Source organism: Acipenser ruthenus, chromosome 23, assembly GCF_902713425.1.
Source record: "Acipenser ruthenus chromosome 23, fAciRut3.2 maternal haplotype, whole genome shotgun sequence".
In the NCBI taxonomy this organism is placed as follows: Eukaryota; Metazoa; Chordata; class Actinopteri; order Acipenseriformes; family Acipenseridae; genus Acipenser; species Acipenser ruthenus.
Window position 1 is genome coordinate 4,947,917 of NC_081211.1, and position 144,179 is coordinate 5,092,095.

Consider the following 144,179-nt stretch of genomic DNA (forward strand, 5'->3'; position numbering starts at 1 on the left):
TCATGGACCCTCTGGCGAACTACAGCGAGCTATGTTGCAATTTTGGTGTTGTATCACAATACAAAAAATACTATTACGATACAATATCATGTAAAGAAAGTATCACGATTCACCAATACACAATGAATCATTACACCCCTAGAAAACAGAGCAACTCTCCAATGGTGGGATGTCATGCAATCAGGAGGGACAAACAGCAGGACTTGTGTATCGAGTTAGACAGGAAATAAACAGCAGCATTCACAAACCTAATGCAGTAGCTTTCATAAGAGTGATAGAGTGAGATACCGAGTATTCTCAGACAAAGCCTTGGGCTAACAACTTTCTAAGTAAACATGTATGGAAGTGTGAACCTTCTACATATATACAAATAGCAGGAAAATCATAGGTAACCACGACATGAATACCACAGAGATGCTGTATGAAGAATGAAGACATCTACTGTTTATGTGGTTTCCCTGGCATTTTGCTGGAATTCCCTAAATACAGGTGTGCGATACAGGGGAGTTGGTGTGGGCCTTGTGGTAAGAGAGGAGGACCAGGAGCCAGGAGATAAAGCAGGTTCCGAACCCCAACTGTGTCTTTGACATTAGCTGTCGAAATTCAAACTGTACCCCCTGTACCAGGCCTGTCTTATATGGCGCATTGAAAGCCAAAGTATGGCTTTTGATTCAGCTGTAAAACAAGTAAGTGAAAAGTAATACAAGGAAAAGAGCTATCTGAGAGTTTATCTGAGTTTCATTTTCTTCTCTAAGCATTATGAGTCAGGTTTTATGAGATCTAAATTAGAGGTAGGTTCTCCCTTCTGGTCAACACAATCGTGTTTAAAATCTAGACTTGACTGGCAAAATGCCGCAAGGATATTGGCATATGACTTGGACATTTTATTTGAACAATAGAGGTTTAAAAATATGAAACTTGGTTGGGTCTACCTGATGAACGACAAGAGACAGAAACTGTCACACTCCCATGCATCAGTTCAACCTGTTTAATATCACTTCTGCTAATGTCACCCTGTGCTTTCTCATCACACTGAAATGTTCCAGACAGGTTACAAGGGGAGTCAATTGAGAAATGCACCTGAGCCAGTACCTTCAAAATGTTTGTCTTCCGAAATGTTTGGGGTTGATATGATTGAACTATAACTGGCCTGGACTTGCTTCAGCATTTCTAGTAAGGGAATCGCCTGGATAAGATCAATCACTTTGTTTTTAAGTGAGACAATCCAGTGTGATTCCACAGGCTGTAAATCATTCTTGCTGTGATTTATCTCAACAGGGTCTAGCTTGATCAAATTGACCATTTTGTTTGTTTTAAGTTTTACTTCATATTTTTGATTGAGCATCAAGCTCTAAATGGCTTAAATGAAGATAAGAAATCGGTCAATTTAACATGCTTATTAAATTTGTTATAATTTACTGGTTTAAATCTCAAGTAATCAGATGATTCCATCAGATTGAAATTCATTGGAGATAATTCAATTCCCATGGAATAGCAATAGGGTCAGGCCATGTGGTCATTTTTCATCTTGGGAACGCAAAAAATAACCATAGATCAGGTGAAACAAAAAGGTTGGTATAATTTATGTGAGGAAATAGAAATGTTCTAAATGATATCCCAGGCCACCCTGTGTTTATTCAATAACCCTGCCACGATTTCTGGCAGGTAAAGAGTTAAGCCTTAAGTCAAGTATTAAAGTCCTACTTCCTGGAACAAGAGTCGGTGTCATCTCTGCATGTACAGCCGCAGACACCCAAGTTTCTCAGTCTATAACAAACACAACACTACACACCCAGTGACCTGCGTCAATTGCAGAACAGTAACACTTCTTCAAAATACTGGCGCCGCTCAGAGGAAATATGAACTTTTCAGTGCATGAACAGCACCAGGGCCTGGGGGGGAACTACTGCCTGCCCCTTTGAGGAAGCAGCTCCTTGACTTGCTCGTTTCGGGGAATTCTCTTTGACTGTTTGATGTAATGATTTGAATGCCTGCGATTCCTGAACGATGGCATTTTGAAGCTGCAGCACTGCATTCCTGGTCTGGTTTCCTTTCCAAAATAAGTTCTTAAAGATAATTGATGATCTGCAGTTTTATGATTCCTACAATACCTTTTGCAATCACATTCTATACCTGAGTGAGGTGCTTTCCCAATTCTACTTTAAACATAACCAAGGATATTTATGTTTTGATTGCATGTGAACGATATTAAAAGTAACCAGAATATATGAATATTAATGGCAACACGTGTAAACTGTAAATCAATGTAAAGAAAATTTAGCTACACAAGTTTAATAACAGCCAAAGGTACAGGTATGTTGGAAAATATTTTTCATTATAGTAACTAAAACATAAACTTCATCTTCAATATACTAAATTAGTCAACGCTGTCCAAAAATGGTGCGTTAAAAAAGACAGATGTAAAATGGCAAATCTGTCAAACTTCCCTTATAAAAGTCCCCCACAGTAAAAGCATAGCAAAGTGTGGTAATTGAGAGCAAAAGTATATAAAGGATATGAATGACAGATCTTGAGGTGTGCACACAACAGTACATTTGATCACTCTACAAGAACAAAGAATGCTCGTGAGGATGACCATAAATAAAGAAAACAAACCCTTTGGGGCCTCGTGAGTTATTTGACCACCCTCACACATGTAAATAAAGACAACATTCATGGAATATTCTCTATATGCTGTGTGTGTGTGTGTGTGTGTGTGTGTGTGTGTGTGTGTGTGTGTATATACACAGTATATAATTGATTCTAATGTAAAAACCACTCCAGCTGCACTGGGTCCAGCTAAAGAAATACACCCTGAACTTCAATAATTAATCCGTTTGTGTACATTTTAAACTGCCCTTACATATTTGACATATATATTATCGTTATAGAACGATACTTGGCTGAACTGCAGCAAGCGCCTTTAACCTTTAAGGATGTTGATATTTTAGGTTCTCTAAAAGAACCGCCCAAGTAGAGGACGTCCCCGCCCGCCCCCAGGTCAGAGAACGAGCCTGTCACTGTCGAGTCCCTAGAAGTAACTAACTCAACCCATATCAGGTCTCAGCAGTGGTTTATTCAACTTAACCAGTCCCTTTACTAGTAACCCCCAGGCCAAAACAGGTTTCTCTTTTCAATACAAATGAATGACAGAGGCACCTCGAATAAGCAACCACCTGTCTAACTCCCAACAATGTTTAGTCTTTTTGGTAGCTCTAGATCCATGCTGTATTTGTACTGTAGATCCATGCTGTATTTGTACTGTAGATCCATGCTGTATTTGTACTGTAGATCCATGCTGTATTTGTCCTTTAGATCAGTGGTTTCCAGCAGGACCACCAGGTCTACCAGTAACTGTGCGATCTTAAATGGCTGTTGTAAAACAGAGCCGGTTTTTTCTCACTGAAAATGTGACGGCATCATCTAGTTATTTGACTAGAGTTCACCACAATCAACAACACATAGTGGCTGCTTTGGTTCCCCATCAGTAACTTTGAAAGTTCACAAGTACCTCTCGTCATCATTTCTCATTTCTCTGTGATTCAGTGGTACAAACAGCTTGATACATTGCGATTAAGGGAGCACTGTGATTGAGGAATCACATTGTCATAAAGAATAACTGCATGTGCACCACTTGCAAGCCTGTACCAGTACCACAGGTTGAAAACCACTGCTCCAGATCATATTTCTGACTACAAAAATTCAAAAGAGAAATTAATAAACACTAGGGGGAAAAAAACACCATTTTGGAATTCATAATAAATAACACAAAGGTTTCTCCATGTCAGTTGAGAAATGGAAACTTTAACAAAGCATCTGGGCAGGTCACCTTTTATGACAAATAACAAGACAGTTATCAGGGAAGACCAAACAGGATCTTGTATTTGATCTGCTCGGAATTCTTATCTCCAGTGACTGTGCTCTGTTACATAACCCTAAAGCTGTAATGATAAGGTTTAGCCCAATACATTCCTGAGATTAACTGCTCATGCACTGACTGCTTAGGGAGCTTTCTGAGTGGAGGTGTGGGCATAGCAAGATCAGGGAAGGGTAACACTGGCCCTCCCAAGCAAGGTGTTGGGACATACTTGTTTTTACATTCAGTGTCACAAAATGAGAAACAAACACACTGAGAGTGCTTAAGAGAACTTGGAGAATATTTCCTAAAACAAAACAGGAGTTCATTAAAGACACCTTTTGTTTAAGGGACTTTCCTTTTACGATTAGTAACATGAACTGTAATGACATTTCTTTTAGTTTCAAGGTCTAAACACTGCATTATAACCCCGGCCCCTTGCTGTCACATTACACAGTTCATATTTATATCAAGGATATAAATATATAACAGTCATCTTTCCTGTGTGTAATCATCACCCCAGCCACACTGACACAGTATAAGATAGAAAGTTATACAGACCAAAAACATATCACACAATCCGGGCTTTAAGTTTGATACATAAACATTGACTACTCTTCCGTGAAAGAAGTATTCAGATGTTTATGAAAATATTTTTTAAGTTACACAAACAGACTCATTATAAACCATTAATTTACAACGTGTGTCAGCAGAGAGAAACTTCATGTTTACAGAAACAGAACTGCAATATAAACGCTTGTACCTCCAGACCTGAGCACTCATACCCTTACTAGTGTCGATAAATTCATAGCAGATATGCTGTGGCAAAGGTCATGAATTTCACAAGTCAGGGATTTTCTGTCACACAGGGACAGTTTGTGTTGTGAGTTGAAAAGCCTGAACTGTCCCAAACTGTTCTGGTGTACATGGAGTCATATGGTAACCCTAAGTGTATTAAACTGAAGAAAAAATAAAAATAAAAAAGCAGACCGCAGTATTACTAGTATGGGCCACAAAATGGAAAGATGTGCTTAGGGTGCGCTTACAAGAATTGAATTACTCTGGTGTATCCTGTGTTGTCCCTATTGTTTTGATATTGCTATTAACATCATGGGTCAGAAGTCACCTGTGGGGAGACACTCAGGCATTTACATTATGTTACTCATTTCAATCACAGCACCAGCGCTGCTGCAGGAGGGAGCATGATTTGGATACACTAATTATCTTTCTCCTGACGAACGCTCCTGATTAAAACTTCAGAAATGTATTCCCCAGCCGAGTTACAACCCATGATATGTGAATAAAAAAAACATCAAAACAACCGGCCTTTCATGCATGAAATATTGAAAATTGTACACTTTTTTTTCATTGCTTTATTAGGGAAAAAATGGCATCCTCATATGAGGGCATCATGCATTGGCATCTGCCTCCTGTCCTGATATAAAGACTAGAAGAGATTTTTTATTTTTTTTTATCTGTGAAATGATTAATGACTCTGAAAAATGCATTCCTGCGATACTGACATCACGGGATACAGCGAAAGCAAAGCAATGCGTTTCTTGGAAACACAGCAGGGTGTTGGTGACACTTTCAGTCTGGGATCCCTTTGGTTACGTGACTAGGAGATGCACACTGCAACAATGAGGAGCTAAAAGTGTTTATTACCTGATAACACCAGCTGTCATAAAGTTACGCAACATTCCTGTGTTTTATGGTTGCTTGTGCATCAGTCTAAAAAAATGTTAAACAAAACAAAAAAATTGAAAAATGCACTGGTAGACAGGATTTGTTGCGTATTAGACTATATGTACAAGGTCAATTTTCTTTTCAAAATGTATCTATCCTCTTTAAAGACTAAGTTCCGTACATATGTATTATTACTGCACATCCTTAGGGTTCTACCTTGTACTGCTAGAGATTTCAACATGTCTCAGGATATGATAGAAACATAATATATGAGACTTTTTTTTACTGTATTTACAGGCTTAATGATTGTAAGTATGTGAACATTGGAGAACAAAATTAAAACTTCATGGAAAAAGTAGTTGTGACAATGTGGTTGGGATGGATACCAAACCTTGTGATCACAGCTATTTTCTTTATTAATATTTCGATAGAGACGGTTAGCTGAAGTGTATTGTTAGTCACTGTTTTTTATCCCACCCAGCTAAATAAATAAACCTTTTTATACTTGTGTCCCAAATCAATAATAATGAGTCACTCACACAACATTTATTTCTGTTTAAAGAGAAGGACAACACCTGCAATGTGTGAGCTTGCTTGAGGATCTTGTTTTTTGTTTTTCAAAAATTATTGTCAATTTTTGCGTTGAGGAATTGGCTGTATATGTTTGTGATGGTATTTTAACTAAAAGAAGAAATCTCACTTTGTGAAACTGTGCATCCTGTGAATTTTAGATCATGGATCCTTCACAGAGGACAGTTGCTTTGAAAGCTGACGTGTTTAAGATATGTGGCCTGTCCGTATTCCTAAATCCTGGAGTGAGCCGGTAAGAAACCCAGCAAGAAAAGAGGACAAATGAACCATAGGCTTATATTTAAACTGTAAAATTCACAGAGCACAACACTGCTGTGTCAAATTCAACCTCTCTGGATAAGTGTACTCGCAGCTTCCTCGTGGAACAGGACCAAGCTATTTTAAATTACGACTTGCATCCACAGTTTGGTTTTCATAGACCTGTGTTATTGTACGCTAATCTGGCACTAATCTGGATGCGTTAATACATTTCCCAATATGCTTGACACACAGCTTTTCAAACTGGGGCAATTGCTTGTATTCAAATATTTTCTTCCCTGAGACAGCTCCAACTCACACAAAGAGGAAATTCTTGTTAGGTGAATTTGTATTATAAGAAGTACTGGTAATTTACAATAAGCGACTGCTATTGGAAAGTAGAAAAATTCATAGTATCAGGAAATTAGTTTAATGCAAGTTCATTTTATCGGGAATTGACTGTTTTATTTTACTCTAAATTATGTTAAGTTTTCAAGACTTTATTTTCACTTTGAATTGGGTGAAGCTCAATTCCTGCCATTGTGCAGCAGGTATTAAAACTTGGTCCTGGTCTGAAACATCCCAGTTATCTTACGTAATGTATTCCTCTTTTTGTGGAGTTCCTGACTTGAATATACTGTATGATACAAAGTGCATTCTAAAAGGAATGGAGTTTGCCAGTGGATATATCTTCCATTCTCTGGCACCTCAGTTTTGGCATTCCCATAGTTGCTAGAAGGTTTAAAAAGTCCAATGCACCTGCTACTCCACTGCCTTGATCTGCAGTCCTGTACTTCTCACAGGCTGTGCTCCTGTCACTCACATGATGGCAGCTGCTGGGCTCTAAGGACTGCAAGGGCTGGTGTCTCAGACCTTAACTAGCGACACCCCCCGTGTGCAGAACAGGAGCCAAGATGGCACTGATGCAGCTTGACGTGTGTACAAGGCTTTCTGACCCTTCCTCACTTCAGGGAAGTTTGTTTGGAAAACTGCAGCCATGTCTGTCCTCAAGTCCATAAGAAATAGTCATCACTCGAATGAAGCACTTTATGAAAATCATTCGTGCTTTCTGTGACACAGAACCACCTGCCAACCAAGCACCTACAATCGGCCCTCCCTCACAGTCATTTCTGCTGTCTTGCCCATCATGACGACAATAGGCCTTGCTTGCACCAGGGAGATGCATCTTTCATATGTCTCATTTCAGGGATACTATTATTGGCATACTAGATATGTGATAGTCTAGTCTATTTCGACAGAAGTGAGTCTATGGGGCTTTTATTTCAAATTCCAAAGCCTGATTGCTCCGTTCACCTATCTTGACGTTTCTGCCCCTGTTCTCTGTTTCTGCCCCATCATCTCCTCTCTCCCAGGGTATCAGTTTGGTGAGGGATCTGCATGCTGCTTTGTTCTTCAGTCCCCTTTACCACAGATTCCACATGATTAGTTAAAGCTGTGCTAATCGCATTCCCTACATATACTGATTCAATTATTTGTCAAGGGCAATTACACCAAGCTGTCAGAAGAAACTGAGGCAACAGACTCTTAATTATACTGCCTAACACAATTTTGTAATAACTGCTGTATAATTTACTTAATGAATTACGCAGTGCCTGATGTGCTAACCAAGGTTTTAAAAATCAAACCTCTTTCATATTCTGCTTCTAAATGACATTTATTGAAGATCTACATGTACTGTCCATTTTTGTAGACAATCGGAATGAATACTGTTTGTTGCATTGTGATTTCTTTCTAGGGAGAGGAGTTGTCATGGTAGCAGGTAAATATAAGCAGGCTTGGGTTTATATATTATTTTTTTAAATAAATAGTATTTATAGTTTGAGCAATTGTAAATCAGTGTTTAAAAATATTTTATTTTATTTCTTTTTTTCTTAGTAATAACTATCTGATTAAAATATATAGCCTGCTTTTACATCCTGATTTGGATACAAATGAAAATAGGAAAGACTGTCTGTGCTGCTTTTGATTTCCCCCTGAATACATGTATAAAGACATGCACCTGTGTAAGAATCTGTTGGCAGCAGCCACAATGCATTAGACGTCAATAACCTGAGAGCTTGGCACAGTTCTGACAGCCTTAAGACCAGCTTTAAGGTTGGGCATCAAGAAATGCCTATAGTAGCAAAACTCAGAACAGGATCTGAAGGTAACAGATTGTTTTTTTGTTTTTTTTTTGGTTCCTGTTTTCTGTAATCTAAACCCCATTCGAAAGAGATTCAGATCTCCAGCTTCCTTAAGAAGACTTTACACAGACATCTGCTTGCTAATGCTGTACAATACGTGCGTCATCTCCAGCACTGGTTTTTTTCTTTACACAGCAGAATAGAAGTTCCTGTTGCTGCCTGGAATCCAATCACTTTCTGTGCTGTAGGTAACATTCACTTTAATGGTCTCACTGCAATGAGACTGCATGGCCAACGGCACAGGAAGAAGCAATCAGCTGACAGGAAGCAGCATCGTAAACATGGAACCTGTTGGGTTGTTGTTAAAAAAAGCTAAACAATTTCAGTACAAAGGAAAGGGTGTGTGACACACCCTAATAATCACACCGTACCCTAGAGGTTACAAATATTTGTTATAATATAGCCAAACACAATCTGATTGAGATTGGTGTAAAATCAGTTATCGCATTCACCATGCACGTTGGGACAGACAGACAGACAGACAGATGGACAGGCACAATGAGAGGGTCACATTCCCTAGAATTCTTGCTTTTGTTCTTATTAAAGAGCAAAAATCACAGCTGACTCATTTTCCTGTCGCTTCATATCGAAGTTGAGCTGCTAGAGGCAGGGTGACAGTGTACTGAGTGGAATCAACGCAGCTGTCAAGCAGAATTAATCTTCACCTGAGACTGTATCCATCCTCCTGAAATCTAACCCTCCCCACCCCTTCTGAGGTTTCCTGTATTAATTACAACCTAAATCATAGGCACGCCATTGTTTAATGGGTCTCAGCACTGCCAGCAGCACTTTGCAATTCCAGCACAGTGTACAGAGTTCTTAGGATCTCCTCACTGCAAAGTTTAAAAAACAATACCAATTTTATAATACAAGAGTGTATTACTCTGAATGACAAACCCTGTTAGAAGGCAGCAGAGTTACCAGCATATGGAAAACAACACTGATAAACTGGGGTATCATAGTGTTATAGTGCATTACCAGTGTGTATTGGATCATACATGACTTAAAACGCTTGATCACAGGACACAAAGATGTAACCAAACTTAACACAGCAAAATTATACAACTTTCTTTATCAATCCGTGTTGACCACTTTTTCAAATGTTCATCAAATTATATACCTAGGTATGAATTAATATTATATATTTGACATCTGTATGTCTAAAAAAAATGTATTATGCATATTTTTTTTTCTGTATAGCATGTATTATGCATTTCTCTGTATTTAAAGTATTATGGATTTTCTTGTTGTTACTGTATCTTGTAAAGCACTTTGTGATGGTGGTCATAAAGACTGATTGATTGATTGAATAGGACAACATTACCTCTGTGGTAGCATGCTACCTGTACTATATTAGCTGTCCATGTGCTACCATTACACCTGAAAGCTGCTAGCTATTAGTTTGTTCACTGTGAAACTGGTAGAAGCAAAGATTTATTGAAGCTTAAAAGGGACATGATAGCGTTCTCTTGATCTGTATCCCAGACTGCTACTGCAACCGTGAAATCAAGTAACAGTGTGTCACGCATCTTCAAAGAATGCACACGTGTCAGAAGAGGACTTCATATCGGTCTCTATGAGCCCAGAAGCTACAGGTTACTTATAAGGGAAGACCACGGCTGCAGAGGACTGTGACGGTGGATAGTGAGCTAGAATGGTTTATATTGAACCAGCATAACCAGAACTGGTAACTGTCCGTTTTGTTCATGCTGTGTTTATTCCTTTTTTCTTTTTTCCTAATCTAATGCAAACCACTGAAGAGCAATAAACATTGATATTGCAGTAAACGCTATAACCAAATGAAGGGATCGAACTCAGAGGACAGGATGCGTGAAGCCAAACTCACATTATAGATTCCATATGTATAGTACAGTATAGTAATACATAGTAAAGTGGCAAAAACAGCAGGCTCTGTATTCTTTACTGGGAAGATGTTAAAAGGATGAATCAGTCTACACAAGGCATTGCTGGTATGGTACAGGTCATGACCAGTACCGCGTTTTAATCACTAATCTGAACAGAGCACGGCTGTAAGGATGGCAAACTGCAAAATGACTGCAGAGGAATAAAGGCTTTTTGTAAATGGTGTGAGTTGTAAGTTAACAATAAGCCCTTTACAGACTTCATTTCCCAGAAGGAAGCAGGGGTGGTAATCATTAAGAAATTCCAGACTCCTCATCGTGCCAGATCAGGACTGTCTGGTCTGCTAAACGTGGCTTTAATCCTCATTGATGGCATACGCGAGTGTTTGATTTCTTAAATCCAAAATTACAAGACATCTGGTAATTTATACGCGAGGGAACCTCGAGCACACTGAAGCTGCCTCGCTGTTCTGAGCAAGGGGAGCATTTGATGTATTTTATCTGCTTATTCTGCTGAGCTTCAGTACATAAACTGTAGAGCTGTGGGTTGCCCTGTCTGCCCATTAGGTACACAGTCTTGCCCTTTGTAAATGTTACACTGGGAGTTGTCCCTTCTTGTTTTGCCAGTAATATCTTCCCCTTTGGCAAATCTTTTATGAATGATGATAATTATCGAAGCTTTAGAATTTTTTTTGTAAATTGCACAGTGCCTGAATCGCACGGGCCTGATTTGGCAAAGTCTCTACTCCAAAATACCGTTTGATTTTTGTGCACAAAAAAAAAATACCCCTGTTTTATTTTATTTTTTAAATGTAATAATTGTATATTTAAAATAAACCTGGCCGTTTAATTTAAATACTCAAAAATGTTTATACTAAACTAACAGCTGGATTTTTTTATTTCACAAAACTTGGTGCAACCTGCATTTGAATGTAAAAGACCTTGATAAATCTGTCTCATACTGTTTTTACATGCCTTATCTTGCACGGAGCTGTGGGTGTTTCTGTGAAAGCCTGTGAGGCTCATAACTTGTATACACCTTCATAATGGAAGCTCACATTACCCCTACCGTATAAATGTGTATAGAGGAATACAATGGTAAAAACATATTAATGGGCAGATTGCATATTCTGTCCCCTGCGGTCAGGTGAGGTTAAAAAACGCTTTAAAAATATGGCTTTATGTGACTTTTGACTAAAGACCTGTTGATGGTGAGGTTACAAGCTTGTAACTGCTCCTGCCTCCCTCCCAGGATGCTTTTGTAAAAAAGTTGTTTGCAGCCTATATGACTTTTCCAATCATTATCATTTTGAAATAATACATTATAAATAATAATACTCTTCACACAGCAGAAAAGGATTAGACGTTTTTATCCAAACGACTGCCTTAAGTAAATGTTAATCATGTCAATAAAATACAACAAAAGCAGACTTGCAGACATACTGGGAAACTGGGCTGTAATGATAAGCTGCATGGCTGTAGCTTCCAGGTATAAACTCAGTATAGTAAACATGCAATCCTATCCTAGCCCTTGTGTGCTTTTTTTTCATGCACTTAATGTTTGTGGTGGGACGAGGGCCTGTGTTTAAATGCAATTAGCCCATTTTGCTGCAACTCACTTTTGTTTCTTCGAATCCTGGGTGTCTGGGGCAGGGAATTCAATGGAGACGTCTTTCCCTCTGCAATTGGAAAGTCTCGTTTGCTCGGTTTATTTTGACAATTTGACTTCTGTCTGTTTCGTAGTTCAATCTTCTTTAACTACCAGAGCGGTTTAAAGAATGTGAGAAACTGGTAGTTTAGATTTTTTTAACAATTGCATTTTCCACTCTACGGAATGCAGTCCTCCGGGACTCAGTGGAACTCAATGCACCAGATCTGTATTGCAGTGTGAGTTGAGGGATGACTTTGGTACCTTGTGTTATATCTTCAAAGTGTTACCCTCAGTCATTCATTAACTTTTTTAAAAGTAAAATCTACTGCTAAACAAATAAGTGAAACAATTCCAGGGGGTCTATTTTATTTCTCGGTTTCATTGCATGTAGTCACATGAATAAGTGGGTCGGTAAATCAAACCACAGCTGGATTAATATAGCTATTCATGTAGGAATATAAAAACTGGTGGTATTTGGTTTCATCAGTCTACCTCGCTACTGTACACGTTATCCCATGTTGAAAAAGATATTGCCTTAATTGATACAACGCAACAGACAGCTACTATTGTGTGTTTTGCTGTAAACCCTACAGCCTGATCAGCAACACATTTTATAATCACACTAATGGGCTAATACTATCTTTTCCTCTGCACTTGTGGTTTCATGCATTGTCCCCATGCACTCATGTGCATGGAAAGAGCTTGAAGGAACACCTTCTTAGGAGTAAGAAACCAGTTTAATCCCCATGTCCATCCGATCCTCAGACACTCTTAATAAGACGTGCCTGTGTTGCAAAATAAATCTTCCCCCCTCCAGCACATTGATGAGATAGGCCTGCAGACCGGGTTAAATTGTGACACATTAGAACACAACAGTGTGTCATTTCTAAAAATCTCGTTTCCATGGCGAAAATGTTGACGCCTTAGGCATTTCTTGTAAAATGTTATTAGTGTCACAAAAGGAACAAAGCTATTTGCAGCTCAAAAAACTTTTCTGTATCTGCAGCTACACATTGCACAACCACCACCTGAATGTTGCCCAGCTAGAATGGAATACACTCATAGCAGTATAGGTGAAATACTAAAAGACACACACACGTCTTGAAAAATGTTCAGACTACAAGGCATTGTAAAAGAATTTCTACTAGTTTCTTTTCAGCTTATTCTTTGCCAGCTGATATCCCCTAAAAATCAGCTTTTAACTTAAACACCATCCTATATTATATATTGTGCTTATAACATAGAGATAAATATGAATAATTAAACAATTTAATATGATGCCAATCCCAACAGATGCAAGCTATCTGTGAAAACATTTCAGATGACTGTATCATAGCAATATCAGGGTCTACTAAAGGCTACATTATAATTTGAGTATAATTTTCTACTGATACAATAAAAACCTTTAGCAGTAATCTGGCCTCCAGTGCTTCTTGACTCTGGCCAAGGTAAACTCGTCACTCCAATCTGTTCTCACTCTGCTGCCTGGAGTTGAAAAGTTCACAGCCATAAAGATCTGCTCTGCTTGTTCTTTAGAGCCAGATAAAGTACAGGCAGTGTTGTGAGATTCGCTGACGCTGCGGATTCTGTCCCCTGCCGGTGAGATGAGGTGAGAAGCTCTATAACCACGAATGTAGATGAGACCAGCTCTTTTGCACAGCGGTTAAGATGCTCGCTTGCGGCGTGTGGGGTCACCGGTTCACACCCAGCCTCCATCTTGGTGACACTAATTAAGGACTGGGGAGCCATCTGCGCTCATTTGTTAAGGTGCATCCTGGGATTGTGTTTGTCCCAGTCCTTACAGGTGCTTTCAGTAGAGCCTATGTCATAATGATCTACTCAAAGGCGCTCAGTAATCACTGGTTACCTTGGTGTCACTCAGGTGCTGTTGTTTAAAAGGTGTGGTTTCCTGATACAGGATAAAAAATAATAACCTAGCTTTAATGTGTAGTGTTAGTCTCATGAGGCACACAGAATACTCATCAAGGCTTAACTCAACCTGAAATGGTGGTGTAAAGTCGGCTGAATATTTAAAACAAGGTAGGGTTAGACATCATCCACTTCCCCACCAAAGGTATTAATAACACTTTAAAAGGCAGTTCTCAAGATATAACTAAAAAGTGTTACTGGACCTACATACATGGGAATTATGTATTTTTAAATTAAGCATGCCAATAAACAAATTGACCAATTAAAATGTTTTTTGAAGTGCAGTAGAGAGAGGCAATAAAGTTTGCTGTGCTGTACTACAGCCCCCTAGTGGGCATTAGTCACTGTTCGCTTGGAGAGAAACAGACCAGGCTGCTGAAGATACTGAACCTGGAAAGGAGAGATGCTTAGGGGGGCTGCTATGAAAGACTGCTGCTTGTTTAACATGCTTGATTTTCTAGAGATATCATTTGAATCAGTATAGTACAGTATGTTAGTGGCTGTCATTCAAACCGCACTGTCCCACAATCATACTGAGGTCTTGAGGCTGGGACCATGGGAGTAAGGCTGATACATGAAGAGTTGAGGTACTACGAAAGTTTAAATATCCTAAAGCTCCACAGTGGTAAAAGCAGCATCGCCCCGATGAATTAGTGAAGAACAAAAGGATATTCTGCACAACAAGAAAGGCCCAGTATTTATTTTGCAAAACTTATTAAGAAAAAAATGTATCACTCAACAATACACAGACTGCTCCATTCTGTTCCCATGCCAGAGCAATAAAAAGCTTTTTGACTCCCAAAACCTAACAAACACTTGTGTTGTTGGGTGTGTTGCAAAATCGCTGTGTCTAATGAACTCTAGACAGGTTCTACGCTGATCCTGGAGTGTTGCAAGCATTCTAGAACGCGTGCATTCTGACATCGCTGGGAGTACATATGCAGAACTGGCCTTCCCACAAACCCCTGCCATGCCCAGACAGTGACTAACCCCTGTTGGTTAAAAGGCAGGTCATTGCAAACAAATGTACACATAGCTGCAGTGTTACAGTGTTCGCCAAGGAATTCATTTTTAGTTTCAGTTTCATTTATTTAGTGCCACCAGGAGGTCATCGTTTATTTATTTATTCATTTACCCCTTTGAAAAATAAAAAAAACAGGGAGATGCAGCTTTTACAGGAATGGGACAAACCACTAGAAACATTGAATCAATGACATGTATTCTGGAATATACAAAGCTGCTTTAAACCAGTTTCTGTCACAGTGTGCAAAGCAGATGAGGTACTTTGATAGAGGGTTGAATGGTGACTCCCTGGAGAACAGCTTGTCACACATGAATCATTCTCAGGTCACCATAACCTGTTAAACTGGCCTGTGCCGTCAAACATGCTAGTATGCTATGTTGTTCCTCCTCCAAAGGGGACTCGGGTCGATCCACCTGATTCCGCGCTTTATTTTCAAAGAATTGGTTTGCTTACCTTATACTCAATGAAAAAGCAAGCTCTTCCATGGAAGTGAGATGGCACAGTGGGCTAATTCACTAATATGTTGTGATGTTCCTCTTTGGGAGGCTGGATTCCAATCCAGCTGATCCTTTCCTTTATTTTCAAAGAATTGGTTTTCTTACCTTATAGTCAATGAAAAAGCAAGTTCTTCCATGGAAGTGAGATGGCACAGTGGGCTAATTCACTAATATGTTGTGATGTTCCTCCTTGGGGGACTGGGTTCCAATCCAGATGAGTGTCTTCCTTTATTTTCAAAGAATTGGTTTGCTTACCTTATAGTCAATGAAAAAGCAAGCTCTTCCCTGGAAGTGAGATGGCACATTGGGCTATTTCACCAATATGTTGTGATGTTCCTCCTTAAATGACTGTGTTCAACTCCAGCAGATTTGAACACCAAAATAGTTTTATTTTAGCAGCTTAATTGCTGTATCAAGGCACACCAACCCCAGCCAAATGAGAAAGTAGAGTAAATAATTGCTATCGGAATTGTATTTTACAGTTGTATAAATAAATATGGATTGTGTCTCTCCAATCACAAAAGTTTCGACATGAACGTTCCTTGTGGCAGCCAATTTACTACATACATACACTTCTAATTGGACAGCAGAAAACTTTACTATTATTACTGAGTCATTCAGCAGACGCTTTTATCCAAAGCGACTTACAGAGACTAGGGGGTGAACTATGCATCAACAACTGCTGCTGTAGAGTCACTTCCAATAGGAGCTCGGTTTTACATCTCATCCACATCTGTTAGTTCTGATTAAGGTGAAACAATTTCTATAGTAAATATTTCATTCTTAGCGTCACTTGTAGGCAAAATTCCAATCTTCTAGATCCTTGTCCTATCCTGTTACTAAAAATAGAGTACATTCAGTGTTTTTTGGATAGTTATTATTTATTTATTTAGCAGATATTTTTATCCAAGGCAACTTACAGAGACTAGGGTGTGTGAACTATGCATCAGCTGCAGAGTCACTTACAACAACGTCTCACCCGAAAGACAGAACACATGGAGGTTAAATGGCTTGCTCAGGGTCACACACACAGTGAGTCAGTGGCTGAGTTAGGATTGAACCAGGAACCTCCTGGTAACAAACCCATTTCTTTAACCACTGGATCACCAAGCCTCCTGTACTATGTATGTACACTTATAATCAGACAAGAAAAAACATTACTACATATACTTCATATAGGACAACAGTTACATGTTAACTAGATATGGAAAATATTTTCCCCTGTCCAAATTGTAGCTTTTTGAAAAGGCTTGTTTATTCTCAGACAGTTTCAAAACTCTCTTAAAATTAAAAAAAAAAAAAACAATTGTTAAAAAAAAACAGGTCTTTGAAAATAGGTCCCTCTTTTTATAAAATCTAGCAACTATTTTAACATAGGAGTGTAGATGCGCGTCTATTACTGTATTATTATCATCATTATTATTTTGTTTCGCCGATACTCTACGTTTTGTTCAAAATGCGAGCCCAAACCTGTTATTTTCCATTTAGAAATTAACTATGACATTATTGCAAAACAAACCACTCATTCTGAGTGTAAAGTGCCTATTACTGAGATGCAGTAATCGCTGTTTCACAGTCTTATTGTCTGTCTAGGTGTTTGCCTACCTCAGGAATTAAGCTGTGGGATTCCAGAATCTTTCAGCATTCTTCTCAGCTAGAACAAGGACACCCCAGTCTCTTCCGTGCCTGTCAATCATGGTGCTGTAAAAACTCTGAATATGGCAAACAGCGGCACCTGCTGGTTGATTCCGCAGCAAACACCAAAGCTTACTAATTTTTTTTTATTATTATTTATTTATTTATTTAAGTAAATAGCTTGAGGTGTCATTAGACTGTCACCGCTGGGAGAAAACCCTATTTTAATCCCGAATCTAATCTGTGTGATTAATATTAGGTTTCAGTTGGTGCACGCACATGTTCCAGCATGTAATATTTTGCACGAAACATCTGAGGGTGTGTGTTCTGCAAGTGTAAAAGTACAGCAACCCAATCCAGAACTTTAAACGCTCATAGACTAGTTTCAAAGACCCTGATTAGCACTAATCTTGGGCTGCTTAGTTGAGAAAGTGCCAATCATAACCCTGTTAAAATCTGCAATTATTAACTGGAACAAATACAAACTGCTTGCTTTTTATGTGGTAACACCAACCCGTGAGGACCCGCAGTTTTAAACAGCACATAACTTCATGCTAGATTAATAGATTATATGTTTCTCTTTTATGATTTTTGCAAACTTCTTGAATGTTTTTTTTTGGGTTAGGTTGCTCCGATATTAAACTGGTATAATTCTTCTCTAAATCTGGCATTCAGCTTGCTTTGAGCTTGGCTGGAGAACTGCACTCAAGAGCCGTTCTCGTGCCATTCAAGTCATGTGACAAAAATGACCTTTCAACTCTGCCTATACATGAAGATAAAAGTTTAGTCATAATCATTTGCCTTGAATTTGCACATGGGCAACAGGTAATCAAACCAAACCCTTAGTCTTAGAAGTTTCCTTATTTTGTAATCATCTGTTTAACTCTACAGTTCCTCAGCACAGAACACATGAAATCGCCATGTAGGAACACTTCTCCTCGTTCCTATTCTGCTGGGATCTTGTTCCAAAATGATTAGCTTTGCAATATAGCACAGACAACGTGTTAGGATTGGATTTACTTTTTTGGACAGGTTTTTATTTTGAAATACAGTTTACATGACCAGGACTCGGGAAGGCAGTTCAAAAGGATTATAGACCTATATTTTCAAAAAGTACCCCCAGATATAAAAAAAGGGCCTTAGTTTCAATGCACGTTGCTGAATAATGCTGCCCTCTGCAGGTGAGATCAGGTTAATTCAGTCTTACAAAGTTAAGAACACCAGAAGTCTCAATTTTAATGATATTGTACAGTAATTAAAGATATCCCTGATTTATAGTTTTCACACCCACAAGATATTACTGTAATACTGTTTCTGAGAATAATTAACATGTTCACAGGGTTTTCAGTAAAACAGGATTAAAGCCTAATTGTTTCAATTTGATTCAATGTTTTTTCTGGGCGGTCTGACTGCTCGTGGGGTTAAAAATCAGTTAGCATTTTCCAGCACCCATTACAATATTTCAAATGGGAAATGGGAGATTTTGTGAAGAAAAAACAAGAAGCATTATCATAGTCATCTCATACTGAATGATTTGCAACTATGAAGTCAATGTCAATGTGATGTCCTTTCCGTCTGATACAAAGGCATTTCAGATAGCTGTATCACATCAACATACTTTTTAAAAATGTGATTTATATGACAGTGCCTTCTGGAAATATTAAACCATACGCTGACATGAAATCAGGAGACAAGAGAAACCTGTTAACAATTCAATTTAAAACACTCGACTCAAGAAGAAATAACTTGTACATTCTAGGCTTGATCACCTGTCTCTTTCTTCCATGCAGCCCTGCAGTTAATTAATAAAACCACCCCTCCACAAACACTGTTGCTGCTTTCACACTACAAGTCTGACCTAAGCTGGCTTAGAGTGGTCTGGCTCTAAGCATTCTCATCAGTTTACACTGGCCTAGGTCTAAGACGGCTTTGACCCTGTATGCGCACACACAGCCACGCGACTCAAGTGCTTGACCTCAGAGGTCACATCTCCATGGCAACCTCGCTGCACTAGAGTTCTCTGCGTTTACAAATCAGTTTACAGTTAACACAGGTCCTTATGGGCCGCTAACAAAGCATGTTCCATAATAGACAATTTATCTGATATTAAACAAAGAAATCCTGTTAGCACACAATATCTGAGGAGTAATGACTGCTCTATCTGGAGAGGTTTTCCATGTGCTGTTATTGAAGGAAGCATGAGTGTCAGATCTGAGTGGATCATATCTGTGAAAATGGGCTCACTTAAAAAGTAGCTTCATGTTTTTAGAACTGTTTCTGCAACTACCAGCTCCACTCCCTTTGAGCCCTGATAGACCAACTACCTCTGCTGGAACTGAGAACGAGAGAGACAATAAAAGTAACTTTAAGAATTTTTTTTTTTTTAAATGAGCTGCATTAGTTAAATCAAGTTGGCAGCTCACCTGTTTTAGATAGAGGTTGTTAGTTTAGTTGTTAATAAACACTATTTAAAAGACAGTCCTTAAAAAACATACCTTAAAACAGTCCTTAAAGTGTGACTAGGGCTCAATATGGCTAAAACACTAGGATTTCTAAGCCTTAATTACCTGAATGGCCTTATCCAATTACAGTGCGGCTATGCGTGCTTGCTATGGCTTGCTATGGCGTGCATAGTGCATCCATGAGATAGGTTCCATTTCTACAGCAGACCCTTGAGAGGGAGGTAGGAGCAGAACACTAGAGCTGTGATTCCCCGGTAATCAGTGACCCAGCACAGTCCTGCTCAGCACCCTTTTGCAAAGTAAGCATTGCATTCTCCAAGGGACAGTATAAACCTGCAGGGCTCAGAAAGGAAAGTTCTGTTCGGTGGCATTGGGCAGACAGAGGATTCCCAAAGGCCAGGTCTGTTTAACACCCGAGCCCTGCCTACAGAAGAAGCCTACAGAAGTTCAGATCCCCTGGTTGGTCCTCCAGCTGTGCCTCACCGTCCAGTGGAAGAAGGTGCTTTCTGAAATGGGACTATGTAAATTGTCTCGCTGCAAAAAAAAAGGTAACTGCGTGAAAAAAAAAAAAAAAAAAAGCTTTTCAATGTAAAGGGATCTGCATGGAGTTAGGTCTGGCGAGTCGGTCATTAGGTTTTATGGTGTGTTTTCTGTTTCTTTGCTCCGTTGTTTTTCCTCGTTTCTGGTCCAGGGGGAGGCTGAGCTCTGCCCGGGGGACTGGGAGGTGCTGGGTGAGGGTCTCCTGAGGCACAGGCGGTATGGCTAGTCGCGGGTTCAGGCACCGGCTTGAGGTCCCTCGGCGTGCGCTGGCCCGTCATGAACAGCGAGCGCGTAGCGGTCTCGAGAAGGTGTTTAGTGCCCTGCGCACACTGGAGAGGGAGGGGTACGGGGGGAGAGAACAGGATTCAAGAACAGACTAAGTTAGTTAAAGCATGTTTGCAACCTGCCATGCATAAAGTCCTATATAATAACTGTGATCGCGAGTGATCAGCTTCACGGAATACAAGCTGCCTATTAGCGTCAGGGTGCGCCAGTCAAAAGGAGCCCCCATCCTTTAGTTTGTTTTGTTCTCTATTCAATAGGAACCTTTTAGACTGCAATATTATGCTCTGGTTTACAATGAAATCAATATCATTACTGATCAGGCAATAATTAGGTGAATACTGAAGTTTAAAAATAGGTTCAATTAACATTAACATCATGGACTTTATGCCAGGCAGAATCAATTTTCAGGTATTAATTTCCCAATTCCTTTTACAAGGAATAAAGGAATCAATACATATACATTATATATATATATATATATATATATATATATATATATATATATATATATATATATATATAAACAGAAGCGCTTTTATTTTGAAAAAAAAACATGCTGTTAGTGACCTTTGCAATGATGTGCAGCCAGACTTTTTAGTCTAAAAGGATGTCCCTGTTTTACGTCACAGAAAAGACTTTAAAGTCGCTACTACCTTGCAAAATTTACTGTCCATTCGCCTAAAATCAACAATTCTAATTTTTATTATTAAAAGTGAAATAAAATAAAATAATATAAACATTTAAAAAAATAAAAGCAGGCCTTTTCTTAATGTTGTAATGGGCTGGGGCTACATGTATATCATATTCTTAGTGAAGGAGACAATAGAGTCATGCCCCATTAAGCCATGCACATGTCATACAATTAATAGCAAGACCATTGTAAAATATACATATGCGTTTGAAGGAAACGCCTTTTCTTTAATTGCTTTGTGGGGTTTTCATTGACTTTAATAGCAAGTAGCTTCAATGTGTTTTCCTTTCTCCTTTATTTAATGCTGTTGGGAATTCTTAATGCACACAGACTCACATGCGTTTTTTTAAATTTATTTTTGTTAATTTAGCTGCTCTTCAGTTCCAGTTTCCTGACTCGATCAGCCAGTGTCTTTATTGTAGTAAGTGACAGCGCCACCTAGTGACATGCCACTTTGGGTGAACAGGTGAACAGGTGAACTCCAATGCGAATGTAGGTGTCGCAGTTTCCTATATAAAACATTACGGTGAGCTTAGAGGATTTGTTTATTTAATTGTATTTTTTTTCCTCAAAGCTACTAATGAAATAAATGTACCGCTTGCTCTTTCCAGCTATTTCAACAAGGCACTTCTGCAATGTTCTTCAAGAGCCATTAACACCGATTTCTTACTGAGGAGCCGAGTTGGGTCAGAAAGTTTTACAAGAACTCTGACTCCCAGAATCCTCTTGCTGCTGCTTTTTCCAGTGGCGCGCGATTCAGTGTTCCTCCATGTGACTGCAGGGAGGCAGCAGAACTCAAACATCTGGAAGGAGCGATTAGTAATGGTGATGCTTATGAAGTACGAATAAATGCTATGAAAATACAGCCCAGTAGGTTCTTACAGGGCCATGAGATGAATGCATGTCACCTTTGCAGGGATATGGTATAAGTCGTCATTATATATCCCTTTTGATAATCAGTGCAGTTCTCCAAACAGCCATGTGAACCGCAGCTAGCTTTGTGGCACAGAACGTAACACACATAAGATACGCTGCTGAGTACATAGAGCTCAGAATCAACTTTCAATACGGAGGAAAATAATTAAACGTGAGCGAGAGAAACAGCAGGAAACAAGCAACACAGTCACTTAAAAACCAGAAAACACATTCACTAACCTGGGGGTCAATCTGATCAACAAATACACCGCTAAGAGAGAATTCACCAGTGCTTTAAATGCACACGATCCTGGCTGCGGTATACAGGTTAATGAAACTGACCTCTGTTAGAGTCTTCACAAAGACAGCAATGCTGACAGAAAGACAGATGGGCAACCTACTGTACAATGTATGCAAGCTGATGGATATGGATGTGTTAAAGGGTAAGTAGCCAGAGGCGGCGTCAATTCCTGTTTCTCCATTTCAATTCCATTATCAAGTTCCTTTTTTAAATCAATTCCAATGACTTCAAAGTAATAACTATTGTGATTGTTCAGCTGTTTTCATTTGAAGCCAATTTAATTGACTAACTATAACAGTGACTTCAATTTCAATAATCCGTTGCCACAGTGAGAAGCTACTTTTAACAAAATACTGCCAATTGCAATCTTGGGTCAGTGATGTGTTGGAATTGATTAGAAGGGAATGAAACTGATAATGGAATTGGAATTGAAAAACAGGAATTGACCCAACCCTGGAAGTAGCTACAAATACTATATAATTTACATTTCCCTTCTGTTTAATGGTGTTTGCAATCACCCCAGAGTGGGTTCTGTTGCTCCTGTATTTTTACTCATGTTGAGCTTCCTTTTTTATAAATGCACTTACGAAATCACCAGACAAGCTTAAAGTCAGGTAGCAGGCTTGCTTATGAGAACTGGAACGATTTGTTTTACAAAAAGAATTCCGATCCACTGTTTATGAAAGCATCATCAAACGCCTAAATACTACCAATGTTGCCATATCCATCTTGCTATATTTTAAAATGCAAAGTTACTGTAGTTAGCCTGCTGTTTAGCTTCAAAATGAAAGAACACAAGAGCCACAGACACTAATGATGATGATGGTTAGGATAATGCAGTGAAACGGTGCTCTTACCAGCTACCCTTTGACAGTTATACCAGTTAATCCAATAATGTCTACTATCCCCCATCATGCTGTGCAAGAAACAGCAAAATCCTGACAGCTCTCCTCCTAGGAAACACCACAAAACCCAGGCATTACCATCTCATTGCAGACAAGGATCCCACATGGAATTAGAGAGTTAATAATAACCTTTTAAACATTTCCTCATTAGCGGAACACCTTTCTCGCAGACCCCATTTTCCCTTTTCCAGCCTTTTGTTTTCACTTTGACTTTGGTAAATCCATTATCCTGTCTCCAGACTGTAGGTTCACCTCCTGGCAAAGTGAAAATAAAGGCTGGGAAACAAAATTAGACTTGCGATAAAGTTATATATCTTAGTTTTTCATTTTAAATTCTCCACAGTCTCTGTGGAGGTTGTGTGGTCCAGTGGTTAAAGAAACTGTCTTCTAACCAGAAGGTCCCGGGTTCAAATCCCAGCACAGCTTCTGACTGTGTGACCTTTAGCAAATGTTGTTGTAAGTGACTCTACAGCTGATGCATAGTTCACCCACCCTAGTCTCTGCAAGTCATCTTGGATAAAGCATTTTTAGTAACAGGATAGGACAAGAATCTAGATTGGAATATTGCCTACAAGTGACGCCAAGAATGAAATATTTACTATAGAAATTGTTTCACTTTAATCAGAACCAAGAGGGTTATTTTTTGCAGAAATAAACTTGTCTATTGTCACATTCTTGTATGAAATCCAATGTAAACCCAGCTGTGCAATGCTTCTCATTTTAAGATCGTTTTTCCTTCTTTGCATATAATGCGAGCACCATCTTAAAATGGCAGTGTTCAATATGTTGTTTAGCATTATGAGAGGTGATAAATGAGATGTTATTGTCCTAAAGTTCCTGTGGCAGAAGCCCTGCTGCTGTACATAGTGTGTGAGAATGTAAGGTTGGCAGGGATGGAGTTAAATCTATCCCTGCCAGCAATCACAGGTATGTTTTTTTGTTGTAATGTTAAAACTTTGTGGTGAAGGCTAATGCCCAGCCTACAAGTGTGTTATTCTTTGTTTGAACCTTTATTTTGGCCCTTGTGCCATGTTTTGTTTGTTCCTGTGTTAGGTGTTATTTTGTTTAATAAAGTGCACAATAGCGCTTTAAAACTGCAGCTTTGTGTCTCTGGGTCTATTTCCTGCCGGTAGCCAGCCTGGGCCAAGACGCTACCCTGTCACCCTTCCATGGTAAATATTTCATTTCTGGCCATCACTTGTAGGCAAAATTACCATCACAGAGACCCTCATCCTTTAAACTCACATGAGGAACTGTTTTCAGCTTGTCCCGTGCTTTGCCCTAGTTGTGGGAATTAGGAGTTGTGTATTCAAGTTGCTTGCAAAGGCTAACTGGAGAACCTTCCCCCCCTACTTGGATATGGGAAAGAGGTGTAATCTGTGCCTAGCCACCACTGACATGAAATTAACAGCCTTAAACATCACAGTTGGAGCAGAGAAACATCCTACTGGTAGAATTGAACACTCTGGCTCCACATTAACACCTCAGCGAGTCTCCATGCAGCCTCGGAGCGGGATCTCTGGTTTGACAGATACAGTTTACAGTTTCTTTTAGCTGGCCTTTCAGAGTTGCTTGCATGCTCCTTTAGCAGCTTACATTGTCACTCATGTGGAGGAGAATGCAGCAGTTCATACAGCAACACAAATACAATTAAAAAATAATCATTTTAAATGTGTGGCTGCTGGATTCACAGTCCTCGATCAGCACTAATCTTGGACTACTTAATATTTTTACAATTGGTAAACCTTATCCAAGATTAGTGATATACTGGTCTGTAAAACCATCCATAAAACTAAATAAACTAGTTTGGTAGACAAGTAATTTACTATTAACATTGACACTAATTTGTATCAAAATGGTTACCAAAGGAATGCAAAGCAACTCGGTATACCAGTATTATTATTATTCATTTCTTAGCAGACGCCCTTATCCAGGGCGACTTACAGTTGTTAGAAGATATCACATTATACATTATTTCACATTATACAGTTATCACATTATTTTTACATACAATTGCCCATTTATACAGTTGGGTTTTTACTGGAGCAATCTAGGTAAAGTACCTTGCTCAAGGGTACAACAGCAGTGTCCCCCACTGGGGATTGAACCCACAACCCTCCGGTCAAGAGTCCAGTGCCCTAACCACTACTCCACACTCCACATTTCACTCAAAACTACATATAAACACTGGCTTGTGTCAAACCCCTGAAAAAATGAGTTGATGAAATCCACATTGATGTAAAATTCTCCAATAAATTCCATCTGTGACTTATGTGAGGGAGGTATACTGTAGGCTGATGAAATCAACCGCTTTGTCAGCAGGCACATGAGTCACACGGTAAGACAGGGTTACTTATGCAGCGGGTCCATCGATTGTGCAGTATGTACTGCTCAAGCAAACACACACATTCAGTTCTTTAAGGGGAGATGTGAATCACGACAAGGTAACAGCACTGCCAACGTCAGTCACCTGCTGTCTGACTCACAGGGGCAAGGCGCAGACCACTACTAGGGAAAGACTCCGGGCAGACACCACACTGAAGATTTTTCAAACCTCGCCCTTCCCAGCATGTCGGCTCATGCGAAAGCTCTTTTTGGTCAGCAGCAATTTGGGAAAGGGGAAAATGTTCTTAAAAGACACAACTCTGCTTCTTCAATTAACCCATCAGTCCAGACTTCTGCGGAACTTTGTTTAAAACCTGCATTTGTTTTCCAACGCCCAGTTAACAGTATTATTAAATAATAATGTATGCATGATTACTATTATTATTAGTATCATTATTATAATATAGATACACTGTTTTAAGATTGGGTGAAAGGTAACAGCACTCTCAGATGTTTTAACTTTACCATGAATTCAAGATATTACATGTGCATGTCTGTGTGTGGCTGTACTCAATTTAATATAGACTATCTGGGGTGCACGTACAGTGTATATACAAACACAGCACTACATATTCATTTAACTTAACAGAAGTCACACAATGCAAACAAATAATAAAAGATCCTCAAGTTTAAAAATATTTTTTTTTATTTTTATATGAAAAATCTATAAATATACTCTACAAATAACAAATGAACAAAAATATACTTGTCATAAAAAAAAGTTTGTTATAGATCTTTCAAACACTACTTGATTATAAAAAAAAAAAACTAAAAAAAAACACAGCAGCACACTAACTGAAAAATGGCAAATAGAAATAAAGAATTATAAATGTGTTTATTAAAAGCTGCAGTGTTTTACATCGGATGTAAACTCCCCAGTTATTGCAAGTTGCTTCTTTTGTAATTAAGGAGTCTTTTTGTCACTCTGTAACCTTGTAAGCTGTGAAAGTCTTGAGGTTTGATTTGACTGTACTATACCCAGCCCGGGTGAGCCTGATATTAGAGCATTTTACAGCCCACGGGAACCACCCTGGACTGCATATTCACCGATCCCTGGTTATGCAACCCAGGTGGCTCTCCTGATGCTGTAATAAGCTCTAAATAATCCTGGTGTCTCATCCTGGCGAGTATGGTATATCAGCATATACCACACTATATGTGGACTGGCATTTCTTTTATGAGAAATAATACTTCTGGAGAAAACAGCTGAAAACACCTGCCTCCAACCACCCCACTGGAAGCAAGTCCTAAGAATGCATTTGAAGGCACTGTGGGGTTTAACCCTTTCAGTCCTGCCTTGCCTTAGTGCGGTATGTTAACATGTGCCATCAGAAACCAGGTTACAGCCTGACAGGACTGGAGAGTGGGAGTCAGGTGTAAAATACACAACAGCTTTGCATAAAGGAGAGATACAGTTCTTAAAGCTTCCCACTAACACTGCATGTAAACAGGGAAGCCAGCAGGATATTACAGTACATATAGTGTGAAAATGCAGTTTGAAGTCATCCGCATGTGTAACAGCTTTGGGTGTTTGTCCTTTTCCAAAATATGTAAAAGAGAGACATGTTCATTGAAAGATAAGTGTGTACATACTGTGCGATTGCACCCCCATTAAAGATTTCCTTGCATAATATACAGGGCGATTCACGATTTGAATTGTTTTTCTACTTAAAGGCTGGCATTATTGCACAACCCTCATGATAAAGAGGTGCTTCACATATATCATACTTCACGTACCCTCCAGTTTTCATGATATCCACTTTCTGAAATCACCATGTATATTGCACAATCTAGGTTTGTATTAGTCCACCTTTCAAATATTTCAGCAGGTTTCACTTTCATTTTGATTTTGCGACGCCTGCCAGTACATTGAAACACGTTTCAAATCTAAACCTGCAATAAATTAATTATTTGTTATTGTAATTAAGAGAAATCAGACAAAACATAAGAAATCAGAAATTTGCACTTATCCTTATCTTTCATTGAATTTAACAGCTCAAATAATTCAATTTTCTTTCTAAATGGCTCTTTAAAGCTAAATTTGCTTGCATGGGTAGGTAACACTGACACAAAGCAGTCCTGTCTTTGATTCTGACTTCTCATAAAAGGTGGCTGTTCACGTACCATTTCCCCACCAATACTTTAATGTAAACATGGAACGGAAGGCCCACTCCCTGAAGCTCATACATCTGCTTACAAAGAAAATGAATATGCAATTGAAATGACTAGTTTGAAATCTCTTAAATAAAAGAACACCGCTCTCCAATATAGCCCCAATCCCTGTGTTCCTCTGCTATCCAAGGCAATGTTAAAAAGATAGAGCCAGACACCCTTTGCTCAAGACAAGGCACCAGTTTAACAAAGAATGCTTCAGGTGAAAAGAGGTTGGTCATCTAGCTGGTGTCTCCAGTTCTGCTACAAACACAGAAGTGTTAAGGGAAAACTGTGGTATGCTGGCAACGTTATATTGAACCAACATAACAAAGTCAGAGTTTGTGTGATCAACAAAACCTGTGGCGCTCTCTCTCACACAAACCTCCCAGTAACAGGACTGCTGTTGGAGGCCCATCTTCCTTTCACAGTTAAAACTTCTCTATTTCTGTTTGTTCCTCATAGTCCAAACATCTTGTTTCAAGGTGTTAAGAACTGTAAAATAGTTCATTGTTTTTGTTTCACTTCTAGAGGAAAAAAAACACATTGCGCTATTTCAAATCACCACTTTTTCGAAATGATGACCTAGGTGCACTGCATGTAAACTGTGACATGCAGAAGGACAGGTTCCTCCGTATTTCCCCAGATTCAGATACGATCACTAACTTGTCCTAAAGAATGTCCTGACCAAGTGTCACCCCGAGTGGTTCTCTAAATACATGTAAAAGTCTAGCATGACATCACTCAATACCTGAACGCTCGCAGGCAGACGGACTACACTGGTGCTGCACTACAAAGGCTGTTCATTGAATGTCATTTGTAACGCCCCAATAGTTCCAAAGTCACATGGCGGCAAGCAGACAATGTGGTTCACAAAGGCAAATCTATTGCAGAACATACATCTGGTAAAAGACATGAAGGAACTGTCAGCGTAAAAAGGAACAATATTGTGGGACATTACATGCAAGTGACTTTTTTTTTTAGCATTGCGGTTTTGTAACTTTAACTGTTTGTTCGTGGTTCAAATTTTGCACAAGCAAAATGCATTGTAAATGTGTCAAAGTTCAAACTGAACACATCCCAAACATAAAAGCAGACAAATGACAAGCAACTGCCATGGTGTCCTATTCACGATGCACTTCCCCATTGCTGTAGAAGGAAAAGCATGGTGTTAATGTTACACTGAAGGTACATGCAGACGCTAGGAAATTAACCTCTACCTCTTCAAACACTGAGCTAAATGCATTGAGAATCTACCCCCCAATTTAACTCCTTAAAGACGGCTGAAATCACACACACACAGTAGGACCAGGATTTGTTTCACTTAAGCTGTTAAAATTACAGTAAGAGATGTAAAATGTAGTGTATTGTAAACTTTAAAATATTGCACATGGATTGTTTGTGTGTGTGATCCCAGATGTGAAGGGGTTATTTAACTACTGCAGATTTCAACATAATTAATGTTTGAAAAACATGACAAAGCTACAGCTATAGAGAAAAATCCCTGACTTATGGAAACTTTTGTATACTATGATTGAATCAAGCTCAAATCAAAGGGTTTCTAATTCATGAAAAGAAGCTTAAACTCTGTATCATTGACAGGACATTGACTGGAGTTATTGATCATCGATTTATAGTAACTGCAAATTCACCGTCACTGTCAGCTAGCTTCCTTATCCCATACTCTTTGCAAAGAAGCTGCCCAACACAGAGCAGTCACAGAACTGGAATGCCGGCAGTCCAAGGGAAGATTTGTAATACATCTTTCAGTAGAATAGAAAAATAATTACCATATTAGCTGCCATAATAAAAGGCAGCACAAGCAATCAGTCTTTAGAGGCCATACTGGTTATAAAAAAATCATTTCAACTGCAATAACATACATTTATAAAAATTGTATACAAAAGATTCATGGACTTTCCTCAGATCTCAAAGTATCACAATTTTGTACAGTACGTAGAACCAGATCTTCAATTACACGTTTTTTCAGGACAAAAAGGTGAAACCCTGTTTGTCACCCCTTACATTAAAAAGGTGCACTTCTGTTTGAGCATATAAAAAGGTCTCAAATTCAAGACTACTTTTCAGACGTCATCTAAAAGCCCAGTTTGTTACTGTGCACTCAAATTAACCTGGTGCAATACTAATCACTGGCGCAAGTCATGTAGGTAGGGTAGCGTAGCAGGAACTAGCTGGCCTCTAACTGCACTTACAACATGGGTCTATTCTAGGATCGTTAACCTCAAGGCTTCTGGCTGTGGAGCTGTTTGCAACAGTAATTCAATTGCTTAACTCAAAAGATTAAGTTTTGAAAGTGTACCTTTGTGTCACAGGGATAACTGGAAAATGTTGGAATGCGAAATTAACATGCAACAGCTTTACGATACAGGGCAGTGAACTCGAAATCCCAAAAGGCTTGAAAATCTCCAGCAACTGACCAGGGATAATTCAGCATACTGTTTTTCAATAGTTCTTCATTGTCATCATTGTGTGCTGTCTATGACTCCAGGTATAGAAGACATCTGGATAGTACTGGAATAGGATAGTGCACCTTTTAAAACACGACAGGGCTATTGACATTTTCACAAATGAAGAGCCCTTCCTCTCTTTTCCCCTGAAAAGGGAATGCAAAGGACAGAGCTGAAACAGGCAGGTAGGAAGCGAGGGCCAGGCAGAGACAAGCACTACACTATCTCACATGACCACTAGGGTGCGCCTCCTACCATGCTGGTGTCATTTTTTCCCATGATGGAGGCAGGATGAGGATGAGGAGGAGCGACACTGCCCACCTCGACGAAACCTCTTCTGTCGATCAAACTGCAAGAAAGAAAAATCTATACTTTATTTACAGTCAAATTTGTTATAACCACTCAAGGTACCAAGGTTGGGATCAATTCCCAATTCCTTTTAATCCATTTCAATTCCTTTTACAACTTATTGAGCAAACATATACAACTTGTGAAGCACGTTCAATTAGACAATGACCTGTGTGGTTGACAAATGGCACATGTGTTTGATAAGTTGTGTCTATGTTTGCTCAATAAATGTCGTAAAAGGAATTGACCCCAACCCTGCAAGGTACAAGTGGTACCTGTATAATACATCAATATCAAAGCTTATTTCAGCTGATAGGACTCTTTACTGCTGAACTGGGCAAGAATGAAGCTTGTATGGAAGGAAGCAAGCCTTTAGAGTAGACTCTGCCTATAGGAATCAATGATCTCATTACACCTGGTAATCAGACCCTGGTCATGTTACTGTAGTATATAAAGTATTCTTCATATGTACTGGAAATGGCCCCACCTCTCCCAGGTTTACCCACCTTGGTGGCATGGGTCCACAGAGCACTGCACAGCAGTTTGTGAAGACATTGCTGTAGCTGTAGGGGTTACCCGATTCCTCCACACCTCGTTTACTGGACCAGGAGCCTTTAATCTGGGATTCAACACAGACAGAAAACTACATCAGCAACAAACTAACTGCAAAATAATGAACCATTCCAAATCCTGATCTATGATTTAGACTACATTTCCGCTATAGATTGTAGAGGAATTGTGTGAAGCCTTTTTATACTGCCACAACCCTGTAGCTTCACTCACTGCATAGCACGTAGAAGAACCCACTCAAAGTCCATGTGCAGCAAAGGGAGTTTATACATTTAGTTAAAAAAATTAGGCTGCAGTAATTAAGAATATACTAACACTATTATATATACTTTATTCTAAATAACCAAGCAATCACAGGTACAAATACAGAAACATACTACCACAAAGTGGCTCAAAATACATGAATAATGATCAAGCAAGGACAAATCAATGTGTAATTGAACTGTAATCGATCAGTTATGTGGTATAATTACAATTCCGCAGGTGTCAAAGTTCCATTACAATTACATTGCCATTGCAGTTACACTGGTAATCGACCCCAACTTTGGGTTCAAAACGACGCAGTGGGATACTTACATCTTCATTTGTGGTCATGTTAGAGGCAACAAGATAGGTGTGGAACCCTGAGAGGCCAAGGATAGACCATACTGAGAAAAAACACACCACCAGCTCCACAACAGTGGAAGAGGAGTCAAGGAGCCAACGTGTCATTACAACGAAGATACAGCCCAGGTCAGGGTCCATTCCAGTTCCTTTTTAAAATCAACTCCCAATTCCATTTCCTTCCAAGGCACTGGAATCGATATTTTAAAGACATAATTATTACTGCGATTGTTCAACAGCTTTCATTTGAAGCCAATTGAATTGACTAACAGTGACTTCAATTTAAGTAATGTGTGAAGCTCATTTCAACAGAATACTGCCAATTGTAATTTTGATAAATGAGGTGTTGGGATTGATAAAAAAGGGGAATTTGATTTTAAAAAGGAATTGAAAAACCATGAATTCACCCCGACCCTGGAAACAACACTGCAGTCAGAAAACAATGTAAACACTGCATCAGCACAGCTGAACTTTGAAAACAGATTACTTTCACTTACTGTCTTAGGATGAATGTTACTGGCGTCCTCTCTGCCAACACAGCAAGGATAACATGAGCTTCCACATACACCATCAGCATACCTCAAACTTCCCTGGAGGGATACCCATCGAGCCACCCAATGCTTGACCTTAAAAGCGCAACTTGATCGGGGGTCATAAATACCTCTTAAGTGTATTCTTCTTCTCATTCAGAATCGCTTTGCATTTAATTTCCTGTTTCAGTCATACCACCCTGGTGACATTTTAAAAGTGGCCTCTCAAACATTTGTTCTCTCCAAGTACAGCTGCTACACCCGAGTGTACCCCTCAACCCGTTCCCTGCGACACTGCCTCCAGTGGATGTGAGAAACAACACATTTGCTTCACGTGGCATTTCTTACATTCACTGCGAAACACTGTCGCATCAAATATAGAGATTAGATGTGTTTCTACATCGAGTCCTGAGGTGCTATAAACTTCAGAGTTTTAAAGTCAACAGGATCCAATGCCTAAAACAAAATTACATACAAATGAGTATCTAAAACGAGAAGAATGCAAGTTAAGATCAATGGGATATTTCATACCAATGTGTGCTTCCACGTCCCATTCATCACAAAAATAAAATGTAAAATGAACAAACATAATAAGAAACAGCAATACAGTCTCATGGGCAGCTCTGTACTGTTAGAACTCTGATCATCTTGTGAAAGGATATCTCGCTGGACTGTCCTGAAGCGCTTGAATAACCCCGTTACTCTGCGAGCCTAGAAATAATAAAAAAAAAAAAACAACGCTCTGATCAATGTAAATCAGCAGCAGATCTCCAAGAGATACGGCAAAACTCAAAACAACTCATCCTCAAAACTCTATTAAATAATTGGTTCAACAATGCAATTGAAGACGACAGGAATCCACCATTGGATGGTTGTCTTTGCTTTTAAACCAGAGGCTCCTTCCCTGAAATTTGTCAACAAATGATCTATTTGTCTTTAAAATGCGTAGTTGTTTGTAGGCATTCTGTTGCATGTAAAGGAATAGACACTGGCAATGGGACAGGACACAGAGAGAGGGTGCATGTTAATGCACTGGTTAACAGCAGATACTTTATTAACCATGTGCTGGCACCACAATGCACTCAGTGAAGATGTACAGTACATTACTTACGTAGCGTGAGGTGCGTTATCACACAGCCAAAGATGAATGCGGTCAAAAACGACAGCGACAGAATGAAGGTATAAAAAAATCTGTAGTTTCGTCTTCCAACACAGTTCCCAACCCATGGACAGTGATGGTCAAAGCGTTCTGTGGGGTTTTAAAAAATGAAGTAAGTTGCTTTTAAAATGCTGAAATAAAAGCAATGCAATATATATTTTTTAAAAACAGAAGCAGGAACAGAAGAAAAGGAGCAACACCCATGCATCTTATCTCACAATTAAGTTGAAGTAAAACTTCAGCATTGATGGATGACTTTGCAATGAATTAGAGCTTCTTCAAGATCAAACCTTATCTTATACCCCTATCCAATTTCAGATCGTTTGGGGTCCAGAGGGGCTTCAGTTAGTCCGAGCGCACACAGAGATGCACCTTACCTACACAGTTGTCACAGAGGCTGCAGTGCGAGGTTCTAGGTGGTCTGAACATTTTACAGGTGAAGCAGTATTTTAACTTCACAACTTGGTCGTTGATCATGACTTCCTTCGTTCTCGGAGGAGGACGGTAAGTAGAAGAACCTGAGCTATCTGAGAAAGAAAAATTAATTAATTAATAAAACAGACATGGATAGTGCATTTTTATTTCAGTACATTATCCACATATAATGGCCTGAATTAGGGCAATATACTATGTTTAGAATTTCTTTAACATGGTTGTGCGCCAGCTCTGTAAAACATAAGCAAGTGCTGTTTCAGACGCGAGTTTAGATCAACCCTAATTACAATCAATTCAAGCCCTGCCTGGTGCCACACTGACAGCTGCTTGATGACGTATGCCGCAAAGGCTAAAGACCATGTGGAAGTCATCTCAAATTTACTACAAACAGGGCATCTATAGCAATTACTAAGGACTGACATGCTGCCTCTTACTTTGTTTGACATGAAATGACCCCTGTAGTATGACTTAGAGACAAAGTTTGATTGAATTTGGGCAAGCGGTTCTGAACAGTCATGCTAATCAGTACTCATGCAAAAGGAGGTCAATGTGATCTATATTTTATATGCCTCGAGATCTTGCAATTCATTACAGTAGATGATCTGTTCTCAATCAAAAAAATGCCTGTTGTATGACTGTTGTTTTTTTCAACATGATCAGTCTTGCATAAAGCACCAGCTGACACCTGCAATCTGCTGTTCAAGAACAGTTTAAAAAAAATATATACATTTTACTTGTAACCCGTTATGCATACAAAGTATTGTTCAGCCAGTCGTAAATGTAAATATTATTTGACTTGAAATTCACAATACTGCAGATGGTGTCACAGTATGAGCACATATTTGCACAGTTATTTAAAAAGCCTGCATTACTACTGGGTATCTCTGCATTATATTTAGCAGTCTATGTAAAACTGGTCCTGCCTTTTTAAAAATAGGAATGGTTACGAGCCAAGGGAGCTGGGGGCATTTTATAACACATATAGATATAAAATGTTCAGACAGATGAAACGCAGAAAAACCTTCGCAGCGGTGCATTATTTACCAATGTGTTTCTCCACATCTGCCGCCTCGTCCGGTGTGGCTCTGGGCAGTATCCCAGGATCACTGAAGCTGGTCTGCAGCAAGGAGATCACTACAAAGAAGAAGAGGACCGCGCCAATCACAGGGATGGTCCTCGTCAAGTGCTCCACCAGAAACGGACAGCTGAGGAAACAGAGACAGCACAGCGTGAAGCCGGGACACGGAGATCACGCTCTGCAGCAGCAGCAGCAGCAGCAGACATCAACAGAAACCTTTTAACCAGACATGCCGGGATCAGATCTTCTAAAAGTTCGCTATCAGTGATGGAAATTAGACTACCCATTGCATAGCAGTGATTCATTATGGTTTTATTAGGTGTTTAATAAAACACACCAGAGCTTGTTACCTATGCACTGTGGCTGATCAAGCCCATAGTATGAAACTGCTATACATACGAGTCTTATTTCCCTCCCTGCATTAAGTTTTCTAAAAACTCAGGACATCTACACAGCTTAACAGCTGGAAACTTGTCCGAATTAGATCAATTGGCCAGGTTTTCATGTCTCTTGGCAGATCCAGTGACCAGTATAAATGCCTTTTCTTTTTGCCTAGGTCAGTGTGCAAAAATGTTGTACAATATGGATCACCAACAATTCTTTACATGTTTATTTTAAACAAATTGCTGGGAGAAACTTGAAGATAATATGTTTACAAGCAGGATCACAAGAGGTTGCAGTGTTGCTGTTATTCCGTGACAGTACAGGTTAAACCTGAATTTAATAAGTAAAGCTGGAGCCACACCTGAGTGATCATTTGCACAACCAAATCGCTCTGCCTGCAACTGCTTTGACCACACCCGCGCAACTAGTTGCAAAACAAGTTTCCTGCATTTAGAAGTCTGTGTTTTTTATTTTTTTACTCAGGCAATGACAATGACTCTGCTGGTGCTGTCAGTTCTTTCTGTCATTATCTTTAGTAAACGATGGCTTAACTAATTACAGACGAAGAACTGGCTGTTATAGTCATCTCATCTATAGTTATTTTAAATGCCATATTAAAAGCAGAAGCGAAGCCATGTAAATGCTGGACAAGACCTTGGTTGAGGCGTCGTCAGAAACACAGGGCTTACAGCGGACACATTTTTAAATATACCGCCTCTACCACAGGAAAGTAAACCACTCAGGAGATTGTACCAACCAACTGGTTGCAGAATCATCCACATATAAGTGATTCTGTTGCACGCAACCAAGTTGTGCAACTGATCACTCAGGTTTGGACTCGGCTTAAGCAAAACACAGCGTTATACATCCCCATGTGTTGCTACAACTGTTTAAATAACGTACTTGTAATTTTTCTTTTCATTGTTAATCCTGAACTTTTACACTTAACTTTAACGTCCGTTTCAAAGCTCTTTTCAAAATGTCCGCTTTAGTGCACTGGGGTTTGAGATCTGTTCTCTAAATCACTGGAGGAAGAGCGATAAAAATAAAGCAGAACAAGAAGTGCTCTGGCTTTTCTGTTCCGTACCACATCATGGACAGTTATTGCTGTGTTACCTGTTTGACAATGTGGGCAACAATCAGTGCACTAGAGCAGACATTTTGAAAAGAGCTTTGAAACAGACTTTAAAGTTATAGGTGTAAAAAGGTGTCAGGATGTTAACAATGAAAAGAAAACAGGTATGTTATTTAAACAGTTGTAGCAACACGTGGGGACGTATAACGCTACATTTATCGGAATCCTGCTACTTGCTCTTTAAGAACACCTCTTGCAACATTCCATCTGTCCTAAAAGACTAGCTGCCTTCAGAAATAAAAAAAAAGCATTCAAAATGACTCATTTTAAACCCTTAACTACTAATAGCCCACAAGAACCGTGCTGTACAATTTAAAATGAACTAAAAGCTTAAATGTTGTAATCACGGTAACAGATCTAAGGTCTACAGCAATTTGTATACCGTAGCTGTCTTCACACAGTGGGTGTGTGACTCAGAAGAGGGTTGAGTCATCGCACTCAAGAACAGAATTCAGAGACTGCTCAATATAGCCCTGAAACAACCGACAGGATGAAGAGTCAGCAGTGGGGGATTAGGAAAGAAATCATCAATGCATCTTTACTTCAGACTATTACAAATGATATTGGAAGAGGAATCCCATCTCGACAGTCTGCCTCATTAACCATCCTTTACCTTGTTTGACTAAAAAGTTTCATATGAAGGAAAGTGTTCTCCATGGTTTGGCAGTTTCCTGTTCTAAATAAAACATGCCCTCATCTTTAAGCCCAACAATAGCACCAGTTTTATAACAGCAGTGATTGGCGTACCACATTTCTAATGGCAATAAGGTAAAGACAGCTGGAGCTGACCACCAAGAGCCTTGGAGAAGAAACTACATTGCAGGTTCAGTTGGGCTTCTTGACCTTGTTGTTACAGTTAATGACTAAACACAGGAAGTTAGCAAGGGTGGAACCTTGAGACATTTCCTCTTTCTAATCCAGGGTGGTCTTGTGTAACCAAGGACCAATAAGCATGTCCCCTGAGAAACGCACGGGGCCTATTACATGTGGGAGAGCGCAGCTGATAGTAAATCTCAACAGGGTTCTGAACAAAGCTGTCACTTTGGTGCCAGGACATGATCGAAAAAATAAAAAGGTGGTCTGGTAAAAGATAGTCAAAATGGAATGAAACTAACACGTTCAACAAAGAAATACTGAATCTGTGCTTTAGCTTAATCTGGAAAAGCATATCTATTTTATTTTTTGTCAGTTTTGCTGCTATTTAGTCAGCTTTTAGGTCATCTTAATTAAATAAGGCTGCAGTCTAAAATGTTAACATTTTAAAAAGCATATATATGAAGTTTGATTTTGACAGCTTTCTAGGATGCTGTTGATGGGTTATTAAATCTTTAGCAGCTCCATGAATGCATGGATGGAAATATGACTCCCATTGCATAGCAGTTTGATCACACGTTTTGAGTTTTGAGTTTAAGAAGACACACCTGAGCTTGTTACCTATCCATTGTGGCTAATCAAACCTAAAACGGGCAGAACTGCTATGCAATAGGAGTCTTACCTCCATCCCTGCAATGCCAGACTTAATTTAATTTATCAAAACCAAAAAAATTACCTTAACTAACTCTGTTGTTAAACACACAACTTAAAAAATAAATATATATTTTTGCAATACTGCCAGGTACTGTGTAGTGGTTTTGTGTAACAAAATGTACGTTTACTTGAAACCCAAACTCAATCCTAACCCAGACCTCTGAAAGCAAAATGCCATCAGCTCACTGTGTCACCTACCCTCAAAAAACCATTTCTGTTCAGTGATAATAACACGGGTAAGAATAAATGGTAAAATAAAACACTGATATTGTGATATTGCTATTGCAGTTTAACTTGTGTAAAATGATATATACACTATTTTAACTGATGTAATACTTGCTGTCTATTCACTTGGTAGCTTGTTAAATCATAAATACGTGTTAAACGTACTGGAATTGTTAACTGTTTGCTGGAACCCTGTGCGAGTAATGCCATGACGACTCATTTGCCAACACAAGGATTTAGAAACTGAATAGGTGCGGCCCGTGTCATTTAATATTCACTCTATGTATAATTTAAACTTACTCGAAAGTGAAGAAGAGGCCACTGGTGATGAGAATAAGGCCCAGAGTCAGCGGCAGCACGCCATTCTGTCGAGCTACGATGATTCTTCCATCGCAGTAAAAACGGTTTCTTCCCGGGAAGACTTCCCATTTCCTCCGAGGCCGCCGGGTTTTCTTCTCGGACCCGGGTTCGGGTTCGGGTTCGGGTGCGGCGAGCGGAGCGGGTGTTGGAAGAGCCTGCGGATCGATCTGCTGGTATTCACAATCTTTCATTGTCTTTACAGTAATCAAGGTAAGATTAAGATTGAAGCAGCGTGGGAATGACAGTGATAGTATTAAAGCGATTTATGTTTTATAGGGATGCTCCCAGAGAGACAGTGGGAGGGAGAAAAGAAAAAAAAACTAAATCAGTTGGCATGGGGGTGAGTTTATTACAGCTGAAGGCTTGTGCGTGGTTTAAAATCTGTACGTTGTATAATATTGCTAGAAAAAACAAAATCCGTCCCTGATCTAATACACGCCTGGGAAGAGAGAGGCTAGAATTTTCACACCTCAGTGTTAAATAAAAACACAGATTAACACCTATACGCAAACCATTGCAAAGCCCTGGAAAACAGACACAACGTACACCCCTCTGCTTTCAACAAACAGCTATAAAAATACAAAAAATACTAAAAGCACAGGTGTTTTGTTTCTGTCGTTATTATTCAATTATGACAAACGTTTCAATTTTCATTAGAAGCTGCCTTTTGCATGTGTACCAAGCATAACTGACCAGCAGTACAGACCTGACACACGTTAAGACTAGTGACTTCAAAACGATTTAGAAGACTACTCATTGCTGTTCATATTTACAAATTCGAGGTTTCTAAAACGCTATGCTTTTGTCTTGCACTGAGCTATGGCTGGGTTTCAGAAGCCAACAACCTCTTCAAAACGCCGGTTTTGTGCAATTGTTCAGTGTGTTGTTTTCCTTCCTTAGACACATCTTTGAAAGTGCAGTTGTTCACTTTTAGCGTTGTGTATTCGCCGGTTACAGGATGTATTTCTCAGGGACCGCGTCGATACCGCAGCGCCCAATCCGCGGTGTTTCCTGACAGACCCGGCCGCTACAGATGCTCATTTCCCGGGGTATCTTTTTATCGTGCGCTGGCAGGCTCTCCTTTGTCTCCGGCGTGCCTGTTTAATGTTTGTCTTATGCTTTGTTTCCCGGTGTAATCTCACTTCGACCAACCCCTAGTTTGTTGGCTATCCCCCTGCTTCTTTCCGATAGGATGGACACCAGGCGTTTCTAGTAGTGTCTCTCTTCGCTCGGTTACTTAGATCGTGTTATTTACGACACTTCCACGTCTTTCCTTACGACTAGGCAGATCTGTTGCTAAGCGATACAGTCTCGCGGTGCTTCGTTATAGTAAATCACTCATCGATTACACGTTTATAACTGTTAAAATTTATGTTCTATATATAATAATATTTCATATTAACATATTTACCATACATAGCAAATGTATTTACCTTACCCTTTAGGCTATATTAAAATAATAAATTGCCATCATATAGTAATAATTTGTTTATTTAGCAGACGCCTTTATCCAAGGCAACTTACAGAGACTAGGGTGTGTGAACTATGCATCAGCTGCAGAGTCACTTACAATTACATCTCACCCGAAAGACGGAGCACAAGGAGGTTAAGTGACTTGCTCAGAGTCTCACAATGAGTCAGTGGCTGAGGTGGGATTTGTACCGGGAACCTCCTTATTACAAGCCCTTTTCTTTAACCACTGGACCACACAGCCTCCACATATAGTAGTTCTTGTCATTTACAATATTTAATATTTAAAATGCATAATTGTGGGTAGATTGAGACACAAACTGCTGTCACACACACAGAAATACTACAAAACGGGCAGGTACAGTTTTAGTTTATTTAATAAAGACACGTATGATGGTATTTGTTGATTTATCTTCACAGACTCAGAATTGTCATTCTTTTTGAATGCCCTCCTTCATGTCCACGGCAGCCAGTTGCAGTGCAGTACGAGTCCCAGTACCCAGTAGGATATGAAGTACCCCAGAAGACACTTGGTGACAGCGGAGCAGTGTGCCCAGTTCAACAGCAGCTCGGTGAGAGGATTCTGGGGAAGGATCCTCCATTCGGAGCCAGTCATGCAGGCATCACTGGAGGTGGGCATCCTGGCACGACGTGTGTGGCTCTGTGTGGAGGAAGCAGCTTTCTCGACTCTATCTGTGCTATAGAAGGGTTCATGTTTCTGAAGAAGATGGGCACTGAACCAGTACAGAACAGGAGACGAGGAAGCGAGGAATCTAGTTAGAACCTGAAAAGAAGAGCAGAAATACTTCAAATCTGACATTTCTATTTAAACCTATTCACAATGCAAATGCAAATGATTGATCGAGAGTTTAAGTGTCCATGTTAAAATGTTTAACAAGCCACAGCATTGCTACATACATTAAGGACTATATCCACATGCCATTTAACACAGTTCTGTTTGCACTGCTAAAGAACTTGGTGATCTTAAATGAGCCCCCCTGTGTTATTTAATGCTTGGTAGCATTCTGACCTTCTGAAATCTGAGATTTTTTGGGGGACAGTGGGTGGCTTCATACATCCACAACCATCCTTGTATTTATAACATCTTCAACAAATACAGAAATACAACAAAACTGACAGATCAGACCAGTTTCTCAGATGTGTGAGCTGGCATTGAATTTCATAACATTTAAACAAAATATATAGGATTTTTTTTTTGCACATCTATTTTTAAAGCATGCTCTCTGGATACTGTAACTAGTACACAAGCAGAAGAGATAACCTTTAAAATTCTCAATTGTATAGAAATGATCAGAACAATTCGCCATTGTAAATGACAACAGAACACGTTCAGATTATTTCTTCTTCTCTTTCACATTTCACAGGAGCAAGTGTTAATTGCATTCCTGTTAATATCCGGCAGTGTTTTTAACACTTCGCAATGGCTATGCTATATTTATCATAGCAGTGTCCTGGCTCAATGCAGGGAATGTAAGATTCCAAGGACCTCTACAATGATGGAGTATACCAATGAGCATCTATACTAGTTATGTAAAACAGTACCAGGAGGACATCAATAATTCCACTTAGCCCTTCACCTGGGATACAACTGCATTTTATTTTTTCATATTTGTGTGCGTTTTATTCGGGTCCTCGTTCAAAATGTGGACCCTTGTGCATTGATTGTGTCCGTCCATCTGTCCATTTCTAGCTACTGGTGAACATAACGGACTTGAATCTAGTACTGAGATTACAAGGGCCCTTTGTCCATGTGTGCAACATTATTACAAAAGGCGACCAGTGAGAAGGTTGCTCATGCTAATAAACAAATGTATTTTAATGACTTCTGGTTTGTAATTGATATTTTTTATATCAAATTTTAATATAAAAAATTACATAAAAAAAACAATTACCTGAATATGCATACAAAAGACCCCAAAAGCTAAGAGCACGGTTGCATGTACTAAGTACACAAACACCTTGGGACTATAAAATCCAGAGGCAGGTTTGTCAGACCCTTTTAAGTCAGGGTTTTCTCCTCTCTGACCCTTCTGTTTCCCATCGATAAGCCCTAGCTGCAAGCAGAACCAGGGGTTAGCAGTACAGTACTGCCAGGCTGCTGCAGTACCCAGCACTGTGACAGGCAGCGCAAGGAGGAAGTTTGGCACCTGCCTGAGTTTGTAGTACCTGAGGAACCCCACGTTCCAGTAGACATCCTGTATGTAAGAGTACAAAAGAGGGTACTGGTGAAAACACCAGCTCGGTGAGTCTCTGGTCATATCAGGGACCCGGTAGCCTTTCTGCTCGGACAGCTCAAGTAAAGCATTTGAGATAAGTTCTGGTTTCATCGTGGGTTTACAAAACGTCACATATCCATAATACTGAAAAAGACCAAAAGGCAGGAGAACGACCGCAGTCCCTACAGCCACAGAGAGCACAAACTGAAAAGAAATCCGAGCATAACTTAAAAACTTGGTCAGCTTTACCGCAGTCCTGCCAACCACTCTGGCCTGTAAAATGCAGCGTTGAAACTGAATGTAAAGCAGGAATCCAACGCTTACAATTCCATTGGAGCGGGTGGCGGTCGCGAGGGCAAACACAAAACAGCTTGTTAACGCCTGTCCTTTCTCCAGCAGCCACATCGCTCCGAACGCCAAGAAAGCAAACAGGCTCTCGGAATAGGCGGCTGCCATGAAGACATTAGCAGGCGTGATACAGTACAGCAGACTGGAGTAATAGGCCAGCCTGCGGTCCTGGAGCACCAGCCTGCCCAGGCTGTACAAAGTGACAGCATTGAGGACGAACAGGACAGAGTTTATTAACACAACAGACAGCAGCAGACGACTTCGGAAATTCAGCAATCCTCCCAAAGGCCAGAAAACAGTGGCTGCAACGGCACGCAGGCTCAGAGGAAGCAGAGGGAAGAAGGCAAAATTGTGTTCATAGACATAGCCGCGTTCAGCTATGAACAGAAAGTGCTCTGCGTCCCAGCGGGAAAGGCCCCCAAATATAACTTCTACCAGGGAGTCCCAGCATTTCGGCTCTGCAACGTGGGGAGGACTGAATGCATCGGGCACGTGGTCTGGAATCAGGGAGTTAAACACAGCCTGAAAAGATACAACAAGACACACTCAGAATGTGAAACGAGAAGAACCCTAAAAATAGTTATCCCAGTGCATCTCTGACAACAGTCTATAGAAACTTTGGAGTCAATGTACATAGGAGTCACATTTATATTTTTAAAAAAAAATGGAAATAAAACTGTAGTGATTTTTATAATTTAAAACCAAGCATAACATTAATTAAATACATCATAATTCCCCATACTAATGTGTAGAAGTGGGGCATGGTGAACAGCATACTCTGCCTGTTTCATTACAGAAACATCTCAGATCTTGTATGAAACTATAAAATAGAATGGAATTAAAACAGGGATGGAAATAAAACTCTCACTGCATAGCAGTTTGATCCATTCCTGGTTTTACTAGGAGTTTAATAGAAGACACCTGAGCTTGTTACCTATCCACTGTGGCCAATCAAGCTTATAGTAAAACCTGGAATAGGTACAACTGCTATGCAAGAGGAGTCTTACTTCCATCCTTGTTTAATTCCATTTCATAATTTATCACACAAGATCCAAGACATTTCTACTATGACATAGGTAGTGAATGCTGTTCACCATGTCCCACGCTCAGCGATCTTCAGTCACGTACCAAATGATGCTGTCAAGTTTGAGATGGGAAGAATCTACTACTGGAGAATCCTATCAGGGAGAGGTTAAAATAACTAATCCAGCAGCAGTCAAACCAACCTGCAGCAGCAGTGTAAGAGCCCTTGAGAATGTTGCAAACTTCACCACTCTCCCCACATCCATTCTTGCTGTTTGAGTTGCTTCTACATCTGTGCGCCGTGTGCAGTCCTGCCAGGAGAAGAGAGAGAACAGTAGTTTAGAGAAGATTTTTCTTGGATTTTATTTCAAAAGGGAGTTTCCCCATTGACTCATGGCTAATTTCCAAGCACGATCTGTTGAACCACCTTCAGGTACAAATAATGTTCAAATAATCCTCCCGGATTCAGTTGCTGCAATGCCTAAACTGGGTCGGTAGATGGCAATAGCACCCCTTAAGGTCTATTTCCACTGCACAACATAATTCTTCAATTCATTGGATTCATCAATCTCAAGAAAATACAAAATACATGCATTTGAAGAAAAAAACGTTACCATTCGGTTTTGCTATTTAATTACAGCCAAACCACCCGCTCTTAATCTAAAACAAGTTTACCAAACCTTTATAAATGAAATACAGACTTGTATGTATTGTTAATAAAGTATGCAAAACTTCACACAAAAGTAAGCAACACAGATTAACAGTGACAGTTTGTTTTAGCTCAAGCTACGTTACAGTAGATACAAAAACCAATTGAGAGACTTGCTTGTTTATGCAAGGCTGCAGTGCGGTAATGAGATTAAAATCCACGTAAATAAATTTAACAAAAGCGAGTTAATACATTTTGAAAATACCTTTCGCTTGTTAAATATTTTAGAAACACATAACATCAGTTAAATCGAATAATTAAAGCCCAGGTCTATTTAAATCGCATATCTCTCACACTTCCTGTTTACTCAGTCAACCATATGCAGCGCTAACCAAGAGACGAGCATGCGCATTAATGTATGACCGTCTCCGCAGGCGCAGTCAAGTCTTGGCTCGGCCTCCCTTCTGCAAAATCCAATAGCAGAGTCAAAGCTATTCTGTCATAATAAAGAATATTTTTGGCAGAGGTTCCCCTTCTGAAAATCATATTACCATGGACAAAACCATGCGGGTTTGCTAAATCGATTTGTAAATAATAATAAAAAATAAACCTTTCGAGGTAGTGCAGACAGCGCGCTATAAACAACACGAATGCAAAAACCCACATTTTAATTTGGGAATGCAATTTTACCGCGTCGTCGTGGAAATAGATGCGTGTTGTTTATGTTGAGTACACGGGTCTGCATCTGCTACTGCGTTCAATAGTAAATCATACAGCACCTGCCCTGGTTTAAAGGGGAGGTCTAATCCCGTGTCGCGTCCTTAATTGGACCAGATCAAATACAAGCACTCCTGTGACAGACTTCGTTTGTAGTCCTGGTTGGCGCCTAATTTGCTACCGCGGTGCTCCACACGCGTCTCATACATATTCATTGTGTCTGCTGCACACATTGCACGTAACGAACATCAGATAAGGACAAACCCCAGCACGCCATTGCAATTTGAGAATACTCGCGTAAATTCTAGTTTCAGCTATTGCTACTAGTGGTAGACGCGAATATTACGTCCACTTGCTCTAAGTATCGACTTGCCTGAAACCAAGCTGGAATTGTATAGAGGTCTATCAGATGTTAACAGTGTAAAGTATCATTATAAAATAATATATATATATATATATATAATGTTTTCCACACATTTCATACCTGTTAAACCAATTGTTGCCTTTGTAATTTTGCTAATTTTAAATGTCACATGAAAGGCTTTTCAGCCTTTTTAAAAAAAAAAAAAAAAAAGCATGCTACAGATTTGGTTTGTCCAGGTAGTCTATCCTTTGTTCTCCTCTTTGAAATTCACCATTACACTACCTTCTATATCATTAATGTTCTTAAACAATTCCAGTGCTATTTCTAAAGCCCTATACAGCAAGGGAGGGGAAAAAGGCCAATTAAATCACCCTCCTGGAAGATAATTGTTACTGCTGATTCCAAGGCAGCCGCTCCAGTGAAAAGACATTTGCATGAACAGATCCCATTTCAATAGAGCATAATGAGCTGTGCCCATTAATCCAGACTGAAAACGGAAAAAAAGCCATTATACACATTTTATTCATTTACGCTGTCTGCTTCACTATAATCAAACAAGTCCTAATGACCTCTGAGACAGCCTGCCACACTGGCTCCAGGCATGCAGACTCCTCCCAGCCGCCTGTGGCATAAAGAAATAAACCTGGTGTTCGGTCAAGAACGTTACAAACACCCCACATTTTAAACTCTAGATCATAAATATTTTGCAAAGACCTGTTTCCTTCCCATTGTTATGAACGTGCGTCTAATTAGTTGTATTGTAAATTCGAGTTTTGTCTTACAGGGTTAAATCAATACAAAACAAACTAGAAAACATTTCATTTGGATCAAACCAACCCGACTAATCTTTGACGCAACAGCTGGTCTTAAAAATGGAAAGGTATATGTTGTAAGCAAGTTAAAATTATTATAACCAAGTGTGACTTAGTAACTGAAAAAGAATGTCGCTGGGAAATTTCATCTCCAACTGAAAAAGCTTAATGTTAACTGTTTTGCTTTTTATACATGTGATGTTTTGCATCCTGGTGGACATCAACATCTTCTGCACCATTTTCATATGGATGCTCTGGGTCTCTTCCTCCATCAAAGCAATTCTGGTACAGATTGTTGGCAGCAGTTTAATACATTCTTCCAAGCTACGAGTAGGGCTGTAATTTAAGTGTAGATTATTGTTTGGTTACATGGAGATTTAGCATTTTTTCAAAGCGTTCCAGAATAAAACACACAACTGTTTCTCTTTGTTCTTTTACTCCTACACCAAACCATGAAAGACTTGGGAAGTTAGCCATCTAGTGTACTATTTAGTTATAGCCGATTTAAAAATTGTCACGGAAATACCAAATCCAGTCCATCCCAGTGCAAACAATATACAAGTTTAAATTTCCCGATTTGATTAAAAATGGTGCTAAATTGGACTCTTTCCTCTCACAAATATTGATGATCCCCACTGATTCTGCTGATGCAGTAAAGCATAAGTCTCTAAATCTGCACACATGACTAGGAGTATAACCTGCATATAAAAACGGAAGTGAAATCAATATTCACCCAAAACAATCAGTGTGTCCTGGACTTGAGGGCATATTCCCCAAACCACGAGGAAGGCATCCTGTTGCAACAGACCTTTAGTTCAGCACAGACATTATGAAAGGTCTCTGTAGGGGTGTTGCAGGAGGTGTTATTCCATCTCTTATAGTGTAATACAAACTTTCACAGGCCATATATACAGTACCAGTATATCCCCAGTCTCAATGGCATCTAGGAAGGATTTCTTCATCAGGTGAGTCTTCTCTTGGTTCAGACTAGGAAGCAGTGCAGACCTATTTTTTTCTAGTCTTAACTGGCATATTTGAATGCTTAATTATTCAACTCAAACATGGAATTCATTTAACACTAAACATTAATGTCTTTTGTGCCATTGCCTTTCCATTCTGTCCAACCTGAAATGGACTAGCTTCTAAAACATTTATCAAATACATTCAGTAGTTATTTATTTGTGGAAGTTAGTGAAGGCTGGGGTAGGTGATCCCGTTTTAGTTTTTTCTAAAGAATCTTCACTAAATGAATAAAACCATCACAAACGTCTTACGAAGATTTAATGTACATTTATTCTTAACACGTGGAACATATAGTATAAAGATTTCATACTGAATAAATGATATTCATTAAGCCAAAAAAAGGAAAAAAGAGGAATTTACATCAAGTTTTTAGCTACATCGTCTGAAATACAAATATGCAGAATCCATATCACTGAAAATAAAATAAAAAAAATCTCAAATTGTGTTTCTTCATCAGGGTTTTTTTTTTGTTTGTTTTTTTTTTGTATCAGGAGCTTCAACTGAACCTAAAACGATTTGTTTCTCCACACCTTGATTCGAAAGAATAAAACGTGATCCGCTGCAGTCTCAGGAGCAGAGCAGCTAGTTTACGCACAGTAAGAGCTGCACGTCACCCCTCTAGGGAGATAGACAGGCCAAGGCAGGGGGGTGGGGGTTAAATTAGCACATGGCGGGATTTGATGCAGGGAATTAAACTTGTGTAACCTTTCCGTCTTCCGAGATAAAAAGATCAAGAGCTCCAGAGGGTGAGAGAAAGAGAAAGAGAGAAAGTGTAATGTACAACGTCATATATACATCGCAGCAAGGCTGCAGCTAAAGTTGAAAACCAGTTCTAAGAGGTGATTTCTTTTTAAGGGTAAATTCATACAATCAAGGGATTAGAAGAGGTCGGGGTGTTGTAGGTTCACACGATACTTTGGGGGGAAAGCCATTTTTTTCTTCAACGTTAACTAAAAACTTTTTTAAAAACTACAGTTTTGCTGCAGAGCCAGCATTTCTCAGTGTGAAACAGTATTATTACAGTATGTTTACAGTTTAATTTTTTTATTTTAAGGTGTACAGTACAGAAAAAAGTCCTACAATCTACTGCACAGGCCTCCCATTTAAAGACGTCTGTTCACAGCTGGTAACCTGGTTTCTGTAGACTGAATATATAGCATCCAAGTTACAGCAATTATACCACAAGAGTTCAGAAGTCTATTTAGCTTCCAAATATGAACCATAAAATTGTATTTTTTTTTTTTATCCATGCCCCCGATTGGAGAGCCAGGGCACATTTTATTCCCCAAACTCACTGTAAACGAGACAGCAACTTTGGTTACAGTTGGTTTTTTGTTTAAAAAAAAGTCCTTCCCGTTAGGCAGCAAACACTCTCCTGGACAGGGTTTCCCATCTTTTGTATCTTTTCATTTTTAATCCACAACTACTTCATGATATCCTTCCGTCGTGAGAAGCAGGGGGGCGAGGGCAGACAGTGGAATCCGAGGTGTTTTTGCATAAATAAAAAGGACAAAAACAGTCAGTTTTCTCTAAGTTTTCTCCACTCACGCGCAACAGACACACAAAAGGGGGGGATCACAGGAGCATCCCACGGCTGTCATGACTGGCCTATTAAAAACAGTACGTCACAAATCACATGGGACACCAGCGAGTTCATGAGGGGGGAAACCGAGATGTCCAGTAGCCGCGACTCGTACAACGTGAACTCCGAGTGGTTCTCCTCCACTTTGGCCATGGCGTGGAGGGCCCGGGCTGCCCGGCGCATCATGTCCGCGCTGGTGGGCTCGAAGGGGGGGTTCTGCATGTGAAGGATGCTGGGCTGGCTCTGTTGGAACTGGGTGGCTGCTAGACTGTCCTCCAGGAAGCCCAGCAGGTTGCCGATGCTGCCCTTCTGCACGGCAATGGCTCGGGCCGCCAGGCTGTCACCTTGGGCCAAGTTGGCAAGGAGGACAACAGCCATCTCCCGGCACACAGGGATCTTCCGCTCGCCTACCAGGCGGACCAGGGTCCCGTAGAGTTTCTCTAGCCTGCTGAAGGGTGGCGTGGCCAGGATGAGGTCCACATTGTTGTCCTGGATGCTGAGTTTGCTCAGGGTCTCAAAGACCAGTCTCTGGGGGGAGAGCACGCCGTTGACCCCCAGGGTAGGGAAGGGGTCCTGGGCCTCAGCTGAGGGGCAGACTGCCCAGTGGAGCAACCCGTCGAGGATGGGCAGGCAGATGCTCTCAGGGTAGAGTGAGAGATCCAGCTGGCCAGAGATGTTGGCCAGGGTGACCAGGGTGTTCTCTCGCAGCATCTCTAGACAGTCCCACCACCACTCGTCCTTCTCGCAGCTCACGCCCTCGTCTTCCTCCTCCTCCTTCTCGTAGGTGAGCGGGGCCTGCTTGCGCTCGGGGTGCTCGTGTTGCAGCAGGATGAGCCGGCCCAGAATCAGGAGGAGGCCCGGGTGCTTGGACATCTCCAGGTCATTGACCGGCACGAAGGACAGGCTGCGGATGATGTTTGAGACGCAGACGCAGCGCTTGGCCAACGAGTCCTGCCAGTCTGCGATGGTGCTCAGGGGGGTCTCGTCCTTGCTGCGGGGCTCGTCCTCCAGGATTTTGATGTTGTGGTGGCTCTGGGTGGCACGGTTGATGCTAAAGGGGAACTTGCTGTTCTCCCTGTGGCTCTCTGGTGTGCCTCGCACAGCCTCCTCGGTCAGAGAGCCCGGCCGGGCAGAGAGCACGTCATCTATGGTTGCTGTGATGCTCTTTTCTGGCGGCTGCTCGTCGCCGCTCTTTGCTTTCTCCCCTCCTTCCGTTGCCCCTTGCTTGCTTTCGGTCACAGCTGGCTTCTTGTGGCCGGCGACAGCAGTGGCTCGTTTCCGGGGCAGCAGCATCTTGCTTTCGAAGTGGGTCTGGATGTGTTCCGTGGTGTCTCCGCCACCAATGCGCCAATGCTGCAGCCCGCTATCGAACTCTTGCAGCCTGCCGAGCTTGCTGGAGCAGTCCACCACAAAGGGGTCTTTCTTACGCACCATCTTGATGGGCAGCTTGTCGAACTTGCTGGCTTGCCGGGGCTTTTCAGCGTCAGTCTCCTGGGAGGGCACCCTGGGTTTGGGGTCCTTCATATCCATTTCCCCCTCCGCCTTATCCTCGCCCTGCTCTTCCTCTTGTTTCACCTCGGCTGCAGGCTGCTCGGCTTCCTCAGTCTGGTCTTCGTCATCTTCTTCCTCCTCCTCCTCCTCTTCGATATCCTCCACCTCCTCCTCCTCTTCATCCTCAGAGCCTGATGCCCGCTCACTGTTCATGTGCTCTGGATCCAGCAGGGTGCGCTGTCCAGGATCCCCTACCTCGTACTCCTTCAGGATCCCAAAGATCTCAATGAGGCAGCGCCGGAAATATTCCACCACCAGCTCCAAGAAGCCAGGCAGCTGCAACAAAACGCAAAAGTTACTCAGATAAAACATTGAACTCATTCTTAAGTTTGTTCAAATTGAGATTTTCCTCTATAGTTCTCATGTATCTTTGTGACAAAGTCTGCTTTGAAAAAAAAAAAGGAATTTTTTACATCGTGTCATCTGTGTCACTTTAGATCCTGCTGGGGACTCACCTGGCAGAGGTTGAAGGTAGCAATGCTGTTGTCATCGTACAGTAGAATATTAATGGTGTCTAAAGCCCAGGTGCTCTCCGCTAGCAAACCAGATTTTAAGGACATCATTATTTTCCAGGCCTCAGGAGTTCCTTTGGGAAGAGACATTGAAGATAAAATTAAAGTGCCCATAGTTTTTACAATTATATTAAAAAAGGGGGGTTGTTTATTTAGTCAAGTGCTATTATAAATAGAAGAAACGATTTAAAACAAAACTAAAGGCAGGAAAGCAAACCTGCAATGACTAGATTTAGCCACTTGGTGCCGTCAAACCTAAAACGACAGGATAGTCACTTGTGCAGTTCTGTGGTTTGGCCACAAATTGTGTAAGACTTTGAAAACCTATGAATGGCCCAAGACTAGCATCCAGATTTCCCTTTGAACTATTAATTATGCAGTTAAAAAACAGCAAAAACACAGAAGTCCTAGGCTTGCGCACACTAAAATCTGCAGGTAAGGACTCAATCTGAGCCGCACTCTTACCGATCTCTTTTGCGGTTAGTCGCCGGCGAGGTTTGAGGATAGGCTGCGTTGCCTCGGTTGAACCCGGTGGGAAAGTGATGTCTCTTCGTATCAGAGGGGGCTGAACCGGGCTGGGGGTGATGTGCGACGCAGGAACGGGTGGGCCAGCCTTCTGCATCTTCATCCCCGAGTGCATGAAAGGTAATTTGCTGGGGGACGTCCGGTTTTCGACGGGCCGGGGCATGGGGGCAGGGCTGGGGACCTGCGGAATGTGGTTCTGCATGGCGGGGGGAGTCTGGTAGTTTGACTGCAGGGGCCGGGTCATGGGGGGCACTGTGCCAGAGGGGCCGTACGGGGGCTGGCGCTGGGCCACGTGGGCGGGCCACTGTCCTTCGTGGTTCATCCGCTGGTCAGAGGGCATCATTTCCTCTGATCGGTTCATCCCATGGTAGCCTGGGCCCTGCGCTGGGGCCCCAGGACCCTGTCGGTTGGGGAAGTTGTAGCCCATCTCATTGCGACCTTGCCACATGCTACCCTGAGGACCGTCCGGGGTGGACTGCATGGGGCTGACCATCATCTGCGGAGGAATGGCCTGCTGGGAGTTAGGCCCTGCTGTGGCCTGTACCCTCTCTCGACCGAACTGGAAGGGGAACTGGTTCTGTGGGCCTGGGGGTCGCCTGTCTGAGCCGGGGTAAGCGTTTCCATACTGGTTGTACATCTCCTGCTGGACTGGGGGCGCTGCCTGTTGCTGTGGCTGTGGCTGTTGCTGCCCACTGAAAGGAACATTGTACATCTCCCCCGCGTGCAGCTTGGCAGGGGGTCCATAAACCCCATCCACTGGGCGCTTATAGTTCTAAAAGGAAAGTCAAACACAATCAATGTGAAAGACTGCTTTCCATCACTGTCTCTCTAGGTTAAAATGCAAGCACAAGTGTGCAACACACAACTCTTGAAAACGCATCTCTTTAAAAACATCTAGTGTATGGTAAAAACAACGTAAGCTTACTAAACTGCTGTGTTGGCTTCAGTTAATTTTGTGGTGCTTGTTTAAACAAGTTATTCGCCAAACATGTTTTTTAAATATAGTAAACAATTTGTGAAATGGATTTAAAATCAACACGCCAAATAATTCATGGTTTGTAATGCTTTCGAATGTACTTGGTTGTACAATCAAGGGGAGCTCTGTTGGCACCAGTGAAATGGACCTGGCTATAAGCCTTACCTGCTGTTGCTGGCCATACATTCCTGGCTGCTGGTTGGGGTAGGGACCACCAGGTGGGGCTCCTTGACAAGGGTACTGATTTCCATAGGAATCGTGCCTGCAAATGAAAAGCACAATCCATTAGGAGAGGTATTTAGTAAGATAATGAATTCAGATTAGCTCTCGCAGATTAAAACATCTTGTTTTAAGGAGTCCCTGTTGGTAGCAACATGGCAACCAAACTGTACGGGTATTCTGAATTGCTGTGGGGCATCAGTAAGCTAGAGGAGTCATGTAAAGTAGAGGGGGCTGTACTGTACTGACCGTTGCTGTGGCGGGTAGCGGTTTGGCGAGTACATCCCCGAGTCTGCGTTGGAAGGCATCAGGTTTGGCTGTGGAGCTCCTGGTCCCATGCTCCCCTCGGGACCCATTCCAGGCTCTTGTCTGAAACGGATGAAAGAGATCTTGAGGATTCCCTTAACCCAGGAGGTTTTTAACCACTTTCCTCAGGAACGGAACAGCATTTACTATTTTAGTTTCAACAAGTTCCCACCTCATGTGGTAGTTCAACCTACAGGGAGAAGGCCTACATTTATAGTCACTTGGTTTTTTTGTGTCACTGCCATAGAAAACACAATTTTGAACAGCCAGTCTCAAAATGCTGCATTATTTTTTTTAATAAAGTTGTATTAACCTTATGGCAAAAATGTGTAGATTGTTGTTAAAGAAGGTTTGACTTTTTGATAAATCTGACTAACGGCACATTATCTGGTAAATTAAGCGTCAAGTATAATGTACCTCCGGTCGTAGCCCGGCCCATAAGGATACTGCTGCCGTTGTCCCATCGCCATGTTGCCCATGGAGCCAGGGGGAGGCCGGTTATACTGCTCAGTCATCCCACTGTTGGGACCTTGTCCTGGGGACATGAACTGCTCACCACCTACATTAGGAAGGACCAGAGATGACATTCACTCAGTAAAGTCCAGGTACCTTGCAGCACTCGCTAGAACCCGGTGCTGGATAATTTAAGTACATACGCAACAAAAAGTATCCACAATTAGGATTTGCTCACCAAAATATTTGTAACTTATTTGTGCAACATCAAGATTAAAAAGTGACTTCTATGTTTTGTAAATCCTGATGGAGGTGCACAGCACCAAAACATTGATTTGACTTGTTCATTTTTTAATCTTGACATTGCACAAATAAGTAAAAAATATTTTGGTGAACAAATCCTGACTGCAGATACTCTTTGTTGCAACTGACATTCACTACAATATATTGTCAGACTGAGGCTCACAAGTGCTACTTAAGTCCAGTTTTGTTCAGGGATTTTGATTAAAAGCTCTTTGTTCATATTTTTCTTAAATCAGGCCCCAAATGTAGACACTCATGGGTTTTCTCGCCATATAAAATAGGAAATATATCTTAGCCTTTTCTTTCAACTTGAGACTAGTACAATATTGACAAGATGCATTTACCAAATGCTCCACTTCATAAACAGTTTCCTAAAATAGTCTTGTTAGTACAAACAGTGCTAGAATGTATTGGAGAAAAGTCCTTGCCTTTCCGCATGGCACCAAAGGGATCCTTGTTGGGTTCGTACTGCATCCGGCTCAGCATCTCAGGTTGGTATCCGGAGTTGGGAGTCATGGAATTCCGCCTCTGGAAAGCGGGATCGCTGCTGTCCGCAAACGGGTCCTGGAGGTTTACCATGTTGGGCCTAAGAAGTGACAAATCACAACAGAGGTTATTGTCAGACAAGAACTAGTTGGCTTCAGCTTTCAGTACAAAATCTAAAAATTGGGGGACATTCTAGTGGACAGTGCAGCTGTATATGTCTGTATGGATGTCACTTTTAGTAAGTTAAATCATGGGTAGATGACACTTCCAAATCTATATATTTTCAGCTATGCATGGACATTTGTTACAAGAAGCAATTTCCACTGCAGCAAGTATACGTTAGTGTGATACGCATGTTACAGACACAGCTAGTTTTAACTTGAAGAAAGATTTATTTTTAACAGCTTTTTAAGGCAGTTACATAAACATTCAAGGATTATATTGATCAGACTTCCTGATTTTTCCAAAAATATCACAATGAGTCTTTGTGGACTGCCAGCCTCTATCCTTGAGCCCTACCCTTCAGAGGGCAACCCCCGTGGTCCTTTATTTAAAATTCCATTACTGATCTAAACAGTACCTGACTCCAGGCATGGGTGGCATCTGGCTGTGTGGTGTAGAAGCCGGAGTGGGGGGCTTCAGATCTCCTCCCTCTGCCATCGAGCTGCTGGTGGACTGGGGAGTCTGAGGCCCCTGCAAGGACCCGGAGCCCGCTGTGTGGAACACAAGCACAGACATGGTCAGAGGGCACTTTCACACCTAGTTCACTTGCAAGTGATTCCAATCGTAGTTCACACACTCCATGGTGCTTGCTGAAGTAAGTCACTTCCATGATTTGCTTCGCTGTTTGGCACGGTTCGCTTACAAGTCAACTGCAAAAAGTTGAAAAGGAGTAAAGTGGCAAATGTACCAAGTCCCCTTCCAAGCACATTTCAAGTGATCTCGGTTCACTTGGTTTGATGCACATCCGGGTGCGATTCTGTGGTTCAGAGGTTTCACATATCACTCCAAGAGAACCAAACTTCAATCCGCATCAAAGGGTCAAACGAACTAGGTGTGAGTGCCCAGAGACACACAAAAAGAGTCTGTTGGCATTGACCACGCAGGATTTCATAAAAAGTAGCCATGGTGATGCAACAATAGAATAATGGATTCAAGCTTTTAAGAACTGAAGTTTAAAATTCACTGCAGAGTGATGTCAAAGCCACCTATTTACCTTGTTGTAACCTGGTTTTAAACAAAGCATAACACAGTGTGTTTGAAATACTAATAAATCAGAAGTAGGATGTCAGCAGTTCTGTATGCAAATACAAAACAGTGCTGATGACTCACCTCATGTAACCAAAAAATGAATCTATCATGGCTTTAAAAAGGTTGATCTTAACCACATCATTTATTAGTACCATGGAAGCAATAACACTAACCATTACATTTACAAAAGGTTTCTACTTATCCTTGACCTTGTTTATCAAACAAATCCTGCCTTCACCTACAGCTTTGGCCAAAAGTTTTGCATCATCATGTAATCAAAGAAACTACATAATGATGTCGCAAAAGTCTACCGGAAGCCATAATAGTACAGTTTCCCTGTTAGATTTAGAATATAAATATAAAAAGGCAAATGAAAAAAAAATGCAGAATGCTGAATATGCTGGCTTTATTAGTCTAATAAATCTGGCATGAGCAACCATTCTCATTAATAGTTAAAATGAGTTTGTTTTAAGCAAGATCCACCAAATCTCTTGGGTTTGTTCTGTGAATACTGGGTTGTTTTTTTGGTTTAGTTGGCTGTTGCCTAGGGAAGATTGTTTAGTTGCGATTGTGTCGGACTCGCATTTGGAACACAAAAAGGTTGCAGGCTTGCATTGTACACATCACAGCTTCCTGTTTTCAGCTGGGTTTTCTTTGAAAGCAGCATCGGTAGAAATACTAGCTCATGTGCAAGGACACCGGCTCTTTAAACATTCAAAATGCATAGCACACAAGCAATATATAAACATTAGAATGATAATGCATTTATAATTGGGGGCCAGTTAGAGTGCACTATCCAAAATCATTATTCTTCAAGTACAGAAATCCACAATACATTACTTAGCAGCAATTTATTCAATTCATTTGGAAAGCAATTTTTTGCAGAATGCAGTGGGGCAGGTATTTCTTTGGGGGAAGGGAAGTTTAATGCTGCCTATTATTGGACTAGTGTTTCACAGTACTCTATCTGTATTCTGTGTACAATTCCTAGACCCACATACAGGCCCTGCAGTATCAAATTAAATATACTTCATTGATGGACTTTGTTGATCTGTTAAATGCCAGGTCTCAAAGAAATAAAAAGTGCAGGTCCAACACTGGGCAGCAATCCACTGAACTCATTGCTATAAACTTATCACTGTTCACAATAATTACCCAGCATATAGTACTTTGTATCCTAAAATCGCATTAAATACCCATGGAGATGTATCAAAAGCAGGCTTTAGGAAGGAGAAAGCCAACCCCTTTGCTCCGCCACTTCAATTTAAATCTCTGCTGGAACAAGCCGATTGAGAGATTAGCCCAAGTCACAGCTCCATACATGAATGTGAGAGTTATTTTTCCTTGTGACTTCCCTAGTATTAGTATGCCGTGTCTGATGACTCATGCTTTCTATTCATTAAGTTGTACTCACGCAGGGGGTCACTGCCAGGTCACATTTATTCACATATCGGCACTTCACACTCCACATCACCCCCCTCCCCTTCCCTAGAGCAGGGATTCCCCTCCCTGACTAGTGACAAGGAGGGGAGGTTGTGGGGGGGAGGGGGGGGGGGTCTCTCCCTGGCTTGCATACAGAAAGAGAGTGTGTGACTTTACACACACACCTCCCTTCCCCATTCATCATTTCTGGCTCAGCACAAACCTCTAGGGAATCTGCCGCTCACAAACCTTCAGGCCAACAAAAACACGGCTCCAATCCCCCTCTCGATGACACTGGCAGGAATCTGCTTACAAACATTCTCTGCGTAAGCAGAGGAATTCCACCTCGCGGCCCCCTGCACCGTCACCTCGCATCCTAGTTTTAAATGACAGCGCTTGGACACGCTGGCACGCACTGGAAAACATGCTGGCGGCAATCACAAACACATGGAACAACCGGATTGAGAAAGTGCTTCAAAACAACACAGATTCCTTTCAAACCTGGAAGCAGCATCTTAGTCTTATGTACAAAGGGGACAGTGATTTAAAACACAAAACCAACCTTCATATCAGTGCTGGCTAAAGTAAAGACTTTACAAAAATTGATTTGGGGTTCTGCTCCTTCCCATTATCTGTAGTTTTACAGAGTGGTTTATAAAGCAAAATATGATGCATCAGCAGTATTTAGACGAAAAAAGTTTAGGGGGAAACAAGTCAAGAACCATACAAAAAATCAGAAATCAGATCATAATGTCCCTGTGGATATTACCATGTTTGCATATATGGCTTTCAACAAATTCAATGTTCCATTTCAAACTGTTCTTACTTCAAATCTCAAGCAAAAACCCTGTTTCCCCAAAACTCCAGTCTCCACAAGACTCAAAAGCAAAAACAAAACTATTAAAAGGACTACTACAGTTATTGCATGTTGTAAAAATTGCTAATTACTGGATTTGCAGTGTTGAGGCAAAAGTGACATTAAGCACAAAGAGTGTAGCAATTGTTTCCCATTTCAATTTGTACAGGGTAGCCATCTCACAAAAGCAATAAAACAGTGTTCAGTGCCATGCGACAAAACCTGCGTAAATCTGAAGGACAGCTTAACCACTTCCTTGTTTCTAGTTATCCCTATTCACAAAACCCATATCAGAATTACAGCTTTGTGGTAAAATAGGGAACGGAGTGGAGCTAACCTTGGTTATTACACCTTAAAACAGGGATGGAAAGACAACTGCTATTGCATCAGTTTCACCCATTCCAGGTTTTACTACGAATTTGGTTAGCCACAGTAACATGCTCAGGTGTCTTATTAAACTTACCGGGAAAAAAAAAGGAATGAATCAAACTGTTATGTAATGACAGTTATTTCCATCCCTGTTTTTTCTTCGTGTTGATCAATGTTTAGGTTAAACAGTACTTTGAAAAATAAACTAATAACCCCCAATAAAACAGCTGAAAAGGGTTTCTCCAGTGGCAAACTAGATTTCAGAATAATGTCTTTAAACATTCTTTACAAACAATTCAAGGGTTTCTCAGAGAGGTCCAGCACTCACCAGGGGAGGGGGGCTGGATCTTGGCCTGGTTCTTCTTCGCATCAGCTGCATTGAAGAGGTCTGGCGGGGGGTCCTCTCCGCGCTCGATCTTGCACTCGAAGGCGTACAGACACTGGATGTACTGCTTCTTCAGGGAGCTGGCAGCGCTGCTCGAGGTGCCCACGTTCAGGTTGGTAGCAAGTTCACGCCACTTTTTATTCTTGTTCACCTGCAAACGCAAGAGAAGCTGGTTCAGCCAAAGCAGCCACAAGCAACACCCGCAAAAGTCGCCGAAGAGCAGCAGTGTAACAGATTGGATTGAAGCACAGCTTACATAGCACTTTAAATAAGCTACGTGTCCCCAGCAATCCTGATGTGCCAAATGTGTTATTTACATTGTATTCATTTCCTTAAGTTTGTAGATTTTAGTGTATGAACCTTTGAATGTATGGCTTCTTGTCCTGACTGCATATGCATGTATAGTGACAGCTTTCTTCAGTTTGCAGATAAATCCAGTTGCTTGAATCTTGATAAACGAAACATGGGACAAGCTGCTTTCTCCAGCAAGGTAGCTACACACACACACACAAAGGTAATTAAGAATTATGCACAGAGAGAATTTGCTGGCCGACTATCAATTTCCATTAGTAGGCGATTAAGCTTATATTAACAGACAGCTTTCTATCGTTTGATGCAGCTGGTAGTAACATCAACATCTGAGAATGTCTTTGCGAGTGTTAAATTGAAAAGAAAGAGTAATTAAGGAAACGATTGAAAATTGATTTTAATTTGCAGGCCTGCGACGCCGCACTGGAGAGTTTGATTTGACCTACTTCTTCGTGGCCTACTTCTCCCCCTTTTCATATTTGAGCAGATTCACTAAAGTACTGAAACTGATTTATGTCTCAGTGCGCACCACCTGGAGCACCACTGAATACAAAAGACTTCAAGCAGGAGAACATCAACAGAAGGTAGAAGAGTTTATAGCAGCGGACCCGTGAGCGAGTGAGTTTGCACAGCTCTCCCTCACCTGCGTTAGTCCTCCGATCTCTTTGACGGAGATGTAGAGCCTGAAGAGGTCCAGGGGCTTCCTGCCCACGGCTGGGAGGTTGGTCATCCCCATGGCCTTCTCCTCCGTGAAAGCCAGGAAGCGGTCCACCCACATCTTCCTCTCCGGCTCGGCGCCCAGCTCATACAGCTTGGTGATCTTCTCATTGGTTGTCGTGGATGAACTGGACTTCTGGAATAAGGGGATGACAAGGAGAGCTTTGAGGCTAAAGACATCCACAGTGTTTAATATTCTAAATATACCCTTGATTTGAATCAATACTACTACAAAACAGAACTGTTGTGGTTATCACATTTTTCCAGGAAGGGTCTTAGTTAAGGTCTCCTGTCTTACCTTTGACTTTGTTTCTGTTTTAGGAGTCCCGTCCGCTTTGTTGTTCATTTTGGGTCCTGGAGTCAGTTTCACGTCCCCGATCCCCAATAACTCAGGACTGGGAGCCATTCCTGGTTAAAAGAAACAGTAAATTAGATTCTGTATGCTGTGAATACATTTCTGTGATTATTTTGATATTGCAATAATACTACATTTAAAGGCTTTAAAATAAACTATGGTTTATGAAGGCATCGATTAGCCATCTTGTTTCAGATTATCGAACATATTTCATTCTGTAGTAGCACAATTGAACTCCCAGAAGCTCCATGAATTAGCACACAATACAGTCCGTCTGGTGACTAATTCAGGTATTTCCGTTACACATCATCATCTATGTTTGTGTTGCCATGTGTATACTCTAGCCTGTGTATATCATCACCCTACAGTAAGAATGAGCTCCACTCACCAGCAGAATTGTTGGCCATGTTCCCACCCATAGGATAAGGGGAGCCCTGTGGGTTCATCATCCCAGGCATGCTGTTCATACTCTGGCCATAGGGGGAGCCAGCAGCCATCATGCCCCCCTGGTTCATGTTGGCGTAGCCGGGCGGTCTGCAGGGAAAGAAACTCCTGATTAATGGATTCAAAGGGGTTTCTTTATATAAAGTGAACGCTGCCATGTTGCCATTTTCCCAAAGCATTTACCACTCTGTGGTGGTAAAGTTCCACAGAACAAAAACTAAAACGCAGGGCGTTCATTTAACCTTAGTTGTTTCTTTCTAGTTCTGCACCAGTAGATTTTAGTTTTATATGTAAAATGTGTAATTTTAATGAAATGTGCCAGCACTATACCTTTAAATTCACACTGGCACAAAGTCAAATACATTTCATATCACTGGGGATAGTATGAAAATAGGCAATGTTTTAAGAACTTGACAGGGCAGTGTGTGTAAACGAAAAAAAGAACAATGCCATTGTTCCTTGTTATTTCAATCTTATACAAATATTACACATTAGCCATCATGGCGGCCTAACAGTGAATTAAACTACATTTGTGAATCACTGAATTGTAAAAAGGTTGCACTGTATTTTTGTAACAGGAGAGCTTGGTTAAAAAACACATTTCTGTTTCTAAACCTTGAGCTGTTTACATGTTTCTTTCTCCAGGCTACATAGTAAAAGCTTAAGAAATACAAATATATATTATGTAACAGCAAGCTCCAGGCAGGTTCCTCCCTGGGCAAGCAACACTGCTGGGAGAACGCTTATCAGCTTAAACCTGTTTGTCTTAACCCTTCTCTGGACAGTGTCTCCGATCACAGTCCATAACAGCTCAAACAATTGGGAAACACACACAACTCTAATATTGCCTTGCCTGATCTGCTGCAATTCTTCCATTTAGTCTCTAGTCTACTTCCAGTAACATCTTTCTTGGTGAACCCTTCAGCGAGTGGCTTCTTTCCATCTGTCTGTCTGTCTGTCTGTCTGTATCACCACCTAACTGAGCTTACTGACAGCTGCACTGCTCTCCTGTCCCTGGAGCCTCCTCTAATCAATCCCCACGATCAGCTTCCTAGTCTGCTTCTCATTAGGACCTTTAACACAGAACACAGCTAATTAGATTGGATACAATTATAGACACAGCAGCGCCTCCACCGAGCCCTGCTCCAGGTGCCACAGCACTGCCTTGCTTCCCCATTTAACATTTCCTTGTTAAAATAAGCCTCCTACAGGGAGGGCTGCTCCAAGATAGTTCTCGCTACGTCTTGGGGAATAATGAGACAGGAGAAGAGGACCTAAATACAGCTTTCCAGCAGATTGTAGATGATTTTCACAAGCGCTTCAGAGGAAGGTACCAGCTGGACTGTGCCTTAATTTATGGATTTAAGTCAGATAGCAGGGCATCATTTAAAAGGTCTCCCAAGTGTCATAGCGGATTAAGCCATTCCATTACTTGTGAGCCAAAGAGGCCAATATGGTATGACTTGCACTAAAAACTGGGATGACTCAAACCGCTACGGAATGGGAGTAGTACTGTGTAGTACTAGATAGACGTTATTTAAATACTAATTGAAGGCATCAAGCAGATGGATAAAATCTGTGACAGTTGTTGACTTGTCTCAAAACATACTATGCATCTTCTAGCTATAGTTATTGCTTTGGATTAAAAAAATATATCCAAAAAGTCAGCAATCTGCTTTGACTCCAACAGAATCATCCATTCGGTGCTGTGCTGTGAATGTAAGCCTTTGTGATGTTTGTTTATTAAAATGCACCAGATTGTGTTAGGCACAGGATCTGGGAATCCCAATGAAAGAATGGCTGAGAGATTCCCCTTGTCACACAATTATTGGTTTACTGGCTGAATGTATTTCTCTTATCCAGCCAGCAATGAAGCAGTTCCAGCCTGCTATTCCACTCTGCTGTGCAATGACATGCAGGACAAGGAGGAGCTCAGCCGAATCACACTAAAGGTTAATCCAGTGACACTTGGATTATTCACCACAGAATCCAAGAGCATTGTGCTGTGGCAGATCCAGCCCCTATAATTAGGTGGTAATGAGGCAAGTTATTCAATACATTGAATGCATTTAGGGTTTTAAATGAAAGGCACATGCCCATTTAAACCACAGATGGGGGAACTAAATGAGGAGTGCTTTTAAACACGTGTGAAATCCTGTTCTTGTGGCACTCAGCACACCTTGAACAAAGATCCTCACTTATCTAGCAATCAGTTTAACCCTTTCATGAATAAGAAGTGCATTCCTGGTGCAGGCTGTATAGAGGATGCCATGGGTATATTGCACCACACACCTTCTGTTCCTTAAATATATTCCAAGATGCAGAACCTACATCAGCGTAGTTAACAGGCTTCATTATTTCTTAATTCATCAACAAACCAAGAACAAAACCCAAAACAGCCACCTCGATCATAAACATAACAAAAATGCAGAAGCTCACTGCAGGCTATTGCTGAGCTTGCATTTCCATCACTGTATAGCGGCTTTCTTCCCCATTACTGCAAACTCTTATGCATGAAAGAGTTAAGTTGTTGGGAGCTTAAACAATGCTGAAGTGACCGGGATACAAATTCTAATGTACCAGAAGGCAAAGGCCCCAATTCACACCCAATGACCAGTGAGCACCATATGCATTAAACATTAGAAATTAAAGAGAGTTCACAATTGTAAGTCGCCCTGGATAAGGGCGTCTGCTAAGAAATAAATAATAATAATAATAATCACAAACACTACAGCAATTAAAAGGTTATCCTTGAACAGTAAACTGTAAACAATATGAACAGCATCATCCAGAACTTAAAAAAAAAAAAAAACTGAGTAGTGCCAAATTCACAAATACTTAACCCTTTGCAGTCCATTTATTAACTGCGCGTCAGACACGCCAGGTCTAATTAATTTTCACACACGCAGTTAATTTTATACGCGCTGTTTAAAAGTATTTTTTTTCACAGTCAAACGGGTTTAAATGGCCCTGCATATCAACAAAGCACTCACTAGGCATCTCCAGCCCCGCCCCACCCTTTCGTTTGCTATAGTGTTCACCTATGTAAGAAATAAATAATAATAATAATAATAATGATAATAATAATAATAATAGTCGTACATACCGATCGATCATCTCCGGATCACTCGTTTTATCACCAAACTCCTCAATAATGCAATCCAAGTCATTATTTTATTACTATAACATCTGAAAAAAGCTCTGCAAATGTCTCTGACGCACTCAGCCAGCTTGTTTACTATGAACGCCCCGTTATCTGACACCTGATACCATGTATGACTATTCATGAGATACGCCTTTTTTTTTTTTTTTTTTACTTGTCTCGGCTCCTGTCGCTCCCACTCGGCAATTGAATGGTTTTCTCGGCTTTTTCCGGAGAAAAAACGACTAAACACCCGTTTATTGCGTTGCTATAATGATGTCGGACCCAGTCCGACAAAGGACCTGTGAGGAATAATTGCAATGTCGGACCCAGTCCGACAATGGACCGCAAAGGGTTAAAAGAAACCAAGTCGATTCAAATGGCAAATATTTGGACCAGAATATCTTTACACATGTCCTTTTAGGAAATCAGACTAGAATTTCCATTTTTTTATTGATGGACAGGACTCAATCAAGAAAAACACTCCGACACTTGTCAACTTTGTTGTAAATGTATTAACACAAGTTCCACTTTTGCGATCTACACCTTCAAAACACCCATTGCCATGTTCTTGCCATATAGAACACAACTGATTGAAAAGAGTTCCTTCAGTGGCACCGATTCTGGCAGCGTACTGGATGATGCCCTACCTGCTCTGGATGGAGTTGGCCGCTGCGTGCATTGCAGCTGCTGCTGCCTCCTGAGCCTTCCTGTTGAGCCCGGCCGGAGGAGGGCACATTCCCGAGGTCACCTGCGGGGGCATGTTACCCATGTTGGGACCCATATTGGGGCCGTAGGGCCGGGCGCCCATCTGTCCAGGACCCATCCTCCCTGGGGGCATGCCCGTGTAGGCCGGCCCCCCTCCTTGACCAGACATGGGGTTCATGGTGCCGGCCATCCCAGGGCCAGGGTAACTCGTGTTGGGCATGCCGGCGTAGTTGGGCTGCCTCGGGTAACCTAAAAGGAGGGGGAAAAAAATAAATAATTGTAATCTGATGCAGCTGTTTTAGCAAAAAGGACTATGGAAAAACTCCACACATAACATTTCTGAAGTGTTCTGTTTATCGTGCCGATTTGTCTGTGATTCAATAATAAAACATAATAGGCAGAATGTGGCATTGCGGCTTGCTAACAATGCATATTAGGTGTATTGTCACTGAACAGCTTTTTCTACAACCACTGCAATATCCATTGTTCATCTGTATCATACTAAGAGCAGACTTCTGCATTGTGGAAATCAACGCAGACTTTAACCCCTTCAGTCCTGGTAGGACCTCAAGGCATGTTGCTCAAAGTACTGACAGGACTTTAAAAGTCCCATGTACAAAAATATATGTAAACTTTGTCCTGTTCTTATGTATACTCAATAAAGTTCCTTTTTGAATTATATAACTTAATGTTGCATTCTTCAGCTCTACAAAAATAATCCAGGGTTACAATGCTCCTGATTGAAACAAAAACCTTGACTAAGGGGTCTGGGAGACTAGAGTTGATGTATCCGGATCCAGACTGCACTTCCAGTCTCACCTTGAGGTCCATACTGGCCACCCTGAGGCCCGTAGTTACCCATGGAGTTGTTCGGCTGATAAGGCCCCATGGCAGCATGCATCTGGCCTCCCGAGGACTGGCGTGGAGATAAGGCGGAGCCAGACTGTGGGGAACCGTAGGGAGGCATCTGGGGGTTCCTCTGCAAGAATGCTTCAGAAAAACAAACTGGGAGATAGTCAAGAAGCTTCTGGATACAGTAGAAAAAAAGTATCCTCTGTGGGCGCAATTCTATCGTTCGATTTTCCTTGTCTGTTCAATGGCTCTGCCGAGCTGTGTACATGCCCCATTAAGTTTGCTGAAATAAAATTGCGTTTATTTTTCAGTTACAAATGTTCCTTTCTGAATACCAGTACATGGCAGCGGTGTTCATATTTAAGACTTGCTAAAGCATAAAAAAGGCATTTCTTGTAGTTACAAAAACTGCAAAATTACTATTTTATAGCAAACAGAAGTGAACACTCCCATCAAGCCACCTCAAATCTGCTGCTTTCCTTGTCCGTCAATAACTTCATCCGCAATCCTATAATACAACTAAATACATGGCTCTCATGTTCTGACACATACCTCTATCTTGACCCATCGCAGACTGATTCATGGAAGGGTGCAGAATGCCATCTGACTGTCCACTTGGGGGTCTGGGTGGCATTTGATTCCCTGCAATACAGAAGACCTTTCAAAGCTGAACTCCAAACATGTTATTTAACTTGAACAGAAATACATCTCACTAGACCAATAAAAAAAAAATCATTTAATTTGAAAAAGGATTGCATTAACAAGACCGTCATACAAAATGTCATATCCCACTGAGTGAAGTGAAGGTAGAGAAATCCAATGTGAAGCAGCAGAGTAGTAAAGGACTCAAAGCTAGTTCTGTTCAAGTGTGAAACTTCCCAGACCAATTGCTTCTAAATTTACATTAAAATAAAAACAATTCAATTACTGGTAATCTTGGACTGCCTAATGTTACTTTAGGAATGGTAGGCCAAGATTAATGCCAACCGGGGGGGGCTCTAATGCATTGAATGTATTCTGTTCTTGGCTTCTTTCTTTTGTAATTTTGTGATATGCATGTCCTGTAAAGCTCTCTAGAGAAATGCACTGGATTGGCAGAGCTGCCCTTACCTGGTACAGCAGCAGGAGAGAGGGGTCCGGACCGGGACTGCGTGATGCTGGCTGGGGAGCCCACAGGTGAGGGGGAGGGCCCGCGGATGCCTGGCAGGTGGGGGGAGGTGTGTGGGGAGAAGGGTGACTGGGCTGGGTTGCTCTGCTCTCCCTGACTGCTTGACACTCCTGAGGTGCTCACTCCAGGGCTCAGGGCACCCTCAGTCCCCGTGGGCAGGTCATCGATGGAACCAGACAGATCCTGGGGAGACCAGAGAAACAACTCAGCTAACTGCAGATCTTCAACAGAACACACACTGCATTGATCTTACTGGAATAGGAACGAGAAGCAGCTTTTTAAAACATGTTTAAAGAAAGTTTAATGCAGGGAATTCGATTTAACATTGCTCTCAAATGAAGACATTTCATTTATCTTCATCTGTTTCACACCTACAGGAACAACATTTTGGGGGTAGTGGGTAGTAATTGTAGTGTGTGGTCGACAGGACAGCAGCTATGGTATAGAAGGTTTCTTTATTTTGGGGGTCAGGGTACATTTCAAGCCATTTCTGTCTTTCCAGTTAGCTTAGTCATACCTGATCTTATATATCCTAGATGCTGCAGGCTCAGGTGCAACTAATTAAGTCCATAGTAAACCCACATGGCTTAAAACACGATGCAACGGAAGTCTTGTGTTACACTGAAATGCAAATAAAACCTTTCAAGTTAACTGGCAAGGGAATTTTGTTTATAAACCAGCTCCAGCTGTTGTAAGTCTGAGGTAACCAAAATTACAGCACCCTGCATTTCAGAAAGAACCAAAATCCAACACAGAATGTGCTGTTTAATATTTTAAACTTCCACTCTGCCCAATCAGTTCACACTCTCAATGTATTTGGGTCTTAATATCTTAGCTTCAATCTCACAATCATTGTGATTTTGTTCAGATTTTACTCCCAATTCCCTTTTCAAGCACATTTTACAAATGCAATAAACAAAACAAAACTACAGCTTGTCCTGTGCTTATTTTCCCCCGCATGAATGTTTCCTTGCCAATTACTCAGGTTTTACATCTGATCCCAGCTGATATAAATGCTACAAAATATTGATCTGTATACCTATAAAAATCTAGGGCTCGTTCAGGGATCTTCCTTTCTTACACACTCTTTCCCTTGAGGTTGTGTTCACTCGGCACGCGCCTTACTTTACTACTATCTGTCCTTATTGACAGCCAAGCAAGAGTGTGCTGGAGGAAATTCCATGCATTGTGGAGTTTATCCTCACGTGTTCTCCATGTGTTTCCCACAGTCATCTGCCAGTCACAAAAAAAAAAAAAATGCACACACTGGAAGGTGGCCAACTATTTCCCTTCGAAATCTCACACTCCAAAGCTGGCTGCAGCCCTGAAGCCGGCGGTTTCTCGCTTGAAACGAAGCCTGCTGCTATTTTTGGGAGACGTGACCTGACAAGAGGAACCCCAGAGGGAATGGCAGGAGGTGGATGCCGATTAAAACTGGAACGATTTCAGACTTTTTCTTCCTGTTTGCCAACTTAGCAGTACCAGAGATCCCACCAAAGACACAGGACTAGCCCTCCTCCCACTCATAAAAAGACAATGAATGCAGAACTCCACCTGGCATAACCTCCTAATAAACATCCACCCAAAGCTGCATTTCTGAGGGCAGCTCTCTATAAGAGGACTGCCTACTGACAGATGCCTGCTATAACCTACTGGAACACCTGCTCTGTAGCTGTGGTTTAAATGGGTGAAACCGCAGTACCACCTTCGATTTGCATTAAAACATTTTAAGTCACACTGTTGAAAAGGGTATCACACTAGCGTTAATGGGTGTTGCTCTGCAAGGTTCACCAACATAACATTGAGGCTTTTACAGTATGGCACCTAATAAAACAATGGCCTCTATATTGTCACAGCTGTCAAAACCACAGGTGAAATCAGCTATCTTCTACCAAGCTCTATGAAAATAGACATTGTTTAATCAGGGAAATAATTATCCAAACCTGACAGAAGGGAACTGAACCATGTTGCCTTCCTTTCAGTGCATGTAATCAATGCTGCAAAAGCCTAGACAGGAAGCAATGTTCAATACCAAATCTGCTTTAATATGAGAACGTCTTATCTTAATACAATGAGCAAAAAACACATAAAAACCATCTTACCATACTTGTCAGATATGGTAAATCTGACAAATAAAGCACACCATTCTACAACTGGGAACAAATGTATAGCTAATGTATTGAAATTGCATTCAAACTGCTTTGTACGAAAGTACAGCTTCAAAACTAATAATAGAGGCCAGATTCTTAAAAAAAAAAAAAAGCACATGCTGACATTTTGCTTTCTTCTCAAAGCTACTCAAGTATTCTAGCTGCATGAATATTTAGTTCACTATTGCCAACAGCAAGACCAGTTTAAACAAAAGTCTAAGAATTCGATTCATTGCACACTGGGAGGCCCCTGTGAGTTTTTCAAGCCATCTGCATGACACAGAGGGCCTTGTGAATTAGTTGGTGGCCCAAAGGGGAAATGCAAGGGCCTCTATTTTATCTCTCCTCATTTCTAAACAGACAGCAGTGTCCAGGGCCCCTCTGTTTGCAGTAATTACACTGGTATTATGCTGGATTAGGTGGTGGCCTGTCCCAAAGGCATACATTCCATCTTGCAGGGAGGCCTCCCTTCTCTTTAAATAGCAGCATTCTCAGAACAATGGCCCATTGTAGGAGACACAATGGCACATTCTCCAAAGGCTGTTCGTAAACTCACTGCCAGAGAAACACCTTTCTAACACCACAACAAACAAGGGGGGGTGCATCTGATGTAAGGGACACCATTTCTCTCACTGTCCACCTTCTGCTCAGGATTAGAGAACCTGAAACTGCAAACTCCACAACAAATCACTCTACCCCCAATGAATGATTTCTTTGAAAATTTCCTGGAGACAAGAATCCGGTAATTTGGGAATTACTCCCTTTTATTGCACTCAATCTGATTTCCTTACAGTTTAGTTATAGTAGAATTGTCTTTTTGCTGGTATTCAGAGTTTAAAAAAAACACACACAAAATGAACAAGACTGAATACACTATTTTAAAATGATGGTGAAAATGTAATGCACAAAGAGAAACCATTATGCTTTTAGAAGCTGTATAGTGTGGAGTAGTGGTTAGGGCTCTGGACTCTTGACCGGAGGGTTGTGGGTTCAATCCCCAGTGGGGGGCACTGCTGTTGTACCCTTGAGCAAGGTACTTTACCTAGATTGCTCCAGTAAAAACCCAACTGTATAAATGGGTAATTGTATGTAAAAATAATGTGATATCATGTGAAATAATGTATAATGTGATATCTTGTAACAATTGTAAGTCGCCCTGGATAAGGGCGTCTGCTAAGAAATAAATAATAATAATGATAATAATATAGATAAAAACAAGAGCAATTGGCATTTTTGTTCTCAGATCATTTTAGCTGTGCTCAAAATAAAGTTCCTGATGACTCATTTTGAAGAAATCAAATACAAAAGCAAATCATGGAAACAGGAGGTTAAAAAAAAAAACTGAAAATATTGCCTCTAAAGACCCTGGCGAAATGGAATTCGTATCCAGCCCTCTAAGCGATATCTGAATTGAAAGCACTTGATTTCCTGTGACGATACAAATTCTTCTGAGCCCCAGAGTACAAGCACATGACCTCTCAAGTCTCAACAAAGAATGTGAAAGCAAGCTTAATCACAGTGTTGCAGATTAGAGACTGGAGCACAAGTTTAGAAGCAGTGGAGCAATCTGTGCACTCCGTTACTTAACACTGCGGCTGAAGCAGAACTACAATGCACATTATTGTGTAGAACAACTATAAAATCAAATGTATAGATTAGGCAGAAATGCTAAAAGATTAATAAAAAAAGGTGCCACAGCTTAACACGCCAATTTAAGTTGTAATGTACTGTTGCCTTTGAGCATCTGAATTAAACAAAGATCTACAATCTCCCCTGGTTATCAATAGTGCAGTCTTTGTATTCATTCAAACTAGGTAACTACATCAGTAGGCCTAAGGGCACTCCAGTATCCTGTCTCAAGCAACCATTAGGAAGAGCCCAGCTGAATCAAATACTGTCTTTTGTCAGAGCTCTGTCAGTGCAACATAAGAATCGTGGAGACGTGTATCCTGGTTTCATTCCCACTTTCCAGGTCATTTCGGGTTGCTGGAGGGTAGTAGTAAGAATTGATTCTCTGCTGCCAGAGAACTGCTAGAAGAATTTTATATTGCTGATCACAAATCCCATTCTGCAATCACACAGATGCTGGATGCAGAGCCAGACTGTTAAACACACTTACTCAAACTACAAATTAACTTTTAATTGTTTAATGAAACAGATACATATGAACCAGTCTAGCCCTGGGGATGTTTTGTCAAAAATGAAAAAAGAAACGTGATCCTAATTTGAATGTGACTCGGGCAAGAACAGTGAGCCATACACTGGCTTGCATCTCTGCTATCAATCAATCAGGGCACTGATTTAGCACAGCCGATGAGATGGCAGGACTACTGCTGTAACACACTGGACAATAGGGCTGCACATTTAAACTTCTAATAAATTTTAAGATTAATCAGATATGGGCTTGGTCACAAATAAACCTAAAAATAAAAATTTTACTGCTTGTATTTGGTATACTGGTCAAAGACAGTGCCTTTCCCTCAAGCATATGAGAAAGGTTATATTTACAGGTATATTATGGTATGTATATGTTAGTCACTAACTAAGCCAGCCTTTAAAGTAGCTCTTTCATGCACAGCAACCTCATATGGGGACAGATAATCTTTATATGTGGGACATATGGAAGAAACAAATGGCAAGATAGCATCATATGAGGATTCCAATATATACAAAGCAATGGAAAATGTTTTCAATGAAAAACAATTTGCAATACTTCAGTCTGCATATTTTCAAGTGGTGGAGAATTGCATTAGCCCGACAAACCCTCATGAACGTGATGCATTTACATCAAAAGCTTGTCTTCCTGTGGTTGTTTTTAAAGCAGAGCTACAGAGCCCCTGCTTCAGCTACTGCACTTATTGATCTTCTCACAGCTCGATATTGCCCACTGCCCAGTTCTGCTGACTACACACAGCTCGCTGAGAAATTTAATTATACCTCCACTCACTGTGCAATTCAAAATACTGGCTACTCATCACTGTTTACAGAGAGACAGGTCTGCCTTTTCGAAACAAAATCAGAACAAATGCGTGACTAATCTGTCTCTCTCTCTCATTTGCAGCCCTCCTCCCTCTATCCGCACGTTTCATATCCTCTTCATCTGTTTGCAAGACAGCTGCCTTTAAGCTCACTGCAACGTTGTACAAACAGCACTTTTTGAATTTGTCATTTCCCAAGACAGCTAAAAAACACAAGACCTTGTAGCAATGAATTTAACATACGAATATATTAAATAAAACCACAATCTCCTTTCTTGTTTACACAGAGTTCCTCCAACCACCAGATCTTATGAATGTTAAAAATAGCACACACTTGACAAAGTGATTTAAGGAGGTTTGTATTGCTAAGCTTTAAGATGTTTTTATTTATTTTTATTCCACCATAATCTTTTCAGCGACTGGTAGATCCTGTATACGAGAAGCTGGATTTATTTATCTCAGTCTGTGTAACGAAGAGAATCTGTGGCATTTTCAATTTCTTTCTGAAAAAAAACACAGCTGTTACATTTGGGCTCCCTTTGAAGATTTGATGTTTTAGAAATGGTTCACCTTGATTAAAATTAGAATAGGTGGAATAAGAAACGAATAAACTACTAAAGGTTTTAAAAATCAATTTCCCTAGCACATCCTTTCCACAGTCCTCAGACTTTAATAGGCTCACATATTTTAAAGCTCTCTTGAGGGACAACACTATACAGCAATCCTATTCTCCATACTGGTATGCTGGTATTAGGAGTCCCACAATAGTGTTCCACAGTTTCAACAGCTCAGGATGTCAAAACAGACATCAAGTAGAGTTTATTATTGAGGGTGTCTGTTCAGCAAATAAACCACAGGGGACAGACAGGTGTAACCAACATCTCTATAGAGCTGCACCTTCAGAAAAAAAAAAAGAAGTGAAGAAATGATCAAGAATAGCAGTAGGGGAGCAAATGCATTCACTTTTTTCCCCCCAGAAATATAAAACAGTGGTGCAAACATTTAAAAGCATTTGTATGTGTCCCCTCTCCACCCCCAATTTCCTATTTAGCGTTTACCAAAGCAGCCTATACGGGAAGCTCTTCTGTAATCGTACACAAAAAACAAGCCTTTGCTGTAGTCAACTGGAAGGACTTCCCTGGGAAAACACCAAACCTCAAGCTGAGATTATTTGATTTGTTACCAACAACAGGGCTTGAGCATTTTAAAGGAAATCCGCTGAAACACCTGCAGCTTCATTTAGCATGTGTGAGGTGTAGCCTGATGTGTCGCCACAGCATTAATAACACCATGGAAGCCATCACCACCCCAGGGCCTGGAGAGAAGCTCCCTGAGCCGGGGACTCGAGCAGTTAGGATGGGCGGACGGACAGGAAGTCAAGTGCACAGATCACTGTTGGCACCTCAATTTCCATAGCTGTAAAGAGAAGATCAGTCAAGACTTTTATCCAACTTGGCCTGCTAATTTTACTGTAAACCTAAAAACCCAAACTATAAAAACACTCAAATCATAACATGTAGAAATATATGTATGCGCCACAGCCACCAGATCACTCAAAGCCATCACAAGGAGTAGATGGTATTGCCGCAAATATGTTGGTCAACCTGTGTGCAGATATCTCTATATTCATCCCAGATCTAATTGCAAAGGCAGTTTCTCTTAAATACATCCTCCTTCAACCTTTGTGCAAGCTGAACTGGACAGTCTGGCTAAACTCATCTAACATACCTGCTTAAAAACACAGGATACTGCCCTAACCGCGGCAAGATAGCAAGTCAGCCTATTATCACTAACTAGAGCTCCACCAGCACTTCCCTCCCTGACATGCTTTAAACTGTCTGCAAAGCCTCATCCAGCATCTGATGGGCTCATTTATCCTCCCTGCAAAAGTTGATGCATCTCCAGTGCTGCCATGGCAACCTGAGCCTGTTCCACGTGTCGACACACCAACACACACAGGCTGGAGTCAAGGGGTCACCACACAGTCAATTACTACAGAGAGAAGCCTGTCATTGTTACAGGAAATCGAGACAGCCCTGAGCCAGCGTCCTTCCTTCCTTTGAGCAAGCTTTAATTACAACCGCTAAATAATTACTCAGATCTGCCAGCCCCATCCCCAATCTCACAAACAGTTCACTGCATACATCATGCCTCTCTGCTCTAGTTAAAATTAACAATCTTGATGTAATGCATTTCACGCTCTTCTCATAACTCTCGTTTATCTGCCCTGATCATTAAAATGTCAAAAGGAACCTATGGAAACCGCATGAATAATGACCTACCGGTACATCACCCTCCCCTAAGGGCAGCAAAAAATTGAAACCAATAACTTTCAAAAAGGCGGCCGTATCATTTGACATCCAATTCATTTTTTTTTTTTTTTTTTTTTTAAACTTATTTCAATAGCAATCAGCTGGAGTTTTCTTAACCAATATTCAATAAATTAGTTAAGTTCCACTGGATTCTGAAACGGACATGCATTCAATCTTCCAAGGTCTATTTCTGAAGCACATTTCTCTGATGCAGCCAGGGTCTCACCTGAAAACACGTTTAAGGTGCCCTGCATCTTTTTTAGGGAGGGCTTCTTTTTAAGCAGGGTGAAAAGCTAAACCAAAATGTGAAGATTGTTGGGTTTTTAAGCTTGCTCGCTAAATGAATCTGAAATGCATGACTTTGCATTTTATGTCCAGCTGCGTCCTGTGTCCAATACAGGTCTATATTAAAACACAAGATTGCCGGCATTATTCTCAAAAGGGTAACAGGTCTTTTCAGAGGCTACTGATAAGGACATTGAAACCCACAGGCTACCCATCAGCGCCTTATGACAACTGCTGTATGACTTGACAGACTGGCAGGTCTTCAGTCTGACACCTCATCTGAATGACATAGCGTACCTACAAAGAAGTCTTCCAATAAGTCTTCAGAGATATGGTTCACTTTCACCAATGGGTGTTCCTAGTGTTGTTGAGACCCAGTGTGCTGCTTCTTTGCAAAGCAGAGCTCAACCATAAGAGGGCACTCCCATTCCATTGGAAACTCAGGACAAGCTAGCCTGTGCAACACAGCCTCAATTTCCAATCCTGTGGTCTGATTTCTAAATGTATTCTTCTAATTGAGCTAGACATTTTAAATCACTACACATATAGTAACAATGTATTCTGGTAACTTGCTTTGTTGCCCCAATCTACAGTCAAATTATAAAACGAGTTAAACCATTAAATAAATCAAAACACATTTATGAGTTGCACATTCTTTTCAAAAGCATGCTCCTTAAGGCTGTCTGCCCAGCTTTTGTGGGCTGTTGCAGTACTGAATAGAAGACTTTCTGTTCTGTAGATCTCTTCATTTATATTTGATGACACACGTTTGTTTGGTGTGAACATAAATAGCTGGGAGCGTGCTGCACAACATGCTCTCATAGTGACATCATCACTGGCTGCCTTGCTCGCTGCACTCCCCACAGCAAACAAGCAGGCCATTCTTTAAACTAGGGATGCACAGTGTGGTTCATTTGTCAGTAACAGGCATCCAAACGCCAGATTAGACCAAACAGCCTAGTCTCAGTCCTCACATTTCTCGTGTTCTATAAAAAATAAATTATTAATTGTAAGCACCAGCTGCAATGTTAATCAATGCTAGAAATGGAATTGCTCACTCGCTTTATAAATCCTTAGGGACTTGGGCAACAGAAATTGTCATTCAAGATTTAAAAAGCAGTGATTAGTTACCAGTTTCCAGGTTGCAACAGACTCAACAGAAATGTCAAATCAAGGAAAATGTATCTTTTGGGTGTGGTGCCAGGGTTCAAATGCATCTCTCATGAAGTCATTTACAGAACGATCCAACCCAAAAAGTGGTGTGATGAGCCTTTTGTTTCACTCACAATAGCAGCGGGGAGCCCCAGCGAGCAGCACAGATGCCTAGTCCTGAAAAACAGGAGCCCAAACTGGGGGGGATTCAGACTACCCTCCGTCTGCCCGTTTTCTCCAGAAAAAGCTTTCAACGGCTGCATATTTTTACCCTATGCTAGAGCCAAACCAAGACACTTGGTATCTTTTCCTGTAGTCTGTGTGTGTTCTTCTGCTGCAGTGTGGGGTACAACATACAAATGAGTCAGAAATTAAAACTGCAGATCCTTAAAATATTAAAACATCTAAAAACAAATCTAGCATTTCTGGGGGGGGGGGGGGGGGGGGATAGGGGATGCCAGATAAAAAGCTCCAGTTACTGATCTTGGTAAGGTTAAGCAGCTCAGACATTCACATAAACTTCAGTCTACAGCACGCGTGTTCTGACACTCTCTGGTTCCTGTAATCATGGAGCCTCAATTCCACTTTTAGACTAAAAACACTACTGTGAAAATAGAGGGCTGAGAGAAACGCAAACCGAGGGCCCCAGAAACTGAATAACACACATGCACAGGAAGCAAAGGCCCAGAAGCCATGGACTAGAATAGAAACAGGAAACACACCCCAGACACTGAATACTGCAATACCGCAGCTCGCAAAACAAGGTCGAGCAGAGAAGCGTTATGAAAGCTGCTTTAAAACACAGCGCAGTTAGAAAGCAAGGCAGCCTGCAATCCTCGTTTCAGCGTTCTGTAGCACACCAAAACTAGGAAACGCAAGCAGATAAAACCCCCTATGAAAATCAGTCATTCAAATCTGTACACATTAAAAAGAAAATATTGTACAATTCTGCCAGAAAAACAAAAGAGGCGTTTGACAATGTGGGTGGCCCTTATTCTAGCAAGGCAGGCCAACAGAGGTCCTGAGAAACTGGTGTACAATCTCCATGCAAGCTGCTTGATGTTTCTCAAGATTGGAATAGGAAATTCAGCCAGGCGAAATGCCTGTACAGCTGTCCTATTTTTACAATCAAGTCTGAGCAGTGAATATTCCTAGGTTTAGTACACCACACCCACCTACACAATTCACCACAAATGTATTAAAAACTGCATATTTTAAATGAATACAGCTAGTTACATAATTTTTTCATGCTATGTTGGTTACAAATGTTGATAGCCTAGACAGATTCTTACCAATGCAAAAATGCTAAATGCTGCACTACAAAATGATTCTAATGCAATCTCTCTTCTAAATGTTTTTGAATCATCACAGCATGATCAACAGAAACACAACCTTTTTTTGGCAGTTGCTTTTTAATAATGACTACTACTACAGAAAACCTCTAACCATCATGACCAAATCAGGACCTTAACTATTTCTCCCAGCCTGTGCAATCCATTCCAGGTATGGGAATAAGACTCCTATTGCATAGCAGTTTCCCCCATTCCAGATCTTACCAAGAGCTTGATTACCTCCAGCATAGAGGTAACAAGCTCAGGTGTGTCTTACTCATAGTAAAACCAGGAACGGATCAAACTGCTATGCAATGGAAATCTTATTTCCATTCATGCATCCATATGTAATAGTCAGTTTCAAGACAGTCGCACTGAAGCCAGTAGGGCCGTAACAGCTAGCTGACAGACAGGGGCAGCCCAGGAAATGAGCCATTTATAACGGGCCATTGCTGGGGGTAGGAAATCAATTGAGGTTAACACTCTTGTGGCAATCCAAGTCTTATAAATGGAGTAAAAATAATAATAATCTCACAAAACAGGAAAAGGAAACTACTGTCCAGAAAAGTGAAAGCATGACAATGCTGGCAACAGTGTGGCACGAGGAACATTCCTGAATGCAACCCGACTCTGTAGAAGGGAGCAAACCAGCGATCAAAATCACAGTTTATTTGCCAGATTATTACTTTCAAAAGATGCAGGAATGGCCAACCAAGTCATGTATGGCATATGAAACATGTAAACCCTTCTACTGTTACATTTGATCCAGACAGCCCTGGAAAGGAGCCATTGGCAGAACTCTCTCTCTCTCTCTCTCCAACTCCAACAGTGGAAGTAACCTCTGTGACGGAAATAAGACTTATGTACAGGTAACAAGACCAGGTAAGTCTTTACTCCTAGTAAAACCAGGAATGCATCAATGGGAGTCTTATTGAAATCCACAAAACCTAATGAGAATCCACGAGATGACGTAACCACAACCGACTTTTTAACCTCACCGGCGAGAAGTAGGTTTTAAATCTGACTGCATATTGGAGATTTGGTGAATTACTCTAGAAAAAGCAAAAACAAGAAGCATAAACTTGTGTAATGCCCGGTTGAAGATTGGACTGTAGATTTGAACAAGAGGAGATTGAGTTGTACAGACCAGCCTGTTGTAGGAGTGTTTAAAAGCTGCATTTCCATGTGCATCATGAAACCAGTCTGGACAGAAAACTAGCACATCTACAGCTGCACCAATCTCAACATGTCACTCAAACCTAAACCTATTTCTTTAATTAGAGACGACTGAATTGCATTATAAAAAGCTGTGCAAAAGACTATTCACACAACCCAGTGATTACATATATCAGATCCTCCTACCTTACAGCAGACCAACTGCACAATGAAAACAGTGTAAAAATACTCTCAATGAAAGAAACATTCCCAACTCTGTGGTTCTGCATAACTGTTCTCAGCAGGGACCCCATCACACAACCCAGTTAAATTCACAAACAGTTACTACCTACACTGTTCTCACACTCTCCACTACACATCATGATGGGAACACAGTCACTCAGAGATACTAATCCTTCAATAAAGACCCCCTGCCTCCTCAAGCCTAAGCCCAAAAGACTTAACATAACCATGTTCAAGTTCACCTCTGAATACAGGATCCACCCATAGTGCGACATAAAACACACATTTCGGCAGGAGAGGCAGCCTCGAAAACCTGACGAACTGGTTCTTGCCATTCCTGTGCCAGTTGGCACCAGGGCGAGGGAGAGAGAAAGCTGATTGAGTGAAATCAGTTCAGTCTGGTGATACAGCCAGACTGATTGCTCTTGTGCTAATCATATGCGGCAGTGTGGGAATTTCCCTGCAAAGGTAACCCCCTTGATCCACTTCTCATCTGTCAGCCAATAAAGCAGGGGCGTTATCAGAGGCAATCTGCAAAACTGAACTTCCTGACTGCAGCTCCTACGACAAAGCCAGTTCGCTCGCCGTCTACCAGCTGCCTTCACACAGCCATTCCAGTGCTGGACAGGCTTGAATAGCATCAGGAGCTAGATCTGTCCTGTATGTACTATCACATTATTAGGGTACAGGGTTTAATTTACTCTTAAGATTTCTTTTAGTATTTTGGTCAGCAAATCGATAAAACAACTGCAAAATTACTAAAGCCCCCAACTTCCCATATACAAAGATCTAGCAGGAAATTATACAGCAGAAGACCAGAGGACAATGCATATTACAGTACACATTTAAAATAATTGTAGAAACTCGTGACAAAACCTTTATCCTTGACCATCATTTTAAACTAATTAGTTAATAATCCATGTTTGGGCAACAAATACATTTACAATCTGCATTTTATCCTAGGGCAGCACATCAATAACCAATAGTCATAATCTAAAAGTAACCTGATTTGAAAGCCCTCAATGTAAGGGACACACACATATAAATGCTGTGTAATGTATAAATGCATGGCCTGGGCTAGATCTTACGCGAGACCTTTTTAGAAAAAAAAAAAATAAATTAATCATGTTACATAATGTATCAGACACTGCTGGACCAGTGGAAGTGTCCATTGCTCCATTTTCATGAACTGCAGTGGTTAAGGCTTGTCAAGAGTCAAATATTTATATAGATCCAGAAATCCATTCGGATCTTGTACTCCTGCAATGGCTCACTAAAGATTATGGAAATAAAACCCTTCATTACCCTTTGTCTTCACACTTCCTCTCGTGTTCCCTATTCTTGTTAGTCCTCAAGTTTTATATTTACAGTGAAAACTCAAATACCGTTTGATTTCAATATGCAGTTGATTCAGTAAATCAGCTATTCTCTTAACTCTTTCAGTAACAGAGACCTAGAGTTGAGTGGAATCTTTCTAGACTGTTATATAGGTCTACTTTCCAATTAAGGATTGATCCAATACAGTGGCAGCTTGTCAGAAGAGGCTATGGAAGCTAAGCAGACATGGAATTTTGTAAAAATCTAAAAAAAGTATTTCACTGCGCAATAACCATACTGATCTGTGATCGCGGGTTGGTTTCGTTTAGCATCTAGCGCCTGTTCCATTGTCGAACCTTGCTTTCCAAGGTCTGCTGTATTGTTATTGGCTGACATGACAATCTCACCCATTTTGAGTTTTCTGTTATATTCAGTTGTTTGCCTTGTGCTGCGTATACTATTACTGTATTAAATTCCGAAGTACCTTTTGAAATGTTTTATTATGTATAATAAAAAGTACTTGATTATTGGAATGCATTTGCTTATATATACAGGGTTAGAAACTCAGGCGTGTTGATGTCTGTGTCTCAGTAGTCCTCTGGGCAAGCACTTAAAACACATGTACAGATATACTCTCACGTTCACAGTCTGTTAAAATGCAGGAAAAGTCTATTCTGTAACTGGGTGTAGCAGTGGTGAATAAGCATTAATAATGCTTACAAAACACAGCACTGAAACCTCCCTTCATCTCCCCTGCAATGCCAGCCACACTGGACATGACGTTTACATTCGTGTTCTACCTCTATGCGAAGTTTATTGGGAGTTTGATTTTACTGAAACACGTTGCATCTTTGAAGGAAGGTGTAAAGTTATTTTACAAAAATGGAGATCTATATCGGGTTGCGCCCTCCCACCAAAAAAAGAAAAAAAAAAGTGAAGATGTGAAGGGGCCAGTTGTACAAACAAGATTAAAAAAATAGGCCACGTTTTTAAACATTTTAAAACTAATAAATAAGCAATTACCATAATGAACATTAACATAATATGTTGCTTAAAACACAACACAATATATTTATAATAAAAGTTGAATTCTCACCTATAAAACAGTAACATGTTTTAAAGTTTGGGACTGTCTGTAGCTTGGTGTTGTTTACATTATCGTCAGCATATTTCAAGTGACTGGAAGCTGAATTATGCCAATACAGTACTATAGTACCATTTTAATAGCAAAACATTCACTGGCGGCTCAAGCAAACCAGGTATTCAGATCTATTGATACAAAGCCCCGCAGTTTTCTTAAAAAAAAAAAAAACTGCGTTTCCCTTGTTTTGTCTTTTGTATTTCTGCTCTCATTAGTATCTAACCTAGTACATTCAGCGTATTGTACGGTACTTGCTGATGCAGTCTTTTTCCACTGCTGATTTAAATAAAAATAAAAATGTAGCCACCTAGCTAACAATTACATCCAGAGGGCTACAGTGAAACGTACTGTCTTTAAATTAGGACTTTAGTGAAGACCGTGTGTGTCTGCGAGTAGTACATTATTGTAGGGAGCAATTCAGTTATTTAATCACTCACAGGCTATAAGCCACAACTCCACAAACCAGCCAGCATTTTTGTAAATTGCAACACATGTAATGAACAATAAAATAAACATTTTATTTGTGTCATCGGTGTCATTTTCTGGCGGAGCTTCGGGGTAAGCAAGGTCACACAGCTGAGAGAATGTTTCCTCTGTCAACCCATCTGATGCTGTCAGTGTCAGTTTCTCACACACAGCACAGTAATCACTCAGTAACAAGGTGCAAACAGGTGATTCATCGATCTGTAGGAGCGTTTACTAAAGTGCCTTTGTTAAAACAAAAAAAATCTACATTGTGTTATATAGACACACAATAAAAAAAAGCAGGTTTTGTTGTTCAGCCTGCCCACTTAGTCAGGAGCCGCTACTGCTCCAACACATCCCTTCACAAAATGATCCATCTTCCAGTGGACATCTTTTACTATGTAACCTTCTCCTGCACTGTTAATTCTACTTCAAGAAGCTAGATTTATATTTCGCATTCACTTGTTCCAGAGTTGCTTGTGTCCAGTCAATGTGACTACACAATTTGATACAATGGTAAACAAGAGTCAATAAAATGTAGTATTCATTTGGATTTGGGAGTGGTGGGGATGGTGTATTTGAATAAATGTGGATAAAATAGAAATACTCCACTGGTAGCTAAAATCTTTGAAGACTAACGGTCCTTTCACATGATGAAATGATCGTTCACTTGAACCCCTGCCCATGTCTAACAGTGCCAGTCTGAAAGCAGGCTCACTCACGGGTAAACTGGAGGGTCGACCCTGCATGTTCACATCCTCCGGTCCACTCTTACTGGAAGCCATGCCGGAATTGGAAGGAGGGGCGCTGGACTGGGACCCGAATGAATCCTGGGATAACTCCTGAAAGAGCACCAAGGGGGAGGGAGGGGGTTAACAGCCAAAACACTAGAATATATCTGGTACCGATGGAGTTCGAGCAGATCCTGTTGTCACTGCTTCAAATTAGCCAAAACATAAAAACACCTGTCCATGAACACTGATACAGCCTTCTAGTACAGGTGTCAGGACTGACATTTAGAATTGCATCTCAAATAAAACAAAACAAAAAAAATTCAGGCAAACCACTCCCAGGATATCAGGATATAGCCTAGCTCAAAAATCAAGGGTCATTACCATGAACAAATGAAACAATCATTTTAAATCTGGAACAAAACATAGCCTCCATTAGCTTAATTACAGGCAAGAACTACGATTCAGATGAATTCAAAAACAAAAAGGACTTAAAATGCCCATACCAAGTTTCATCAGAAATAAATGAATGGTTCTTGCTATAGTGGGATACACTATATCCACTGATATATCTGCCACTGGGCATAAAATCAGTCCATTTGAATTTGAATGCATGTTGTGCTCAACACCTCCACCTAACCATGTGTTTTTTGCATTGTTAGTATCATGCTTGCTTTGTTTTTAGGCCACAACAAAGGCAGACGCTCATCAGGAGGTTGGCAGAGACCATTTATAAACTAACAAACCAGAACATGTGCAGAGTCACTAGATTTAAATCCCGGACTCTGCATTCAAGCCCCACCAGCAGTAGATAACGATCGCTGTGCTGTTGGAGGAACTAGCCATTGAATAAGGCTCAAAGTCAAGGTCCTGTTTGGTCAACACTAAAGATCTCACGCCGCTGACAGTGACAGCGCTGGGATATTGACCCAGGTGTATGATCAAGAGAGGACAAGGTTTTCTGATCAGGTGTGAGTGCAGGCTTCACACAGGCAGGACGCAGTGCTCTGCAGAAAGGTTTTGTAGACTCAGACTGAGCTGGGACTTCCAAGTATTGATCATCAAGTCAACTAGCCAGTCCATAATCTCTGGTATCACAACATTAACAGTAATTTTGAGTAGGGGTATCCCCCTAATCGCCACATTGTAAATTCCTTGTTACATCACGCCTGAACCTGCACATCAGATACTCATTTGTAATAAGAGAATCAAACCAAAAACGTTCTGACTACCAACAATCATTTAAAAAGCAATGCTGGAAAATGAATTCAAGTAACAAAAAAATGTGGTTGAAGCCAGCAGAATAACCATTTTAAAAAGCTTAGAAATCAACATTACAACATCAAATGTTGGCTAGGAGGTGGGGTGGGTAACAGCAAGGGAAAGCTGTACAGTACCTGAGGAGGAGGGGGGAAACGCTGGTATGGAGACTGCTGCTGCTGCTGCTGAGGCGGCTGCTGGGCCTGCGAGTAGGGGACTGGCTGACTCTGTCCAGGAGGAGGCTGCGGCTGGGCCTGCTGCGGCGCCGGTGTAGCTAGCGGAGGTGGTTGCTGTGCGGGAGGCTGGGGGTAGCCTGGTTGGGGCTGGGGGCCCTGCTGGGGTGGTTGCTGCTGCTGCTGGGGGTAGGGAGCCTGGGAGGCCTGCGGAGACTGGGACTGTGAGTACGGAGATTGGGACTGAGGTGGCTGCTGTGATTGAGGCTGGGGAGTCGGGAGTGGCTGGGGGTAAGGAGACTGGCCCGAGGGCTGGGCCGGGTGCTGTTGGGAGTATGGAGACTGGGAGGCTGGCTGTGCCTGAGGTTGCTGGGGGTACGGAGACTGCTGCTGCTGAGGAGGCTGTTGCTGCTGGGCGAGAGGGGGCTGAGCTTGCTGACTGTAGTAGGGGGCACCCTGGCCTTGCTGTCCATAGCCAGCTGGACCCTGCTGCCCATAGGTAGGCATCTACACAAGAGAACAGAACAAAGCTGGGTTAAACCTGGAACTTGGTAATGCTGTAAGTAGTCCTACAACCAATCCTTCATTTGATATTTCACGCCCACGACCTGTGGCACAAATACATAGAACATGCAGGGTATAATGTTATCCCTTATCAAAGTTGCTCTCCATTTTCAACACGTTTGTTTCTGTATTGCCTTCACGGACCCAAATGTTAAATTTCCCCAATAGCATTTACTGGTTAACATTTGAAACCTTGCAAACAAATATCTTGTATATACAAATCAATTACTATTATGGCACTTAATTCTATGTCTGAAATGGACATCCCAAGCAAAGAAGTCATCGAATTCAACACACAATAGTTCAGTGAAAGTTGAGTCCAGCCCTGCATGTGCCAATTTGCTGGGGTACTAGTATTATAGCACATTCCCTTCCAACTCCAAAGCGCGCGCGCACACACACACACACACACACACACACACACACACACACTTCAGTCCTGCTTACTTCAGCAGCAATGTAATGTAATGTAGAAAGAGACTGTATGGCTTGTCTGTTTGGTTTCAACAGCTTTTTCACAAGTCTCAATCTGTTGTAAATAATGTAGGTTTACCACACTACAGCCCACTTTGAATAAGTCCCCAAACATTTACCAGTTCAGATTTCCTAGCATTTTCCTGTGCAGCTGGTATTGGGTCGTTGTATTACTTGTATTGTAATACTTGAAATGTATTTGCTTACGATTGTAAGTCGCCCTGGATAAGGGCGTCTGCTAAAGAAATAAATAATAATAATAATAATAATAATAATAATAATAATAATAAAATTATTTCCGGGGAGCAGGGGATCCCAATACTTGCTGCACCGGAAGTGAACTGCTGTCATTGGGCATGACAAATGCCCAAATCCAACTTAATCTGGAAAACTAAATCTAAAACAAAAGGACAGGAAGGCTAAGCAAGTCTCAGACTACCTAATGTAACCTTGGATAGATTGGTCTAGGTTTAGTGCTAAATCTGGTTCAGAGAACCACTCCATTGAAGTGATTATGCTATTGAAATACAAGAGGTTTAGAAGCCTTGGTTAGGAGCCCCAAAACTAGTTACATGTTGGAGGTGATACCTCGGGAGTTTCGAAACACTATTTCACTGTTTTTTTCAAATGGGCAGCTTTGACAGCAACTCTGGTAAGGTTCACAAGACCTCACCTGCTGTCCATACTGCATAGCCCCCATGCTTCCTGGGGTGCGGCCCTGCATGCTCATTGGGTAGCGTTGGGGGGTGGGGGGTCCGTAGCCCTGTCCCGGGTACGAGGCCCCCTGCTGCGGCCCTGGGGGAGGCCCCTGCTGGGAATACGCCCCAGGGTACGGCTGGCCTCTCATCTTCCCCATCTGGTCCATCGGGCTTGAAGGCTAGAAAAAAAAATATATACACATATATATATATATATATATAATTTAGAGACAGCTCACACTACACATGCTATACAAGCAGGAACTAGACCATTAATTTTTTTGTAATCCATTCTGGTCCAGTTTAAAATAGGGAGAGAAAAAAAAGTAACACAGTTGTCATCAAACACATTGAACAGTTCATTGGGAAACTTCAGATAGATGAGGGCTGGTTCATTTTCTATTTCACAGTTGACAAAGCAAATTAACTTCAGACTGGTTAGAAGTGAGTTCATTACCCATAGCCAATCTAGAGAAGCAAATATGCTACACATATACCTTTTAAGATCACATCCCAATAAAATTACAAACAATCCCAAAAAGCCTTTTTAAAGCACACTAGGTGGTGTACAGTCTGACTCTCTTCAGTATCGAATCACCTACAGTAAAGCCAAGGTCTCAAACTGTGCTGAAGGAGTCCCAGAGAGAATGAATGACTAGATGCATAAGCCTCATGTGTTCCACACGACAGCAATCCCCACCCTCCCCTTGCACTGGTCTTCACACCAAAGTGTGCTGCCCCTGGTCTCCCGTGTGCGTTACACAGAAGAGCAGCGGATTCCCTTGTCTGCTGGGTTATCCTGAACAATCATTTGGGTAAAGGGGGGGGGGCTGGATCAGGTTTCTGGCCCCCGCTTCCATTCCCCAACGATGGATGGCACTTCAGAATCCGAAAGCCACTGCTTCACTTTCAAGACAAAAGTTGAATTGCTTCCCACGGTTATTAACCTGAATTTTACCTCACTCAGCTTTAGTTAAGGAAGTTGACAACAGTGCTATTTATAGCTCATCTCAAATTGAGGGCAGTCTGCCGAAAATTTAACACATCCCAGCTGTACTCCTGCTTGAACCAGGGCCAAAGGAGTTTTTTTTTTTTTTTTTTTTTTTTTTTTTTTCAATAAAGCAATCTTGGCACAGAATGAATGACACCAGTAGTATATGGAGAGGGAGGGAGGGAGGGAGGAGTAGGGCTATGGAGTATGGTGATGTTGACCTGGGTAGAATAAAAGACCTTGTATTAGACACTCCACTCCAGCTTTTCAATCCAGCCCCCTTCCCCCCACCCCCCCTCCTTCTGTTTCTGCCCTTTCCTCCTCCTGGTGAAACGGATCAATAGCAGATAGGAGGGCAGTCCTCTTTACCCTGGTGGGACAGTGCATTGTACTGCGACCAGGAACAAAACCAAGTGAAGCCTTCACTGGGCTCCTGCCTTAACCAGCATAGGGAATCCTACCACTCTGACAGCAGAGTCAAGATTCTGCTCCATTATTTTAAAAACAGGTTATTAAAATGAGTTATGGAACAACTGTTAAATAATGTTGGTATTCAGGTGGAAAAAAGGCACCCTACTACCAAGTTTGGTGTTTCAATGGACTGCTAAAAACACATTGATTCTGCTAGACAGAAAGCAGTTTTCCTTTTTTTTTAAGGCACTATCAGCCTATCCCATCCCTCCTTTTAATAACTTTGCCCAGATTAAGGCTTGCTTTCCTTGTAGTCATCCCATCCCATGCTTTGCCTGTAAACTACCTGCACACATGTACTATCCTGCTATTTTTGCAGTTTAGATAAAGCTTGTAAACAAGAAAACGTGTTTAAAACCCCATTGCCAAAACATCTGTCTGATTTCTACAGAAATGTTCATTATATAGTAGATTACAAATTTCCATGTAACTTCACTCTCATTTCATTAAGACATGCAGGGGCGAGTATTTACATTGACTGTAGCAGGCTACATTCACCTTGGTGTTTGTTTTTACACTTTCTGTATTAAAATGATTAAGGCATCTTGCAAACCAACATCTTTACAAGCAGATCACGCACTGAGATCTGCGTTTAGGAGCAACTACAGTACAGGAATGGAAGACAATAGCAACAGGAGTCATCTGTGGTCAATCAGAATTACAATTCCAGCAGAACTGTTTGCTGAAGTTTCAAATACAATGCTATTTTGTTAAAGTACAATGAGTCACAATTCTGCAGTAATTACAATTACACTAAAAAAAGTATAACATGACACACATTAACTATAAATAAGCAAGCAATAAATCACAGGTACAAATACAGAAACATACTATATAACATTTTGGGGTTACTAAAAGTGGTTGAAAATACATAAATGATCGGATTGCAAATGTGTAATTGAACTCAATTATGTGGTATAATTACAATTCTGCAGGTGTGCCAAGGTTCAGCTACAATTACAATGTAATTGCAATTAATTACAAATTGCACAGTTACAATTGTAACTCTCAGGCCTGCACAGGACTTCACTAACAATCCTGCTCTGCACTGAAGCTTGTTCAAGTTCCATTTAATAGTGAAGGGAACAAAAAAAAAAAACAATAAAAATAGATCATTTAATTAATCCAATGATTATTTCATCGTGGCTTCTGTTCGATACAAAAATCAGTTTCTTCCAAACCATAAATGGAAGTATATTAAACTGAATCAGAACCTCCAATTACAACCCGCGAGTATTCATCTTCCATCTTGCTTTGACAGACACTACCTTGCTTTTCAGTTATCCAAGCACAGGCTGTGTCAAATTCTTCATATTCTAAAACAGATGTCAAAAAAAAAGATCTAATTTGTGAACAAGGGAACCTCCCAACAATGACTATACAGAGAATCAGTATATATGTATATAAAAGAGGCACAAGACGGATGATACAGAAGGCATACCTAGTAAAACAATGATGCTTATTCAGCAATACTAATATAAACAAGTACACAGGTTTAGTTTTTCTATTGTTGGGTGGTTTTATAGTAAATGGAAGATTTTTTATTTCTTTAAGTATGTACTAACCCTGATCGTGTTTTTAGTTAACATTTCGGAATACTGGATCAAAGCATTCCACTGAACCACCGGGAAGACGCGCTTTCAACTCGGCATGAAAATATTTCAGACACTCCATCCAATAAAGGACTAAATATTGCTAACATTCACCAATTGTTGCCTTGTTACCCATTCATAATCCAGGGCGTTAAGACCTGACTCACAGAATCGAATGTACAGGATGGCATACCGTACTGGGCCAGGATTGCTGATGCACTTAGTCAAATCCCACTGTCACTTCAATACTGTGAAAGCATGTGAAGGCAGATTTTAGGGGTACACAGATTCTGATATAGAACAGCTTCTGATTCAATGACGGAAGTGGCAATCTAGAAAATCAACGCTTCACTTACAGGGATGGAACCAGGATTGAGGGGAGGGTGGGGAGCACTTAACATATTAAATGCCTCACTTAAGACCTTCGAATGACAACACCCTATTCATTCCATAATTGTACTACATGAATTCAGTTACAGGGATGATCGATTCCTTGTTTTACTACATGAGCAGTTTCACATCCTGAAATGGGTACTCTTTTTCACTGTACGCACAACTGTTGCTGTGTTGCAAGTTCAGTGAATTGCTCTTCCTTCTACTGAGCTATTGCGCCAAAGTGTCTCTTCCTCGGTCTTGTGGCTGCAAACCAGCACTGCCTCCAGCTCAGCATCCAGCCTCTTTCACTGTTCACATCTCATTTGTGTGTGTAAGAAGTGAACTCTATTTACTCTAAATAACCAAGAAATAATCACAGGTACAAATACAGAAACATATGGAACTTTTTTCTTCAAAAAAATGGGGTCACAAAGTGGTTGAAAAAGAATAATGACTGCTCGATGTAAAACCCAATATGGAACTTGGAAAGGTGTGTAATTGATGGTATCATTACAATGACATTGTAATTGCAGTTACAGATTACACAATTACAATTCTAATTGACCCAAGGTCTGGTTACTACACCTTTCTAAGGTAGGTATTTAACAATATAGTCTGCTCTGGTCTCCAAGCGATTCTTTTTACACTACAGAGCCAAGCAAAATGATTCAAAGACATGAACATTCATGTGCAGGATGTTGAAGCGACTCAAGTTTAGAAAACAAGATGAGAAAGTATGCTTGTTCCTAAATGTGCATTTACTGAGCCCAAAGGACAGCAACAGAACAGGACAAACAAAACCACACACACCTGACCCTATGATCACAAAAACTAACTGGTGCAGAAATATTACAGCATCAGGTGTCAGCGCAGGAATTTAAATGACCTAATCAAGCACAGTCACAACTAGCAGCACATTAACAACTGGCTATTCAGTGCATTCATTCAATTAAAAAAAAACAGATAAAAACAAGCAAGAACAGGTTTCAGTCTACTTTGAGTGTTAAAATTCCAGGCTTTGATTAGCCTGCCATTCAAAACCATGACATCTTTATACCCATACAAGCTAAAACAGAAAATTACTTTAAAAATCTGAATGCCAAATTTTTAATACATATTTATTCAATCTGTATTCCCATGCATGTATATATGCAAGCCTTCCACTTTGCACAGCTGTAGGGCTTAGTCATCTAATCAATGGCTGGAGGAAAACCTCTTTCCTGTTAAACACATTAAAAAAAAGCACATGGCTAATCTGCATAAAAGAAAGCCAAAGTACTCTTGGCAGAAAAGGTTGTGCTGTTTGGAATGTCTCACGGCAGGACGGGCTGCTGTCTGGGGGGAGGGGGAGACTTGGCGCAGTGCCTGATAGCAGTGATAGCGCTGAATCAAACAGATGGACTGAGGACAGACGATAAACAACGGCTGCTCATGTGACCCAACACATGGCACAGAGAGAGCACAGACTATTGTTCTACCAGCAAAGAAGCAATCAAACAAGAAAGGCTGATTTGTTTCAATGCAGACAGCCACACAGAGAGAGAGCTTGGCCAAAAAAAACCTCCAACCTTTTTTTTTTTTTTTACGCACACTGGTAATGGAAATGTAATTCTTAAATTAAAAGTTGCAATGAACAGATTGCAAATTGTTAAGATGCAAGTTTAACATTGACCATTAACAACAATTCATCTTGTAGTGAAAACTGTCGTAGTGTAAACGTAATTGGGTCAACAGCCAATAGGAGGGAAAAAAAAAAAACAGGGAAACTGGAGGAGGTTTGCATCTATATTAACTACTGGTTTCTCACTGAAGTGCCTTGACTATTAGGAACGGTTCTACTACAAGATCTGCTAAATTGGATTCTGGATTCAGCTACTTTTACAGTCTTTCCCTTAAATTCACCAAGAGCAAAATGTGAAGCAACATACTGTGTTTGGTGCTGATTTCATGTACATCACAAAGAACTAGTACTGCCCCTACTATAGGAAACCAGGACACTCAAACCACAGGAAGAGTAACGTTTGTTGCTCAGTCAATGTTATATATACAGCCTCCCTTTGGACCTCATGTCCTCTATGTTAAGTGTGCAATCTGTTGTAGTACATTAACATGGGCACAGCTTGACCAATGTGCTATTGAAAGAGTGTGCAGCGTGGAATACCAGCGCATGAACTGATTCTCAAAATGCTGAAAAACCCAAAATCGAATTACAGCTGCAACAAAATCATGCTTGGAATGTATTAATGCAAATCGAATGCCTTAACAGAACAACTTCAAATCACAGAGGGAAGATGGCTGGCATTTTTCTTGCCTGTCAAGTAAAACATTTGATTTCACTGGAAGCTGAAAATCTGTTTCATAGATTAAACATGTAAACCTTTTGTGTAAACTATCACTTATCACACATTTTCTTTGCAGTATGTATAGTCATTTGAATTCATTGAATTTTACATTAATTTTACATACAATCATTTTTTTAGGTTACAATGGATCAATAACACCATAAATGAAAACATTAATGAATGCAAGATCCTTACAGTACATTAATAGTTGAAATAAAATGCACTTTAGGAATTTCATTTTTGTTTGGTATTAAAACATTTGCAGCCTTATTTTAGCGATACAACCTTCGAAAGAAGTTTTTGCTTAAAAGGTTGTGATTTCATTGTGAGAAATGTTTGTAGCATTTTTGTAGAACAATTAAAAACGCAACAGGTAGCAACATTAGCGAGCCAGGGGGGGGGAAGGGGGGCAGGATGATAACGTAACACCATCGTCCTTTTGGCTGGGTACCTTAGCCAAGTGATCACCCTACAAAACACACCACAATTCAAAATGACATGAACCATGACCACCAAAAGAGGTGGTTTCATTTCCAAACCCTTAGTTCTGCCTCTCAACAAGTAGACCCATACGTTTCTATTAACTGTCAATTCCCAGTAAACGTGCCGTCTGTCTGTCTTTACTGACACATCCTCGCCATGCATCTCAAAACCCCAAATATTGTATCTTTAAAAGCAGCAAACGTTTAAGTCATTTGTCAGGGACAGAAAGCAGAGGCTAGCGTTGGAGACAGATTCATTAATAAATGTAAGCCGGCAATGAAAGTTGATATAAAACGAGATGAAGAAGATGGGCAACCTAATGCCATGCTTACACACTGGGCAGTCTGTTGCAAAGTTTACTCCGACACTGCACTTCATTTTTTAGATGTGATAGAAAAAAAAAAAGAAAAATCGGAGTATCGTACCTACGCAAATGAGAAAGAAAAAATGCCCTGCACCAAAATATCACAAATCTTCTTAGCTATGGGCCTCAGAACAACTTTTTATTTAAGTGCTTTGTGATGATGGTCCACTATGAAAGGCGCTATATAAAATAAAGATTGATTGATATGCGATCTCCCATTCTGGTGGCTAACAGAACGAGCTGTTAAGTAGCATCCTGTACAAACGTCCAGGCAAACTTGTTAAGTAAGCGGTTCTAGAGAGATTGCTTTGACTACCTTGTCCTATGACGATGACCTGGATTTCTACCTTAAAAAGGTTTATAACAATTGAATGGTCAAATGGAATTAATATTTAACAAAAGCTTAATTGAAAACGTCCTGGTTTTGTGAGGATCTTGCATTGATCTCAAAGTTAAATCACTTACCACTGCAATTTAATAATGGTATTTTAATTTTGTAATCATACAGCAAATCACTTATTGTAAATGTGTACATTTTTAAATGCCAAACCAAAAGTTGAAATGTTTAATATTTTAACACGTAGATCAACAGCCTTCGTGCAATCTCTATACCAAGAGTCACCACATTTGGAAGAGGTTTGAGATATATAGGTAGAAGAAATAAAATAAAAGATGTGTCACATGCATTTTTATCCAAACCCCTGACCAAATTACCCCAGTCAACAAAGGGAAGCCTCACACTGCCCTTGCTGCTGCTTTCCTTCACAAATCCAATTTTAAAGGAAGTCCTGGCAAAGCAAATCAAAGACAGGCTATCCCTCTACCTGCAAAAGTACACACAGTGCCACAGGCTCAACAGCACCGCATCAACAATAAAACAGTCATTCACATGCACAGACTCCCCCCACGATGTGTGGAAAGCAGTATGAATGAAATAACGGGAGCCTGGCTGCTAATAACGGCTCTCCAGGTAAATGATTAGAGTATTCCCCAGAATGTTTTCAATGTGATCCTTGTTAAACTGGCCAGCATGCTGCAATTACTCCAGCCTCCCCAAGACTACTAAAACAGAGATTGTGCCTCAGATTGCATGGTTTGAGAATTTTAGTAACTGAATTACTGACGGGGTGGCTTTGTGTGATCCGCGGCTCAGACTGCAAAAAGGTCTTTTTAAATAGAATTCCCCACCAGGAAAGGAGAGACAAACCTCAGACAAGTACCACTGGCTGAATGAACCACAATAAATAAAGGGGCTGCCGATTCCATAATTCAGATTCAATTCTAAATGTCACACTGTTGATAGTAAAGGTTATTCCAATTGAGAAAATATTAAACTAGAATTGCACACGTGTAAAATGTTGATGTTCTCTGCATGCATAACCTAATTATCTGACAAGAATTTTATTTAAAAGGTTTGCCTCATGACTTCTTGGAGCAAATCTGGCCACATGAAAGTAGCCCTGGCTGCTGGTGGCAAAGCCACTGGTCTTGAATCAAAGAGATTCGGGACTACAAGGCAGTAAAGAATCAAAGCATGGTCTTAGACAGGAAATGACAGTGAGCTTGTGATTAAAACGACTTGCTGAGATGAACTCTCAGCATCAATCTCACACCTTTTTTCTGTCTATGTTAAGATGCCAATTTTAGATCAATCCTATAATGGGTTACCATTTACAAGGCTTCACATCGAATCAATATATAGTAACTGAATGTACTTAAACATTTTGAATTGTCATTCCAACCAGCACAAGTTGTTTGATATGAAAGAACTGATACTCTGATTAAACACTTGGAATTCAACTATTGTCAGTCTACTGTCTCACCAGAGACACTATGGATGAACTCCTGTACAATTACCAAGTTAAACTTGATTATAGGAAAGAAAACTCACGAGACTCTGAATTAGACGTCCATAGGTTTTCTGTTGGAGAATATGGATTCCCATTTCAATCACAAGCTGCAGCAATACCAGAACTACATCTTCACTGGTGCCTCTCACCAAAGCACATGTAGCACAACAGTGATCTTTACTATGTATTTTGTCAATGCTGGTGGTTTTTTCACCTAAATTGAATTGAACTGCATTGCAAATCTGCTGGCACTTTTGCGCCCAGTCTGGGTCTGCACCCAGGCGATATGATGTGGTGCTGAATTTTCTCTGCCTATGCCAGTGGAAAAAGAGGTATGAAAAGGTCCAAAGCACGAATAGTTTTAATCCCACTTGCGGGAAGTGGCCAATTTTGGCTGGGCAGTTGCAGTCCTAGGATTAGGTGAAATCGGATTGGAGATTTTATCAACATTAACCACAGAAAACAACTCATTTCAGACTGTATGGAAATCCCTGTGTCTTTCCTTTTAAAAGGACAATTTTAAGAGTCCCTTTAGAGCAGGTTTGAGTATTTTTCCCCTCTTGGAAGCAAAGAGCCATTAACCTTGTTGAAAGGGTTTAAAAACACCAAAAAAGAAACTGCATGTCATTTACCTTCACCAGAGAAGACAAGACAGCACAGTTAAATCATCATTTAATTATGCTTTTCAAAATTACTAAATCAAGCTAGGGATTTGAAGGGCAATTTAAAAGAAACGCACAAATTAGGTTTAAGCTAATGACCTCTTGCCCTGGTATAATTGCCAGAGGCTTCCATTTAAAAAAAAAAATGTGTGTGTGTGATATTTATATATATAATTAATTAAATTTGGGAATAATTAACAGTAAACGCATACTAGAGGGATTTATTACACAATATATTCAACTGTTCATCCACAAATACAGAATTATAGGCCATGTCTGTGACTATACTGCTTCGAGTATTGTTTAAATAAGTATCATCAGTCTGATCAAACTTGTGAAACTGTCCTATGTTTTGACTTCCAACTTGTGCTGAGGAGTTTGTCACTTAAACTCAAATCACTGTTGCTTGCTTAAACCTACCCCCTATACAAAACCGTTTATGCACCAAGCCCTTCCTCCATTTTCAAATAGAACAGGTATTGTAATGCAACCAACACAATGACAACCAGAAGGGATGGAAAGAATACTCCTGCTTATCAGTTTCACCCATTCCACGTTTTAATACGAGCTCGATGAGCCACTGTATATAGTAACAAGCTCAGGTGTGTGTCAGCTGTAAATGTTCACAATAACCATGATTATCAGCTGAATAAATATGTAAATTTTCTTGGAATTGATCAAATTAGAGCTATATATACTTGAGCAGCATGAATCCTGCTTCTACAAGTCAGTTTAGAGAGAAATCAATTTGTCTAGACAAGCACTTTTAATAAATGTTATGAAACAACAGCTGCAAAATACAATCAAATTTGTTTGTTTGACAGCTTTTCAAAATATAGGCTACTCATTAAAGTGTTTAAAAAATGCTTTCCAGATTCAAAAATACTTGCAAGCCAAAAGCGTTTCTGTTTATGATAATTATCTAACTGATACACGACTGGAAGAAAAACAAGTTTAGACTGTTGCAATATCATTTATATTAAATTAAAATGCTATAGTGTTTGTAGTACTCATGTCTGTAGTTTAAAATAAAGAAACAGAAAAAGGAAGTTGAGGTAATATTAAACGTTTGCCATAAGGTTTTTTTTTTTTGCATGAGAATTGCAATTACACTTAAAAGTACGCTAAACTGTCAACATGAGAAATAGGCAAAAGGTCCACTTTTCTACAGTAATTTAAAGTGAGATATATATTTTTATTTTATAAGGACCATTAAATGCGTTTGTGATAGAAAGCCAGTCCTGCTTTGCCAATGCAAAATTTAGGCTCAAAATTAAACCAAGACCAAGTTAAAAGCAAGCATCAATAATTACATACAACTTCCAGCTGCATATCCTTGCACATAACAAGTGATGGCATTTGTAATGTTGCTGTGTTTCAGGTTGATCCTTGCTACATTTTTATTTACATTCCTTAAGTTAATGTTATGTTTGAACTTCTCTGCTCAGATTTTGATTTTGCTCTGCCTCAGTCATATTTTGATCTTGCAGAAACACATTGATATGAATCTGGATGGTGATCTTTAGATGGGTGAAGAGATTAGTGTTATTCCTTGCATGGTATTGTCAAAAAAAAACAGTTCAGTGCCGCTTACTGCGTCAATGCAGAGTTACTGTTACACACAAGCGTATCATATTGGGTAACGGAAGATGCGATCACCATTAATCATTTTTTACCACAATAAAGTTAGATGCAAAGAATGTAAATGGATAATATCACAATAAATGGATTATTGTTCAACATGTTCATTTGTGGAGTTCTGGGTTTATTTCACTCATGAAGATGACTGCAGACAACCCACCTGCCCAATGACTGCAAACAAAACATGCATTAAAAAAAAAAAATAATAAATGACATTTAGATTTGTTACAGCTAAGTGCAAGCGTGAAGCCAGGAGTGATCCGTCAAGTTCATTCAATGAATTCAGTTTGAAATCCTCCAAAAACAACAGGCGGAAGAATAAAACAAACACGTTTAGTGATCACTACTTATACTAATAGTGGGCCCAATTGTTTATTTTATTAATATTTTATTTATAATATATATATTAACCACTTAACCACAATGAGGTGCTGACCATATAAAGGGGATTGTACATTAAAACAAAAGTCTATGTATGTATAGTGACTTCATTTGTATATGTTCTTACAACCAAATTTATAACAGATCTAAAAAAAAAAAAACCCACATTGGGCAATACACCAATATCCACAAATAAAAGTAACAACTTTGATCTTAACCTCCTTAAATTCATTTTGCACAGTATAAATTCCCAAAAAAGATCTAATCGGGAATAGAATACTAGATGCATAAACCCTAAACTCAAACCATTATGTTGTCACTAGAGCCAACTTCATTTAAAGTTTAAAACCCATCAAGGCTCCTCTCATTCTTTTCCAAAAGAAATGATCCAATCATCCCTGAACTCATGATGTCAACAAGCACAGAATACAAGAAAGTTTAGAAATCGTGAAGGTTTGTGACAAATGGGAAGAACTGCATTTACTCAAATATTAGCTTGTGAATAGAGCTGTAAAACATGTATGCATCCCACAAAAATACCATTTTAAAAAGCATTCCTTTTAGTTTTGATTGCAGAGCGATGACAAAGCTCGCTGGCCTCCTTGCTATTCTACTGCACTGTAATGGGTTGGATTGTTTGAATTACTAAACTGTAGAGTGAAATCAAGGCTTTAGGTGAAGTTGACTTTATAGAATCTCCTGTAAAACACCACATAACCCTGACACTGTAGCTTCAAGACATTTTTGGAGTATAAAATGCAATGCACTTAACAGACTTGTGTGAAGATACAATGAGCAGTTTAAAACCTTTTTGGTTACCTGGCATGGCGGGCACAATAAACAGTCTTCATTCCTTTAAAACAAATATTTTATTTTATAGGGTTACAGGACGGTGTATGTGGGTAATACTGGCATGAGTAGAAGTGAACAGACCAAGGCTGAAAGCAGAGATCTGTTTACGAGCTGCGAGTGCTGATACAACCCATACCCAGACACACGCAGTCCCATAAACCTATTATATACAGCTTTATTAATACACACGTTCAAGAGACAGCTGCAGTTCTTTTAATTAGCAGCAATAAGGTGCTGCTGCAATGCAAGTTTAATGTATATATTTGCAAGCAGCATCAATTACATGTACATAAACTTTTTTTTTTTTTTAATTGTAAAAACAGGATTACTGTTATACATTAATGTATTTTTAAACTGTGAATGTTTTATTCCATTTATATGGACTACCTGTAAGATAATAGGATTTTCAAACAAATATAAAACTAGTAGCTATGGTGACATCCCAGTAAATTATGCAAATAAGTACCATCGAAGGTTCAAACCTTCATTCGGTAACGTGTTCCGAATCTTCGAAGGTCAAAATGTACCCTTCGTTACAGCCCTACTACAAATAAAGGGGTTTTGAACAGACCCCTTTAGCTTACAAGATAAAACATACGAAATAGTTAAAGTAACAGTCCAGCAAATGTCAAGCGAGAGTAATCCCATTTACAATCCTATTTTACTGGCATTGACGGACTCGTTGCTACACAGGTTCACTGCTGCGTAATCACCCGATAGAACACAGCATGGTAAAAACTTAAAGTGGCACAGCTGATGTCATGAGTAGGGTGTCTCCGTGATGTGTCGTGGAATACAGCAGGCGAAATGTGGGCCGACTGGCTGAAAGATCTTCAGCAGTCTGTCATTTAAAATTAAAAACGGTGCTGTATTCTGATCCGCAAATCTCAATTTTGATAACTGTTAAACATGTAACAATGAATGCATTTTCCAAGGGAGATCTAGGCATTAAAGTCTGTGAAAATCTCCAGTTAAAGACGCAAATTATCCGAGACTACTAAAGAAAAATGAATGATCTTTATTTGTGATACAATGCAGAGAAATTGAGCTGTCACTGTTCATGTTGATCAAACAGTTTGAACAAAAATGAAGTAAAAAAAAATTACATGCTCAACACACAATACGAGCACAAAATTGCAATGGCAGTCTAATAGCCAACGAACACACAAGCACCCTGCATATCTATTGACTGTTTATTACAATGTGCAATAGAGACCCAACTGAAGATACATTACTACATGTCAACTAAAGGTTAACACATTTCAGTATAACTGACATAAATCAGCAACCTTTCCCTGATAGTATAATTAATTACTATCTCTGCTAAAACATCCTTTGCACTGGAAGCTCATTAGGTAATTTCCTCCATCAGAGCCACCATGCAATCTGGGGCTGATGGATTTCACACTCCATCCCAGTATCACATGGAAATGGGGAATCGGTGGAGTTTGCTACAAAACGTTGCCCCAAATATAAATCTCAAATTATTTGTAGGTAATTTATTTTCGTTGATTAGGTATTGTGTTCAACAGACTAAACTGAAGGGTTAGTCATTCGCTAAATGTTGAAATTAAATAGAAATATCAGCCGCTAAATGCATTCAGAAAGTGACTTGAACCGTTTAAATTTAGGAAAATCTTTATTGGGGATTTGATGGAAACGGTTTCATACAATGTTTAATAACAGCTTTTGAATGTTAGTTTTACTTTATGGCACAAGTTGCTGCCTAGGTTGTGCTTTGTTGAATTTGCTTAAATGACACGTCTAGTTCACTTTAATTTACTGCAGATTATATAGGTTTCTAATATGAATCTACAGTTTAATAGTTACTTGCCGAAGGTTACCAGTGACACGACACTGCTGGTCAATGGTATAATTACCAGGCAACAGACCCACAGCACTGAATCTACTTTTTGTAGACCATTCCCAAGACACATACATTGAAAGCAGATGAGTAATTGCTGCTTACTTCCAGTGTAGATGGTTGTGTTGCAGTCTTCACCTGCCCCCATCCTGTCCTGTTTTACAACACTGCTAGCCTAGTGAGCCATGAACCTGACAGGAGTCCCCCTGAAGCCACACTGCAGAAGAGCAGCCAGTTTCTAAAAAGGACCGCTGTGTTCTTTTTTTTTTTATTATTTTGTGCAAGAAACCGAATGTAACTAGGCCAAGGGTCTGGGTTACGCAGAGTTCTCCCTTGCAAAAAACAGCACTCTCCACTCATCACCCCCGTCAAAGCACTCACTCTGATCACACTTAACCTGCTGATGCAATTAAGAGGAGCTGTGTTTCCACAGGATGACCCAGCTAACGCAACCCAACATTTTTTATAAAGCAATTTTGCTACTGCAAGGGTTTAATAGGGTCCTAGTCTTGTCCAGCACAAAGCAGCAAGAATGTACAAATATTTGTAAAGGTGTACACAAACTGCAGTAAACTAAACTGTAGCGCTTACTTACCCTTACTGGCAACTATGCCAAATTCACAAAAAGAAGCCAAATCTAGGAACCTGCTCTCCCGTTTAGTAAGCATTACAGAATGTACAAATGAAGCAAATGAACACCACACAATTTCAAGGCTGATCTCAGATTTCACTTTAAAGGTTTTATAAATGAGTCAACATGAAGCAGGGTAATATCAGGGGGTTAGTTGAACTCTTACGTCACTGACTTTAAAGCAATTATTTTTAGAAATCCTTGAAAAATCCTTTTAAAATGATAACGTCATTTTTACTAAGTCATCCGCCACATGGAAAGAAACAAGGTCACGGGTCAATGTGTATTTGTGCCACCGACACTTTCAAGTTTAAGTGTGGTTTAAGTATCGCATCACAAATGGTGGAAACGCCTCCCTAGAATTTGGTCCACTTCAGCTGCCCAGTCGTAAACTAAACTGAAGCTTGTAGACGGTAAACTTGATGTCCCTAAACAGAACTCTGAAATCTCAGCTGTAACGATGGCACAGGAAATACAACTAAAGGTAGTAAGCGCAAAGGAAAAAACATTGTTATTTGATTAAAATGTTATTTCACGACACAATCCACACTAGACCAGCCATTCTTTAAGACAGATCAGGCACCAAAGTCGTGGGTGGGCCGAGACAAAACGTACTGAAGACTAACATACATAAACACTAGACTTGACCAAGACTCACTTAAGACACTGAACTAATTATGAGATTAATGCCCCTCTCCAAGATCAGAGGAGAGCCTCTTCAGATCAAGAGGAGCCCTTTAAGAGAGAAAAAAAACCTTTCAACAGAAGCTCTCTTCTCCAGTTGGCTGCATACAATTGATCACTCAGGTCTGGGTTGTAGACTTTGAATTTACCATGAATGTGTTCTGCAATGGAATTTTATAGCTTATATGTTATGCATTTCAAAACAAAGTAAAATAATGACATTAGTAAAGCACATCTTTTAATTGGGGGTTAGTATCACATTTAATTGCAATCTGCATGGATATTTCCAGATTCACATTGAAACTCATCAGGTAGACTGCATAACTGCAAGGCTAAGCAATGCTTACCTCCAGTTCTGCACCTGATAACTGCTAAATATTTCAAGAACACATACAGACCCTTTGCAAACTCGTATTCATACACCAAGTAGCAATCTACCAAAACAATGTACAGGTGGTATCTTATAATAAAAAGGGTGTCTGTTGTAGAGATGGATTTGATTTGGGCTGCTTAGTGAGCAAAATGAGGTTTCTTATACACTAACAAACAGCCTATATAAACACACTACTAACTAACTTATTAGAAACCATGAAAAGACTGGACTCAAACAATTAAATCAGTGTCTGTTTTACACACAGGAATTCATCTGCAAACAGAAGATGCATTGGAATCTCTAATGGCAATGTTCAGGGTCTTAATCTTGATTTATAATGGGAGTGTGTAACCCTTTTCATATTTCAAAATCATAAAACTTTACAAAGTAGTCTTCTAAAACAGTTCCAATACGCCACAACTTGGTTAATTTAATGTGGGCTGCTGCACATTTAAAATAAATTAAATGTAAAATATAAAATTAATAAATGTGCATGTGACGTAACAAAAATTGCATACATACACACATACAAATATATACACACAGGGATGGAAATGAGACTCCTATTGCATAGCAGTTTCGCTCATTCCAGGTTTTAAGACTTGATTTGCCACAGTGTACAGGTTACAAGCTCAGGTCTGTCTTATTAAACTCACAGTAAAACCAAGACTGTATCAAACTGCTACGGTATGCAACAGGAGTCTTATTTCCATCCCTGATATATACACACACAGAATTGTTTGGATGAGTAACTTTGGGAACTACATTTTATGACCCAGACAGCCAAGGCAGAACACTGGAAACATCATTTTGAAAGGCAATACTTACCTCTGCTTTACTATAAAACACAATAAAAACACTCAAGAACCACCCTGTTACCTGATTCGATCTACTCCTATATCAACAAAATGACCAGTCACTGCAAGGCACCTGCCATCAAAGGGAAATACTAGAACTGAAGATGTGATGGCTTATGCAATGAACCTAAAAAGAATATAATGCATTTCAAAACAGACGTACAAATTAATCACACTTGAAGGTCAATATACAGAAAGCACATGGACAGGAAATCACAAGTGCATTCTCCCTCAAACATGGAATTCTTGTTTCATCGACCAGCTGGTCCATCGAATACTAGATATTAACTGCATAATACAGATCTGTCAGTTGAACAGTGAAAATTAGTACTTTAAAACACCCTTTAATTTTGAAAAGAGAAATGGTGATCTTATACCCCAGTTTCCCATTGGTTACTTTTTAGCAGAACTATACCCATCACCTTTTAGGCTTCTCCCAATTCATCCTGCTCTTTCACAGAATCAAGGAGCAGCCCATATCCTCCTACACCACAATTCACAGAACCAGCCTCAATGATGTTTGATTCCTACACCTCCACAATTTACGCATTACCAAAACATGTACGGAAAACATTTACAAACTTAGTTTCTTAAATGGTATAGTTATTAACTACATTACACATTATTTTACAAGGCGAGATGCATTATTATTTCAAATCTCATTTAATTATCACTTGTTGTATGTATCACAGCACGTATAATTTAAGCAGCAATGCCCTCGCACTGATATTCAGGGTGTCTCCCACATAATTGAGATTTTAACTCAAATCTTATAATATAGTGTGTCTAATCATGTGATACACAATTTGCCTGAACAAAACCAGCTTTTCTTTTATATTCTCTACAAAAACATGTGTTAAAAACCCAATAAGATGTCATGTAAATAACATTCAAAAGCTCACAGAAAATGTCAAGAACTGGATTACCCAATCACAGAAAACGTTTTGCTGTGCTTGAAGTAGCAGTGAAGTTTATTATTGAAATGCTCAGCAACCTGGACATTCGTGTGACCCACATGATCTGCAGGTAGTGACCCGGTGTTTGGAAAAAAGATGTCTTAAAAACACTGAATTCAAATGATCTGAAGAGGGTGGATCTAAATATATTGCTTAAATCAAATGGGGGTCTTTATAAAAACCAGCACCTCCGACAGCATGTGAGTATTTGGTGTGTTTGCAGGGATGAGTCTATTGCATAGCAGTTTCACTCATTCCATGGTTTACTATGAGCTTGATTAGCCACAGTGTATAGGTAACAAGGTCAGGAGTGCTATTAAAAACGCACAGTAAAACCAAGAATGGATGAAACAGCTACGCAATGGGAGTCGTATTACCATCCCTGGTTTGTAAAAGGCCAGGTTTGGTCCTAATTTGATAGTTAAATGAGTTTTAGTAATTACCTCAAAGATACTAAATACCTGTAGTTATTTTTCTTACATTTAAATGTTAAAGTAATTAAAAATATTCAAAATATATAAAAACCTGACGAGCGTCTTAATAAAACTGACAATTTTATTCTTTTTTGTGAATACCAGCAACCCAAATCCGGAATTCTGAGGATTTAGAAGATGCAATTATTTGCAACTGAACCCTAAAAAAGACAAAAAAAATGAAGGAATTGGAAACATCTACTGGGTAGATATTCTACAGAGCCCAGTATATTTAGGATGTCTAGGCTAAGAAATACAATCACGAATATGAATGTAGCCTTTCCTAAACAGTGGTTCTTCATTGCTATGAATGTACTGAACACATTAAACTATTACCAGTTAACCTTGCAATAAGACCATCAGTAACTCTTGTATTCAGGTATCACACATACAAACAAATGACAGCAAGTATTGTCAAAAGTGTCACACAGTCAGTGCAAAACACGTGTTTGTTGATTGTATGTGCTGATCCAGTTCTGTTGAAAGCCATACCTAAACTGTACCTTTGATAAATATACAGTTTTTATCCTAAAAAGGGCAATGTTCCAGGAGATCTCATTAGTCCATGAGCTGTGATGACCCCCTTGACATTACAAACCCTCAGCCTTGAAACCAGCAGGTACTGGCCTGATCAGTGTGAACAGGTCCACTCTCTCATTGACTCGTAAAACAATTAAAATGTGCTATTGTGGGTTTACTGTTGAAGGATAATAGTCCACGTGGTTGTTTACCTGTCAAAATATAAAATCTGCATTTAACAAATCATATCAATACTTGAATTTGGGGGGTTTCAATTAAGATGAATCGATTAAATGCACAAGTTAGTTTGAAATCCATCTCATATGGCACTTCGCCTAAATGGATTGCTTGTTCACATTATCTGATTAAAAAAGAAATTCAAATAATTCAAACTCCAATAACACTGACAAAACACGTTTCTGACCCTGTGACAGTAATAGTGAAGCAGAGGAGCATTCATTTTCAACATGCAGGCTTGTTTGTTAAACCTGGGTGAATTAAGACTTCTTAAAAGAGGTTGCTCCCCTTTGTAATGTTTACAATTTGTAATAGCAATGTATTGATTTTTGGTTGTTTAATTGTAGTTGTTAAATCTTCCTGCTTTTAATATTCAAAGCTTGGCTTGGTAGAATATTTAAAATGATAAGACAGCCTAATCTCCTGTAGTGTATGTTTCAAATATGACAGGCTGGCACTTTTCCTCATTGGATGCTAGTTGCACAGAAGTAAAAAGGGATGTACCATCGCTGCTTGCAAGCACATTGAAATGTGTTGTTAAAATGTGTTTGTTATCTTCCGAGTGTAAACGTATATGAGCTAATCAGGGATTGTGACAGCATTACATCAGATGCAATTATAAATGGCCAAGAGCAGAGGATGGGGAGCCAATCAGATCTGAGCTAGCATGTCAACCTAAGACCAACTGTCTCCTGGCTTTGACAGAAGGATTTTACCTCCATAATTCAAATCCCAAAGCAAAGCAATCTGCACTTACTCAAATCACTGGCCAATGTTTACTAGCAGCCTGAGGAGAGAGGAACCCAGAGCTCGGGATACTGGGAGGCCAAACTGAACACACCTCCCCAAAGGAAAAAAGAGAGGTCACAAACAGAAAATATAGTGTTAAAAAAAAAAACTACAACGCAACTACAGCCGTGTATATATACACACACAAACCATTAATTGCTTCTGGTTCATTTGTAAGGTTTTACAGGTAATACAAAGATTCGCAAAACACACTGCAATTGTGGGAATAATTCGCATAATTGGAGTCAAATATGCAAATGTAATTAGTACAAACGTGTTAATCTGTCATTTAATTCCTGCTGTCTGGACACAGGTTTTTACCATGGGTCCAACCCCCTACTATTGTGAAGCCACAATACTGGAATTAACCGATTTTTACCTTGTTTTGGGGCACCTTTTCCTGCAGATAAACAACATATGTAAAAACGCCTTCTGGTGTCGTGTTTTACCCTTTAAAGTCGTCTCTCTTAACCCCGACAGCCCAAACCTCCAAATTTTACCAGGGTGCTCGAAAATACGACGTGTCCGGTGGTTTACATGCCTGTTTTTTGAGAAGTAAATGCAGTAAGAGGAGGTGGTATAGGGAAAAAGCAAAGAGGCAGCCATTTTAGAGAGTCTGTGAGAGAGACAATGGCAGGTCCATTGCAATGTGTTCTACTCTACACCATTATAGAAACCTCAAGCTACAAAACGCTCGAAACTACGGCACTCTCAGCGTTAAACGAAAGTTTACCTGATTTCGGCTTAGTGGCTGGCCAGTGCTCCCGGGGCTCATCGGCGATGGATGGTGGGTCCTTTGTTGCCAAGCCTGGTGGCCCCCACCATACTGGCTGCTGCTACCCATGTCTGCTGCTGGTCCCTTGTTCGTCCCTTCCTGGTTGCTGTAATCGCTGGGAGGATAGTTCTGATAGCTCCTGGCCGAGCTAGGAGAAGTGAGGAGCTGGTTGAGGGTCGGGGTAGAGGTGGGCTGAGGGTTTCCCATATTATACCTCGGATTCTGATTATTGTAAGAGGCAGCCATAGCTGTACTTCCTCCCGCTGGCTGTTGCTTGGCTGGCTGCCCCCCAGCCGCCGGAGGCTGGTTGTTTCGCGGGGAGTTCATGGCGTACCCTGGCCCAGTATAGGCAGTCCGATTCGGGAATGGGTTGTAGTTGTTGAACTGGTGGTTGGGGAAGCCGTGATCGTGCGAATTGGCCGGATAGGAGTCCATCATGCCGCCTGACTGCACGGCCGGCCCCGCTGCAGCTGCCATACCAGGGCTTTGTTGTCCGCCATGTTGATGAAAAGGGGCCCGGCCGTAGTGTTGGCTGTAGCCGTAAGGAGGTGGAGGAAAAGCGGCCGAGTGGTGGTGTGCCATCGCGGGGTGGTTATTCCCTTCCGGAGCCCCTGAATCAGTCTGATTATTATTATTATTCAACCTGGACGGATTCCCGTTGCCGTTCTTCATCTCTGGATCCCCTCCTCCCCCTGCATTCCCACCATCGGCCCCGTCCTGCAGCTCTTTCTGACCCGGGGATGCGCTCTCCGGTCCCGGTTCTTTATTTTCCTGCTGCTTCTCCCCCGGTACCGGCTCCTCCTGTGGGTCCCGATCCGCCTTTTTCAGTTCGGAAGGCGGGCTGGTGTTTAGAGCGGCGGCGCTGGCGACCTGAGCGGCCATGATCCCTCTCTCTTTCACAGCGAGTCAGTCACAATCAAACACTCAATAGCATTGAATATAAATACAATTATTTATAACAATTTACCCGTGTCCCGGCTCATTCCCCCTAACACCGGACCGAATCCGGGCTCCGATGCCGGTTCCGATTCGAATTAAAAGTTATTGAAAAAAATAAATAGAAATCCCGGGAATGAAATTAACCGACACGGAATATGGGGGGGCTTCTGTTAGAGAACGAGACTGAGCGAGAGAAACTGATCAAACCAGCACGAGGCTCCGCGAGACAGCCATTTTACTGAGGTAAACTGAGAGACGCAAAACACGGAGCAGAGCCACACACAGAGGGCGGAGCGGGACTAGGAATGGAGTTAGCATTTAAAAATATATAAAACACGAAAAACCCACAGTTAAAGCAGTGGCGGCGGAATCAAATTTGAAATGAAGTGATATGTTTGACAAAGTAAAAGTTTACCAGTATTACATTTTGAGCTGCACACCTCTAGAAGCGAAACGGGGTAAGTCATACTGTATATATGTAAATAAATACATATATAAATAAATAAATATTATAGCTCCCATAGATAACAAAGATATATATGAATATTCTAAGATTGTTGGCAATACTATAATTTATTGTCATGTTGTTGTGTGGGGGTTAATACCGCTTTTTTTGTTTCATATTAAAAAAATAAATAAATAAGAAAACACTTCATTTTAAAGACTGCCAGACAAGAACACATTTTTTTTCATACTGCATTTGTTTTCTTGTTTATTTTTCTCTATAATTCACATTGCACAGAGGACACCTAGGTAAGAAACACTTACAGTATTAATAAATACATTGAACAACAATGAACCACAGTACAGCAGTTAGCTTGGTCGCGTTAGGTGTACATTTGTGTCATAAATGAAACAGTAAAGACTGAATCCACAGGAGCAAGCCAAAGGCCAGGCCTGTGAGGCGATAGTATAACAGAAGTAGAGGGGGTGGAGGACTGAACCAGAGAGAGACAGAGAGAGAAAGAGAGAGAGAGCAGGAAGTGGCTGAGAAAAAAAAAGGGATCAGCATAACAGCAGCTAAATGCAGGAATACAAATAAGAGAGCAGTACATATACAAACTAAAATACACCAATAAACATGCATATGCTGTGAGCCCTGTTAGAAACAAGTGCGCTGATTTTGTAGAGCCACACAGAGTGGTTTAGGTTTAGAGGAGCGCTCCTTCACAGTCTGCTTGTACAGCAGCAGCTTTACTGGCTGCAAAACGAACAACTTTGCTTTTCATTTTCAACGGTGGGGGAAGGGCACTACAGCAGTGTTTTTACAATACAGGCTGTTAAAGTAATGGTGCAGGCCAACCTGACCTTACCCAGTGTGTGGAAGGGGTCCCCCATGTTATATGCTGTAGGTCGGGGAAGGCGGGAGGAGGGGGTAAAATCAATTGGTCGTTATTTTTGTTTTAGCTGAATGTTTTCTATTAGAGGCTGTAGGAGACTGCAATGGGGGGCTGGGGATTCAACCACATGCCAAACCGACTCGAGTCATTTTCATAGGAAGGAATTCTCTCGTTTTCCTTTTGCCACCTCACGAAACAGAATCTCTCTCTTCTGACTAGAAACATTTTATGTATTTGTATTTATTTATTTGAAATGTATTTGATAGTGCTGCGTTTCGAAATCCCAAGGGAAGCAAATCCAATGACCAACGTTTCGACAAAGAAGACACTGCAGTTTCGTTTTTGCATTTCTTTATTTTAAAATAAATAATAATGTGTGTTTATTTATTTTCATTTAGTGCTCATGAAAGGTGAAGGACTAGGGCAACAGTCTGGCTCAGTGCTGGCAGGAGAGATGAGTTTCCCCACTTTCAATATTTTGGCCATCTTTTTATCAAGCCTCTGTTAAAATACCTTTCTAATAAAGAAAAAACCCTGCTGTAAATCACCAAACACTTGGATAAAAATGATGTAAATAATTTGCCCATTTGATTTAGATTTTAAAAAAGGGTCAAATAAAACAGTAAAATAAAAAAACAAAGTAATTGATTAGAATCGTAAGAAGTGTTTAATATAATGTTAACCAGTTCACTAGAGTATACATTTGTTATAAGTTCAATGGGGACAGATGAAAGACGCAAATGCACGATTGCCTCATATGAGGATGCCTTTTTTTCCCCCATATAAAGCAATGGAAAAAACTGCATAGAAATCCAATGAAAAAATATTTATTACGTGTCCAAAACGGCTTTTTTCAGCTATTTTCAATATTCCACGCATGAAAGGTCTAAGTCACATTTTGCTGCTTCCTTGACTGGTCTTATAGGCGATCCGCAATCTTCTTCTGATCTCACTGAAGGCTACCTCCCTGTGGCACTCTCGAGTCTCAATGAATGTTTAAAATAACCATTTCTCCGTTGGTGTCACTAGATGGTAACCCATAAGGATGTTGTTTGGTGACCTATTGATCAACCAGTAATCCCATCTATTGATGGGTCTGCAATAGTGACAGCAGTAGCCTAATTCAGATATAAACGAAACACATCAGATTCCAGACACATGAAAAGAATGACAGTGTGTCAACAGAGAAGTTCCTTTCTGCTAGTACACCCTATGGTAGTTCCATTTAAAGATGAAACAACTTCTATAGTGAAGATTTCATTTTTGGCCACCACTTGTTGGCCTAAGTCCTTTCTAATAGACCTTGTCCATTCAATCTTCTAATACACACCAGTCCATTCAATCTTCTAATACACACCAGTCCGTTCAATCTTCTCCTATACCCTAGTCCCTTAAAGTTGGTAGTAACTCAGAACTTTCCCAACTGCTTTAGAAAGGGTGTGAAGTTCATTCTCAGTTTCCAAACCACTGTCTTACCTAAGAGAACATTCCTTTTTGTGAATGAAGGCCAGTGACATCACAGTACAGGGGGTATTTCATTGAGAAACTCTTCTGAAGAGCCCTTTGTTTTTAATAGCAGCGGTTGCAGTCAGGGACAGTACGATGGAACTGCCCACATGGAAACACCCCATTGTCGCATTCACAGTGCTTTAGCTTGTGAGCTATTTAAAGCCTGTTTGAAAAAATGCAGCTTGATACTCATGTGTATTGTTCTCAACTGGTGGTGGCTTCTTCAATAACAGTCTTGAATGAACATCACACTTGTTTTTATTCAGAAGAATAGACTCAAATCGTAATTTAATAATAGTGTCCATTGACATGTGTGATTAAATTACGTACAGGAGCTAAGTAAATATCCAGTGGTTTAAGAACCCACTTATTAAACTATAGATTCTATATATAATCAGGGGAAGAGGTTATTTACAAAGATTTAACTCATTAGTATTTTCTACTTGAAAACCTGTTTTTCTGAATATAGTTTTTTTTTTATCTAGGATGCTTACCTTAACTGTTGCGAAAGTACAGTCTAAAACAATATATAAACAAATATTTAGAATTTATTGAAATAAATAATTTCCATTTTCATTGTATGTGTCAAAAATCAATGAAGAACAACACCTGAGTCAAAGATCGCTTCAGCATAAAGCAACAATGCGATGTTTGGAATATCAGGTTTCGCGTGTGTGTGTGTGTGTGTGTGTGTGTGTGTTTTAAGGGGGTGGTCTGTATTTGAACGAGCATTTCCCTGGCAGAGTTACCTTTGTGTGCCCCTTTAGCAAAGAGAATGGTCAGATGGCACGTGCAGGTTTTGATTCGCATGCATCAGATTGTTTGAATTAATATTTAATTCATAGTTCCATTGTGCAGCACAGAGCTGAGCTTAACCTCTCTGTGCTGTACTGTGCTTTCCTAGGCGTTACCATGATAAACCTCCCCTCTAAGTCCTGGCTCAATAATGGCCACCTGGTTCTCCCAAGACCCTGATTAAAGAGCTATGGCCAGGCAGTGTTTAGCTCTGTAGCCCCCTTACAGTGGAATTCAATGCTAGGTTCTGTCCGGAGCACAGAGACAGAAGATAAAGTCTAGACTTGTTTCTTTTGCATTTGCTTAGCTAGAACTACAAAAAAAATGGAAAATATTACCAGCAGTCAGGATCTGCATATGAAGGACGCTATTAAAATTAAATCTGCCTGGAATGGCATGATAACAACAAAAGCTGGGACATACCAGTGCCGGCAGCACCCCTCTCCTCCTCTGCTTTTGAAAGCACAAATACTCTTGACATATATTAGGGCCTAGGCAGTATTGTAAAAAAATCTCAATAATCTTGAATATTCTTAAGAGACAAGTCTAGTGTACATACGATTTCTTATTTAACTGTATTAAAAAATGCAATTTGTTAATAATTCTAAAGGCTTCTCATAATTACTGTAGATGCACAGTTCTGTGCCAGGGATTCAGGTCACGCTGGTGAAATTAACCTCTAGCTTAGATCATTAATGGCAAACAAACCAGTCACATTTTAAAATGAGTGCATATTCATGATGAATAAGGGCTAGGGTTAGGGTTAAATAGCAGTTAGCATGGTATGTATGTGGAATGAATCATGAATGATCATTTAATTCATATGCATTGAATTCACATTTCAATTCCCAACGATTCAAAAGCATTGAAACAGTGTTTTGGGCAAACAGAAAGCCAAATATTTGGTCTTGTAGACTCCAAACCTATTGTACACAATTATTTTAAAAATAATAACTCAAGCTCTTATTTGATATGATCCTGGGAAAGACTTCTGAATAAGGGTTGTAATAATATGATGCATATCAATCTGACCATTCTGTAATTCAGGCTGTAACATTACATTCACAACATTGCCTTGTATCCCCAACACTTGTTGTAAAGTATTACCATTGGATTTTAAGACTGCATTTCAAGTAATTTCAGCTATCAAAATAATGCCACAAATCTTACCTGTTATGCAGCACTTCCATAAGCTAGTTTTATAAACACGTATTTTCATTTTAAAGCATGATATCTAGGACTAGCTCTTTTTCTTGAACTTCTTGGGCTATTTCTCCACAGCAGTGTCTTCTGGGTCAAAGCATATGACTGGCTGAATGCATGTCAGTCAATAGGGGAAGCAGCTAATTGGGCAGAAGCCAGTGAAGGGGTGGGGTCAATTTCATTCTCCAGCTGAATTGACCCTAGAATTGACCCAGGAAGTGCAAGACAGTCTAAAAGTACCGAGTGTAGAACCACATGAAAACATGTGTTTCTTTCAAAACTGCACATTTGAGACCTATATAGTGAATAGATGTGCCTGGCAGCTACAATTACTTTAAAGAAGTAGGTAAATAAATGACATTTTCTTACCTGTAATTAGCCTAAGCAACATTATCACTGGCTCCTCTCCTCAGGGGCTGGAGATATTTTGATGCTGTTTGGTGTTTTTCAGACCAGGTTTATTTTTTATTAGAAAACGACCGTTTATAAGTTTAAAGTTCAGCTTCTTGTTAGCACTTCCTGTGCTCTAATTGCAGCCAGGCTGTTGGAAAGCATCTGACCTACTGCACAGGAAGTCATGAGGTACTAGGAAGCAACAGCAATTTGACTGCACTAGGTTGCAGTGGCTGCAAAATCTGTGTAGTAAAATGAAAGAACCAATATATCTTCAGCAGGCCAGTGATGATGTTTCTATTATTTTGGAAGAGTTCCCCCTTTTGAAGCAGGTCTGGGAGGAGAGCCATGCTGACGCAGGCAGCTTCACAATGTGGAGTGGAATTTATTTCCTAAGGATTGAGGAACAGTGTGGGGTCACACACACTGTACATACTGTACACATGTTGGCACGCACACTCACACTCACACAGGACTTGGGACAGGCCCAGAAAGTCTTGGAGAACAAGAGGGACTCGCAGGGGGGGCTGGAAGAAAGGGTACAAACACAAACGGTGAAGACGTCACAAAAACTGGTTGTTTAAAAAGTAATATTAAAAAAAGATTTCACTTTAGGTGAATTTGTTTTCTTTTTTTTAAAATCTTAATGTATAAACCTGATTTTATTTTGTATTTTGCAAACCTCATTCCACTGTATTTTGATTGGATGTAGTAAGGTAATAGGTTGGTCTATAAAATCACCCCTGAGTGGAAACCCCCAGTTGAATTATCATGGAGCTGAAGAGTGGCGGTGTTTAGATTTGTCCCTGTTTAGATCATTAAAATAGACCTTTTTGGAGTTATCCTTAATGCCAAGTTTTCCGGTTTCAAGCAGCTTTGGAGTCCGGATATCAAAAGTGGATATTAGTGTTTTATTCCCCTTTGTAAACAAGTCTATTAGATAACAAACCCAATTATATTTAATGAAAAGAAAAACAGTGACATCAAGTTTATATTATTTCACAGTAACATTACGTTGTCAGGAGTAACCAAGATGTTTATTACCCTAACCCTAACCTGAATCCTAGCCATCATTATTACAGGTACTTATCTTATTAATTGCTCTGTGATCTCCGGTAACTATTTTCCAATCAATAAAAAGCATAACCAATTTTTTATTACCGTATGTACAGAATCTAAGAACATAGAAAAGGTCTGGGAGCTAGAAGAGGCTGTTTGACCAATCAAGGCTCATCCCTTCTAAGCACACCATTTGCTCCTCTAAGGGGGTCTGATTTAATAGGACAGAATCTAATTTGAATGTTCCAAGTGTTCCAGATTGTGCTTCATCTGGCAGTTTGTAACTCTGTGTAAGAAAGTGCTTCCCATGCTACTGTGTTCTGAACTTCAGCTTCTTTTTTGTGCCCTCCCGTTGTACTCTCTGTGCTAAATTCAAAGCTGTGACATTTAGGATTGTATAAGCTTCAATTAAATCCACTGTTTCCAGTCTATTTTCAAGGCTGAAGAGATTATTTGAACCTGTCCTCATAGCATACGCTATTTAGTCCCTGGATCAGCCTATTCTCTGTACCTTCTCGAGTGCATTAATATCTTTTGTGTAGTGAAGTGAGCAAAACTGGCAAAGGATTCCAGGTGGGCTCTAACTAGAGCATTATATTGTCTTACCACAACTACTAAAATAAACTTTGACAAATGTTTCAGCTGGAGGTCTTTGAAAATAAGTACCAATATTTCATAAGGGAGTTTATACTTAAAAATATAATTACTAAAAACAAATAAAATAAAACCATCCATCTTCAAACATAATGCAATGATTAATCTATTTTCTGCTTAAAAACAAAGACATACCCTTAAAGCACAAGCTGCCACAGTCAGGTCTAATATGGATTTAGCTACGCTCATACTTTTGAGCACAAATTGAATTATTATATTAAATTATGACCATGCCTAGAAGGAAATGGGATTTGGCTCAGGAACATTGTTTGTATCACTTTTTGGAATAAAAAAAGCATTATATGCTTAATCACAAATGCCTGTTTTCATGGCTAGAATAAAGTTATAAATAATACCAATGGTATGTGGTACTTTACTAGGGGGTTGATTGGATCAACATAAACCCCAATGGGACACTCCATGGCTGGATCGCTCAGGGGATTTTACAGTGCCAGGGAATCATTGTATCAGCCAGTTACTTTTAGAGGGAATTGCAGGATAACCACTGATAGGTTATCTCTTAAGTACAGCTGTGGCTCATTGCGGCAGGTATCAAATCAGCGCGTCGGCCAAAGAGATCTTTGTTGAAAGATGAAAATCCTACAGTAATGACTAAAACTGAGACACAAACCACTTGAAAGTGCTTAAGCTACCTTCAATCACTTTGATGGTTCATACGAGCATAAAGCCAAAAAAAGTTTTTTTTCTCTTTTAAAAAAAATAGGAGTTAAAGACTGGAGTAAAAATATGATCCCATGTTTCAAAACCTGCAGTGCATTTTAGTGTAGTTTTTTCCTGTAGTGGCACTGCAAAGAAATACAAGTGAGGAACAAGAGCTAGTGCAATATTATGGGACGCAGGTAGAACGTGCAACAGCGGGAACGGATTTGCCTTGTGACTTACTAATCTACTTTCGTGTAACATAGTTTGGATACTCAGTATCCTGACAGTTTAACTGTGCAAATTTATATCGCTTCAGATTCTCAAGTGCTGTAAAGAAACTAAAAGACAACAAAACAGACGAAGAATGGTTTTAATTTAAAACCACACAACTAAAGATGGCAAACCACAAATCTGTTCTGAATCATATCCCATGATAACAAACTTAATCAATGGCACCCTCTCTGCACACCACCCACATAGAAAAAAAAAACGCAACACGCTTGCTAATAAGACATGAGGCTGGACAAAAAAAAAACACCTGGGGTATGTAGCACACACTTTTGTCTCTCACATGACTGATTCGTTTGTTTTACAAATTACATACCTGCCGTTCTGTAATAAATAAGTCAGTTTCAGTCACAATAGGCAAGACAGTGGGTCTGATAGATGGCTAGCCGATGCTTGATTAACAGGTGCTTCTGTATCTAAGACTGCAGGAATCCCAGATGTTGCACATGGAACAGTCTTATGGTGAGGATCTCATCTCAATCCCAACAAATTACCAGAGTGGAAATAAGCAAACAGACTCTCTCTCTCTCTCTCTCTCTCTCTCTCTCTCTCTCTCTCTCTCTCTCTCTCTATATATATATATATATATATATATATATATATATATATATATACCTCTGTAAGCTTTACAATGCTTACCTATGCTTTACCATGTTTTAAGTATGCGTTATTGCTATGCTTTTACTATGGTAAACTTGTATAAGGGATTACCCACCTTGTATTAATTATTAAGCAGTATTTGCAATCTCCACTTGCCAGACGCTCAGATAGTTCCTTCTTGGCAAGGTACAGTTAGCTGTTACAAGCTGTAAAACCGGTTGATATAAATCTCAAGCAGAGGAAGTCAGTGAAAAACATACACAAGACTCTGAATCTCCCCTATTTGAGTAGCTGTGTGTGCATGTGTGAGCTTGTAGCTGCCCTGCAGACAAAGCACTAACCATATCAGGGCACCAGCGCTCTCTCACACAATCCATGACTGCTGTTCACAATCTGCACAACTCACAGCCGAGACCCAGCATCAGCAGACACCACACGTTCCAGAGTCAAGACATGAACTTGTGGGTTGATTTATAAGTTGGAGGTTTCAGTTGGAGGGCGTGTTCCTTTAAAAAATTGCACAACCCCTAAAAAAAAGATTTCTATAGTAAAAGCAAAGCAAAGTGTAATAAAGCACAGTGAAAGCATGGTAAAGCACATGCATGGTAAAGCAAAGAGATGTATGATAAAGCATTTTTGAAAACATGGCAAACCACTGAAAACTGTGGTATATGCATGGTATAGCCATACTAAGTGGTTTTTGGCTTGTGAATATATATTTTTTAGGTGTTCCATTTGTCTGGTAGTAAATGCTCCGGGTGTACTCTGAATAGCATCTGTTCCACAGAGAATCATACATTAATGGTCCCGCTGGGGGTCTGAATAGCAATCTGGCAGCCTGATCGAGACATTACACTTGGTATTAAGTTAAAGGTTTGGGGTAAGTTCAGTGTCAGCTTTATGTAGAGGTGCTCCTGGAAGAGCCTCACTCATTTTAGAATTGACCCCTTTTTAACCCAGCATGTATATTCTTTACATATAACACATTAAAGCCCTTATAAAAAAAATGACGTTGTCCTGCAGTAGCTAATTCAGTAAATTGTAGGTAGAATTTGCCTCCAGGCAAATTAACTGTGTGGTACAGCTACCAGTATTACAACTGATTTGAAGTCCACAATTCTTAAAACATAACAGCCCTTTTAAATAAAATACTACAATACGGTAAATTGTATGAAGTATAATGGAATACACAATGCAGTATTTACTACAGCGTTTAAGACAACAGTCACTAGAGTAACCTGTTAAATTCACGCTTTAATGTCAATGGAGCAAATGGAAATTTACTGTGTTTGAAAACGTGAGCCACACCAGTGACTATCCTCCAAATGGTACTGAAGTCACACTGTGCTTAAATCCGGTATAATAATGTATTGCAGTCTGCTTTAGAAAAGTGTAGCACAGCAAAGTGTAATGGTAAATACATTGCAACCTGTGGTAACTGCATTGTATAACCATAAGATAAGCATAGGAAGAGTGGAAAACTGCTGTGCATTTCTACCATGGTAAACTTTTGTAAGGGATCAATGGATCAGCCTGCTGTGCAAGCCTTGTTGACTGACATGTTTGTTTACATTCCCCAGGACAGTTTTATCTGTAGGGACGAAAGCTGATAGCCTTTGAAGTCTGCTGTGCAGGACATATTCAAGTCTATTATATTCCAGGAAGCAGAATGTAAAAACGGACTGTTCTACTCGTAACATCTGACAGGAAACAGACCCTTGAGTCGTTTAAAATGCTTTACGTTTTTACTACTGCATGATTGGGGGGGGGGGTGCTGTGATCTGTGAATTGTTTCCTCCAGTAATAAGACTTGTGATTAATGTTAGTCCAGCTACACAGCATTGCACTGCTTAAAAGACCTGAGAATCAGTATAACTTGTGCTGGTTGAGATGTGAAACTCGTTTGCTATTCCCCTGATGCACACGGAATTCACTGCAGGTGGTTGGGAAGGGAGACTTTAAGGGGTGCTTTGCAACGACTTTCTTACATGGTTTAATCAGCCCCTAACATTGTACTGCTTATTGTCTTATCTACTTTAACTGGAGATTCGCAGTACACTCTAGCTTCTGAACTTCTTGATTTTTGTCCCTTCAAGGACTGCATGGAGCACCGCAGGTCTTGAGGGGTTCCCAGAGTAGCAGTCAGTCAGTGAGCTGTTGAATGTTCTTGCCAAGGTGAGGTTAACCCCCTGCTGGGCAAACAAAAGGCTGTGTGTGATGGATCACGGCTGGGACAGACAGCCACAGGCAGGGGCTCACCTCACTCTCTGCCACTCCTATTACCGGCTCTTGCATCTCCGGGTCGCTACCCGTAATGGTGGCATCTAAACACCTCCGAACCAACCCCCAGCTAGGACTTCCTTTATCGTTTAGGGATCCTAAAAGGAACTCCACATATTCGGTCAATGTCTTCATTTGTTTTCAAGCTAACCGCTTGCATGCTGTTCGATGCTAAAGCTGAATATGTGAGAGAGACAGGAAAAAATATTGTTATTTTATTGTTTGTACGTAAATGTTATCTGCAGAATTACACAAGCAAGCTCAATTCTGCACTAAGTGTAATGGGATGAGCTAAGGCTAGAGTAAACCAACTCTGGAAACTACAGGATTTGTGAGTCCTGGTCCGTGTAACAGGATAGCGTCAGTAATGAGACTCAGGGGCTTGGAAGCTACAGTTTAAAGTGCTGGTGCGCTAGTTTTATTACCGAATAAATAAACACACAAACAAATAAACAGACACAAGGACCAAAAGAAAAGGTTAAACAAAAACAAGTGGGCTGTCAGGCTGGGCATTCTCCGTCACTGAAATATTACAGGACACAAGAACAAACAACTCACCAGCACTCCTCTCCAACACCAGCCCTATATTTACACACAAATATACCATTTACATCTTTCACTCTGCTACAATCCCAATCAAATACTTTTAATAGTATTAAGAAATGTACACTGCCTCCTCCCCCGGCCGTGAAATGGTTCAGTCCACAATCAACTACTAAATAATGTGTGTAGGCCTACAGGTGCTGTGTCCAGGTGAGACTACAGTGTATTTATTAAAAACAGTGCAGCTGGTGAAACTAGTGTCAGGTTCATCACAAATTAAAGAAACAATGAAGTTAATAGGATGACAAAAGGTATGGGTATGTGTGCTTTCTAGTTTTGTTTTGATTTTTGAACATTGGAATTAGGTGTTCTACGCACGGGGTGACATCTCTACACAGGATAACATGTACTGGAATTTTGGCAAATACTTCACTGTGATTGGTTGATTTCTGATACATGATTTATAATAAGTATTAATAAATGTAACAATGTGCAGTGTAACTGCAGTGTAGTTAATACACATGTTACCTGAGGTGTATCCTGTTTTTTTTTAATAGAAAGAAATGGGTAATTGGTTTTCATAATAAAATGAATACTTAATTAAAACAATTACATGATTAGATATCTTCATACAGAAGAATATAATGAATGCATTGCACACAAACTTGGTGTATCCTGGTATTCTCCCCCTTCCTGAGCTCTGAACACAGATCCGGTCCTTTGATTTCCATACAGTACTCCATGTCGAGTTTTCCTTCTCTCCCTCTGGCTGGTTAACACTAGAGCTAGCTCTGTGTGTCATGAATGTCAGAGCTGGGTTTTTTTCTTCTCTGTGTAACTCCAGTTTCGATCACGCTGTGCAACTAATATATTCTCTGCTCTTTTATTCTGCTTCATCTTCGTCCTTGGTGTATTCTTGACATAGTTAATCTTAAAAAGTGAAAAACAGATGAGATATTATTGACGACACATCTATACAGTGTATATAAAATATGTATATAAAAGATTAGCTATTAAAAAATATATACATAAAAAATACATAAAGCATAGATCAAACCGTTACTGTTCAAGTGTTCTCTATCCAGCACATCCAGTTAATTCTAGAATTATACAGCACATTCTACTGTAATGCTAGAATTAAATGGACATTTCTAGAATTTCACTAGTGAAATGAGTGTTGTGGTCTCAATATAGCCCCCAGTGGTCATTAGTGTAATTCACCTCAGAAATGATGAGTGGTGTTTTCATTTTCCAGCCTCTGTCCTGCCACAGCACCAATGTCTGCTGAAGTACTCACTTCCTGTGTTGCTAGTAATAGGGCCCCACATGAACACTGGCAGCCCATTGAAAGGGGTTATAGCCGATTCAATTATTCATAAAACTTATCTATGGTGCTCTTTCATTCGCTTGAAAAAGGGTGATTTATAAAAAAATGTCATTAACTCTAATCTATCAAGGCAGGCTTTAATAAGTTTCAGTATTTTTGCACAGTAAAGTTTTTCACAATGTATTTATTTTCCTATGCTTCACTCTTGTTCCCAAGGATTCACCACGATGTTACCATGCTTTGTTACACTGCACTGTGCTTTTGCCGCAGTAAACTTTTACAAGGGCAGCGTAATCAGCGTGCTTCTTCAACAGCAGCTCCATTGCAATGTGGGCCAGAAATGACTGCCTGGTAAAGAATATATCCTAGCACCAGGCCTAGCACGCCCTGGCATTTTACTCAGAGAAAACTAGGTTTCCCGGCCAAAGGAGTAGGGAAAATGACTGTATATGGTGTTGGTGAGACTGTCAAGAGAGGGAGGAGGAGAAAGGGGCCAGCAAGCGAGGAAAGACACAAGCCCAGTTATGAAGAAACGCAGATTTACTGTAAGGCAATAGCTCTCTGACTAGCTTGTTTTGTGAGAAGAGAACTTGAAAACATGGACTGGAGTCTGGAGGGAATGGAGCAAAATGCATTCAGACCCTCCCCCCCCACCCCCATCAGACAGAAAGCGCAAAAACCAATACCTAAAGGTTTTCAAGCCCCTTTTAATCTTTTAGAGTTGTATTTGAAATGTCTGTCTGTGTCTGAGAAGGTGGTTGATTCGTATGTTTCTAAAAGCTCCAGTATCATTCACACTTTGCTGTATCGAGCATGCTATGTCAGTCTTCCCCATGGCGGACTGAACAGCACATTTTGCAGTCTGACAGAGACTTTTAAGGTTTTTAGGTTTGAGGTGCAATTGTGACTGAAGGTTATGATTAGGTTTATCATGTGTAGATTCTATGTGTCTGGAGAATTGACCATGTGTAGATTGTCTTAGAATGAACCATCTAGATATATTTGATACCACATTTCTGTCCTGCAGTGTTTAATGTAGGTAGTGCAATGTTCCTGATGCCTTTTTCTCTAGACGAAACAACAACGTGCCATTCTGCTACTAGTATTATAACTGCAGCCAAAAAGGATTTTTAAAACAATCCCTTTTTCTATGACCACCATTTTGTGTGACACTAAAACACAGCAGTAATGTGGACATTTTTCAGCCTATGGATTCATCAAGTGATTACCTATACCTAATGTTTCCATTCTGTGTTATTTCCAATGATAATCTATGACTGTTAATAGTAAATCTGCACAAACCGATTGTTCGATTACTGAGATTGAGAAACTTTGAGAAACACTTTCAAGAAACATTTTGCATTTAGCCAATCAGGAGAGACTCTGTGAGCATGAGTCATCGATCATGACACTATGCAAGATGTTGACTTCTACAGAAGATGACCTGGTTTGGAGTCCTGCTACGATCAATCGTTGTATTGATAAATACGCTGGCGCATTGTCCATACGATCCATCCGAACAAAATTGCGATAACTTCAGCGTGGTTTTGTGCAATTATAAGTGCAGCACCACTCAGTGCAATAAGGCCTTCCTCCATTTTTAGCAGGAATGATTATGTGCTGCTTGAAATAGCTTTCTAACAATTAAAAAAAAAAAACATGTTTCCTCTTGTATGCTGGGCTTAAGAAAAGCAGCAAGCTGTTTTTCACTTGCTTCCCTAAGCATGCTAAATTAGCCCAATCAACATCAATGACCCTCACCTGATTGTCAGCGCCTGACTTCTGTGGAGAGCAAAATCCGAATAATCAGTCACAGAAATTGCAATAGAGCTAAAATCAATAGGCCTCCAGCACACCAAACCCGCTGCCCACCTGCAGTATACAAACACACCATTCCATCAACTGGATGAAAAATAATCCATCATCTACAAAGGTACACCCCAAGAGGTGTGGCTCACCTCATTATCAGAACCAAAACAGTGCACCATGTGCAATGCCTGTCCCAAAGGATCCCTTGCCAGAAGAAAAAAAAAAAAAAAAAAGTCTTGGCACTAAAGCCAGGAACCAGAAGCAGGGATTTCCTTCGCTTGGAATATTCGGCAAAATTCCACAGACTTTTGGAGCTGAGAGACTCTGTTCTGTTTGAGAACTGCGAGCCCTGAGCCATGTTCATTCATATAAACATTCTGGCACTGATGTCAACTGCACCTGTTTATAAGGGGGAAGCATGCTTCTCACACAGCCAAGTTCTGTAATCATTTTGTGCTTGAATCGTTATATAATAGACTTACTAACAGTGGCGCTGCCTCTGAAAAGATTCATTTGTAATCCATCATCCTACCTTTGAACGCTTTTGATAAACAGCCACCAATGTATCTGTTTTCTATCTATCATAAAAGGAGCAGCGTATAATAAGGTTGTAATTTTACAGCGGCGTTCAGGTGAAACTGTGTGGATGGTGGATATTTTTATACTGCAGTTTTACAATATGTCAATACCAGGGCGATATATTTTCTAAATATATACCTTTTTTTTAAAATATATATAAGCGTGATACCACAAACAAAGTATAAACTGTAGATGAAGCCTCTTACTGGCTATTTGTGTTTTCTTCCCATCAGCAGGGCAGTTATCGCCAGGGTCTTAATCTTCAACACAATTACAATCTGTGACAGCCTCACAAAACCAGTTGGGGGGGCTGACATCTCCCGGCTATTATGTAACCACAAACAGCTGGTGAGCCTGTGGCGGGGGGTCTTTTATGTCACAGCGCTTTCTGAAGAGTGAAGGGTCTGTCGCTTGATCAGTCCCTATGAATCACTGTCTCAGGTTATAGTATACTAAACACCAGTGTTACAGGGCCTGTGTTTCACTCATTCGATGTTCATCACAGGACACCTAAATGGGTCACCTAAGATGGCTAAAAAATAAGAGTGACAACACAATTCTCCAGTGCTCTGTATGCTTTATTTAAATTACCCACGCATACTATACCTGTGTGGAAGCCACATACCTGCTTTTTCAAACAGCATAGGCATTCGCTTTCCACATGAGTGTCTGTTATTTGGAGAGAGAGGTTCTGAGTTTAGAAGGCTTCTCCAGCAGCAGGCCAGCCTGAAACAGTGGTCTGAATAATTCTGTAACTTTCATTTGCCTCAGTCTCCCGTAGCAGAAGCTGTGTGCGTAATACACCACACGTAACTCATCACGTGATTACAGGTCCGTCCGGTTGAATAGACAGTATGGTTGATCAAAGATCGGATAATTGACTCTCTACTGTACTTTGAAAAATACCTTGCACGTTGTTGGTATGAATAAGTTGCACACCAACGCTGGAGTCATATAGTACTGCAGTGGATTATCACAACAGCTGTGTAACAATAGGAAAACGCTACCAGTGTTTGTACATGTTTATACCCTTAATAAGTGCCCTTTTTCCTCTTAGTTCCATTATACACTGCGGTGTTCCATGGTAAAAGCAAAACGCAGTAAAACATAAAAGCACAACAACAAAGCACAGACACACATGGTTTATCACAGTTAATGTTGGCAAAGCCTAGTTCAATCCACAGTGAATTATTATAAAGCATGTTAAACACATAGCAAATTAACCACTGTATACTTTTACAAGGGACAGAACCACTTCGTTGGAGTAGAAGATTATTTTGTTAGGGATTTCCAGTAAACCAGCATGAGCGACTGTCAGGAACGGTGGTGATTCTGAGCCGCGCTGCTGTGAGGTAAGGCAGTCAGCTCTGAGATGCTGGGGTTTATACACTGTGACACCCCAGAGAACTCCCAGAGTGTCTTCTGATCAGCACATCACACCCATTTACCCACCAGAGCGTCTTCCAGCCCAGGGAATGTGCTTTTCAACTCTGTCACGTAAAAGTCCTGCAGCTTTGCCTTCAAACAGTTTACTGGGGTAAATTGTCAAACAAAAGTGTTCACAATAAATACGAGATTTGCAAAGTGGGCTCAAGATTTAAATACAATTTAAAATAGTTCAGTGATAATCAGTGCTTTAAAATTCACCTTTTAGCATTACAAATATTACCACTGCCTTTTTAAAATTTTATTTATTTTATGAATATGTAGATTTTTCAAACACAACACAGTAGCTTCCTGGTACCTAATCACTTCCTGTGATTTCAGTCACATGGTCAGCTTGCAGTTAGACCATTGGTGTAAATCTAAACCTTAGAACAGTGATTAGGTACACATGCTACTTTTTATCTATTGTGTTGGCTGCATCTCGAAATTCAGGTTTGAAAACTTCCAAAGGTCAGAAATCCAACAAGCTGTTCTTAAACTGCTCAATTCTGCATAACGGACAAGCAATGAACCATGAGCTACAGCAAGTACTGCTGCTTTTCAACTTGCAAGACTTCTTCATCGTGTTGCACTGTGGGGATCTCTCCTACCTGGAAATATAGAACTGTATTATTAGATATAGGGACCTGTAGCAATACATATAGTATACATACATAGTACAATGTAATTAGTTTCTTTTAGTATTGATTTATACTGTATCTCCTCTGTGAGTGTTTTGTAGTTATGGATGATGAAGAGCCTACAGGGATTAAGGCATCTACCAACGACATCTCTTTTGATTAATTACATTTTGTGTGCATGGTACTGCTCTGGACCAGCGTTTCTGAACATTTTGGAAACCAGGGACTGACTACCTAAAACCTGGTGGACCACAGCACTGTAAACCTTACAGTTTTAAGAAAATACCAGCTGTATTACAAAACTGTATCTGTGAAATAAATATAACAAATGCCCACTTTTATAAATACTGGCCTAAATATATCATTGAATTGTGGAAAGCATTTCCAGAAAACATCTCAATAAAACTGGTTAAGTGTAAGCTTTTTTTTTTTTTTATCTGTGCGCTGTAGTATACTCTGAATTTGAATGGACGTGCAAGCTACATCCAGCGCATATTCACCGTACATTAGCCGCTGTATCTGTGTTTGGAGGTCAGAGTACATTACGGAACCTCCCGGGGGACTGGATTTAACGCCACAAAACCAGGAATGCACACGCCTCTTACCGAACCAAACCTGTTTCAAAACGTGGTAGCATTTTGACAGACTAAACACCCAATCAGTTTAACCTGGGAAACCGTGATTCCGTTTTCTTTATTTCGTTAAAAGGTTATTTGTTCATTAGTTTGTCTCAAATCCAGTCCAGGTTTTGTAAGCGGCCTTTCTTCAATTTAATATGTGTGTGTGTGAGAGAGAGCGAGTGTGTGCTTCATCTCAGACGCAGCACACAGTAACAACCTTTCTGATTCCTCCACGGCAGACTTGTGGGTTTTCACAAAAACTGTCTCTTTCTCAACGGTTTTGTGACGGAGTTCGCTTGATGCGAATCTCACTCGACGTGTTCTCGTCAGTGTTTCCTGCGAGAGGCGCTCCCGGGGGAGTTTTTTTAAAACTTGCGCACTAGTTTGTGTGACTGTCCTCTCTTTCTCTCTCACACTATACAATGCATTCCTGTGTCGCTCCGCGAGTGATGAGGCTGCTTTGCTTGCTCTTCCTGGAAACTCCCGCCTTAACTAGAGTGAAAGAGAGAGAGAGAGAGAGAGAGAGAGCGCGAGCAAGCGTGTGTATGTTTCAAAACACTGATCTGGGCTCCAGAACTAGGCAGGTATTAAATCGAAATAATAAGTCCAGTGCAGTTATTCATTATTTAATGTTAACTGGAGCTGTACACAGAAAATATGGTAATCAACTCAACGTCTTCTGAAAAACATATTTTCAATTAGTAGCTGCGCATCAAGAATTAGCTACAGGATAACAACAATAACACATTTTCAGCTAGCTGTAAAGTAAACATTATAAACGTGAAATATAATGTTAAATACAATGTTTCCATTTACTGAGGCAACATTATTCCCAATATGCATATTACTATTTAACCAGCATATGCACCAATAAAGCAAAAATGCCCAGAACCCAATCAGCTAAATATCTTAGTCTACAATAAAGTGTGTTATTAATTTCTATTGTCTTGCCTTCCCATCCATATAGTAGTCCTGCCAAAGAAAATTAACAGACAGTATTTGTCACAAAGTCCATTATTTGGTGACCCATATTTTAGCTTGCCTATTTTGTGTCAGTACATATAGGGTGTTTGGTGGTTTATTCTATATATTTTTTCAAATGTTATTAAATGTGTCAACCCATGAATGAATGGACTAGTGTAACAGAAAAAAAAAAAAAAAATTGTAAATAGGCATATTAAATAAAAATATAAAACTGCTTCATAAGCAAGAATATCCGACACAGAAAATGACCAGGTATTTCACGTTTTTTGTTTTGTCAAACTGGGTTGTAATTTCTAGTTATTCAGAAGGGTATTTTTGGGATTATAGTTTTTAAAATACAGATTTTCCACATGGGGTAGCTATAACAAAATGCCTGCCTGGAAAGAGTAGGAGAGTGTTTTGTACATGTATACAGTACGTTGGTTATTTCTTTACAACAACTGACATGGTCCCAGCCAGGATCAGAACAGTGTTAAAAATTAGATCCCTACGTGCCGCAAATAATTGAGATTTGATTAGATGTGATTTAGTTTGGCCGCTATCGCCAGGCAACAAAATAAGCTACACAAAGTAGACATCTGTTCCCTTCCTAGTTTAATTTAATTACTGTTTTATAAAACACACATAGAATTCAATGTGGAAATAACTGCTACAGGTGAAAATCACTGCCCCCCAGTCCTGTTTTGACTCAAAACATTATTTTTATGAGACTAATATTCCGATTAAACTGTTAGAATCGAGGACAGCCTTAAAGAGTCACTTGGTATGCGTGAAATAACAGAGTTCTCCTAACCAGTGTATTGTTGTTTAGATTCAGTTTGTGTTGTTTTTTGTTTCAGTCGCCACATCCTGGTAACTTTTTAAAATTCAGACCCGCTGTGGTCTCAGTATAGCTCAGGGCTTACCTCTAAGTAGATGTGGTACACCATAGTGTAACCAGTACCCTGTCCCCTGCCCCCATTGTGTGTAAGAAATACAAAACAGCAAAGCATTCATGTACACAAAAGACAAACGTGAATTGAATCACCAACACTGTTAAAAAATATTACCAAGCTGTCATACTAGGGTAAAAGATACGTCCAATTCTTTGACCAAAATCTCGATGCCATTGAGAAAGACTTCTAGTCTAAATGCTTCTTTTAGTATCACTACTTACTTATTCTTCTGTTGAGTGTTTTTATAGTATAGGGATATTAGTAATAATTCTAATGCTAATATTAAATATTATAAATTATCAGTACTGGAAAAATAAATAGTGTGTTGGGGTTAAAAAAATCTCTACACAAAATCAGAATTTCTGTGTATTTTTAAATGTATTTTGTTTCAGCATCATTTTAACTATACATTTTTGCAATTGGCAGTTGGGACAAAAATGTTCTCGAACATACAGTTCCATTCGCTGTAATTAAAGTTGCCTAGTTAAACTTTCTTAAAATAAAGATATACACGTTGCAGAACCTCAAAGGGCGGTATTGTTTTGTGTGTCCTGGAAGTCACTTGACTTGGAAGCTTGGCAGGTGGAACCTGGCTACATGACAATAGTTCTTTCTTGACCCTGCTAAAGTGTCTGTACCCACGCAGCACTTGCATGTGAACTTGTGCAATGTGACGTTTGCCATCTGGTGACCTCCGTGATCCTGATCTCTCCCTGGCAACACAAAACCGCTCTTTCCGGTTGGTTGGTAGAATGCCTGGTTAAAAACCCCCTCAGGGTCGCAGGTCATATTCTTGTCTCCTCCCCCTGCAGCTGCAGAATTTACCGAGGCCCTATGCACAACATTTTAAGCAATGTTATTTTACGGACCGTTTTGAAAAAAAAAAAACATTCTCTTAAATTAAACAGTGCTTAGAAAAAAGGCTTAAAAATAGAATCACAATTTTTTTTAAAAATTCCCCAAAACAATCCAAAAAGTTTCATCTCTTCTTCTGCCAGACATTACATTGTGACTTAATCCCTTGATCCTCTAGACGTGGAATTCTGCTATTCAGCTCAAAACTGTGGACTGTCAGGCAATGAATTCGCAGTAACCAATTCCACCTGATTGCAGTTTTTACACCCTGATAGGCCCATAGGGCACTGGGGTTAAATATTCACTGTCCTTTAAATGGATGAATATGTATAACAATACTGTACTAAGCCCTATCGCAGCGAAGATTTATTGACCCACTTATACATAGAACAAAAAAAAAATGTTAAATGCAATCCTGAAAAATCTGGTTTAGAAATATTTACGGTGGCGGTGTTTAGATGCACCACAGTTTAGATCATTGAAATAGACCCCTTTATGTTTTTCAAAAGAGCCTTTCTGACTTCTCTAATTCATTCAGGGACTTTCTTGGGGCGGGGACTCTATTGATATCCTATAGGCGGTATATGTGTTTGACAAAGCATAGCTGGAGTGGGGGGTGGTTTGTGCTATAAGGAAAGACTCCCCAGTGTTAACTAACTCACAAGGGGTGGATTTTTCTGTCCCTCTCTCTCTCCGGTTGCTGCGTTCTCACTCCATTCTAGACTGTTGAGCTTCACTGGAATGTGTGTCTGTCAATGCTCTTATTCCACCAGCCTGCTAATGAAGCTGTGCTTTGGGGTCAGAGGACTGGTTCCTTATTAGAAATTCCAGTCTGAGAAGAATTGTGAAGCTGTCCTGCACTTGGCTATGGACATCTTTACAAAACTATTCAATCAAGCACCAGAAAATAAAGATCTGACCTGGCATGGTCTTTAAAGACATGTTAAAGACAACCAGAAGTGATAGTATTACCTTTGTCACACGGGTAGGTACTGTACTGTAGATAACACTTCAAAATGACATGCCTTAACATCAGAGTCTACATATTAACAAGTTGAATTACATCTTATAGTCCAGTCAGAATTGCCATTTGTCGGGAATGGGTTTTAGCGGGCATGCCGTCCATCAAGAACAGATTGCTTACAGGCAGGCGCACAGATTCAGCAGGCTGGTAATCTCTGGTGATTTTCATGAACAGCTCTGCATTTCACTTCTGTCTCCCCCAATCCAGCTTCATTTGGCTTGAAATGCTTGCTTTCATCCAGCTAAATGACTGGTAACTACACACCTGACAGCAGTGCCAGGCGAGTTGTTGTCTCTGTCTCTCAATAAGTGACCGGGATGATGCAATAATGCATGCACGTGTGTCTCTGTATATCTGTGGGTCTATGTGAAAAGGCTGAAAGAACTGAATCTATTTCGCCTGGAACAAAGAAGAATCAGGGCAGACACGACTGAAGTGTTGAAAATCTGAAAAGTTGACATAGTTAACCCAAACCATTGCTTTAAGCACAGCACAGAAACCAGGACCAGAGGAAGTGGAGATAGAGGGAAGGAGACTCTTCTACACACAGAGAGTGGTGAGGGGATGGAATGGGGCTACCTAGTGATGTCGAGGCACTCGGATCCCTTAAGACCAAACTTGATCAGCTACTAGGAACCGGACAAGCTTGGAGGATCCGAATGGCCTCTCATTCGTAAACTTTCTTATGTTCTTATGTTGTTAAATCTTTTTTTTTATAGTTTGTTAAACAGTATTTTTAAAATAGGTATGTCAAACTCTATTCATAAGCTTACAGTGAGCTAGACATGTTTTTCCACATCTCCCCAATGTATGTGTGTGTGTGAGAAAAAGAGTAAAGAAAGATTTTTTTTTTTTTTTTTTTTTAGCTAACAGTGAACATGATTATAAAGTCTCCCAGAGATGAGATGTATCCTTCAGGTAATGGCAGCAACATGCCCAACACAATGAAATGTCAGCGCCCTGAACCACAGGTCTGTTAGCCTTTAAATAACCCAGTGGGAGACTGAAAGTGAGAAGGCTTAATGCCTGCAAGCTATCATTACAGCAGTCAAATAAAATGCATAAATATACATCGCTCCCTGAATGCAGTCTTTCAATGTCCCTGTCCCCACCCCTCCCCCCAAGTCATGTTGGGTTCATCTCTGTCACAAGCCCAGCATACAAGCAAAAAAGATATTAGAAGTGAGTGCACCTCTTTCTCGTGAGGAATGATCTCCTACACACAGGGATTGCATATTCAATACATTACTGTTGTAAGACCCATAAGTAGGTCACTGTGAATTTGTTTTTGAGCTGGCGGCTGAGAACATGCATACAAAGTTTCATCAGTGCTAAATCAATATGTGTAAATATACTGTACAGACACCATCCTAGTGAGAGAATATTAACTTAGACTATGTGCTGGCATTTGTAATCATTCAGAGTGATTCTGTTGCTCCATTTGAAGTGCTGCAGCCGCCCTCATTCTATGCAAAGCATGTGACAGTGTAACCTTTCAACTCTGCCAGCCCCACCTACTCTCTGTCGATACCAATGTAAAGCAGTGTGTCTAACTGAATTAAAAGGTTGCATTGTCAAATGATTTCAATGGCATGGGGAAGTCTGTTCAGACCTAACCCTTATAAAAGTTTACCACAGTCAAAGCACAGTGCATTAAAGTGAAGGTACGGTAAGGCATGGGTACGCCTTGTAAAGCCCTGAGAGGTACGGCAAAGCATATTAAAGGAGCACTTAGGATTTCCTGTCTTCTTGAACCTGCAGAACCAGCATTGCAATCACATAAACCAGCAAGACAAGTTAGAAAGCACAGTGCTGGGCGTTGCTATTTCTCATGGAGTTGTTGCTGGGATGAGATTTGCCATTTTTAGCGCATCAGACTTGGATTACAGGGTTACAGGGAACCCTGCAGGGACTGTAAGTATCCCGTCGTGTTCTTCTTATCACAGCAATTCATTTGAAACTTCATCTCCACTGGATTGTTTTTATTCACACGTCATGCATCGTCATAAATCAGCTGGGGTCTACACGTCTCAACTGTTACTCAAAGGGAGTCGCCAGGGGAAAGATGAGCTCTCCTATAAGCTTTATAGTGCATCCAGATCATGCTCCCTCCTGCAACGCTGCTTGTTTTTTTTTGTCCCTACAATACACTTCTTTGCCGTGACAGCACCAGCAATGCTGCAGGAGGGAGTTTGAAATGGATGCACTATGATGTTTACAAGAGAAATTCTCTCTCTCCTGCTGAACGCTGTCAGGCACAAGCTTATAAATGTATTTCCAGCTGATTTATTACTTATGAACTGTGGATAAAAATATCAGAGCAATCATAGGTTATAATGAAATGATACAGTGCTGCAATACAAACAACACGGTACACAGGCAAGGTGAAGTAAGGCTTTTCTTGTAAAAACTAGAAGGTGTTCTGCAACTCTGCAAGTCAGTGTGTAGAGACATGTCTTCAGAAGCAGCTTCCTCTCTGTCACTGGCAGATTTCACACTTTCAAGCTGCCTGTTTTGGACACAGGGAACTTAAAAAAAACACATTTGATCATCATTATGCTGCCACCTGGCTGCCATCTGGGTCAGTGACCCTGGGACAACAAGTAAGACAGACACGAGGAGACATGGCTTACAGAAAGAGTGTATATATATTTATAAAGTAAGGTCAGATATATATATATATTGAGTAAGGTCAGATTTAAGGTAAAACTAAGGGGCTGATTTGATCAACCAGTATTCAGCCAAAGCATTTTGCTGCACTCTGGAAACATTCTAGATTGCATCTGTGGTTATCAGGATACCCCTAAAAAAGAGAATAATTCCCAAGTGCAGCAAAATGCTCTAAAATAGCCAATACAAATATAGTAAGACTTAAAAGTCTTAAAATATTTATTACAGAAGCCTTGAGAGAATTGACCCTGGTACTAGCATAATTATTGTGTGAAAACTAATACCAGAAGCATTAAGTAAAATTAAATGACAACCATTTTGACTGTCTTCAGTCAGTATCTTCTGTCTTCAAGACATCAATATACTCATATTGAGTGTTTTTATAGTTACGGATTCAAATAAAATAAAAACCTGCTAATGTTCTAGGACTACAAGTTAACCTGGTTTGTTACTATTATTATTATTTGTTTATTTAGCAGACGCCTTTATCCTAGGCGACTTACAGAGACTAGGGTGTGTGAACTATGCATCAGCTGCAGAGTCACTTACAATTACGTCTCACCCGAAAGACGGAGCACAAGGAGGTTAAGTGACTTGCTCAGGGTCACACAGTGAGTCAGTGGCTGAGGTGGGATTTGAACCAGGGACCTCCTGGTTACAAGCCCTTTTCTTTAACCAAGATTGCAATCTATAGGATTTTGCTGTTTGCTGTCCACGTGGGAGACGTTCCATTGATACGATCCATGATCTCCTGACTCCCAGTCCACAGCTCTAGCCACTAAGCTACACTGGGCCCTATTCACAAAAAAACCCCAAAAAACTTTAACTCATGAGTTATTTAAAGAGTTTTAAAAATATATATATATGTGATTTTTTTTTTTAAATGAAGGAAACCACAGTTATAGTTATTTATTCTATTAAATAACACATGAGATTTGTCTTTCTGAACACGGCCCATTGCCATTTCCGTAATAATATGCATTCTTGATGAGCAAAGAAAAAAATCCATCAAAGCAAATCTTTATAATAGGGAAGGAGAAAAGAGATTGAGAGAAAATTGTCCTATTTCTGGATTCTGTTATTTCACGGATGTAAATGGTACAGATTACAGAATGAATGACTGGCTTTATGAACAGACCTATTTTTAATTTAAAAAACAGCTTGGCGAGCAAATGCTATTGCTGAAATCTGCAGTTATTTTAAACACAGCCAAAAAAAGCCCAACAGAAATAATAAAGGCTCCACTTTTTATCTGTAATAACTAAAAAATTCATAATTTAAAATGTGAATAGATATAGCTTCATAACCAGGTACTGTACCTCTCTAGAGTGACACCTAGTGGTTATTTGTTGCTCTTACACAACAAGAGGTACAGCTCTTGGGGCAAAAATAATAAAGAACTAATATGCAACCTTTCTTTAAATCTGGTCATTTATTGAGTAATAATCAAGCCCTTTAAAAAGTATTACCTACTGTAATACCTGTGTGTTTTATCATGGTAGTTTTGTGGATACAGTAAGTATATTTTAGAGGGATACTTTAAATCTTTACATTTTCCTAAATTTAAAATGTATTACCTGCTTAATATCTAATTATTTGTGTTCTCTATGACTCTCTGTTGTTGTTTGCACTTAGATAAAAAAAAAAACATTTTACCAGGCTTTCTAACTATTATGCCTAAACTTTGAAAAGACACCTGAAGGGAGATTTGGGGGAAGTGAGGTGGGGAAGCATATCAATGTTGCACAGGCTTCAGTGCACAATGCTTCACACTTATGCACAACATTAAAATGCTTAACCACCACACTTCCCTACAATATGTCTCGATGAGTCTTTTAAGAAGCATGGCAAATAAGGATCTCAACATGAACTATAATAGCTGTATTGATCAGTGATAATTTGCCTAAGCCTTTGCACTTGCATCATATTACCTGCTGTGGATTTAATTTGCAATGCAAGTCTTGAATATGGAGTTTGGAAAGAACCCCAAATTATAGCTTACATTTTAATTTTATAGCTGGTACTACACAAGATTATCTGTTTGCAATCCTTGCTTTCAAATAGTTCTGCACTTCCTTGGTCATTGCAACTGGAGAATGAAATTGTCCCCACCTCTTGTCATTAACCAATCTGCTGCTAGTCATATTGACTGACAGACTTTGCAGCCAATAACATGATTCGACCCTGAAAACATTGCTGAGGTTAAATGACCATAGTGCAAGATTTATTAATAATAATAATAATAATAATAATAATAATAATAATAACCCATTCTGCTTAAACATGTATTACTTTACAAACTTCACTTTTCAGACTTTATAGCAAAGAAATACATAACAGGTGAGATTTATGATTTTATTTTTTTTGTTACAACCAGTTTAAGTGGTCTGTATGTGACTATAACAGCTATTACAAAATGTCCTAGATCTGTGCAAAAATTGGGACTGAATCTCTCCGCATTGGGGTTGATAATAAGACTGATGGTGCACAGACAGCTCTGTTAGTAAAAGCACATATTGATTTACCAATTAAGCCTGTCTTAATAATTATACCTTATTGGTGGTCACTCAATAGCAGGACAATGGCCTTAATCATTCTTTCCCTAATGTGGTAAAAGACAAATAAAAAGCAGGAATACTCTCCGCATGAATGTTTCTAAAATGATCCCCACTATCAATCAATCAATCAGTCAGTCTTTATTTTATATAGCGCCTTTCACAGTGGACCACCATCACAAAGCACTTTACAAGACGCAGTACTATTGTACATGTTAATGGAGTGCCTTGAAATACACTTTTACCCAGCACAGTACAAAGGTAGATTTTGAATATTTTTAATGATTTGCCAGTATCAGAAGAAGTGTTTGATCTACAAAGGAAATATATTGTGGCTTTAGAAATGTATTTAATATCAATATTTCACGGCAGGCACATGAAAGTTTTGAGATAAATACAATATTAATGGAGTCATACTTTTTGATTTTGGAGGTTATATTTTGATCCCGGTAAATGAATCCATAAATACAAGTACAACTCTGTTTCAAGATAAAATATACTATACAGTAATATAAAATGAAAACTGAACTTCAGTATAGGGAAAAGGTGAATAAATCTAATTTCTACAGCCTTTAATTACTGGATTTTGTTACTTGAAATGCTTCTTAAATGTTACAAAACAAGAAGCAAACAACTTTTAATATTTCTTTTGAAATGAAGAAGTAACAGTTAATTAAAAGACTGGAGTGAAAGCTTGCAGCAATTCTAGAAAAACTCATTTACAATTCTAAGATGATCCGACAACCTAGATTCATTGTTCTCGGCAATATCTTTGATAGACACGATTGGAACAATAACCAAAACCAGTTAATACTGACAATGCTGAATGCGGCGAAAAAGAGTAAGCCTTGTAAATGGGATCAGTCTTATCCATCAACATATGAGGAATGGAAAGACGCTATATCAGAAACAATGACATGTGAGAGGTTCTGGCTCAATGTGTTGAGAAATTAGAGGAATATTTTTAATGGGGGTGTTTAGCTAAATTATTATTGAGAATTCAAGGAGAGACTATGAAATGGGTTATTTAGTATGTATTTTATATTTGTACGTTTTTTAAATGTTATATAATGATAATATAGACCTCTAGAGTTGTGCACTACTTTTAAAGGGATTTGGCATTAATGCAAGATTGCACAGCTACCTGCATGCATACCTTGAACCCGCAGGTTGAAAGATCCACCCTCATTCCCAATAAAGAACACTGAGGCCTAACGAGGCGTTTCTAAGGATACGCCCATGGCGCTGTCGTGGGAAACTTGTAGACATTCCTCTCGCTACAGCGCAGGCTTGCTAGGCAGTTTTTCAAGGGGAGCGTCTGTTCCTGGTTTAGCGAACAGACAGTAATGTAATAGGCTCCAGGATGGTGCAGTGGAGATATTATTAACGCGATCCTCATGTTCTGACTGTTGGTACCTGGTATGCTGTGCCATTGAGCTCTCACATTGCAGTGCGATAGAAACCCGGAACACTGCATAGAACAGTGAGCAGGTTCATTCACTAGCCTGAATTCTAATGCTCTCTCAACCAAGCCCAGTTGACTATGTTGAGCACAGTCGATTGAGAGAGGCTCAGGATTCAACTGCCTCCTCTGAACCACAGGAGACACAGCGACTGGAAATTCCAAGGCTGTGGGATGATTCCTGGGAACTCCATCTCCCAACAGCCGTTGCAAGCAATAACAATCGCTGTGTCTCCTGTGAGTCATGTGATTCTCCCATGATTCCAACAGCCAGCAATCAGAGCTCAAGTTACAAGCATCATAACCGAATAGTATTACTTTCTCAAATGCACAGAGGGCAGATTGAGACAGACATAGGAGCCCTTCGTTTGGAGGTAAGCTTTGCAAAATGAATTTATTAGCTTCTATTGCATTACTGTGACACTCCACAGCCAACAAGCAGGTAAGCAATTTTTATTCAGACGCACATGCAGAGTAAAACAGCCATGAATCTATTAGCCCTAATTAGATTCTTGGCAGGAACCTTCCCAACAGAACAAATGAATGAGAGCCTGTTGTGGTTGCTTGCACTGCACTGACTGAGGCACCTGTCTCTCTTGGTAAACGTCTTTTTGTTATAGAGAATACACAACCATGCTTCTCCCAAGATCCGGCAAGGACCACTTAAGGAATTGCTTGGGGTTGACTCAAGGCCCGCTTTAAAAATGAAACTCATTTCATTAGACACACAATAAAGCAAAGTGATGTATTGTCCTTGCCTTCATTTGGCACTAAGAGGTCTTGTAGGAATTAATTGAAATCTGCGGGAATAAAAGAATGTTGCTGTTTATTGAGTAGCTGTGCCCAGTTAAAGTTGCACTGAAGCGTAGTGATTATACAGTGAAACCTCTCTACTGAGGCCAGTCTGTGTGGTCTGCACTGGACATCAAACTGATTAGAAAGCTAATAGAAAGGGATACGCCCTGCTGCATCTCAAAGGAGGTTTGTTGCATGTTGGTCTCAATACAGAGATCACTTAACAAAGCCTCAGTACATGTGAGCCTATAAACCATTATCAGCCAATGACAACGTCAGCTTGACCAATATTGTGTCTTCCATCACCATGCTCTCCCCTGTGGGGCTCAATGTGTCGCTGTAAGGTTTTTGAACCCCACTACACACAGCTTTTGATCTATAATCTTTCCACTCTCTGAGGTTATGAATCCATAAACCACACTATTTGATTACATCTCCTCCCTGCATTCCAGGTAATATGAAAGTAAGCTGCAAGGTATGGATGATGAAGGCTTTGAACACCAGATATGACCTTACAGTCCTGCCTGTCACTGTGCTGCAGATGCACTCCTCAGCTCCTCACGGCAGCATTCCTCACCACTGGGAACCAGACGACAGTCTATTGAGCCCCGTCCCTCATTCTTCAGCCTCCCGGGACCCTCTGTTCTGCTGTAACTACCTCCAATTGATTATGATGATCACCACATAACAGCAAACATAACCTTTCTGCATAGGCCAGACAGCGCACACGATAAACTCTGCAGTTCCGTGACAGTTCTCAACACAAGAGTGTGCTTTTCTGATTTCCTGGGACTGAATTCACTAAGAGGGACATTTTCTTTTCAGTGCCGAAACCCAAAATCCAACACAGTTAGGAATGGGCAATATCTCAAAACGAATCCATTGCTTTTCCTACTTCACTGCAAAATGACACCAGAAATCAATCAGTAAACATTATAGGAAAGTGTTTATCATGCTGGATATATGGGCGAATGTAGCACACTAAGGGATCATTATTTAGTGGGACACCACATCTTTATATTGATAACCTGTTGGCAGATCTGCAGCTTTACAAAAGCAGCGTCCCGTGTTGATAAAATGATGCGTTTCATCCCCTGGCGCTGTGCCGTTTTTTCTTCTCTCTGGGTCGCAAATAACATATCAGGATTGATTCGCCCTGACAATGAGCTACTCAAACTAATTCACAATTAATATGATTGACATTTTCATTTCATCACGCTCTCGGGCAACCCCTCCCCCTCCCAGACATGCTGCTTCGTGATTGGTCGAGCCCCAGCGTAATTACCGACAGGCCCATTAAAAAAGATGGCAGTCAATTATCTAGCTAATTCAGAGGCTTCTTTTTAATTTGGCACCATAAAATTGCCAATCTCTGAAGTGTGATAAGCTTCATGGCCATTCTGGTCAGGGAACTAAAAATAAATACAAATAATTCTTCAGTATGGTTGTGCTTGATGATCCACCAGCCCTTTCTAAAAGGGACAGTTTCACATTTCTGCAAGCCTGCACTCAAAGAAAGGCTCTGGAACCATCGCGGGATTTTGCAGTACAGTTTATATTTCTATAAGGAATAGAGAACATCTATGATCACAGTCTCTGCTGTTTTATCTTATTTTAAGAACATTTTAAGAACATCTAAGCTTATCTGGTTACTAGTAGCAGGAATTTCAACAATGTCCATTCCAAACCCTCATTTGTATTTATTTGAATATTAAAAAGTACTTTTCATTTTACATGTCTTTGTTTGCCCTTTATTTGCATTGGGAGTGCTTAGATTGCAGTTACTCTAATGCTGTTTTTCTAACACTGTGCATGACGGTGACTCACTAGAGACACGGTGAAACAGTTATGTCGAGATCCTTTTTTTTCTTCATGTCCTCAGTGAGCCACCATAGTGTTTAAGGTCAATGACCTGAATTCAGAATTTGATCTTCAGTTATAGCAGTCAGAATGCAACCAAGTCTATATCAGTGTTTCTATCTTAGAAAGAGCCATCTCGTGAACATCTATTATTTATTACCAGCAATACAAAACTTGATCCACAGTGTGTGTTCACTAGATGGCGCTGGCGCTTACTCACATAAAGACCCTTTAGCTTTTCTAGCCTGCGTTACAGTAAGCATGTCTTTATGTAAATAAGGGGCCTGAGTAAAATGGACAACATGTGCCCCACAATGGAACACTTCTATTTGTGTAGATTGCAGACTAGGTTTTTTTGACTTCCATTGTCCTATTGTTTGTAGGTTTCACAATTTTAAAAAAGCCAGCTTAAAGTCTCGTGAATAGAGCTTAATGTTACATAAATGTAACTAGTGCCTTAAACTAAAGGGAAGAGGACAGGCTGAATAACTACCTCTATGAAATTCTAATAACATGTTACAGAAACTTCCATAGGACTGTTACTAGGCAATGTTATATAAGTAACAGCGTTAGGAAGAGTAAACACTATACAGAATACTAAATGCTTGCTGTTGTTCCATGGAACTGACATGATAATAATATGCCATTTCTGTATGCTGCATGTAGATACAATGAAACCTTGCTATGGTACTACAAGATCAAAACGTTAGCACTGGATTTGGCAAAACTACACACTATTATGTGGTTGTATAGTTTTCAAAAGCCCAGCGTGACTGTCAACAAACCTTCACCTTGAAGAGTGTAACCAAGCTAAGAAGACACCCTGACTACAAGATAAACAAAGAGCCTGAATAAAAACACAGCATAGACACACACACACAAACACGCACACGCACACGCACACACACACACAGACACACACACACACACGCACACACACGCGCACACACACACACGCACACACACACGCACACACACACACAGACACACACATAGGAGGCTGTGTGGTCCAGTGGTTAAAGAAAAGGGCTTGTAACCAGAAGATCCCCGGTTTAAATCCCACCTCAGCCACTGACTCATTGTGTGACCCTAAGCAAGTCACTTAACCTCACACATACACATACACACACACACACACATACACACACACACACACACACACACACACACACACACACACACACACACCAGTCACTTCATCAGCTCTGTTTGTAATTGCTCCCCCATGCCGTGGTTCAGAGAAAGCACTGCCCCCAGGCAGCCCGGCAGCCAAGGTTAAGGCTCAGTCATGCGTTTCACAGGCTGCCTCTTTCTAGGTCTTCTTATTCCTTTTCTCTTTCCATCCCCTTTCAATGAGGCCCACGCAGGGCTGGCGCTGCTGTAGCCCTCTCTCTCTCTCTCTCTCTCTCTCTCTCTCTCTCTCTCTCTCTCTCTCTCTCTCTCTCTCTCTCTCTCTCTCTCTCTCTCTCTCTCTCTCTCTCTCTCTCACACACGCAGTGAAAGTCAACCCAATTACATCAGACACCATTCAATGTCTAATTGACACAGATTGGACAGGCAGTCAGCTGATGTGGGAAGAAGGTGAGCAGGTGCTCCCAGTGCCAAAGACTGTCTTCAGCCGCCTGGCTTTCAGCGTTTATTATTGTCGGAAGGATTTTTCTTCAACTTACCGTGCTGCTGTAATACAGGGAGCGCCCCTTTTCTAATATACCTTACTGTAGAATCACCACTGTCACGCACAGCTCTGTGCCCCACATTAAAGGTGCTAGCAGGAATTTCAGAATGTACTAGGATGGTCGAGTAGCATGGTTTTAGAACACGAAACACATACAGAACATGCCTAATATGGACACTATTTAATACATTTTATAACGCCCTGTTTCCACACAAGCACAAGAAGCTCATATTGGCCTACTGGTTTTATAACTATTGCATGTATTCATGTTTTTATTACTGTCAATTATCTTATCCCATTTTTTGCCACAATTTAGAACAGGGGTCTCCAATCCTGGTCCTGGAGGGCGGGTGTCCAATTATGTCCCATCCCCACAGCATGATGACCATTGAAGATCATTTAGTAAGGATCCTTTATGTACTACAGTGAAACAAGCCTGGAAAGCATCAGGATAAGGCTAGGAAGTGTACTGGAGCAGGGCTTGCAGCTGCCTTGCTCAGGGTTTTGGAGAGACACTCCCAGGACCAGGCGTTTGAATTACCCTGCAGCGCGTACGTTTTGATGGACTGCTGCTGCACTCATGATGAAATCTGTACTCCTCAGCAGGGTTGGCGATGTTGGAATTGGAGCGTCTGAATCTATCATTCTAATCTGCAACGCTGCACAGCCATCACTGCAGGAGATTCAATTACTTTATATGCAAATTGTCTCTGCTTTCATTAGAGGGGAGGCCTAAATAACTCGCAAGGCGTTTAATTTGCAATCTCAGCAATTAGACAGCTAATGTGTCAGTTTGTCATGGTAGAGTGTGGGATGGGAAGGAGACAGTTTGGTAGAGGTGAGAAGGGAAAAAAAATAAAATAATCAAGAATTTGCACTGTTATTTATTTTCTAATAGGTTTTTAAAATCTGTTCCAAAATCTTATAACTATTGTACAAAGTTAGTAGTAATACTTAAAAAAAAAAGGTTGTACTGTTCTTTGACAAACATTTTGACTAGGATGTCTAAGTCTCTTTTAGTTTTACTTCAAATTATACTATTGGCAAACATGGTAAAACTGCAAATATACTATGGTAAACATTGGTACATTGGTCAGTCATTTTTCTCTGTAAAAGTTCTTACCCTATGTAAATGTATATAAAGTAAAGCAAACATTTCCATATTCTTAATGTGCATGTATTAAAGTCATATTCCAAAACATTCTGGGAACAAAATCCATAAAAGAAGGAGATCCTGCGAGGGGAGTGCATAAAAATAAAAACATATTCATCTGTAAACTTCTGTGATTGTGTCTGACTGGCACCAGCCTGCCTTTGTATCTCCAAACTAAGCAAGACTGTCACATGGGTTTACTAGGGCATAGACAAGGACTGGAGGAAACCTTTGACCTCTATGTCAAGGTCATGAGAACCCATATTAGAATGCATCATCTTTTGCACAGTTGCTGTACAAGTTTAAGCTTATAGCTGACACAATCATTCCATAAATCCTAACCATGGTGCATTTCCAATGGCTAGACAAGTCTTGAGTGTGCATTTGTGAAAGAACCACATCATTAAAACAAACAGCTATTTACATGTTATCATGCAATTGCTGGTTATGGTACTACACTAGATTCAGCCAGCTTGGGTCAGATTGCAGTGGAAAGGCAGTATTAGTGTGTGCTCAGCTGGGTCTCCTTGTCTCTCAGAACCTCCCTCTCTCTATCTTGCTCTTAATTGTATTATTACTTGTACTGTGATTCTGAAATGTATTTGCTTACGATTGTAAGTCGCCCTGGATAAGGGCGTCTGCTAAGAAATAAATAATAATAATAATAATATCACCCAGCCGGGATGTGTCCTTTCACACCTCGTAGATCACATACAAAGGCTGAGGAACAGTGCAGGGAAGCCACCAGGAAGATTAATAAAACACTGAAGGACATCAGATTAATACAGCTGGCTCAGCATTCTGTACAATACATTACCTTGCTTGTGGCCATTTCTAAGAACAAATCTGCCTGTATTAAACATGTATGTTTTATAACCTTGAAAATATATACCAATATATGTGTACACATAACATAAAATACGTATTTGGGAGAAATAAAAAGTTTTCTAGAGTTTAAAAAAAATGTTGTGTCATTTTATTTTTACAGTTGTCTCTTTAGGAGAGAGACCATCTTAACCATGCAAGTTGCAAAACTTAATCTAACTCAGTATCAACACAGACCGAGCCTTCCTGAAAAGGTGTCTTGGGAGCCCTCTGGTGGTCAACGAGTGCAATGACATGTTAACAGCCAATCAACACGTTGTACAGAAAGCAGAGAAACACAAGGAAATGGCGTGTCTTCACACTTCAAAAAAGGGGCTCTGTTTTAATGATCTAAACTGTTGTCAGATCTAAATAGAGTTGTTCTTGAACTTTATTAATATACCTGTTAATTAATATATTCATTTAACCGAGTGGTGATTTCTAGACCCACTCATTAACATTACTGCAAACAGTAAAATACATGTATAAATATTACAATGGCAGTGTTACGATCCGCCACTGTTTAGATGATAAAAAAAAGACTCTTAAATCATTAGAATAGGTCAATACAAACATTTCTAATAATATAGACAATAGCATGATCAATTACTATGATCATAACTGATTAAATGTATATGTGATACCAGGATGATAATTAAGTTAGCCGCAATAAGAAACCATATATAGTAGGCAAAATGACACTGCAGTATAACTCTGTGATGTCGGTTAAGCACACTTTTTTGAAAGCTTGTTGACAGTCCAGTTTGTTTGCATTCCCCAAAACTAATTTTAGCTTTAGGGACACAAACTCCATTCCCTAGGAAATCTGCTACTGTGAGCCCAATACTCCAGTTACTATGACAACATCAGAACCTTACAGAAGAAATTCCTTGAAGATAACATGTGGATCATTGACCAGTAGAGGGGGCCTTTGGATAACAGCAGCCTATCGGGGGTCACTGCCTCAAAGACATGATAAACAAGACTGTCATTTATGAAAAGTTATTTTACTTTACCGAAATCTTTGACTTTTCGTGGGATTCACCCCAAAAATAAGTGGCTGTGCAATCTAGGGGGCTGTGTGGTGTTGTAAAAAAACAGATCCAAGCTCTTGCTGAAAGTTACATTTTTGTTCTTTTCAAAATACGTTATGCCTTTCTTTACTCTTGCTTGCTTCCAAATCAGGCCTGTGAGGTTTGTTATAGTTTCCCGTGGTATTAACTTTAGTCCACCCTAGTGAACTATAGCATTGTAGTGAAGAGGACAGGCAGCGTGGAGCTGCGGCTCACTGTCCTCAGTGTAGCTTTCACCCCGGTCCGGCGGGTGCCAGGGACCGGTTTGACTGGCTCTCAAGGCCCCCCGAACTGTCCCGTGATTGGATAGAGACATTATTTGAATAGATGTATCCAGTTTGCTTCATTCATGCATCTCTTTCCTTTTCCCTTTCAGCATTAAATAAAACAGCTGCCCTTTCCTCGGCCCTGTTTGCAGCCTCCTCCTTCACCTTCGCTACACTATTTTTGGAAGGTGCTGTAATATTTTTCAATGTGATTCTTAGGGACATGAATATGATAATCCCCTAGGAATCAGGCAGTAATCCCTTCATGTTAGCAGGCATTGTGGGCGGGCCAAGTCTGGGATTTGCCTCTTATCTCTCTGAGCTGACAGGTATTAATTAAGGCTGAAAGAAACCTGGTAATTGCAAGAGGAGATGGGTTCCTATAAAATGTGTGAACAGGATCGGTGTTGACAGACTGTTAGATGATTAGAACTCAAACTGCTTGCTGTCTTGTTAATGTAGATTTGGTAGAATGCCAAAAAATGATGCCGATTTCTACAGAGTGCTGGTTTGTAGAGGAGCTGGATTGGACAGGTTTTACTGCATATGAATACAGACAGACAGCCAAGGAAACCAAGCAAACAATGTATCCTTTTCATACTGGAGTTATAAAATGAATCAATGCTATTAAGTGATCAGTATGTCAACAGATGTTCAGAAGCCACACGCTACTGTACAGTGTAGGTATAGCGCAGGTATTAGAGGGGGTTTGTTGTGTGTGTGGCATAATGTAACACCATAAAACAACAACCAAATAACAGAAAGCCTCTGCTTGCTACTCTTCAGACGATAACGTTCTTTAATTGGTAGGAAACTGGCCTTGAAATGAAGAGCCATTGTAAGCTTGTTTATATAAAAATGGAAACTCTTATTTACCCACTTGGCAACATTAGACTCTGTACACAGATGGTAGTTGTTTGTTTGGCAGGATTAACTGTTTGAAGGAGGGAAACTAATTTCCCATAATTGTTTAATTCTTCCCCAAAGCTGCCTAGTCCCCCCCAGTTCTCACATTACAACTTCAAAGAGACAATTTTCTCTCACTTTAGCCTCCTGCTGCTGTGGTGCGCCCCTTCCCCCGGTCTGTTAGGACAAGCTGTGTTTGCCTGACAACCAGGCCCGGTGCCACTTGGAGACCTGCCCCAGGGGGCAGCTTTCTTATAAATAATACAAATAATACACCCACAGCTTCAAAAACACAACAGCTAAATGTTACAGGTCAAGATGACAAACGACGACACAGGCCGAAACTTCACACGCAACCATCCATCTTGGTTCTTGTCTTTCTTATGCCACCAACTGCTGTTCCACGACGATATTCACTCAAAACTTCCAGACGTCGGATATCCAGAACACACCGCTGCAGAAACTAAAATATGTGCTCACATTTCAACATCGAACACATTTTTTTTTAAAACATAATTTTGATTGGATGTTGCCAGGCGATGTTGCCAAAACAGATTCAAACCCTACGATTTATTCCCTTATAAAAGTCCCACCACAGTAAATCTGCGCAGTCACTTTGCCGTTTCCTCATTCTTTCCAATGGTTATACTGTACTGTACATTGATTTTGTTTTATATTTCTGGTGTGGGAAACTTTTACAATGGTTACCCCAACACTGAAATACTGAAGAATAGTTCTGATACAGTAACACAGTCTAGTATTGCTATGGACCACCCTACTGCAATGTATTAGTGTGTATTGGTCAATACCCTTGTAGGTGTTGAAATACAAAAATCACCTCTGTGGTACCATTCTACTAATGGCTGCCCTGCAGTGGCCTTTGTGCTGCCATTGACTCATAGCACAGAAGCATTGTATTGCCACTGTAGTTAAAACAGCTATTCCCCTAACAGTGTATCATTGTTCAAGTTTCACTGCACAAAAATAAAAAGAATCGATCCAGATAATAAACAGAGCTGCGCAGTGTCGGATAATCTGTGAAGAAGGTTACTGCCTCACAAGCTCAATATCTCTAGATGCTTCTTGTAAGATCATAGAAACACACCATATGTGTTTCACCCTCCCTGAGCTGAAACAGAGTTGACACATGGCATCCATACCCTCCCCTGCGAAGGATTGCTGTATAGTTACCAGAGTGACAGAGCGTCCTGAAAGGAAGGAGGGAGAGTGTGCCTGCAGCTAAAGCTACCATTGGTACGAGCTGCTATACCATCAATGCCTGGTATCTGATGAAGCAAGGGGCATTGAAGTCTAAGAGATGAACTAATGTAGCAAACGAGTCATATTTGAGTGTGTATTTGAATATTGCTTTCACAGCAGCTTGACTTTGTACCCAGTACCAGGAAGGCTCAGTGATGTTCAAGTTCAAACTTTTAAGCTGCCCTTATAAACCTGTCTGGTCAGCTTGCTAATAGATGTCTTGATTGGGGTCCTATTCAAGCTGGTGTGTGCATTTCATTTCACTGACATGTCCAAAAAAACATTTTAGCATTCTTTTAGAATCCAATTTGACTACAAAACATGAGCGATCTAGCATCCAAGAAGATAACAAATACTACAAACAAGAAGAGGCCATTCGACCCATCAATTCAATATGTTGCACGTATTTGAAGATGAGATC

The 144,179-nt window shown here is 40.2% G+C and overlaps 3 protein-coding genes across 12 annotated transcripts; all 3 read right to left on the reverse strand.

The window, feature by feature from the left end:
* Positions 1 to 20,193: 20,193 nt before the first annotated feature.
* Positions 20,194 to 39,959, reverse strand: LOC117413249 (palmitoyltransferase ZDHHC18-B-like). Of its 2 annotated transcripts, XR_009308276.1 has the most exons (10): positions 38,570 to 39,958; positions 34,965 to 35,125; positions 33,863 to 34,012; positions 33,438 to 33,575; positions 32,989 to 33,037; positions 31,770 to 31,872; positions 31,130 to 31,242; positions 30,531 to 30,624; positions 23,224 to 23,319; positions 20,369 to 20,503 (listed from the first exon to the last, which is right to left on the reverse strand). XR_009308276.1 is itself a non-coding variant. In XM_058997545.1 (9 exons), the coding sequence occupies exons 1-9, from the start codon at positions 38,818 to 38,820 to the stop codon at positions 20,264 to 20,266; spliced, it is 1,299 nt and encodes a 432-aa protein (XP_058853528.1). In that variant the 5' UTR covers positions 38,821 to 39,959; the 3' UTR covers positions 20,194 to 20,263. The 2 variants fall into 2 exon arrangements, 1 of the variants encoding a protein (XP_058853528.1); XM_058997545.1 differs by lacking the exon at positions 23,224 to 23,319 and having other exon boundaries at positions 20,194 to 20,503; positions 38,570 to 39,959.
* A 151-nt stretch (positions 39,960 to 40,110) lies between these two features.
* On the reverse strand, positions 40,111 to 47,391 carry LOC117413991 (GPI mannosyltransferase 2-like). 8 transcript variants are annotated; one of them, XM_058997549.1, is made up of 4 exons: positions 47,167 to 47,391; positions 43,911 to 44,018; positions 42,013 to 43,206; positions 40,111 to 40,883 (listed from the first exon to the last, which is right to left on the reverse strand). In XM_058997549.1, exons 1-4 carry the CDS (start codon positions 47,209 to 47,211, stop codon positions 40,554 to 40,556), a joined length of 1,677 nt encoding a protein of 558 aa, XP_058853532.1. In that variant the 5' UTR covers positions 47,212 to 47,391; the 3' UTR covers positions 40,111 to 40,553. The 8 variants fall into 8 exon arrangements, with proteins under 8 accessions (XP_058853532.1, XP_058853535.1, XP_058853533.1 ...); XM_058997552.1 differs by lacking the exon at positions 47,167 to 47,391 and adding an exon at positions 46,983 to 47,159; XM_058997550.1 differs by lacking the exon at positions 47,167 to 47,391 and adding an exon at positions 45,136 to 45,404.
* A 128-nt stretch (positions 47,392 to 47,519) lies between these two features.
* On the reverse strand, positions 47,520 to 105,962 carry LOC117413246 (AT-rich interactive domain-containing protein 1A-like). 2 transcript variants are annotated; one of them, XM_058997548.1, is made up of 20 exons: positions 104,713 to 105,962; positions 84,568 to 84,771; positions 82,821 to 83,363; positions 81,415 to 81,534; positions 66,106 to 66,346; positions 65,548 to 65,637; positions 64,963 to 65,133; positions 64,086 to 64,392; positions 60,238 to 60,383; positions 59,793 to 59,902; positions 59,421 to 59,630; positions 58,412 to 58,619; positions 54,766 to 54,898; positions 54,128 to 54,285; positions 53,361 to 53,502; positions 52,887 to 53,006; positions 52,584 to 52,680; positions 51,383 to 52,214; positions 50,861 to 50,991; positions 47,520 to 50,681 (listed from the first exon to the last, which is right to left on the reverse strand). In XM_058997548.1, the coding sequence occupies exons 1-20, from the start codon at positions 105,634 to 105,636 to the stop codon at positions 48,870 to 48,872; spliced, it is 6,699 nt and encodes a 2,232-aa protein (XP_058853531.1). In that variant the 5' UTR covers positions 105,637 to 105,962; the 3' UTR covers positions 47,520 to 48,869. The 2 variants fall into 2 exon arrangements, with proteins under 2 accessions (XP_058853531.1, XP_058853530.1); XM_058997547.1 differs by having other exon boundaries at positions 64,963 to 65,148.
* Between the last annotated feature and the right edge of the window lie 38,217 nt (positions 105,963 to 144,179).

Bases quoted from the DNA above. Each gene is read 5' to 3' on its own strand.
- LOC117413249 (XM_058997545.1), bottom strand. From the start codon at position 38,820: ATGAAAGATTGTGAATACCAGCAGATCGATCCGCAGGCTCTTCCAACA. The intron at 33,576-33,862 runs GTAAGGTGCATC...AAAACCCCACAG, and splicing joins CCTCTGTGACAACTGTGTAG to AACGCTTTGACCATCACTGT. The intron at 31,243-31,769 runs GTAAGTATCCCA...GTTGAATCCCAG, and splicing joins ACATGACCACAAATGAAGAT to ATTAAAGGCTCCTGGTCCAG.
- LOC117413991 (XM_058997549.1), bottom strand. From the start codon at position 47,211: ATGAAGAAATCCTTCCTAGATGCCATTGAGACTGGGGATATACTG. The intron at 43,207-43,910 runs GTTGGTTTGACT...GTATCTTTTCAG, and splicing joins CTCTTACACTGCTGCTGCAG to GCTGTGTTTAACTCCCTGAT. The intron at 40,884-42,012 runs GTAATTGTTTTT...TCTTCTTTTCAG, and splicing joins TCTTTTGTATGCATATTCAG to GTTCTAACTAGATTCCTCGC.
- LOC117413246 (XM_058997547.1), bottom strand. From the start codon at position 105,636: ATGGCCGCTCAGGTCGCCAGCGCCGCCGCTCTAAACACCAGCCCGCCT. The intron at 65,638-66,105 runs GTAAGGGCAGCT...TCTGTATTGCAG, and splicing joins CTCTCCTGCTGCTGTACCAG to GGAATCAAATGCCACCCAGA. The intron at 64,393-64,962 runs GTGAGACTGGAA...CCCTCCTTTTAG, and splicing joins TGGCCAGTATGGACCTCAAG to GTTACCCGAGGCAGCCCAAC.